Below are 109,459 nucleotides of genomic sequence, written 5' to 3' on the forward strand. Positions count from 1 at the left end.
AAGAACATTCCCGCCAGCCCTGGGGGAGCCCTCTCTCTTGGATGACACTGGAGACCCTTGGACAAACTCCTGCCTTCAACGATCCTTTACCTGAGCTTCTCGGAGGTTCTATCATCTCCTCGTGGTTGCTGTGCATAGTACAACTCTGCTGACGTTCGTTACAATTTAGGCACCGAGAGGGCGAGAGTTTGAAGGCACACCAGTCCCTCGTTGTAGACTTTGGAAATGCTACTGTCCCATCAGCAACACTCAGTCAACAAGCATTTATCGAGCACCTATTGGGTGCCAAGTATTGCATTATGCTGAGAGTGAATAAGAACCTGGATTCTGTCCATAGGGTGATCAGGGTATCTAAAGGTGATGGTGGGCAGGGCTAAAAAACGAGTAGGTGTTCACTGAGCAAGAGGAATGAAAAGGCATCCTGAGTGGAAGGTACAGCATGTGCAGAAAGGTTTATAGACATTGGAGAACACGACATGTTTGGGAGTAGGACATAGCTGGGTGGGATTTGAGGGGATTCGAAGGGTGCTACAGTGGACACTGTGGTGGCCCCCTCAACATCCATTTCCTCTTGGTACCTACCCCATTTGCCTTTGGGCATCCACCCTCCCTACACTTCCCACATACTTCTGAGGAAGTTGATTCCATCCTAGCCCTAGAAGTGAGGTGAATAGTCCCAGGATAGACTCATCCACAAAAATCCCTTCTTGCCTAAGGATGAGCCCAATTCTAACCCAAGAGAATGGAGAAGGCTTTGCTGGCAGCTTCAGGGAAAGAAGCTCTCTCTCTCTCTCCTTCTACATGACGTGGAGTGCAGGTGTGAGGCCAGGAATTGTTGCAGCCGTTTTGACACCGTGAGGAAAGCCTGCCGAAGGATGAAGACAACACCGTGGAGGGCAGAGGGAACATCCAGAAGGAAGCTGGGGCTGTGATGGCATGGTTGAGCCATTGAACCAAACTTACCAAACTCTACTCCTAGGGCTTGGGCTGGTTTAGGCACAGTGTGAGAGACCTTGGGGCTTAGGCTTTATTCTAGGGGCAGGGGGAAAGCATAGAAGGTTTTCTTTCCTTTTTTCTTTCTTTCTTTCTTTCTTTCTTTCTTTCTTTCTTTCTTTCTTTCTTTTGACATCACGTGCTTATTAAAGACTCACATGGGCAGATATTACTATTGTAAGTAATCTTAAATGGTTCCTGCAAACTTTACCTCATATAATTATTTATAAGGGGGAAGAAAATAGGTGTGGTTTTTTTTGGTGACTTTTTTTTTTGGCTTCTTTTACGCCTCTATTTGGTCATTCCTTTCAGGTGCTCATCTCCTGCTGCTTTGTAGCTTCTGTTTTCCTTTCTTCCACCTGTCAACCACAGAGACCTGCATCTTTCTGTGACCATAATTGCACTTCGGTTTCCGGCCCCCTTACAGCCTCATTTGTTGCCTCTCTTCCCGTAGAAGGTTTTCAAGCAGGGCGTGAGCTGATGAGCCCGCTGTTGTAGGACGTGGTCTTGGGATGCCGAGTGCAGACCCTAGACCAAGGCCAGAAGTGAGGACCTGAGCCAAGACAGGAGAAGAGGGGCAAGTGTGAGGGCCACTCAGGTGACAGAAGCTGGGCTGACTGGATAAGAGGCCGCGAGGGCAGGCAGACTCAGCCTCTTCACCTGACTGTGGGAACGGAGACAGTCCTTCCTCCTTCTGCCTCCATCGACGTATCCCCGTGAAATCGCTTCCACCGCCAGACCCTTCGGTCTCCTCCCTTGTAGGGTTCATGCCTCTGATTCCGGTTCCCTGTGGGCATGCCTGCCCTCTCCCCATCACGCCTCGCCGCTTCCCCATCTCCAGGATGTGGCACAGGCTTGGCACTTGGTCAGTGCCGAACTGGATCGAGTTGATAGCACACCAGTTCTTGCTGAGCTGGGTGTTTGCTGCGCCGTCCCCCTGCCCCCAGGGCTGAGTCATCTCTTTCATAAGTAGTCTCCAAAGGCTGCAGCCATGATACCCGGCTTCCTTGTTGTTGGCAGGTGCTGGCAGCCTGAGGGCCAGAACGCCGGGGAGGCAGCCACTAGGAACAAGAGTGAGCCAAGGAATCAGGCCTCATATACATTTACGAGAGGAGTGTGTGTGCTCCCCGGGAGATCAGAAACAACACCCCCTTTCCAGGAAGCAGAAGCCAGGCCTCCTTCCTTTCTCTTTTCTCACCTGTCGAGTCTTGCAGCCAGAAGTACATTCGTTGGCCTGCCGTGCTTCTAAAATAAATCAAGTTCAGGGCCACACTCTCCCAATCCAGCCCGGGTTTCCGTGCCCTGGGAGTGTTAACCCCTTACCGTCCTGCCAGGCCGGTATGCTGGGGTTCCGCTTCCCGGGATCGGAACACGTTAGCTCCTTTCTGAAGAGGGATTTCGGTTTTCCTGATGTCTGCGCCCCACCGTGCCTCCCTCGGCTAATAATTCATCCCATAGAGTGTTGGCTGTATTTGGGGGTGGTCCTAGGCTGTACGGCCTTTGAGGGAACAAGATTAATTTTTTTTTACCAACTTTGCAGGGCACCATCCCTCCCTTTTCCATCGACCTCCACTGGGCTCCTGGGATGTCCCTCATTCCTCCAACCCCCAAGTTTTCCTCATCGCCTCTCCAAGATTCCAAGCTCTTGCCCTGGTGTGTATCATTATGGAAATTCCTGGTCCCGGTAGCCCACACTTCCTAGCGGGGCTCTGAAATTCAGCTCTCATCTGCCCCACTGTTATGTTGTTTTCCCTGTCGCTATGGCAGGGATTAAGACTCGAGCCAGGGAAGGAGGGTGGAGGGAAGAAAGCGAGCAGGGAAAAGCAGGAGGATGATGGGAGAGAGCCTGATTGGAGGGTGTCAGAGCAGGAGGAAGCAGAGAGAAACAGTCTGAGCGTGTCAAGGGCGGAAGAGGGATTCCTGTTTTGTTCTAATTTGGTTGTGGTGTTTTAGTTTGGGTTTGTTTCCGGAGGTGAGGAGACATACATTTAGTGCTGAATCGTGTCCCCAGTGCAGAGTCACAGCTAAAGAAATCCTCTCCCGTAGTCTGTAATCCAGAGGCAATCTCCAGTCCCCAGATCAAACAGGGAAAACTCTCAAAATAACTTTTCGTTATTCTGAATTCACTTTATGGAGAGGCTTGCTGGGCCAGCGTGACTGCATGACTTAGTACAACCCCGAGAGGCAGGGAAGAGAGCCCTGACCTTTGGAGATCCCTGCCTGGCCCCTCTGCATCCCTGGAGTGAGACATCCTCAGGACCAGGGGAGAGGCCCAACCGGACCAAGGCCCAGGCTCACACCCACCCTGGTCTAAACCTCGCTCCTCTGGTCCTCGGGACCCTAGAATCTCTGCCCACAAGGCCCACGCCTGCTTCCAGGGCCCATGTGGGCCTGTCACCACGATCTGTCCTCCCGAGGGTGGCTTGTGCAGCCAGTAGCCCAGAGGTGGCCGCTTGGGGCACTTGGACAGAGGGTGGAGGTGCGGGCTGGTGTTAGGAACATGCAGGGGGACAGGCCCCTCACCGAGGGTAGGAACAAAAGGGAGACTGGCCCCGATCTGGGACTGCCTGTCCCCGTGCTGCCACATTCTGGCGTGAGCAGTCTGACAATTCTAAATTCGCTCTTGGCCTTCCAGAAGTTGACAAGGGTACATTTGTGAGGGTAGGGTAGGAGGATAAGACATCTTTTATTAAACAATTTGCTAGCCTGACTAATAGCTTGTAAATATTTAGATGTACAGTATGTGGGTCTTTATTTGAATTCTTGCCTTGGTCCCACAGACCCGTGAGAAAATAAAAGATTTGCCTGGCACGGATGCCTCTATTTCCAGCCGTGCCTCCAAATGTCTTTTCCTCCACGTCCTAGTCTTCCTCTGGCAAATGACTTCGTTCAAAGGCTGCAATGTGATGCGACTCATGTAGCTTCCCATAGTTACAGCAAGGGTAGCGGTAATGGACTGCCGGCCATTTTGTGTTCTCCGTTTATTCTTTTTGGTTGTCTAGCTTCCGAACCCCCTTTCTGTGCTTGGGAAATATCCCCTTACTGTGTGGGCATGTGCATGCATGTGCATGTGCCTGTGCATGTACACACACACACACACACACACACTTTTATGAGACTTGGTAGGGAACAGAGCTCACATCCCAGGACAGAGGATGAAAATGCTAAGAATTTGCTATGGCAGATGGCACCAGGCATCTCCTGTGATATCCGTTCTCTTCTTTAGTAAGAGAACCCCCAATTTTCACCTGGGGACATGGCTACCTGGATCAGAGACCACATTTCTCAGACTCTTTTCGGCTACATGTGGCCCAACGATCAAGTGTCAACCATTGAGATGTAAGCCATGTGTGCGATTTCCAGGAAGTGGTTGTAAAGGGGGGGGGGGTCATTCTTTCTCTTTCCTGGTAGCTGGAATGTGGACTTGATGGCCGGCGCTCAAGCAGCCACCTTTGTCCGCAAGGAAGCATACAAAGGCAGTCAAAGGAGCTTCAACAGTAACCTTGCACTTTTTGCCTTCAAACTATTTACACAGAATGAACTAAATTTCTATTTTGATCAAGCCACAACTATTTCGAGTTTTCTATTATGTAGTGTGGAACCCAAGGGTAAATAATGTATTTGTGTTCTCAGCCCATCTTGCAGCTAGGGCACAGCATATACCAAGATGTACCCAGGAAAGGCTCTCTGGTCAAGGCAGCCTCAGCAGGGAGCTAGAGTTCCTACAGTGAGGCCCTGTGCTTGGTGAGGGCAGGCAGGTCCTCACTAGGCCAGCCCTGCCTTATGACTGTGGGTACTGTTCTTGGCTGCACGGTTTCAGGCTGGCTCTTCCAAGAAATTATCCAATACTCTGTTAATAAATTCCCTCTCTGTTCACCTCTGTCAGCGTTGGTCAGTAACCCACAGTCTTAGCCCTGTCAAAATACTGTTTAGCAGTAAGAGTTCACCAAGAATGTTGGTTTTTGCCATCAAAGGAGTCCATCGATGCGTCTGTAATGTGTTAACTCAGACTCAACGAGAAGCATGAATTTCATTTAAAAGTCAGATTTTTCCAGCACACTTGCTTCTAAAGATGCCTCTGGTGGGGGCAGAATTAGGTTCTTTTGAATATTTGGTGCCTCTTGTCACAAGGATATGTGCCATCTGCTAGTTGAAGCCATGAGCATACCAGCAGCCAAAATTAAATATGAATTTAATTACATTTAATATAAAATTAAATTAGAAGCATATTCAAAGAGCAGTAGCGTTTCACTTTTCCAGAGGAGATTTATACGGCAACCTCAATTATTTGGGACACTTTCAGGAAACAGAAAAGGAGCAAAAATAAACAAAAACCAAGAGCTGATGAGGAAACAAACCTTCAAGACGAAACAAAAAAGAGCGTTCACAGCCAAAATAAATGTCATTGAATTCATCCCTCGCAGTTTATGTTATTTACGCAGAAGCAAGCCAGTCAGACCCGCCTTCGGAGTGAGTATTAGTCTTTGTGTAGACACAATTCCAGAGAAAATTTGGGTGAAGAACTTTCCATTCTGGAGCATATGTGAAAAAGCACCTTAGAAGGAGAGGGCGAGGCGGGGGTGCCTGAGCGGCTCTGTCGGTTAAGCATCTGACTCTTGATTTCAGCGCAGGTCATGATCTCATGGTTCGTGAGTTCGAGCCCTGCATGGGGCTCTGTGCTGACAGCACGGAGCCTGCTTGGGATTTCTCTTCCCTCTGTCTGCCCCTCCCTCGCTTGTGCTATCTCAAAATAAACAAATTTAAAAAAATAAAATAAAAGAAGGGGAGGGGGAGGCTGCCCTGAGGTTGACCTTCTGATGAGACATAAGTTTCTGTTTTTATAAACCACCCAGTCCTTGGTATTTTGTTATGGCAGCCCAAACGGACCAAGACAGTGCTATTCGTGAAAACCCTGAGCACCACGGAAAGTTAGGAAAAATGTAAAAAGTGGGCCAGTATCTGCTGGTGGGAGAATGACCACATAGGGAACTGGTGTGGCAGCACCAGGTGAAGCCCAGCACGAACAGAATCCTTGACCCCGCAGTTCCTCTCCTACTACATAGAGGCAGTCCTGACTTACGGTAGTTCAACTTACGGTAGTTCGATGTATGATGGTTTGAAAGCCACATACACTCTGAGGAAATCGTACTTTGAATTTTGAATTGTGATCTCTTCCTGGGCTAGCATCTGTGGCACGATACTCTCTCCTGATACTGGGCAGCGGCTCTCGGTGAGTTGTGCAATCCCAAGGAAAAACAATTGATAACACTTGCAGCCGTTCTGTGTTTCCACTTTGGGTACCGTATTCAATACATTACTTGAGATATTCAACACTTTGTTATAAAACAGGCTTTGTGTTAGATAATTCTGCCCAACTATAAGCTAATGGGAGTGTTCTGAGCACACTTGAGACCAGGCTAAGCTATGATGCTTGGTAGGTTAGGAGGGTTCAGTGCGTTTTCCATTTATCATATGTTCGTCTTTATGATGGGCTTATCTGCACATAACCCCTTTGGAAGTTGAGGAAGATCTGTATAGAAAGAACCTTTGTACATGGTCATGGAAGACACAGAGCCAGAAAACTCACGGCAGCACTGTTTGAAATAGTATTCAAAATCCCTCAGACATCCATCAGGCAGTAGAATGAATAAATGCACTGATATGGTCTGCAATGGAATATTGTACAGCAGAGAAAACGAACAAACTATAGCCACGCACGGCAACACGCACGAAACTAAAAAACACAATGTTAGATGTTCAACAGAAGGAACTACTCACAACAAAATACATAAGTAGGGTTCAAGTTATATGAAGCTGAAGAACAGACAAAGCCAATTATATTGTTTGGGGCTACATTCATATGTGGTAAGAAAATAAAGGAAAGCAAGGACAGGGTTAAGGTATAAATTGCTGTCTTGCTTACCTCCTGAGTTACTACAGTAATATTATTTTTCTTATCTGGGTGGTGGGTCTATTGGTATCTACCTGATTTATATCCTTTAAACTGTATACGCATGTTTTCTTGGTATGTATATGATATATTTCACCAGCAATTTTTTAAAAGAAGGAAGAAAAGATAGCAGGAGTTAGGTTTTGTCCACCTTACTCGGCTTGAGAAGGCAAGGTAGCATTTAATCACAGTAGAAACAGTTCCATCAATGACAGTTAAAAGAAAAAGAGCTTGGGCACCTGGAGGGCTAAGTTTCAATGATCTGGAAAGTTCATTTATACACGATAGCTGCTCAGCTTCTGCTCTACACAACGGGGATAACAGGTGGTGACCTGGAGTCCCCTTTCATTTCAAGTGAATTTCTGAGTTTTGCATTGGCTAAAAAGAAAAGAGAGAGGAAGCTTAGCAGGGGGCTCCTTGGGGTGGCACAGAGGACTTTCAAATTTTTTTTTAACGTTTTTTAATTTTATTTTTGAGACAGAGAGAGACAGAGCATGAACGGGGGAGTGTCAGAGAGAGGGAGACACAGAATCTGAAACAGGCTCCAGGCTCTGAGCTGTCAGCACAGAGCCCGACGCGGGGCTCGAACTCACGGACCGCGAGATCATGACCTGAGCCGAAGTCGGACGCCTAACCGACCGAGCCACCCAGGCGCCCCGAGGACTTTCAAACAATCAGTCCCAAGTCTGCGTTTTGGCCTCCTTCCTTCTGGCTGCCTCCCCATGGGCATCACGTGGGAGCCTGTTATAAATGCAAAATCTTGGGGCCCACCCCAAAGCTACTGAATCAGAATCTACTTCCAATGCACACCGAAGTGTGGAGACCACCACTTAAGCTTAGACCGTGACCAGGGACCAGATACTCAGCTCTTTATAACTTCAGGAAAACCCACCCTTGGAACAGGCCCAAGGGGGACCCTCTGAGCACTGAACTCCATGCTGCAGCAAACAGTGCATAGAAAAAATGAAATGTATTCATCCATTCAATTAATATTAGGGTGAATCCTGTGAAACTGCCATTCTACATTGATATGGTCCAGCTCTGAATGTTTATTAAGCTCCTATTATGCGCCAGGCACAACGCTAGCATTAGGGGAAGAGCAGTGGGCAAAACCAGCCTCGGCGGCTGCCTCCATAGACCTCACAGTCTACCAGGAGAGACAGCCATTCATTTTTCTCAAAAACCACACAAATGGTGCAAAGTCACAACTGTGGTGACGGCTACAAGGCGGAGGTCCCTGGCGCATGGATGGCTCATGAGTTGACGTGTTTCAGAGTGATGGTGGTGGTGGGGTCTGTGGCCAGAACTACAACCTCAAGGGCGAGGAGGGCGTGGGAGAGGGGAGTTCCAGGTGGAGGGCACAGCAGGTGCTAGGACCTCCGGTCAGTGATTCTAGGGAAGGCAGAGCCCCCGCCCTGAATGCAGGACCCGGCTGGCCTGGTGTAGATCAATCCTTTCCCAAAAAACTACACCAGATGAGTAGCCGAGTTTGTCCTCACAGCTCCCCAGGCTTTGTTTGAAGAGGCTGAGGGGCTTTCTCTCCCGGTCAGAAGGGACTGGCGGACCATAGCTTCATGGTCCTGTAGTCAACTTGACTCACTTCACATCTGTGAGCCTTACTTTTGATGTTTCTTGGTTGAATAAACTTTGGTGGCCTTGGGAAACTTCTTTCGGCTTGCTCCCTGAATGCCCTCCATGATCTCTCTTGCTGTTGGGACTTTGCACATGCGGGTCCTTCTGCCTGGATGGAACGCTGCATGGACAGCCTGCCCGCCTCTCTCCTCTCCAAATACCTGGCTTACTCCTAAGCATTGGGAGCACCTGTGCAGGGAGTCCTCTTTACCCCTCCCCACAGATCTGGTGCTCCCACCACCCCCTGCACGTAGTGTTGCCAAACGCTCATCACCCCTTAGCAGCAACTCTGATTTTCCTCATCTCCAGCACCCAGCTCGGGGCACGGTAGATATTCAATAGTCACTTGTTGAATAAGTACACGAAACATTGTATGTAACCAGATGGCCAGTTGTGGTCGACACTGTGGGTTGGCTTACTCAACCGCCATTTCTTCACTTCTTTCTTTCTTCCTTGTCTGCCTCCACCGTGAAGGCTGGCTTGCTTTCCCGGCCTCCCAAGTACATAGACGTGACCATACGGCATAGTCATACCCGTGAGACGTCTGCTGGGGTTTTCTGGGAAAATTTCCCCTTTCTCATAAAAAGAACTCAACAGCTGGTGTTGCCCCCTTCTCTGTTGTTCCTGCCTGGAATTGAGCTGTGATGCTTGGAGCTACAGTAGCCATGTTTTAACCATGAGAGAAAGGCCGACAGAATCAAAGAGACAACAGTCCGGACGTTGTCGAGCCACAGAACCCAAACCAGTGGCTACTTATCTCTGGACTTCTTCTTTAAGGAAAATGAGTGCCTATTTAGTCCTTTGTTAGATAGATTTTTTTGTTATTTGCCGTTGGTAGCAGGCCTGATATGTCTGTGTGGCTGTTGGCAAGGGGGTAGGGAGGAGAGAAAGGTAGAGCGAGTCTATTCTTTGGCTTGTCAAAGAAGGAAGTTAGCATTTCCGGATCATCTTTACGTCCCAGGTTATTATACTAGTTCATCCATGTGTATGACATTTAACCTCACAATCCATTCTGTCATTGCACAGAGGAGGCAACAAAGGCTCAAGGTCTGTGTGAATCGCCCGGTCACCCAACTGGCGTGGGAGAGCTGGTGGGGTGGGCACTGGTCCCTCTGCTCCAAACCACTGCTGTCCCGAAGAGAAGAGTCAGCCGGGTGCTGCTGAGGTGGGGGCACCGGGGATTTGTCTCCAATCCAGATGTCCCCCGGATTGACTAGGGTCCTTCTAGCTCAGCATCCTTTGGGTCCAGCAGCTACACTAGCTTCATAAAAAGTCAACCTGTCGTAGTTAGAGCAGCAGGTGACCGCTTTGTGGGATAGAGGGCCACCCATCGCTAACATTAAAACCGGCCGCCGCAGAGAAGAACAGGTGCTTTGTCCACAGCTCACGCATTTTGCTCAGCGGTGCTTGTATCTCAGGGGTTCCCCAGGCTAAGCAGTGACCGGGCAGGGGGCCCTCACCGGCTTCCCTCTCTCTGGCCCTTGGGGCACCTTCTCTCTCTCTTCACTGCCCTGAGTGCCTCGTGCCGTCGTGTTTTCTCAGTCTCCCCTACTGAGAGGAAAAACTAAATTTATCAACTCAAACTGCATCAGAGCGTTGGTTCATTTGTTCCCTCTTTCCAGTCCCTCTTCCACCGTGTTCTAACCCTGATAGCTGGATGTATTGGTAGTGGTAAACACCCAGCCCAAACCCACGCTGTCAGAAGCAACCCTATCTTTGGCTGGGGCGGGGGGTGGGGGGGACGACAGTCTTCTTGGTCCTGCTTTGAGGTCTTGAGACATTGTGCCAGGCTCTGCGCTAACAGTAATATGACTTAAGCATTATGAGTCCGGTTTACAGACGTGAAAACTGAGGCTCCTACCCAGGGTCCATACGGGGAGAACTTAGACCCAACCCTGTTGGGACTTGCAACCTGAACTTTAGTCTTTTTGGTAAGGGTGATTCACATCCAGTTCTGCAACCACCTCCCTCTTACTTTCTACTCCCCACCGCCTCTCCCAGGGAGCCCAAAGAGTCCCCATTAAAAGACTCGCCCCTTGAGGCTGAAAACATTTCCATTTTCAAGCGTCTCTGTTAAAAGGCAAAAGGCACCAGGGAAGTATAATCCCCTAAACCTTGATGATACTGGAGTAGGGAGAGTTCAATGGACCAGTCCTGCGAGAGGTCCCGAGGGAGACCTGGAGGCAGGGAGGAGAGGGGCAGAATAAAAAGCGTTTGATTGGCCCAGGACCCCTGTCCCCTGGGGCTCTGATGAGCCCAAGGTTAGCTCTCTACCTGATTCCCAGGGACCTTGGGGCTGGTCATTTCCAGCAAGCTACTTGGGGCAGGTCATTATTCTGAGAGCACTTTCATCCCTGCCAAGTATAGTCTAATAAGGCTTCCAGGAGTCCTGTGCTCCGAGCGATTCGTGGACAGGCAGCCACAGGCCCTTGTGCTTGCTCCTGACCATGGGACCCAACTTCTGCGGCTCAGAGAGCCAGGTCCTTCCGAGGTGGGTCTGAGAATGCGGTGTGTGCACATATGTGTGGGGCGGGGGAGGGGGTTCAAGTCTACCAGCCGACCTAGCCCTCCAGGTTGTCATGGCAACCTCTCCCTGAGCCAATCTCACAAGGATTTGGGTGTCTCTGAAGGCAAACTGATAACTTCCTGGCTGACGGCGTTGATTTAGCCTGGGCGGAGAGACCCTCTAGATGAAGGGACCAGAACATTTTTGGCTTTAACACCTTGGGCTTCCAGAACTCGACCTTAAGAATCAATATTTTTATTTCTGGCTTGGCACCGAAGTCTCTTTGCTGAATGGCAGGCATAAAAGCGCCCGCTCAACATTCTGAGTCAAGGCCTGAAGGCAGGCGACAAATGTCCCCTGATAGGAGGAGGAATGTTCCTTGGACTCCCCTTGGCTGGCTCCCTTCCCCGCTGCTTTGGTACTGGATGCGTGTTGACCACTCTCTTTCTCTGCGTATTTTCCAGGAAATAGGATGCAGGTTATCCTCCCAAGGACGATGCAATAGTTGATCCACACGCCAGGCATTGTGAGAAGCACTTGACATGCCTCATTTACCCTTACCACAGCCACGTGAGAACTCATGCTGCAGGGGGAGGGCAGCAATGTTCTGGGTTCGGGGAGGGTAAGTGGCTTGCCTGGGGTCACGGAGCCAGGCCGCGGGGGGACCTGGAATCGAGCCCAGGTTGTGTGACTGTGGATCCCATCCTGGAAGTGTTAGCACACCGCCTCTCAGTCTGAGTCCTGTGAGCAGACATGGCAGGGGAGGGAGCGGATACATACAGGGAGACAGATAAACGTAGCCAGAGGAAATATAAACACGACCCAGGAAGAGGGGCCCTCCGTTTTGTTGCCATCTTGCACGGCATGCCCCGCAGAGAAAATGTGTAAGAGGCACCCTTCCCAGGATTTAATTATCTGGAATAAATATCAACTTGCCTCCTAAAAAGTTCAAATTTGGTTTAAAATAGCAACGCAGCGATTTCCAGTCTTTTTAGATTTGTAATGCTCTGTTGCCTTCGCTTGTGTCTTTCTTTGTTTCTTTCTTCCTTTTGATTTTGTAAATGTCCCTTTTGTAAAAGGACATTGATCTGTGATATGAAACTCACTTAAAAATCTTCAGCGAAACCCCTCAAGGTAACTGGCGACACCTAAAGCTGCTGTAACCCAAAATAAGTGGAGACGATTCACAGGCACGTACATCTTGTAAACATGTGTTGAGTTGCACACTTAGGCTCCGTGCGTGTTTATGCCTCTCTGTTACACTTCGACGAAAAATTTATTTAACGTGTGGAATAATACAACAAAAGAGGACCGAAAAAATAAAATACAGAAAAATAAAAGGTTCTTCTCCGAACAGCGTGCAAACTAGCATGAGGGGATGGGCATCTATGGATCTCAGCTTTTTTGTTGGAGCTGATGCTGGAACTCTGGGCCTCTCCTAAGGCGCTCGGGGCTCCTACAAGGGTTTCCTTACAGGCACACTCTTGTGAAGAGTGTCTCATGGCTGCCTGCCGGGGTCCCGTGTCCCTGCCTTATAGCTCTCAGGGGCTCAAAACATACAGTTTGCCCAGGGTTGAGTGTAGAGACCTCAGTGCATGTGTGCACAGGCACACGCATGTGCAAGACAGAGCGGGTGGCTAGCAATTCTGACACAGCTAGATTGTTTTCATTTGCACGACAGCTCCGGCACATACTAGCTGTGTGACCCTCAGCGAGTCCCTTAACCTTTCTGATCCATAGTGTCGTCATTTGCAGAGTGAAGACGGTAATAGGGCCCACATCATAGGATTGCAGAAAGAAGGATTAAATAGGATGATTCACATAACGGGCCTAGCTCAGGATCCGGGAGACTGTCAACGCTGATAGAATAATGTATGGAAAACAACATATGTAAGAATAACGTACGGAATCAGAATACCCGGGGATGGGGCTCAGGCATCCAGTTGTTAACAAGCTCTGCAGGTGAGGCTGATACGCGGCCAAGGTTAGGATGACCCTCTGGCCCGGCCTCTGCCCCCACCACTGCCTGTGGATGATCTAGAATATTAATTCTCTTCTCTCCCTCTCTGGCCAATGCCAAAGGAAAGCCATTCCTTCCTTCCTCCCACAAACCTTCACTGAATGTGTGCCAGGCACCATGTGGAGAACAGACAGCCGGTCAGGTGTGACCGCTGCCCTTGGGGGGCTAAATGCTCACAAAGGAAACTTCCTAGTGGCACGTGCCTGGGCTCTGGCTCCAGTTTGGCCCCAACTGAGCTTCTCTGAGTCTTCACTTTTACACCGTAAAATGAGGGGAATGGACTGGATGATTTCAGGATGGATCCATAAATGCGTCCCTCACATCGTCGTAGTGTAAAACTCAACAAAAAAAGAACGATGTCTGGGGCGCCTGGGTGGCTTGGTTGGTTAAGCATCCGACTTCGGCTCAGGTCATGATCTCACGGTCCGTGAGTTCAAGCCCCACGTCGGGCTCTGTGCTGACATCTCAGAGCCTGGAGCCTGTTTCAGATTCTGTGTCTCCCTCTCTCTCTGCCCCTCCCCTGTTCATGCTCTGTCTCTCTCTGTCTCAAAAATAAATAAACGTTAAAAAAAAAATTAAAAAAAAAAAAAAGAACGATGTCAACTCAATTGAAAAATAAGTGGGGCGCCTGGGTGGCTCAGTCAGTTAAGCGTCCGACTCCGGCTCAGGTCATGATCTCGCAGTTCGTGGGTTCGAGCCCCGCGTCGGGCTCTGGGCTGACGGCTCAGCACCCAGAGCCTGCTTCGGATTCTGTGTCTCGCTCTCTCTGCCCCTCCCTTGCTCACACTCTGTCTCTCTCTGTCTCAAAACTAAATAAAACATTAAAAAAAAAATTGAAAAAAAATAAGCAAAAGACCTGAATAGACAACTCACCAAAGAAGACACACAGACGATAACTAAGCATATGGAAGGATGCCCCGCATCACATATGAGTGCAAATTGCAGACTGAAACAACAATGAGATACCACGTTACACCTGTCAGAATGGCCCAGATCCAAAACACCGATGACACCGAACGCTGGCCAGGAGGTGGAGCGGTGGGAACTCTCATTCACGGCCGATGGGAATGCAAAGATGGTAATGCCACTTTGGAAGACAGTTTGGCTGGTTCTTTCCCTTTTTTATTTTATTTATTTTTTTTTTATTTAAAAAAAAATTTTTTTTTTTAACGTTTATTTATTTTTGAGACAGAGAGAGACAGAGCATAAACAGGGGAGGGGCAGAGAGAGAGGGAGACACAGAATCGGAAACAGGCTCCAGGCTCTGAGCTGTCAGCCCAGAGCCCGACGTGGGGCTCGAACTTACGGACCGTGAGATCATGACCTGAGCTGAGGTCGGACTTAACCGACCGAGCCACCCAGGCGCCCCTCCCTTTTTTAAACTGACATCCAAGTTAGTTCGCACAGAGCGCAGTAATGATTTCAGAAATAGAATCCAGGGATTCATCCCCTACCTATAACCCCCAGTGCCGGTTCCAACAAGTGTCCTCCTTGATGCCCCGTGCCCATTTAGCCCATACCCCCACCCCTACCCCCTCCAGCAACCCACAGTTTGCTCTCTGTATTTAAGAGTCTCTTCTGTTTTGTCCCCCTCCCTGTTTTTATGTTACTTCTGCGAAAGTCCTCATATGAGTGAAGTCATATGATACTTGTCTTTCTCGGACTAATTTCACTTAGCATAATACCCTCTAGTTCCATCCACGTAGTTGTAAATGGCAAGATTTCATCCTTTTTGGTTGCCGAGTAATACTCCATTGTATATATATACGCCGCATTTTCTTTATCCGTTCATCCATCGGCGGACATTTGGGCCCTTTCCATACTTTGGCTGTCGTCGATAGTGCTGCTATAAACACTGGGGTGCATGTGTAGTTTGGCTGTTTCTTACAAAGGTAAACATAGTCTTACCATACAATCCAACAATTGCAGTCCTCCGCATTTGCCCAAATGAGTTGGAAACTTTTGTCTACACAAAAGCCTGCATGGGAATGTTTATGGGTCAGTGCCTCTGACCCCCGAATTGTTCAAGGGTCAACTGTAAGTGGGAAACCTCTGTACCTTCTGCTCAATTTTGCTGTGAACCTAAACCCATTCTAAAACATAAAGTCTATAAGAAGTCAGAAACAAAAACAAACCGAACGCCAAATAGTGTATGGTTAAGATCACAGGTTTCGGAGCTCAATTATTGGAGTTTGAGTCCTGGCTCTGCCTAACTAGCTGTGGCCAACAGCAAGTTAGCCAAACATTCTGTGCCTCAGTTTCCTCATCTGTAAAATGGGGGTAATAGCGGGGCCTGCTTCATGGGTTTTTACGAGGATTACATGAATTAATAAATCGAAAGCATTTAGCACGATGCTTGACATGGGCTAAGTGCTCAATCACTATTAGCTACTGTTTAAAAAGTGAACCAATCAATTGGTTAAAGAGCTGATTCCAGTCAATTGGTTGACGCTCACTACCTTTTGACTGTAGCAATCCCTTGCACTTAAGATAAACAATCAGATGCCTGGTGGGACGACTTCTCTCTGCTGTATGTTGGGGTGGAAGATCTATTTCAGAGCCAGAACTTCAAGCCCACACATGTTCTGAGGCCCAGAGAAAATGCCTCTTGATGGGACCATGCCACTGAATCCGGCAGAAAAAGCAGTGATACCTTAATGTCTCATTTGCCTAAGTGACCTGGCAGATCCCGCAGTCCCCATTCTCTCCTTCACCAGCCAGGCATTGTCGTTTCTGGTGTCACTCTGGGGAAGAAAGCTGCTGGATTAAACTAAGATTGATGCTCAAGCTTCAGGTGATCTTACCCTTTTGCCTATAGCACCCAGCCTTGAGCGCCATGGGCTGTGAGAGATGAGTTCCTCAACCAAAGATGAGCTTGGCTATTTTGTGGCATACTTAAAATGCATTCAATACTTATTGGACTTTCTCCCAAATAGTTCTAATGGCATTATTGCATTTTGAATTTATGCATATACACATCAATACGAGTAGTTTCCATTTCGATTTAAGATTGTTTTTAAAAAAGGACATATTCTTTTTAGGCCCTAACAATCTTAAATGATATGAATTGCTTACAGATCAAGAATGACCCAGGTATTAATATAATTAAGAACAGGCATTATAGTTGACCTTGGCCAAAAACGGTTACTTGGTCACGGCCTGTAGAGACCATGGAGTGGGGGTGCCTGGGTGGCTCAGTCGGTTGAGCGTCTGACTTCGGCTCAGGTCATGATCTCACAGTTCATGAGTTCGAGCCCCGCGTCGGGCTCTGTGCTGACAGCTCAGAGCCTGGAACCTACTTTGGTTCTGTGTCTCCCTCTCTGCCCCTCCCCCACTCACGCTCTGTCTCTTTCTTAAAAATAAACATTGAAAAAAAAAAGACCAAGGAGTGAGCTCCCCCAATAGGCAACTACACTCTCCCCTCCCTAGAAGATTTATTCGTGTCACCCCACTTTCACTAACAATGATACCCATGATACAGGACATTCTACAGTGTTGGATGTTAAAGTCTACCAAGGGCTTACATGAACATTAAACTACCTTATTTGAACTTCACAGCAGCCTTGTTAGGGGAATCTGAGGCTCTCAGAGGCTGAGTCTCACTTAAGGTTTTTCACTCGGTAAGAGGCTTAATTTGAGACCCAGCTCTTCGGCTTCAAAGCCACATCCAATCCTCTACGTTTTACCATTCTCTCCCTTTGATGGATGTGAACAGGTGGCTGGAGTAGGACTCACCAGTTCCACCTCTAACAACCCACTTCCTTCATCCCCGGTGTGGGGCTGAGCCCCAATTTATTTTGTTGAGGTAATGAAGCCTTCTCCAAAGGACTAAGCCAATTGTGATCATCCCAGCACCCTGGCCGGAGATTGGTCTAGAGGTAGGCATGTGACTCAGTTTGGCCAATGGGATGTGAGGGGAGGTCTAAGAAACTGATTTGAGTAAACCTTACAAACTGAGTAGGGAAGAAACTATCTTCTTTCTCTGATGGGCAGAGCTCTATATTTCCACTGGACTCATTTTCTTTTGAGTCCTACTTTACTTGCTCATGGTCTCTTTTTAAAGAGCACCTGGCTAACGTCTTTTGGGTCTGGGTCTGTGGGCCTTGGCTCCTCTCTGGATGGCACCAAGGCCGGGGTTGTCGTTTGATAGCCCTCAGCAGCAGTTGCACACTGGCCAGAGGCCGGGAGCTTCCCCACCCTGGGGGAGAGGATGCAGGTGTCCGGGCTGGCTGTGCCTGAGTGGCTGGCCCGAGGGGAGCATTGTGGTCACGGCTGCTCTCAGAGGCCGAGAGCCAAGCCCCCCGACCAAGCAGGCACATTACCCTGATGCTTCAGCAACAGCGGGGAAAAGGGGTGACAGGCAACGATGCCCTTTTTAAGCGAGCTTTCTCTGTGAGACCATGATTACTAAGCACCGTGGCTTGGAAAAACCCTTTCTTCTCTGAGAGGCCCCATCCCAAATAAGAAACTTCCAATAATCAGAAATTAAGTTTTTACCCGTGGACATTAACCTCTTAGTTCCTGGTACCCTGGCCAGCTTCCCAAATGGGGCCGGGAATCTTAATTGGAGGGTAACATTAACAGCACAGAACGATCACACAGAATTTCGATTTCCAGAGTGAGTCATTTTGCTGTGCTTTATTCTTTTGTCCACCCAGGAAAGAAGGTAAGGAAAGAATTACCAACAAGCCACGTGACCCTGGGAAATGCCCTTATGAGCACCTACCCAACCATAAGCAGACCACGGGTTAGGTGCCCCATTCGTGGCCTCCTTTAGCTCTTCCTCATGGTGACCCTACGCAGTAGAAATTCCTACCTCCACTTTACCTAAGAGTATAATGAATCTCAGAAAACAGAGTAAATCTCGGGGCCGGGATTCAAATCTAGCCCCTATTGCCCGTGTCACATGATGTTTCTGGGTCTCAATTTCTTTAGATGGAAAATAAGGGGCTTAATAATATGGACTCTCTAAGGTCAGCTTTTCTTTCTTTCTCTTTCTTTCTTTCTTTCTTTCTTTCTTTTCTTTCTTTCTTTCTTTCTTTCTTTCTTTCTTAATGTTTATTTATTTTTGAGGGGAGGAAGGGCCGAGAGAGAGGGAGACACAGAATCCAAAGCAGGCTCCAGGCTCTGAGCTGTCAGCACAGAGCCAACCGCAGGGCTCGAACCCACAAACTATGAGATCATGACCTGAGCCACCCAGGTGCCCCAGGTCAACTTTACTTCAAACTCCGCGATTCTACAAATATTGTCCTCTGCCATAAAAATGGAATGGAAGCATAGAAATTATCTTTGTCTAGGGCCACGTAAGAAGCTAGTAGGGTACGTGAGCCTTCCTCAAAACCAGATCTCTGGGTTTCCTTCTCCTGGTTCCAGCAATGAATGGTTGGAGTGGCTCCTGGTATTAGGGAATCGAGGTGAACGTATTGCACATCCAGTTGGCGTTAGCGCCCTTGTCTATTTAACTTCTGGGCAGTCTTCATTGCTGCCAATATCTTGTCTCTTTAAAAAAGTTCCAGCCTCTCCTCCCAGGCAAGCGGCAGCCTGAGACTCTGATCCAGGCTGGGTTCCAGGAGCCAAGACTGGATACCTTGTCAGGGGAGATCCAAACTCTAGCATTCAAGAGCTCTCTTCCTGAGTCCTTCCTTGTTTTAAGCACTGTTCCAAGAGCTTTCCCGGCAGTAACTCTTTGTATATTTATATATTTAAACCTTTATAATACCTTTATGAACTAGTCATTATTACATCCACCCTATTTTATTTATTTTGTTTTATTTTTTATGTTTTATTTATTCTTGAGAGAGAGACAGAGCATGAGCGAAGGAGGGGCAGAGAGACAGAGGGACACAGAATCCAAAGCAGGCTCCAGGCTCTGAGCTGTCAGCACAGAGCCCGACGAGGGACTCGAACCCACAAGCAGTGAGATCATGAACAGAGCCGAAGTCGGATGCTCAACTGACTGAGCCACCCAGGCGCCCACATCCACCCTATTTTAACGATGATGAAATTGAACACAGAGAGGTTAAGTAACTTGCCCAGGGCTCCACAGCTAGTATGCTTCAAAGACAGGATGCAAACAGGGAGAGTCCGGTTCGGGAGTCCACACTCTTTACCACTATGCTTTATTGCCTCGCATGATGCATTAAACTTTTTTTTTTTTAAGTTTATTTTACTTATTTTGAGACAGAGAGAGAGAGAGAGAGAGAGAGAGAATGAGAGTGCACAGGAGGGGCAGAGAGAGTGGGAGAGAGAAAGAATCCCAAGCAGGCTCCAAGTTGTCAGCACAGAGCCTGACGTGGGGCTTGAACTCAGGAACCATGAGACCATGACCTGAGCCAAAATCAAGAGTAGAACGCGTAACCAGCTAAGGCACCCAGGCACCCCGCATGATGCATTAACCTTCAAAGACAAGGTAAGTAGCTGAAAACCACACCTATGGCCATGGATGACAAACTGAGACAGTAAGACAGTGAACGCGTCTGAGAGAGTTGGGGCTGGGCAGTGGAGTCGGAGGACATCCCCTGGAGCACTGAATCTTTGGCCTACAGGAAGAAGGAACAAGTCTCCAGGAAGGCTTTTTAAAGGACACTTGCCCCTGTGCCAGTGAGTGGGGCAGGCTGGGGCCACCAACCTGCTGGGATGAATTGCTGACAAGTTGAGGAAGGTTGATTCTGATGTTTCTCTGTCTGTCTCCTAACGCCCCTTAATTCCCCCTTGCATACTTGCAATCATTTAGTTAATTATCTAATTATTCATTCACCAAAGAACTGGGCCAGTCTTGTGCATAATTGTGTTGCTACGGCCCTGTAGGTATCGATAACCCAGTATTTGTTGAACGAATGAATGAACGAATGAATGAATGGGTGAGTGAAAGTCGGGCCCTGTGGTCTGAAGTGTACTTTCAGCCAGAGCTCTTGGGGAAGGCTCTTGGAGGGGAGGGCACAAAAACAGCAAGCTGGCATTTTGAGGAAGTATTTGAAAGGAAAGGCAGGCTTTAAAAAAGAGGAAGGAGAAGATTAGGGAGGTGTATTTAAGAGATAGAGAAACACTGGTGGAGGCGAGGGGAGGGAAATGTGGGCATAAAACCTGAAAGGGAGCCTGTGAGCCTGGTCAGGGCTACCAAAGAAGCCCTTGTCCAGAGACTTCCCTCTGCGGGGACACAGCTTGGCCTCCCTCAGAGCCTTGTCCTGAGGCCAGCCCAGAGATTTCTCCTGGTGCAGAAGTAAGTTCTCATTGGAAATGTCTTATCCTGGATGGCCCAAGGCCGGCAGATTCCCCCCTAGGTTCTCGGTGTGGGAAACTTTTTTGGTCCCTGGTGAGTTTCTGTGATTCTGGCTTGGGGACTCCCCCAGCTCAGTACCTGGGCTGGGGGTGTGCTGCTCTCTGGAAAGCACTTTTGGGCTAACTCAGGGCCCTGTGCTTCGAAAGCAGGCATCAAAACGTGGCCTGGATTACCTGGAGCTGGAAGAGCTTTCCTAGAAGTGAAAATCCCACCCCTCCCCCACTCGCTGGGCCCACACAACAGCCCAGTCATTGGGCCCCCTTGGCTCCTTCCCACACCTCTCTCCACCACACCACCAAATTGTTGAGTGTAAGAGGAAACACCACCTCCCACAGAAAACCTCGGGGACTTTTTTTTTTTTTTTTTGCCTTTAATAAACATTTGCTAAAATAACTTTTTCTCGGTGGTTGTTTTAAAACACGTAGCATAAAAAGCGTCCTGAGAATTATTCCCACCGTAACTTTTGTTCAGCTAGATCTGTGTCTTCAATGTGGGCCTCAGTTTCCTCACCCATAAAATATGGTTCCTCTGTCACTTTACTATTCTACCAGTGTGGGATGCACCAGGAGGGGCTGGTCATTGCATTCTGCTCGGCAGGCACCTGTTCAATGACTTTTCTTTAAGGGCCAAGAGCCCTGACAACTTTTCACATTATTGGAGATACAAAAGAAATGATTTCCCAGCCCCTGCCCATCACTGAATGGAATGCCAACCCATAAGCTCAGTATATGGTAGGTGCTACTGAAGTTTTAAAAATGTAAGGGGCACCTGGGTGACTCAGTCAGTTGAGAGTCCGACTTTGGCTCAGGTCATGATCTCTCTGCGAGTTCGAGCCCCGCCTCAAGCCCCACATCGAGCTCCACATCGGGTTCCGTGCTGACGGTGCAGAGCCTGCTTGAAATTCTCTCTCTCCCTCTCTCTCTGCCCCTCCCCTGTTCATGTTCTCTCTCTCTCTCTCTCTCTCAAAAATAAATAAACATTTAAAAATGTTAGGTGTTGTCTTTTTTTAATGTTTGTTTACTTTTGAGACAGAGAGTGAGCAGGGGAGGGGCAGAGAGAGAGAGGGAGACCCAGAATCTGAAACAGGCTCCAGGATCTGAGCTGTCAGCACAGAGCCCGACGCCGCAGGGCTGGAACTCACAGACCGCGAGATCATGACCTGAGCCGAAGTCGGCCGCTTAACCGACTGAGCCACCCAGGCGCCCCTGTAAGTATCACATTTAATCTCACACCAACCCTCTGATGTAGGCACCATTATGATCCCCACTTAACAGAGGAGGGAACTGAGGTCCAAATATTTTACTGAGGGTCTGACCAATCCATAGTAACACCTTCTGGGAGCAAAGGGGGCGGGGATTAAGAAGGAAGGAAAGAATGGAGAAGGGTCTTCAATCCTTCTCAAAGCAGTATTATGTGGGTGCTAGGTGGAAACATCTTTGTAGCACGTTTACTTTCAGGTTAAACTCCCTCTTCTATTTTTTTAAATTTATTTATTTATTTTGAAAGAGATAGAGAGGCAGAGAGAGAATCCCAAGCAGTCTCCTCACTGTCTGCGCAGAGCCTGACGTGGGGCTTAAACCCACAAACCGTAAGATCATGATGTGAGCTGAAATCAAGAGTCAGATGCTTAGCCACCGAGTCACTGAGGTGCCCCGAAACTCCCCCTTTTATCTCATTTTTAAAAAAATTTTTAACATTTATTTATTATTGACAGACAGAGACACAGAGCATGAGCAGGGGAGGGGCCGAGAGACGGAGAGACACAGAATCTGAAACAGGCTCCAGGCTCCGAGCTGTCAGCACAGAGTCCAACGTGGGGCTCAAACTCACAAACTGCGAGATCATCATCTGAGCCAAAGTCAAATGCTTAACTGACTGAGCCACCCAGGCACCCTGAAACTCCCCCTTTTAAAAATCGCTTGAAGCTTCTTGAATATACATCTCTAAGGTTATAACGTACCTTTCAGATCCGAATAAATGCAACAGACTCATCTCAGATCTGATTTTTCTTTAAAAAAAAGAATTAAAAAAAAATTCTTTTAAAAATTTGACCATACTGACAACCCATTTTGGCTTCCCTGGCAGTGGGAAGCCCACCCCTGTTGTTAATGGAGAGGGAATTTGAGGAACCTTGAGGTTTTGTGACTCTATGTCTGTGCCTTCCTTTCTTCTATCTTCCGCAGCACTGTTTGCTAACTTTTTTGCTTCCTCTTATTTCTCTAGTGTGTTCATTATTGGCATCTCCTAAGATGGAGTCATCGGCCAGCTTGTGTTTACTCATTCATTGACTCAAAATCTGTTAATCACCCGCCATTTGAAATTTAGTATTTTTAACAGTCATCTTTGATCTAAAGAAGTTTGGTGATTCCACCTACAGTCGTGGTGTTAATTTCAGGGAGCACCTAGGTATGAATGACTTTCACGTGACATCCCCCAGTTTGATCTTCCCGGGCCTCTAGCCTGTCATCCCTCTAGGCAGGGATGATACCTTCTTTTTGCTTTGCCACCTCAAACAGAATGGCAAATGGTGTGTGGCTCATAGCAAACATTCAAACAAGGTTGTCTGACTAAATTATTTAAATGACTAATGGAACCCTGAGCTGTCAGAAGGCAGATCAGTGCAGTTCTGTATTTAGTCTCAGACAGTTGAGTGGCATTTGATGGATGAGGCAGGAATAGTAAGCAGATAAAATTCCACAGTGTCAGTTCAGCTGTCCTTTACAAGCTTGACTTTGGCCTATTTTATTCACGTATTTTTCAGGTTTTTTTTTTTTTTTAGTGGCAAGTGTCAGAAAATCCACCTTAAACTATCTTAGCAAGCAAGAGAAAGGGGATGTATTGATTCCATCACTGTGCGGTCCAAAGACTAATTCAGCATGTTCTCATGGCATGTTAGGTTCAGGGACTCAAATGATGATCTCATAGCTGTTTCTCTCTTTATATGTATTGGCTGTCTTTTCTTCTGTGTTGATTCTATTCTCAGTCAGGTTCTTCTCCCATGACAGGAAAAATGGCCACCAATAACCACAAACTACCTTCTCACGCTGGTGTTTTAAAGGAAGGGAGTGCCCCTTTTCCTTAACGTTTGATATCAAATCTCAGGGAAGACTCTGATTGGCCCTGTTTGGATCATGTGCCCATCTCTGAACCAATCACCATAGCTTTGAAAATGGACTACTCTAATTGGCCAACTCTGGTCACATACCCACACTTGGTGGGAGGGATGATAGGGCACCAGGATTGAGACCTTTCAAAGGGCCACAGGGAGAAGGACAGTAGTGGGTCTCATAAAAAAGGAATGCTGAAGAGAACAGCATACATCCACTACACTTTTCTCCCTAATTCTACCTGGCCCAGCATTTTAACCAGAGAACTTACTATCTCTTCATCTTCCAAAGACTTATTGTGTTAGATTCCAGAGAAAGTTTCCCCGGGGATGGCTGCATTTCTGTGGGTGCCAATTTATTATTAAACCTTTAGACATACCTTTTGTTTTGTAAAATTCTCATTGGTAGTTATTGGAAGGAAAGCCTTCTCATTCTCAACTCAAGTTTTCTTCTCAAGTATTTCAGCCTTAAAAAAAAAAAGGCAGGGGCACCTGGTTTAGTTGATTAAGCCTCCAGCTCTTGACTTTGGCTCAGGTCATGATCTCACGGGTTCATGATTTTGAGCCCCACATCAGGCTCTGCGCTGACAGCATGGAGCCTGCTTGGGATTCTCTCTCTCTCCCTCTCTCTCTGCCCCTTCCCTGCTCATGTGCTCTCTCTCTCTCTCTCTCTCTCTCTCTCTCAAAATAAGTAAATAAATTAAAAAAAAATTTAAATACCTGAAAAAATATATATCACATTAAAAATGTCATATATATGATAATATATATTTTAATAATATATAGAAAATGTATATTTTCTATTTTATCATATGCCATATATTTTAATATATCATATGTATCTTTTAAAACGTTATTTTTTATTTTCTTAAGTTTATTTATTTATTTTGAGAGAGACAGAGACAGTGCAAGTAGGGGAGGGGCAGAGAGACAGGAAAACAGAGAATCCTAAGCAGGCCCCATACTGTCAGCACAGAGCCTGATGCGGGGCTCGAACTCACAAAACCGTAGGATCACAACCTGAGCTGAAATCAAGTCGCTTGACCAGGCTGAGCCACCCAGGTGCCCTTCTTTTAAAACTTTAAACCAAATCACTCCCCCAAATCACTACCATGTAATTTCTTCTCCAACCCTAGGAAGGGGAGTAAGAGGCTCATTCTTCCTGGTCTCTCCTGGTAGGTGTTTGATTAAACGAGGCAAGAGCAGTAGGAAAGAACCATCATAAATAGGTCTCTGTAATTTTCAGAATATACAAATTGTTTGATTTTATAATATCCTCCTGCCCTTCACCTAAGAATTTTTGGTGGCATTTCTTTAAGATTAGCAAATTAAAAAAAAAAAACAAAAACAACTTTTTGAAAAAATTGTGATAATTCCATGGATCACCAGGGACCAGGAAAGATTAATATTGAAATTGGCTTTGTCTATACCAGGAACTGCAAAATCAAATGCCCCTAGGAGCCCAGCAGGTCTTGTAAATGATCTGGCAGGCTGATTGGAGACTATGTCAAAGGAGGGTGTTTAAGTCCCATCTCGAAGGGGCAGCTTCTAGTGGGCTGCAACCCACTGTTGCCATTAAGGAGTGCACGTTGTGGCAGATGACAGATATTCACCAATTCATGGTCCCCTTCTCCATGGTACCTGGGAGGACTGAGCTTCCTTACCTCTTCGAAATTAAAAGTGGTCATGTGACTTGCTTTGACCAATGTAAGCTAAAGTGACATATTTCACTCCAGGAGGAAAGGTTTAACTGCTGGTACATGGCCGGCCCTCTCTACCTCTCTCTCTCTTTCCCTGCCACTGTGGCCATGGATACACTTGTTGATATGGCGGTGTAATACTGAGCCATTACCTATGGGACTTCTGCCCTGGACAGTCACCTTGATGTGACTTGGGTGGGTAAAAAAAGAAGGCTTTCTTGTGTGAAGCCACTGAGTTTTGGGGGATGTTTGTTACTGCCACCTAACCTATTTCATCTTCACTATTAAATGATGCCTCACTGGGGCACCTGGGTGGCTCAGTCGGTTAAGCGTCCGACTTGGGCTCAGGTCACGATCTCGGGGTTTGTGAGTTCGAGCCCTGCGGCGTAGGGCTCTGTGCCGACAGCTCCGAGCCTGGATCCTGCTTCGGCTTCTGTGTCTCCTTCTCTCTCTGCCCCTCCCCCACTTGTGCTCTGTCTCTGTCTATCAACAATAAGAAAATGTAAAAGTAAATAAATAAATGATGCCTGACTAATTTTTTTTCAAGAGAAGTTAAAAATCTAGATTTTTGTGTGAAATCTTTGATAGGTTTATTTTATTTTATTTTTTTTATTAAAAAAAATTTTTTTTAGTTTATTTATTATTCTTGAGAGATAGAAACAGAGCATGAGCAGGGGAGGGGCAGAGAGAGGAGAAGACACAGAATCTGAAGCAAGCTCCAGGTTCCGAGCTGTCAGCACAGAGCTGGACGTGGGGTTTGAACTCACGAACCCGGAGATCATGACCTGAGCCGAAGCCGGACGCTCAACCGACTGAGCCACCCAGGCACCCCTCTTTGATAGGTTTAAAAAAAAAAAAAAAAAAAAGAATGTATGGTTGAGGCAGCAAAACCAAATTCAGCCTGCCAGGTACTAGTTTGCAATTTTTGGCATGCACAGTTTGAATGGAACAATTAGCGGATGATTTTTCTGCGGAGCAGCGATCCTGTCGGAACTCCTACAGCGCTTACCGCCCTTGTCACATACTGGGCCTTTGTTACTCTCAGTCTTGCTGTTTGTTAGTGTTGAAGACCGTTCTCCTAACTAGGTAGGAGGTGGGGACAAATGAGGAATCACGTCTTAAACTCACTAGTATAGTATAAGGAGGCTAGTTGATCGGTTGATTATTCAGAACTATCGCATCCTTCTTTAATATTGGAGAAACCGGTCTGGGGAAATTCATGATTTTACCTTGCCAATTCACTTTTTCACGTTGGCAAAGAGCTTGGGAGTCATCGATGTCCATTAAGCTTTCAAATGTGGTTAGCTAAATAAGTCAGAGATGCAAAACTCAGGGTGTTAACCAGGATTTTTCTAGTTGCAACTGCAGATCTTCCTTGACTTACAGTGGGCTTGCATCCCGAGAACGCCATCATAATTTGACAATATCAAAAGTTGAAAATGCATTTGACACCCCTAACTCACTGAACAGCATGGCTTAGCCTAGCCTAGCTTAAACGTGTTCAGATCACCTACAGTTGGGCAAAGTTATCTAACACAAAGCCTACTTAATAATGAAGTGTTGGATAGCTCAGGTAATCTGTTGAACCCTGTACTGAGAGTGAAAACCAGAACGGTCGTGTGGGTACAACAATGGTTGTCGGTGTATTGGCTGCTTACCCTCGTGATCGCGTGGCTGACTTGGAGCTGTTGTCACCTGTCACTGCCCAGCATCACGAAAGGGTATCGCGTGCATATCCCAGAAAAGATCAAAATTCAAACTGCGGATTCTACTGAATACATATATTTGTGCCATTGTAACGCTGAAAAATCCTAAGTTGAACCACTAAAAGTTAAGGACTGTCATAACAGGAAATGTAAATTTAAAACTGCTTTAGGTAGGATGTAATTCACTGATTGCTACAGCTAAAAACTCCAGAGGGAGGGATGGCATCAGGCATGGCTGGGAATGCCATCTGAACTTGATAGGTCTCTCCCTCTCTTGCTTGGCTATACTCTACTCTTCTTTGCATTAGCTTCACTCTCAGTAGACCCCCCCCCCCCCGGCAGTTTCAAGTCAAGCTTCTGGCAGCTTTTCTTCCCAGAAGGTCCTCAAAATTCCTAGCCTCATCAGACTCACTTAAGATATGTGGCAATCTCAGTCAGCCTGTGTGCCAGGGCTGAGGGGTGTATCAATCAGGACTTTCTTAGTTGCAAGGGATAGGAAAGCTAAATTCAAACTCAAAATTCTGAGGCTGGGTCTCTTGTCTGTCCCTAAGAGCCAATGGCAGGGCAGGGAGAAGCAGGCCAATGTCTCCATAAATGAGCCAGTCTGTGGCCTCTGCCTCTAGCTCCTTCCAGAGGCAATGACTATGTAGACAGACCAGGGAGGGGGCAATGTGCTGGAAGGGAGGGCTTGAAGCTGTGTTTACATGGCATTCTATATACAGTTGAAAAAATGCAGATGATAATGGAGAAAACCTAACGGATATTAACAGGAGTTGGAGGGGGCAAAAGACCCCCCTCAGTGCCACCCCTGTAGTATATTTAATTTGTGGGGGGAAGCAAAAGCCCAGCAGGACTGCCGGTGGCCTAGCCATGTCCAAAGCAGGCCCTGGAGAGGACTTGCTCTTACCACACACACTAATTATTAGTCCCCACTCATAGATCAGTTTAGTATTTTCCAAGTCCCAGGCGAAGACGCGTAAAGTAACATTGCCCCTGTTCAATGTTTTCTTCCATATAAACGTCCAGACCTCAGTCTCATGGGGGAAACATCATAAGGCAGTTTCATAGTACCCAGCTTTGATCTTTATGCCCTAGTAAAGGTGTAGTTGGCCTTACTGGGGCTCAGAGTCATGTTCTTCCACAAGACTATCAGATTACTACTCGTTTTCCGTTGTGTGTTCTTTTAGGACCTTACTTTGTTTTTACTTGTTAACTTCAACGTTTTGAGGGAGGGAGCCGATGGTGGAGGTGAAAACTGAAAACGGTCAGTCAATGTCCTGGGCGCTTGATCCGTCTTTCCCTCTCACCCAGAAAGATTTCGCTGCACTGGGAAGTAAGGAGAATAAAATCTGACTGTACTCCTACTGAAGAGACTCGCTCATTGGGTTTTGCTCCTCTGCTCCCATCTGTCTTGAGTCTTGTTGTTTCTTTCACTCTGAGCATCTCCGCTCCAAGAAGGCATGAACTTTTTCTTTCACTTCCTTTCTTCTCTGGGTGATGGCCTGACATCACTCTGGGAAGGAGGCTGAAGGTTACTGAATATAAACACTGTCACTCCCATCTGGCTTAGGCAGAAAGGTAGGCTGGGCACCCAGGGGGTCTGGAGGTAGGAGATGCCAACCATGGTACCAAGGCCTCAGGAGCCACACGTGCGCACGAGGGCTCTGTGTCTCTGTGCCTTTACATACTGGAGGGCACCGTGGAGGACGCATTTCCTCTGGAGTCGCCATTAACCATCTACCACTCTAGGAGGATGAAAGGTGGGAGTAAGTTGGTAGTGGAAGTCGTTATGGGGGAGAGGCCATCTGGGGTCGGCCGAGGGCTGGGTCTGCTCACGGGAGTGGCCCTGAGCCGAAAGAAGCCCGCTGGAGTGGGCCGGAAAGCCCAGGGGTCAGCCGGTGCAGCCCCAGAGAAAGCGGTGGGCTCGCAGCCCCAGAGGAGGGCAGCCTCCCGCAGCGAGCCACCCGGCGGGGGGGAGGGGGGGGGGCGAAGGGCGCCTGCGGCGGTGGCCCGGTGGGCTAGTAGGTGGGGACGATCCTCTGCCCATCCTTCACCGCAAAATAAAAGCGGCTCGCGAGATCCTTCCCTCACGCCCCCAGTCGTGCAGTGTCCAAGGATGAAAACGTGCTGAAACCCCCCGTGGGTCTGGGGAAAAGCGCTGAGGACCGAGGAAGATGGTTCCACGCAGGCTGCGGGTGCCTCCAGGAGCTAGGGGGCCGGTCCCGCCGCGGCGCCTTCTCGCTTCCCTCTCCCGAGCGGCGGCGTGGGTCGCGGGGTGGAAGCGGCTGTGCACGGGGATGCTCTTACATAACCGCCCGCCGCGTCCTGCTTCCCCGCGGGGTGGGCGCCGGGGGACGCGCGGGAGCCCGGGCCGCCGCTGCCCCCGCGGGGAGAGGAGCGCGAGGAGCGGCGGGAGGAGGGCGCCCGGGGCGGCGGGGGAGGTGAAGGTCAGTGGGTGTGAGGCGCCGGATCCACACCCCCTCCTCCCTGTCCCCTCCTTCCCTTCCTCTCCGTCCCCCTCTGACGTCTGGAGCTGGCAGCTCGGCGGGTTCCGCATTCCCGACCCCTCCCCGCCGCCCAGGGGCCGCTATATAGCCGGGGCTGATGCAACCCGTCCCGCCGCCCGCCACAGCCTGCGGGAGGGACGCTCGGCGGCCGCGACGGGGGGCGCTGGCGGCAGCGGACGCTGCAGCGGCGGCGGGGCTGGCGCCGCGGCGGCTCCCGGGCCGGGACGGGCCTGGGCACCGGGCGGAGCTCGGCGGCCGGGCGGCAGCGGCGCTGCGTGGGCACGGCGCCTGCAGCCGGGCCCCGGCCCCGGGGGCGCCGCCTCCGCCCGCGGCTAGTGCACGGTGGGTGCGAGGGCGCGCGCCGGGGGCGCCGGGCCGGGCGGGGCGGGGCGGGGCGGGAGGGGCGCGCCGGCCGCGGACACCTGGGACGGCCGCCCCCACGCGCGGGCCGGGGCGGGGAGGCTCCCGCGGCCCCCCGCCCGCCAGCGGTCCCGGCGGGGGGCGCTGCAGCACGGGCCCCTCCCGCCCGGTGCCGGGGAGCCGGCGGCCGCCTTTGGTTCCCGCCCTGGGACGGGAGGCTCCGTCCGCTCCCGGGGCAGCCTGGGCGCCGCCTCCGCCTCCCTCCCGCGCGCTCCTTCCCGGTGCGTTTGCCGGGAGGTGCTCCCCTCGGGCGGCGGGGAACGCGGGTGAGTGGGGAGAGAAGTGCCCGGGGGAGACGGGAGGTGGGGGTGCAGATGGAGGCCGAAAGGCCAGGGAGGTGCAGGGTGCTGGTGGTGGAGGGATGACAGGGACCTGCTGGCAAGTCGTGCCGGCCCCCACCCCCCTCCCTGGGGGGAAGCGCGGCTCTCTGAGTGCCTGGACAGGGGCTGGGGCTCTCGATCCAAGGAAGAGGGTTCTCTCGGGGCCACTGCTCCCGGGTTCTGGGTGGGGAGCGAGCCTGGGGGCGGCCCGGGGCCCCTTTGGGCTGCCCCTGGCTCCCAAGCCAGGTTACATAAGGAGGCAAGTCTGCTAGGTAACCTGCCCCTCCTCTCCTGCCCAGCCCAGAAGACTCTCTTCCGCCCCGCCCCTCAAAGGAGGTTGAGGGATTGGGCCACAGGGCCTGGATCCCCGGACCCCGGGGTGGCAGACCCGGGCTTAGTGGGAGGGGCTGGGAAGGTGGGAGTCCTTGGCTTTTCTGCAGGGATGGATGGGCCATCCTAGCGACTGGAGATAGAGGTTGGTGGAAGAGGAACTCAACTGACCCCTTGGGTCAGCTCCCGTTACAAAGTTGCCTGACCCTTGCTCAGTGTAAGTCTCTCCCGACTGGCGTCCGGGGCCTGGTTCTATGACCTGAGCACATGTGCTCAGGGCAGATGTGCTCAGGTCTCTCCCAAAAGGGCTTGCAGACCGTGTGGATGTGTGTACTCAGGTCTAAATCTTGGTGGTCTGTCCTCAGGGTCTGAGGTTGAGGAGCATCCGACCTGAAGCGTTAAAGCATGATTGGATGCCTGCTTGTCCTTTAAGCCCTTGCTCTGAACTGTGTTCCCAAATCATCTCCCTCCCTGCCCCCCCCCCCCCACCTCCCTCCCCTGAGGGTTTTTTAAAACACCTCCCATTGCTTTCATCTTTCCAGCAAATCTGGCTGCAGCTTGGATGGATGCCTTATCTTCCTTTGCAGGTTTCTAGGGGAGAGTTTAACCAGGTATCAGGTGTGAGTGAGCATGGCTCACTGGGCTCTGCCTTTATATAAACCTGAGGACCGGGGAAGAGAAGCAAGATCTATTCTCGTGCCTCTGGCTGGTGAAGGTTTTGCCTTGTTTAAAACAGGGAGGACAGATTTCTGAAAGACTCTTCTGTTCCTCTTCTTCTTTGGCCTTGGTTCAGAGCTACCAGCAGCTCCAGAATCTTCCTGAAGAGCTGGGTGCTGTGAGATTTGAAGGGCTGTTGGAAGGCATGGACGTTGGGGCCTCTGACTTTCCTCCTAGGTTGGTGGCAGCCACCTCCAAGGAGATGTGTTGATAAGTGCTAACAGGGTCCCCTAAGGCAGGATTTGGACAAGGATCTCTCTACTCACTCAATGCCCCGCAGCCCAGGGTCTGTTGTCTGCCCCACCTGTTTGCAAGACCTGTGGGCATCTTTTCCAACCTGCAGAATCCTTGCGAGGGTTCGAAGGGCTGGGCTCTCTGGGGCTCGTTTGTTTGTCGTGGGGCTGCTGGCGTTGCAGTGGGCTGCCTCTCTCCCCCGTGTCTCTGTTTCCAGCTCGGCCCTGGAAGAGAGGGGCGGGTGCCATTCCAGGTTGGCCTGCTCAGTATTCATTCTGCCCCAGCTCAACTTGAGCAGCCAGAGCCAGGGCTGAGGGCAAGCTACATTCTTTTCTGCTTTTCTGCTGCAGGATGCAGTTTGCTTTTTTCCATGTGAATGAATTATGTTTGAAACCGAAATGAGAGGAAGAGAAAAATAGAGTGAGTGTGTACGGGTATGTGTGTGTGCATACCTATATAGGCAGGGGGAGAGCAGCAGGCACATTATTTTTCCATTTTCCTTTAATTAAGGCTCTGTGGAGGTGTGTTTGAAAACAGAGGGTCTCCTATGCCTTTGAGGAGGGTGAGAACACTGTTTTGGCTGCGTCCCGGGCCATATGCAGCGTATGGTGGCCAATGAAACTGGGCCTGGCTCGTTCTGTTGCTTGTCTTGGCAGTCGGTTCCGTGGCTTGTGTTACCAGCTCTGGAACTTACGGGCTGCCAAGCTCTGTGTGCCTGTGTGTGTGCGTGTGTGTGTGTGTGCGTGTGTGCACTCTTGTGTGTGTGTGTGTGTGTGTGTGTGTGTGTGTGTGTGTGTGTGTATGTGTGTGGTTTGGCCTCTCGAAGCTCCGCAGAGACAAATGCCTTAGCGACCCAAGGTTGGAATTTTCAGTCTGTGTTTCTTTACACTCATTTGCCGGCTGTGGGAGGCCCAGCGAGAGCCCCCCATTCTGGGTTTTTGTTGTTGTTGGTTTTTTTTGTTTTTGTCTGTTTTCTTGCTGCAGCCCGTAGGATTCCATTTGTGGAGCTCCATTTCCAAAACTTTAGTTGGCCAGTGGCATTTTTTTTAAGGGCCAAGAATTTGTCACCCGCCATGTGCGCGTCTGTGTTATGTATCATACTATGAACTACCGACGCCAATGAACGCACATGGGGTGAGGCGGGAAGAGAGGATAGAAGGCTTGTCCAGTGGTAGTACCTTCCCAGCTCTTTGCTGTTTGGGATAAGGATCTTGGCAGAAATGCCTTACCATGTATTTATTGAGCACCTACATTAGGCAGGGGAGAAAGCTGTGTTTACAGGCGCGGCCTCGTCGGAAGCATTTCTCTGGTCTCCAGGGAAGAATCTTTCCTGCGGGGAGAGGTTCTGGTTTCCTCTATGGGCCCGGATGGCCTTGCGAGGATCGCTCATGCTAGTGTGTGCCATGCGGCTGGCTTCCTCTGATCGCTGCCTCCCCTCATTCTCTTCTTGTGAGGATCTAAGGTCTGTCCCCTTCTAAGCAGCATAGGGATACCATAGATTGAAGGACACAGAAGATGCTGGCCCTCTGCTTCTGGGGGGAACACACTGGTGGTGCCTTGCCAGCGATGTAGGCAGCTGTGTTCTGGCCTCTGGAGGAAACTTTAGGAGAAGCCAAGGCAGAGAGACATGTATTCTGCCTCATCTCTGCCCCTCTGTACCCAGCATTGATCTGCCCTCCTCTGTTTCTCTGTTGCGGTAACGGCCTGGATGCAGGATGGTCTTGCCCCTTGGAGTTTACAGCTGGAAAGTGGGACAGCAGAGAATCCTCTGGGGAAGAATCTTTTTCACAGCCCTAGGAAAGGGAGATCAGTGCTAGGTGGGAAATGTGCGGAAGGGATGTCGATGGGTCACCCAACACTAGGGTTCCTCCAGGAAGGAAGGCCTTCATGGCTACGCTGACTTCACGCTCACTAGGTGCAGGCGTTGTTCCAGGTACTTTCCAAGTATTAACTAATTTAATCCTCTCCTCCGCCTTACAGGCCAAATAGTGTTATTTGTTATTCCCACTTTACAGCTGAGGAAAGCGAGATGTGGGTTAGGGAACTCTCCCAGGGTCACACAGCTAGTAAGGGGCAGACCTGGGATTCACTCTCACATGTGCTCCCAAGTTCCTCTTCCGAACGTGCCTCGCTCTCCTGCCTGCAGAGCTGAGACAGCGGTCGGAGACACTTGTGCGGCCGCCCCATTCTTAGTCTTAGAGATTTCTCCATCCTTTTGTTCCTTGCCTTCTGGATCGGCTTATCTTTTGGAAACTGATTTACCCACCTCATTTCAGATTCCAGGAGACAGATCATTCCAGATGATTCCTTAGCTCCCAGCACAGGTCTGGTATTTAACTCTCCGAGATTCACGATAGTTAGTACTACGTTTTGTGACCACTGGCCTGGAACCTTTCCGTCTGCAACCCCCCTCCCCTTCCTGGCCGTGGACTTCTGTCCTCCACATTTTCCTCCTGGGAATCTTCCCAGACTCTGGCTCCCAAGACCTCTCACCCCCTCTTGCTGATTCTCAGGTGCTGGCTACCTGCTCTTGACTTCTAACCCCACTGGGGTTCCTGGGGCCTGACCCCTGAGCTCCCTTGCTCCTTGGCCTGCCCCCACTCATCTCCACTTTCTCTCGGTGCTGAGCCTTGCAGCCTCGGGTCCTCTGCACTCATTGTGCGCCCATCCCGGGCTCCCGATGCCAGCCCAGGCCAGCAGTTTGCCTGGAGGGGGGCTGCCCTTCTCAAAGAGGCCCAGGGACTTTAGAGCCTCCCTTAAACTTTTATTTCTGTGGGCAGAGAGTCCATGGTGCAGATCCTAACTTTCTCTTAACTTACCCCCTACCGCCTTTCATCTGTCTTTGCCATTCTGGATGAAGATGATGATGATTGGACACTTTTTAACAAGAATAGCCCATTATGAGCATGACCCTTCAAAGCAAGACTATTATTTACTTGTAGATGTTTCCATTAAATCAATGATATCTTACACATTTACATATAGGAAACAAGAGAAGAAGACAAGAGAGGAAAACTTAGGCTACCTCTGCTTTTCCTTCTTTTGGCTGAAATGACCCACCATGTTAGCATCTTCCAACAGGGCCCATTTTCTGGGACTGAAGTGTGTTGTGGCTTTTCTTGGGCTTGTACAAGGCAGCGCCCCACCCTGTGTTCCTACAAGACCCTGAGTAAGTCAGAACAGGGGGATACAGCTGTCAGATCTTTGCTTTAGGTTCTTGCCTCTTGGACCCATCGGGTCCCTATTTCTTCCATGCCCGCTTTTAAGGGAGCTGCCTCACACCTCCCCAGATCTTAGGCTCCGGAGCAGCTTAGGGTCTACTGTGACTTCCTGGACACGTTCTGTCTTATTCATGCCTCCCTTGCCAGTCTCATCCCCGATCTGTGCATTACCCAGCTTTCCTTTATTGGCTAGTTTCCAAGTTGTTCCTGGTCAATGTCCCAAATTGCCAAAATCATTTGGGATTCTAGGCCCTGTCTTTTGAGGTCAAGCCCCATTTTCCCGTTTTGGTCTTCTGCAGACATGTAGAGCCTGCTCTTTATTTATGCATCCCAGTTACTAACAGAGACTTGGAGGGTGTTTATCTTCCTTTCCGACCTCCAGGGCCCTGAAGGGAAAAAAACTCTGGGTTCTTCCCCCAAAGCTTTGAGTGCATAGTTCTCCTTTTCCTCCTAAATTGTTTCCGTATGGAACAAGCAGTTTGGGAGATGATTTCACCTCTTGTCATCTTTCCTATGTCTTCCTTGAAGTGGGTAAATTCCTCCTGGCTGTTGCTGGTTCCTTGCCACTGCCCCCCCCCCCCATTTTTATAGATCCCTAAATCACATTGAATTGTTTTATTTTTCAAATCGCCAAAGCTGCCTTTCAACCTTGGATCGTCAGCCGGCTCTTTCCAGTTAGTGAAGACTCGATTCTGAAAGGGAGCCCCTCCTGCTCCTGGGCCCCCCACCCCCACCCCCAGAGCCCTGTAGGATGATTTCGTGCTGGTGAATGTCAGCTGTTGTGATTGTCTCCTAGGAATGGCATGTGTTAAGGACTTTGTGGTTTGTATCTGAGCATTTAGGGGCACCCTTGTGGGGGGGGGAAGGAGAGAGAGGGGGGATGTTTGCTTCTGCAGAGGAAAGCCTGGTGTCTGAGCCTCAGAGTGAGGCTTGTCACTGGGATGGGTTCACAGGGGAGCAGGAATGGCAAGAATTTATGGGGCTGCAGCTCCCAGGGGGTGGTTGCCCCTCCGAGGGGGTTCCACAGTAGCAAAGAATCCATTATATTTTGGGATCATTTGTTAGTGTCTCATTTATACCATCTGTATGAAAATAAACAGAAGCTGCAAGCAGAGACTATCATTCCCGGAATAGAGTGGGGTCTGGCTTGCGTCTCTTCCCAAGATGGCTTAGGCGGGGAAACATACAGAAGCCTCTGGAGTATTTTTCTTGGGGTCTACTGTGGGAACAAATAATCTGGAGGTGGATAACGAACATCTAAACTCCCAGAGACAGATCCTTACCCCACTCACAGAAGTTTGCCCCGCTGTGAATTTTTTTTTAATCATTTGTTCATTCATTCATTTTCATTTATTTATTAATTCAGTAAGTATTTGTTGATTAGCCTTTCTGTAATCGAGCATCCTTTTAGGAGCCACTGACTCCTTGTGGCATCAGTTCAGGTCTGGCAGAGGGGATTTTGTAAGGTCTGCTCCTCTCCTGAAAAGGAGATGTGAGTTTCTTTTGTCAGGCCGGCTCCGGTGGCCTGAAATCACTCCCCTCTGCCTGTGAGGTGTCCACATGGCTGGGCCCAGGCATCATTTTTGCCGCATAGGAATGAGTCCTTACATTGGCCCCTTTCGTATTTTCCCTGGAGGGGGCCCCGGGAGACATGCAAGCTGATCCACTCCACCCCAGAGCTGCCTCCTGGGGTAGGAAGCTGCCACCTTCTCTGCATTGCAGACCTGCCTCTGGGGGCGGGGGCGAGGGTGACTTCAGTCCGGCTCAGGTTTAGGGAAGGTCACAGTACACTGACACACCACAAGCAAGATGTCTGAGGGGCCATGTCCATGTCTGGGCTCCCACCCAGGAGGGTGTTCAGGGAGCTTCCTAAACCTGGATCTGCACTGAAGAAGGCAGGATAGAGGGTCTTCTGTGCAAGAGAGCAATCCTCCACTAGGGGCTAGTGTCTCAAAACCCACCATTAAAATGTCATTCCTTCTGCATTAATCTCTCTTGAATGCCAGGAGGGGAAACAGAAAGGACAGGGTGAGAAAGCTTTGGTTCTAAAACCCAGGGACCAGGAGTCCAGCCCTGGCTTTTCCCCTGTGTGACCTTGGGCAAGTTGTTTAACTTCTCTGAGCCTTAATTTCCTCATGTGCAAAATGAGGATGTGGTTTAGATAAGCACAGGGCCTCTTCCAGCTCTAAGACTATAACTTGATGCGAATGAGTCTCAGATCCTTTTCTGAGACGGCCTGGGGGACCCTAGGTGCTAAGGAGGGCAGAAAGGTGTGGGATGGGAAGGCAGGGCTGAGGGTGCCCCCCCCCCCCGCCCGGTATGGGAGGGTGTGGGAGGCAGAGCGGGTGGAACACAGATGTAGGGCCTGGGGCACCAAATGTGAACTTGGGTGCTAGGCAGGGAACTCTGTACAATCGGCCTTATAGGCAGATGTGGCTGGTGTGCCGAGGGCAAAATGGTAGGTCCCCTGTCCACTTTAAAGAAAGTGATGTCCAGTGAAAGCCTTTGTGGTTAGAGGGTACAAATCCCTCACATGCTTTTCCCCTTCAGAGTGCAGAACCTATTGAGAAAGAGACACGGGGTTGGATAGGGAACCAAACTTCACCTTGAAAGCAAAACAGAGATGGAGAATGTGGGGTGCACTTGTGGCCAGAAGGGGCTCCCTGGTGAGCCCCTCTCCCACAGTTTAGACCCAGCAACCTGAACGGGAACAAGGGATCGTGGGTTGTCCCCGAGGGCCACTCTTGCGGGAGGCAGAGAGCCCAAGGCAGCGTGGCCACGTGAGAATTGTGGCCAACAGAGAAGTGCGTGCAGTGGATGTCACATCTCCCCTGTCTCGAGAAATACCTCCTTCTTCATGGGAAGAGACTGATGGAGATGGAAAGATAGGTCAAATCTCCCCCAGGATTTCCAGGACAGTCGGGGTTTTGATTTTACAGCCCTATGCAGAGGTTGGGAAGGGGGAGAGGTTCTTCCTGGAATCTAGGAGCAGATTTGTGATTTATAAGGCTGTGCACATTTGATCTGCATATTCTCAGTGCCTCCTGGCTCCTAGGTGGTCAACAATTGGATGGGTGGATGGATGGATGGATACGAGCCCTAAGGGGGACCAGATGAGTCTGACTTTCTTGGCAGACATGCTTTCTTCACTGCCATCCACACCCTGAAGTGACCGTTTCTTACTCGCAACCTTCTCCCAGCAGAGAGAAGGAAGAAATAAGAATTCCCTTGGTATTGACCTAAGTTATGCCTTTCTTTCATGCCTGAATCTTTCTTCCCTTGCACACCTTCTGGGCCTGGCAGAGCCACAATATGTGTTTGCTTTGAGAACGAAGAGACCGGGGAGGACTTTTCTGGTCCCGGGTGCCACTGGGAAAGCACACGCTAATGAATTTCATCTCTTTGCCTCAGTATCTTCCTCATAGATGCCACATGCACACACACACACACACTTACCTTTAGCTCTGATTTGCTTCATTTCATATTCAGGGTGTCTTAACAAGTATGCAGAATGGGATGTGTGATTTGAGGGGAGGCACCGTGCCAGACCAAAAATAGCTCCCTCTCAAACAGGTGCGAAGGTGCTTGAAATCTCACCGTTATAATCCATTTTCCTTGGAGGCAGCATGCCGCGGTTTAAATCCCACCTACCCCAGTTTTAACTGTGTACGGTCTTGAGCAAGTTATCTTTCTCAGCCTTGGCTTCTGCCTCTGCGTAATGGGTCTGACTGTGTCTCATGGGATTACTGCATTGCCGAGCACATAGCACATACTGAATCAGTGTGACCTATGCCTGGGTTAAGCATTGCCTTCAGTGCCAAAAATAATGTTGCTGGGAGTTAACTGATCAGCGTTTCCCTCTGTGACAGAATGAACTTAAGGGCAGGAGGAATGACTGGGTGGGGAAGGGGTTTAGAGGAACATTAGTGAAAGAAAGGAAGAGGGCTTGGCAAGGCATGGGGGCTTAAGCCCCTCATGGGACCTCTCACCTGGCTGACAGCACGTGTCCTGATCTTCTCGAACCCACTCCAGGCTGGGCTGCCGCTCCTCCTGCTATGATGCCTGGGCAGATTCCAGACCCTTCCGTGACTGCGGGCTCTCTGCCAGGGCTCGGCCCCCTGACCGGACTCCCCAGCTCGGCCCTGACAGCGGAGGAGCTGAAGTACGCCGACATCCGCAACATTGGGGCCATGATCACCCCTTTGCACTTTCTGGAGGTGAAACTGGGCAAGAGGCCCCAACCCGTGAAAAGTGAGGTGAGCGAGCCTTGTAATCCCCCAGGCAGAATCCAAGGGTAGGGTGCCTGGGCCAGAGCCCCAGGTCTAGCCCCAACATTCGCTGAGTGACCGAAGCATTGCTGTTCGGTGTGGGCTCTGAGGACCAGTATGTCCTATGTCCCCTGAAGCTTGTTAGAGATGCAGCATCTCAGGCCCCACTCCAGAACTGCTACATCAGAATCTGTGTTTTAACAAGCTTCCTGCCCCCGCCCCGGAGGATTCACGGACATGTTAAAATTTGGGAAGCTCTGGGCCAGGGCAGGATGCCGAACCTGCGTCTGTTTGTTGCAGGGGCAAAGGAAGGGCGATTGATAATAATAAATAATAATATATTGGCAATCTCTCTGGGATGTTGGGAGGGTCAGGGGAGATCGTGGAAACATGCACATGCTTTGAAAAGGATACACGAGAATGCCAATCGTGGATTAGCTTTAAAAATTATTGTTGTCGGTCACATCGTTGTCTCTACTCCTCTTGGCCCTAGGCTGGAGTTGAACATAGGCACTTGGGGCAGGGTGGTGTGGCGGCCCTTCCCAAAGCAGCTGCCAGAGATGGGCATGGCCTCGGTCACTCAGCATCATGAGCCTTAAATGGTGTTTGCAGAGGACCCGCGTGTGAAGCACTCCCTCCCCAGGTCCCTTGAGGCTGCAGCTCCCATGAGCCTTTCCTTGCAGAAGAGCAGCATTTCCCTGGGGACTGGTGAGAAGCAGAAGTCCCTAGCGTGGGTGAGCATCAGTGCTGTGCACGCCCCCAGCCACTTCCCCAGGGCTGGCAGTTTGTCCAAAGACCTGCCCCAGTAAGGTCCCCAGCCTGTGCCATTTCTGCAGAGAAATTGGACAGAATGGCTGCCAACCTGGAAGCGAGAAAGAGCGGGTGGCGGGAGGTGGAGAGGGGGTAGGGGCAGGGTGGGGTGGGCACGGAAGCTGCTAAGCATAGGTGCTCATTCGTAAGCAGAGGGGCGCCTGGATGTGGTTCCATCCTGTAGCCTGGAGCTGAGGGCTGGCCTTTCCGGAGAGGGGGATTCTTGAGTGGGGAAAGGTGTCCGGGTACTGCCTTGGGTTTCTTATACAGCTACTGCTCTGCTCCCCCCGCCATCCCCACGAGTACCATAAAAATTGCAAAGAGGGGCTGCTGGGGGCTTGGTCAGCGGGGGCAAACTGGCCATTTGCGGGCTGTATCTGGCTCTTGGAGGTGTTTTATTTGGCCCGTGCAGTGTTTTAAAAGAAACTTGAACCAACATTTCACTTGAAAATTTGGATTTTAATCTTTGATTAAAAAATTGGGAGATCTGGTCACACTGTACCCCGTTCTGGCATGGCAACAGCTACATGGAATGGAAAGCCCTGCCTCACCCCTCCCCTCCCTCCCCTCCCCTCCCTCCCCTCCCCTCCCCTCTCCTCCCCTCTCCTCCCCTCTCCTCCCCTCCGTTTGCCACAGACCCCCACACCTCCCTATTGTTCTTGATTTTGTTTACACTGTTGGTTTTGCTTTTGTTACCACCAGCTGCCTTCATTTACCTTAACTGCTTGGCCCCCCTGCTGTAGACATTTGCACCGGAGACACCTGCATTTGGTGCATTGTAGGTGCCCATTAAAGACTGTTAAGTACCAGATGAAAGTTGACGGTAATTATATTCTTCTGAGTCGATTTTGTAAATCAGCAGTGCTGTTAATAGCACTTCCTGGCTTATTTAGGTTCTGTTTTCTTTATGGGGGGGCCCTTGTCTTTGGTCTTTTGCTATTCACTTTCCCAGGCTCATAACTTGAAAGCATCCGTTTCTGGGTCGTTCCACAGTATAAGTGCCATTTAAAACCAGCAGCTGAGCCGTTTCACTGGGGTGCTGAGGCTGGGGGACCAATGAAGAGCCAGGTGGCTTGGTTCAGGGGCTGGCCCAGCGGGGATTTGCCCCAAGGCCAGTTACCGCCCCTTCCCTTTCTGCAAAGGGCGCTGGAGGAACTTTTCCTTTTCCTTTGGAAAAGGGCTTTATTTGGGTTGGGTATTTTTACATTTCACAGCCTCCCCCAGATTGGTGGCATATGCCCCGTACCTGACAGTGACGTGCGGTCTTCACAGGCATCACAGGCATCCACAAACGCGCACCACCCAGGCCGTGAAAATAACAAGCCGTTTTTAGGGCGTATTTGCATGTCCCCTCCCCCGCTGTCAGACTGCAGCATCGTGGGGGCGAAGAGGCAGATGGAACAGAGCAGACTGAGCTGGCGCGGAGCGAGGTCAGCCCTGCACTGGGAACTGACCTCCAAACGCTTCCTAGGTCAGACCGAAGGTTGGGGGAGGGCCATTCTTAGAGCAACTAGAGAACAAAGCAGGTGGGGAGAGAAAGTCACAGCTGGAGAACCTTTGGTCCCGCAGATTTATTTGCATATGGCAAACTGTCTTTGGTGGATTCTCACACTGGCATTTTAGACTGGTAGAAGTTTCTTGGCTAATAATAAGATACTAGCTCACCATTAAAGCATTTAAGATGCACCAGGCCCTGTGCTAAGTGCTGAACATACACGATCTTGTTTATTCCTCCTTACCCGATCCCGACCACGGGGTTAAAGAAGAGGAATTTGAGGTGCGGGAGATGGGGGTGGGGGGAGGTCAAGTCATTCAGGGTCACATGGTTACGTGGTAGTGACACTGCTGCTGACAGGACCCTGTCCCGGTTGCACTGAGACGCGCACCAGGTACAGTTCTGGGCGCTTTTTGCGAAGTAGCTCATCGAACCTGCACAAGAACCCTTTGAAGTAATTACTGTTACTTTTGCGGTTTATGCCTGAAATATGGATGAGGTTGGCGAGACTCAGTGAGGTCCAAGGTCATGCATGCAGCTGGGAAATCAGCCCCAGCAGTCTGACTTTAGAGCCAGAGCTGTGTTGCCCCCCCACCAGCTCTCTTCCTTACACACTTCTAATCAGCACTCTGTCGGGCTGGGGAGGCCGGATGAACCTGGCCCCGGAACACTCGATCATTTGATGACATGGCCCAATTATTGCTGAGCCCCGCACTTCTGCAGCCGCATCGTCTCCCAGGCCCTGGGGGGGAGAGGGCTGACCTAGCCGCTCTGTGCAGGTGGTTCTGTCCGAGCTGGCTCTCAGGCAATCCACCTTGCAGAGGCCGCGTTCTCTTGGCCACGGCCAAACACACGAAGCAGTTTGGTAAAAGGAAATTGGAGGAATTAAGTTAAAGGACAGGTTTTGTAAATGATAAAGTGCTTTGTGCCGAGGTTGTTATTATTATGTGGTTGACACTTAAACTGTTTCGGTGCCAAGGGCTTGGCTGCAGTCCATTTGTTGAGCAGATATTTGCTAAGCAACTACTATGTGCCGGGCACTAGGAACTGAACCATAAACAAAGCCCCCTTCTCTTGGAGCTGTATAGCATAGTGGGGGGCATCCGGAAATGCACATAAGCAAAGTCATATATAATACAAAAGGTCAGGTAGTGGTGAGTATTGTGAAGAGAAACTCAGCGGAGCAAGCAGATGGAGAGTGGCCAGAGGGCTCATTCTGCTGTCTGGCTGGGGGATCTGGGGATGTCGCCTTCCGGGTTATGGGATGTTTAGAACCGATGCTTCTTCTCGCCTTTCCTTTCCTATGTTCCTTTTCAAGACAGTGTGCTCTCTAGCTTTCTCCAGAGTTTTCCTTCTTTTACTTTCCGTTCTGTAGCCCCTCCCAGCCAAACTCTTCAACCCACCAGACCCTACTGGCCTGAAGATCTTGGCCCGTCCCAGGGCATCTCTGAGTGCGCTTCTGTGGCCACACCCCGCCTCTGCACCTGGAATGCATTTTTAGTAGGGAAGGCAGGGAGGCCAGAAACCCCACCCTTGTGCACGCACTCGTGCACACACACACACACACACACACACACACCAAGCACTCACTTAACCACCTGCTAGATGGGATCCCTTACCCTCTTTGCCACTCTGCAGGGCTCTAGAGAGGACTCAAGTTCAAGGGAGGTTGGATTGGATAACCTTTTAGGAAAGAGTCTGCAAAGTGTCATTCCATGGGCAGGAGTCAGCCTACAGATGAATCTCGTTTGGCCCCTAACAGTGCGGTTTTCTTTCTGGCTTTTTTTTTTTTTTTTTTGAATTGAATGAGTTGCTATATTTAAAAGCCAGGAAATGTGGACTTTCTGGCTCCTTTAAAAAAACCAGAATATCTGGCCACTCTAGGCCCACACCCTTATGTGCACCGAGAAGCTGGAGCTGAGTAGCAAGTGCTCACTGTATTTGCACATAGCCTTTAGCTTGCTGCAGTCCCCACCACTCCCTGTTGCCTCACACACAGCCTGCTTTTGCGTGCGTGTCTTGTGTTTAGGTCCCAAAGACAGAGATGACATCTTATGTTTCCTTTTATTTCCACCAGACTGTGCAGTATGCCTTGCACAGATTGTATGTTTTTTTAAATTTTTTTAATGTTTATTCACTATTTTTGAGAGAGAGAGAGAGAGAGAGAGAGAGAGAGCAAGTGGGGGAGGGGCACAGAGAGAGGGAGACACAGAATCCAAAGCAGGCTCCAGGCTCTGAGCTGTCAGCACAGAGCCCGATGTGGGGCTCAAACTCACAAACCGTGAGATCATGACCTGAGCCGAAGTCAGACGCTTAACCGACGGAGCCACCCAGGTGCCCCAGACTGTATGTTTGATACATGCTTGTTGGTTTAAACACTAATCAGCTATGCCAACTTTGCAAGTCACTTAAACTTTCTGTCCCTTGATTTCTGCATCTCCTAATTCTTATCTCTGAGTGTCGTCCATTTGTTTTTCTATTTCTGAACTCAAGCAACTTCAGGCAGAAAAGAAAAAAAACACAATGAACATCAAACCAACTATTCCCCAAACTTGGTTAATCATCAAAACCGCTTGGAAAACTTTTTATAAATACAGATTTCTAGACCCCACCCCCGGGGCCCATGCACTCAGAAACTATGAGGGCGGAGTCCAGGGAATCTGTATATTTCATAGGCTCAGAGATTCCTGGGCTGCATTTGGGAACCTGATTTTCACTGTTTAATACCTCTCCTCAAGCTCTGCCAATCCTCTTCAGGGAGAATTCCGAGGGCTTCACCTGGAGGAATCAGTGTGCACATCCCGTCACAGACTGCCTTTCCAGCACAGATTCCATGCTGACTGGGTCTGTGTCCTTGTCATCTTCAGAGCAGGAGAGGGTTAGGCATTTGTGACTTTCACACTGGTCATTTTCCAGCTTCTCCGGGGCCCTAAAGAACATTTAGGGTTTTTCACCTTTGATGAACTGTGTTAAAAATTTTTTTTTTTTTACATTTATTTATTGTTGAGAGACAGAGTGAGACAAAGTGAGAGCAGGGGAGGGGCAGAGAGAGAGAGAGAGACACAGGATCGAAGCAGTCTCCAGGCTCTGAGCTGTCAGCACAGAGCCCGACGCGGGGCTCAAACCCACACACCATGAGATCATGACCTGAGCTGAAGTCGGACGCTCAACCGACTGAGCCACCCAGGAGCCCCTTCCTTTGATGAACTGTGAATTGGAGTCCGTGGACTGTAGGGTGGTCCTGGAAGATGTGCTCATTCTCAGCCACGGGTGGTCGCCCCAGAGTTTGTTCACCAAAACGTTCACCCGTGTTTAGCCTGAGCATACAAAGTTGCCCCAAATCATCTGATGTGCTGGGTAAATGTTGGCGTAAGCATGCTTGTGTTTTTAGTGATTTAAAACATAAAGGCAGCCCACTGACATTTTTTAGCAAGCTTTGCATAATTGGTTTTTAATTTGTGACTCTTTGAAATAGCATTGGCCTTCTTCCCCCTGACTCAGACGCTTTTTCTGTCTCATACTTGTTTGGCAGAGAGATCCAATCTGTCCCTTCTTGGAACAGAATCTCCCAGCTCATCTTTGAAAGACTGAGTTTCCACTTTAGTTCCGTCACTTTCTTAGTGCATTTTCAAAAGCTGTTAGCTTTTTTAAATTTCCTTTAATAGTTTAATTTGAGGGAGAGTGAGTGATCCCTAAAGGCAGCTCTAGGTGTATTTAACCTTGGCCCCCGTGTTACTGAGTCTTACTTGATGTGGTACCCCCAAGCCTTCACAAGCCTTGTGACACTCTTATTTAACATCATAGGCTGGTCACATCCACTGTCGTTCGAGGACAGGGCCCCTTAGAGACATGGTGGTGGGGACATGGCTGGATCTGTGTGTTCTTGGAAATCAGACACCTCTACAAAGTTCAGGGAGTCCTGTGCTGCCTTCTTAGATTCTCTGTCTTAAGACGGGGATAATATTCGTACCTCTTAGTGCTGATGGGATGGTTAAATGAACTAATGCAGGTAAAAGGTCTTGCATAATGCCTGGCACTCAGTGAGATACACAACAAATGTGAGACATGAATGTGGTTCACTTTTCCAACGTGACAGTTATTGAAGTTAGTTTTTACAGTTGATTCCAACACCGTTCCTTGGGCTTTCATTCCCTTGAGGGTATTTTGCCCGTGGAGGTGGTGGGTGGCCTGAATGTCTAGAGACCCCAGGTGTCAGGGGTGCAGGACATCAACCTAGCATCCTAACCAGAGGGGGTATGTCTGGGGCCTGGGAAGAGCTCTGGACTGGGGTTCAAGCTCCTGGGTTCAAAATCTGGGTTCTTCTTCGCTCACTCCCACCATGGCCTTGGACAAGTAAGTCAGCTATCTTTCTGAGCGTCAGTTTCCTCATCTATCAAAGGAGGAAACTGACACTCATCGAGTTGCATCATGAAGATTAAGTGAGGCACTGTGTAAAAAGATGACCTTGACTCCAGCATGATATGATGGTAAATTGCCTTTTCTAGGGGCTGAGTTTGTGTGTTGTGAATCACACTGCAAATTCTGACAGCATTGGCCTTTCCAGTGTGTTGTGCCTTTGATCTGGGTTTCAGGGAAGCCAGCAGACCTGTTTCTGGTTGTTCGTGCAGCCAAATTTTAGTTACCATTGCCCTTCAACCCTCTGTTTTCCCCTAAGCTGCTTTGTGTGACCCCTTATCTTGTTTCCTGTGGTGTTAAGGTCATTGCTAGATTCCTGTGAACCATCAGTTTTTTAGCAGCCATACAAAGTGGCCTCTTCTGTCAATGCTGGCCGTCTCCCTTTGGTGTCCCCAGGTCCCTGGCATGGACTCAGAGTTGGGAAACTGGGTCATCTCACTGGTGAGCTCTGCAGGCTGAGCCACTCTGGCACCAGCCAAGCCTCTCTCCTTTCTGTGCCCCAAGGCAGAAGACAACTTGACCTGATGTTGGAGCTCTGAGACCTGGGGCTTACAGGCAGATTCTGGCTGGCTGTAGAGGTGCTGGGAGTCAAGTTGCAGGCCTCGTCTGGGTTTAGCGACCCCTTGAGGCTGGGGCCCGTTGTGCTTTGCTCCATGGCTGTGGCTGCAGGGTTCCCCTTTGCTAAGCACAGTGCCTGTGCATGTTCTGGGTGGGAAGCTCCTGCAGAGTTTACTTCCATGGCCTCCTTCCTGTCCCTCCCCCAGCCAATAAAAAACTCGGGCTCTTTGGAAGCATGTGGCAAAGCAGGAGTGCTGTATTGGAACACTTTGGCTCTGAAGAGTTTACTAGACATTTAAGCTTCTGTTTCCTCCCTTGTGAAAATGAGGGAGACAGACCCCCTATCTCACACCATATACAAAAATTAACTCAAAATGGATCCAAAACTTAATAAAAGAGCTAATATTATAAAACTCTTAGAAGAAAGCAGCTGATAATCTTCATGAGCAATGATTTCTTAGATAGGACACTAAAACCACAAGCCACAAAATAAAAAGTAGATAAATTTGACATCATCAAAATTAAAAACTTCTGTGCTTCAAAGGACACAAAGTCAAAATACAGCCCATAGAATGACAGCAAATTTTTGCACATTATAGATCTGATAAGGGACTCATAGAATATGTAAAGAGCTATTACAAGTCAATAATAAAAATGGGCAATGCACATTTCTCCAGAGAAGATCTATGAATGGCTAAAAAGCATATGGAAAGATGCTCAGCATCAGTAGCCATCAAAGAAACGCAAATCAAAACCACTGAGATACCCACTAGGATGACTGTTATAGAAAAGAAAAATAATAAATATTGGTGACAATGTGGGGAAGTTGTAATCCTCATACACTCCTGGTGGAAATCTAAAATGGTGCAACCAGTTTAGAAACAGTCCTCCAAAGGCTAATTCCACTCCCAGATATATACCCAATAGAAAGAAGCACATGTCCATGCAAAAACTTGTACACGAATGCTCACAGCAGTATTATTCATAACATCTCAAAAGTGGAAACAACCCAAATGTCTATCGATTGATGAATGGGTAAATGAAATATGATATATGTATACAGTGGAATATTATTTGGCCATAAAAAGGAACGAAATGCTGATACTTGGCTACAACATGGATGAACCTTGAAAACATGTTTCATGGAAGAAGCCATTTACAAAGGAGGACATACTGCAGGATTCCATTGATATGAAATGTCTAGAAAAGGCAAATTCATAGACAGGAAGGAGAACCACTTCCCTGGTGACTGGGGCTAGGGCAGATGGGAGAGGTGGAGGGGTCCACTAAGGGGCGTGGGCTTTCTTTTGGAGGTAGTGAAAATGCTCTAAAATTTATTGTGGTGATAGTCGCACAACTTTGTGAATATACTAAAAGCCACTGAGTTGTGTACTTTAAGAGGGCGAATTGTCTGGTATGTGTGAATTTTATCTCAATAAAGCTGTTTTTAAAACGGGGAAGAATAATATCTACATCACATAAGTGTGGAGAGGATTCAAAGGCATAATCATGTAAGTCACCCAGCATGTATCAGGGCTCCAGAATTAGTAGCTATAGTGATTAAAACCCCCTTTTAAGCCAGAGGTAATGAAAAAGTCAGGATCTGGTTAGGGACATTTTCTCCTCTTTCCTTTTTATTGCTAGTGGCCATCCAGAAGCAATGAGAGCAATCTGGCAGGATTTTGTATGGAACTCAGGAGGAAATATGGAGTAATCCTGGCTACTCATTAGAGTCCTCTGGAGAGTGTTTAAAAAAATATTGATGTGCAGCCCAGAGATTCTGATTCAGCTGGTCTGGGTGGGGCCAGCAGGTGTTTCTAGCTTTTAGCCATTGGTTGAAACCTTTGGTACCGTCTAAACTGGCCCAGGTCTTTGAAGGACTGAGGACATCTGGGTTCAGGATAGAAGACTCATGCGAGCAATGCACTTTATAGTTTGCAAACTGTGTTTGTAGACATTATCTCTTGATCTGTTTAATAACCATACAGGTAGGTGTTATGACTACTGCTAGTTGTGAGACAACTGAGGCTCAGAGAGGCTAAGTCATGTTTCAAGTATAATTTTATTCTGTTTTTTTTTTTTTTAAAGCAAGATCCACACACATGCTCCTACCTATTAGTTATCAAATCTAACACCTTGGGGAGCACTTCCAGGGTGATGCCTATGGCCAGGTCAATCTATTTTGGGTAGACTTCAGAACAAAGCCTTTTCTGCTACTTTTCTTTAACTGATAGACATCCTGAGAGTGCAGGACAAGCTGATAAAATGTTATAGACATATGTACATATTCACACACACACACACACACACACACACACACACACACACACACCATTTGTAACTACTGTGTATGAGGAAAACACGAGATGGGAATAATTTGGATCCTGAGGCTGTCAGAAACTGTTCTCTATAACCTCTGAGTTAAAGGTTTAAACCAATCACAGCACACCTATGGCTCTAATAAGGCTGTGATACCATGGAAGCCCCTTAATAACGTACCACCTTTATCTGTTTAGTATATTGTGGTATCATTTGAACAATAGGCTCCTGCTGCTGAAACCGATCTGAAATCCACTGGTTTACTTTGGTGTATACCAAAGTGGGGTCTGCAGAGCAGTGGCAGCAGCATCTGGGAGCACCTTAGAAGTGCAAGGTCTTGGGTGTCACCCTGAGACTACTGAAGCGGATGCTCTAGAGGGCAGAGTCCAGAAATCTGGGATGTAACAAGCCCTCCAGGGTATTCCGATGCTCTGTGCAAGTCTGGATGATCTGCAAAGTCCCTTCCAGCCCTGACTGGCAATGATTCTCTCTGAGAATACCTATGAGGGGTCTAAAACCACGTTTTTTCCCAAACCTATCTCAAACTTTCTGGAGGGAGCTGCATGCCATCAGCTATTAAGTAATGTGTGTGGTACTTGACTCTGTGTAAGGCAAGGTTGCAATCTGAGTCAGCAAACATTTCCAAACCAGTTATTTCCAGGTATTGAGATCCTCCCGGCTGCCAGCATTCACACCCTAAGGGACTTCCCAATTAATTAAGCTGCGGAGCTTGTCAATAGGCCGGTTCCTTTATAGTTTTTGAAGGGAGAATCAGATAAGCTATTCATCACCGTAGCTGGCTGGAGTTCTCAGCCGCCCTGGTCTGAGAACTTGGGTGGGGGGGAGCTCTCCACCTCCACCCCACCCCCACCCACACCTCCACCTGCCTGGGAGTTGCGAAGCCTTCCCTTCCCCATCTCTCAAATTTTATTGCTTCCATTTCGTTACATAAATCACTCATGGTGAAACCCTTCCGTCCTCCAGGCCAGGTATCCCTGGCTGTGAATTCATCTGGCCGTGTCACCCGGGTGGGATTTTTATTAGTGGGAGTTCAGTACCCACGAAATAGAGGTCGCCGTTCTGCTCAGCGATTTGTCTGTTATCTGTGCCTTATGCCTGAAAGAAATTGGCTGAAATCTGTGTTTTAGCTGCACACCCGGCATACAGATTAAACTGAACTGCACTGGTGGAGAATAATTAAGCCAAAGACCTTGTTTTTCACCTTCATGATGAAAGACAAATGACTTTCAAGGCTTTAATAGGATGATGGCACTTGAAATGTTCTGCTTTGGCCAACTCGGGACTTTTAGAACAGCCCTGTTCATGAATATTCTTTGCAACAACTGCATTTTCATTTAATTGTAGATAGTCATTTTGCAGGATCTCTTGTCTCTGTCTTTTGGTGTTTTGTTTTGTTTTGATTTTTTTTTCTTTTGCCCCAGTGTAATCAAGGCATATTACACTGCTATTGTTAAAGAATTATTAACTCTTTTTGAGAAAATTGATTTTCCTTCCCAGATATCTTCTGCTTCTTCCCAGTCTTTCAGAGGTGGGGAGAGCCTTGTGGGGGCCACTATTCCTCTCCCTTTCTCATCTTTTGAATCAAATGTCAATTGGGCAAGAAAATTGACTGATTGCCTAGTGGGAAACTAAACCTCACCAAACCATAAATATGAAACAGGCCTGAAATAGACATATTTCAACAAAAGCCATCATTCTTCAAATAGCTCTTCTCCAGCAAAAGGATTTCCCGGCAATCATCAGCCCTTTTCTCTTCAATGTTAGACTTTCCGTCCTGGCCAAGGTGATTTTTCCTACGTCTCCTGGCCTCGCTTTCGCAGTAACAGTGTTCACTCCTTCCTTAGCAGGACCATACAGAAATGGGTGTCACCCTGCCCAGCCGGCTTTTTCAGGCTTTGTTCCAAACACAATGCTGTCTTTTCTTAGCAGTGGAAACGGCTGTTCTCCACTGCTTTCTGAGAGAATGGCCCTTCCCTATTCTGCTCATATAAACCAGCCCTATGCCTCAGCAGCCTATTGTTTTATGGGTTCTCTTAACGCAGGAAAAGGTTCTTACTGAGGACAGGGGGGCTGGGAGGGCCAAGGTCAGAGGAATGCTTTGTCTTGCTGAGATGTGTGGAGACAGAGAAGTTGGTTCAGATAGATTCCCGCCCTCCCCACCCCCCCTCCACCCGCCCTCCCCACCGCCCCCCCCCACCCACCCCGGGAGGTTCTGATGCCCGACAATGGCAACTGCATCAAGCTTTCAGTTCATAAAGAACATGTCCCCTGCTTCTAGAAGGTGTTCCAGGAAGCAGTGGTATTCGGATTGGTCCTGCCACCATCTGACCAGGGACCAAGGCTGACTTACTCCTCTTCTCTGAACTTGAGCTTCCTGGCCTGTGGATGCCGCAAGGTGCTGGGATCTCTACGTCTTCTCAGTTCCAGAACCTCAGGATGGGGCTTGGCTTACAGCCCTACCACTCCCCACCATTTCCAGTAGATGCTGAGTGCACTGAGCAATTGCCCACCCACCTGTGCCCCCAGTCACCAGAGCTGAGTGAATCATCTTGGCAGGTGAAGACATTGCCTCTGGCAGCTGTTGTTCAGAGCCTTCACCCGTTGGTTGGCTGGGCTGGTGTGATGCTTTGAGTGAGCACGGCTTCCACTATGTGGGTTTGTTCATAGGGGAATGTGTTTGATCATACCCTGGCCTTGGGGGGCATCTGGAGTGAAATCCTGGTCCTCCACACCAGGCTGGGAGTCAGGAGTCTTGCCCAGGTCACCAGCTCTGTGGATCAGGCCTCCCTTTAGCACACATTTATTGAGCACTCCGGGTGGCTGCAAACTCGGCAAGGTACAGAACACACACAAAATCGCCAAGACACAGGGGTGCCCGGGTGGCTCAGTTGGTTAAGTGTCCGACTTCAGCTCAGGTCATGATCTCACGGTTCGTGAGTTTGAGCCCGCATCAGGCTCTGGGCTGACAGCATGGAACCTGAAGCCTGCTTTGGATTCTGTGTCTCCCTCTCTCTCTGCCCTTGTGGTCTCTCCCTCTCTCTCAAAAATAAATAAACGTTAAAAACAATTAAAAAAATCAACAAGACACAGATTTCTGCTCTCATGGAACTCCCAGTTTAGTGGAGGGGGCAGAAACTGAGGACAGAATACAGCAATACAGCACAGTGGGGGCCACGATAAGCTCAGAGTTCTATGGGAGCCCAGAGCAAAGGGACACCTCTCCAGCCTGGAAGCGATGAGAACCACGGAGGCCTTCCTGTAGGTGGTGATGCTTGAGCTGAATGCAGAGGGTGAGAGCAAGCCAAGGAAACAGCAGGGGCAAAGGCATGTGGCCAAGTAAGTGTGGGATATGAGAGGCTCAGGGTTGCAGGAACATGGAGTGTAGGGTTGGATGGACGGGAGCAAAGACCACAACACATGGGGCCAAGTCACAGGCACCCTCGCGTGACACATGAAGGAGCTTGAGCTCTCTCCTGAAGGTAATGAGGAGTAAGTAACTGGATCAGATTTGTGTTTTAAAAAGATCCCTTCGATGGCTGAGATAGAGAATGGTCATGTAGGGTCAGGAGGTAGAAAGAAGCCTGGAATGGGGATGGCGAGTGGGGAGCAGATATCAGGAGGATTTAGGATGTAGAACTGGATGGCCTGAAGAGTCAAAATAAGAGATAAAGAGAAGGACAGGTTGGGGGAGGGCTGCGTGTCTAAGTCCAGTGAACGGGTGGTGCCAGCCTGGGGTGGAGAAGAGACAGGAAGTAGCCAGTTGAGGATAAAGACTTTGAAGGGCTGAGGGACATCCAGACTGAACATCCAGCTGGCAGCTAGATGTTTTGTCCTGATCATAAAGAACTGTTTGGCTTTCATATATAAATGGTAGTTGAAACCACATAGGTAGAGGAAAATGATAAACCATAGGCAGTACACATGGAGCGAGAAAAGCAGCAGGTCAAGGATAGGACCCCAGGAGACATTGGCCTGAAAGGGACAGGAAGAGGGTCCTGGGCAAGAGACAGAAAAGGAGAGGTCAGAGAAGTAGGAGGGGGACAGACGAGGTTAGTGCTGTTCATCCAGAGCATAGAAAACTCCAGAAAGAGGAAGTCAGGTGGAGCCCAAAGGCCCAGGGAGGCTGACTCAGCAGTGACCCAGGCCCTGCCCTCAAGTGTGAGCCTGGGAGCAATCCACTTCCTTCCCAGGACTCAGTTTCCTCATGTGTAAAATCCAAGAGTTGGCCTAGGGGCTTCTCCTTTCTGGCTCTAAGAGTCTGTGAAGCGACTATTTCTGAAACTCCTTAAAAGGGAAAAGATGTCCTCCCCACAACCCCCTCCCTCTCCCCTCAATCAAGCCAACATTGCTCTTAGAAGGTTGGGTGAAAAGAAACCCAGGGATGTCAGAGCTAGACAGAACTTGGGGGAGAGTTTAGTCCAGCCCACTGTTGGAAGGCAGCATGATGTAATGGAGTTGAACCCCTGTCTGTTCTTGGCCTGGCGACTTCTGGCAGACACATCACCTTGTTTCCTCAACTGTAAAATGAAGCCCACCTTGCAAGGGCGTTTGAAGGTTAGTGAGAAGTAGGAGCTATTGTGTTTATCAAAGATGAGCCACAAGACGGGAGAGATGAATTGATTGGCCCACGGTCACAGAATAGGGCATCTAGGTGACTAGAACTAGGTGTCTGATGACCAACCCTGCCAGGGTCTGTCACTTGCTGGGGTCATAAATCAGCCGCCCATGGGCTCGTGCAGCCCACAGATGTGTGGCCCACGAAGTGTCCTTTCCAAGGTGGAATTTGTTGCCAACGTTAAAAATTGGGAGATTTTACTTAAAACCCCGTATGTTCAGTTAGGCTTGAAAACTTGGAAGATTTGGCAATGCTGAGTCTGTGCTGCTCAAGTGAGGCTGGCTGGGGGGGTCCCTTCTGCAGGCCACAGCCCCATCCAGCCCCCTTCCCTTGCTAACGTTACTTGCTTGGCCCCAGGAAGTGACTTGAGTTTGCAACTCGAGCCTTAGACTGACCATTTGGCTTGAATTTTGTCTTACAGCTCTGCCCACTGCTCACTGAAACTGCCCAAGTATTTCACAGCTGAGGTCCAGGCCATGGTTGTTTAGAGAGGGGGGGCTTGCCGGAGAAGACAGGGTTAGAGGGGGAACGGCTGCCAACAGCTCAGCCCTAGGGAGATGCTGATGGGGAAGGCCTGGCCCCTGCAGGGTGCATGGGGGCAGGAGGGGTGTTGGACAGAGGCCCCTGGGGTTTCCTCCTTCTTCCCCTTGGGGTTGTAGGCCTGGCCCGGCTGGCTTGTGGACGTCTCGCCCCTGGACTGCCCTACTTTGCTGATGCGTGGCTGGACAGGGGAGTGGTGTGGAACCGCAGCCCCGGGGCTCAGCGCAGCCGTGTTTATGTGGGGGAATGTCTGGTATGTTTGGTATTTGGGTGTTTACTTCCCAGGGTGCTCATGGGTCCCTGGTGTTGAAATGTGGCTCCTCCGTGCAGTGTGGCTCCTGGGGAGGGGGGGGCGGGGTGGGGACCCTGGTGGGCCTGGCCAGGGCTAGATTTTGAGGCTGCCAGGCCGCAGTTGCTCCGGGCCTGCTCATTGACAACTCGTGTGCCTTGAGGCACCCCCAGCCTGCCCTCCGGCCCAGGTCTCCTGTGCCAGATTCTGCCCTTGGGGGAGGCTGGGCGTGCCCCAAGCTTGCTTTCTGCCTCACCTGGGAAGGCAGGCCCAGGATCTGGCACTTACAGCACGCTTCCTATGTCTCAGGCTCGAGATTGGCACTTAGTCCTGTTATAGCCTTGTGCGGCAGGGCTCGGTGCCTTCCCCACACAGGTGGGGAGCAGAGGCTCAGAGAGGCCAAGTGACTTGCCCAGGAGCACACAGTCGGTGCTCCTCTCAGACCACATAGGCCTCTTAGACCCCAAAGTGCGTGCTGACGACCCTGATGCCACGTGTCTCAGCTGAGCCTGGTTCTCTGCGTCCCTGCTTGCGTCCTTAGTGCAAGATAAAGCCTTTCAGACCTTCTCTGCTCTGGTGAGTGCTGGGGGTTTGTCCTGGGTCCCCTCCCCCAACTTCTGCCTGTCACCAGCTTTATTGCTCTTGCCTTTATATTGCTTTGTCCATGTAAGAGTGTCCGTAGTTTCAGTGCCTCAGGTTAACAAGTATCATTAGTCTTTCTCATCTTATCTCTTTGTGGGTCCCACAAGATATCTTGTTGGAAATGCTTGTGAAATATCAGAATTCAAAATCAAATCTGGGAGGAGGTTGCCACCATGTGAAAGCCACGCTGCCTGCAGGAGAGGTGTGGAGGAAGCCCCTCCCATAAACCAGTCAGCTTTTTTTTTTAAGCGTTTATTTATTTTTGAGAGAGAGAGAGACAGAGAGAGAGAGAGAGAGTACATACACGTGATCAGGGGAGGGGCAGAGAGAGAGGGAGAGAGAGAATCCCAAGCAGGCTCTGCACTGTCAGTGCAGAGCCCGATGCGGGGCTCGATCCCACAAACCGTGAGATCATGACCTGAGCCAAAACCAAGAGTCAGATGCTTAACCGACTGAGCCACCCAGGCGCAACCCCCCCCCCCCCCCGCCGGCCCCCGTAAACCAGTCAGCTTTAATGTTACACATTCAGTGTTACTTGGGCAATAAATTGTTTTTATTTTAAAAGACCTGAATAGGGAAAAACAACACGGTCATTGTCGTCAGAGTCAGAAGCTTCTGTTGCTACTTACAATCCCATCACCAGGCCGAGCTGAAAGGACAGGGGGCGTATTACCATATGTGTGTGGGGCACACATAGACCAGCAGCCCTTCAAAGAGCAGGAGGCTCTTGGGCCCTGGGGCCAAAAGGCCCGGATTTCAAGCTGCCACTGACCTTCTGCGCAGCCTTGATATCTTTAGTTTTGTCATGTGTAAAGTGGGGAGGGTAATAGGACTGTCCTCGGCTCACTGAAGCCATTTAACCTGCTGAGACCCCTAGTCCAGAGGACTGGATACGTACCAAGATGAGCCACCTCTGTTTGCTCAAGCTCTTTGTGAGACACGGGCATCTTTCAGTTGCAAGAGGCAGAAACCTTCTCAAACTCCCTCCAGGCCAGAGGAAGAATTTTTCAGGATAGACTCAGGGGTATGCATCACGGACTCAAGGCGCAGGAATCCTAGGCCCCTCCAGCGGTGGAATCAGGAGGATTGAGATAGTTTCTTCCTCGGTGTGTGCTTTCAGTCTGTTCACTTGGCCTGTCTTAACCACTGACCTCTGTTCATGCCTCTGGGTGTTTCTCTTTCTAATGGCGCCGCCTCTCTGTCTCTCTCCACCCATCTTTGTCTCTCTCTGCTCTCTCTTTCCTCTCTGTCTCCGCCTTCACCTTCTCAGCCTGGAGCTCCCTCTGTTTTTCAGGGCCTGGACCAGGGTGAGGTGAGCCAGACGCCCAGCGCACAGCATTTAAGGAGGCAGTCGGTCTTGGGTGCCGACCCTGCCCCTGCGTGAGCTCTGGAGTGAGTGTCTCCTTAGGTGCGTGTCCTGGGCACCTCACTGGCGGCACCCTGGCCCAGGCCCTGCTTTTCTCTCTGTCTGCCATTCCTTCTTTTTGTCTCTCTGACTCCCCTCCGTAGCTGAGGGTTTGTTTCCTTCCCGCCGCACCGTCTTTGGTTTCTTCTGCCCATCTGCAAGCATCGCAGCCTGATTGCACCTCTTCTCTGGACACGTGGCTGAGGCCGCTGGTCCCTCAGTCCAGCGGTCCAAGCTCAGTGAATACAGCCCCTCCTGGTCAGCCGTTCGCACCTGCTCCAGTCAGCTGTGGCCGGGGGCTCACGAGCAGGGCCTTGGGAACGGGCCATCTGAGGAGGGACTGCTCGACCGGAGGCCCCCCTTGGCCGTGAGCCCCCTAGCCTGTCCCTCCAATGTGAAGTGTGGCACAGGGCTCCCCCTCCCTCCCCACCCCAGTGCACGGCCAGCTTTGCCCCAGGGCTTCCTGGGAACTGGGGGAAAACAGAGCCAGAGCTATGTTTGAGAGCAGGCCTTCATCTCATGGGTCTTTAAATGTATTGGGCGTCAAGCAGCCTCCTCCTCAAACATTCTTGTTCTTCCAACTGTGTCTGCAGCAACAAATCATCATGCCCCATTTTGGGGTTCCGGTTTTAGACGTCCCCGCTGTGTGTGGCGACAACACTCTGCCGTCTCACCCCCTCATGGCCAAATGTTTTAGAGACTCGGGAACGTCAAGGAGCGGGGGCAGCAGCCTTGGGACTGTGGTGAGAGAAGGAACTGGAGGAGGCTAGCGGCGGGGGGTGGGGGTGGGGGCCGGGAGGTGTCCCAGGCAGGGGACACAGAGCGCCCAGGCCTGGGCCACAGTTGGCCCGTGGGGATGAGAGGGCTGAGGGGCACTGCCCAGCCCCCCTCTTCTTTCTGGCGGGACTCCAGCAGCTGGTTTCCAGAACTCCTCAGGCGGCTCTTACGCGGCGGCAGGAGGATTTGGGGAACATGTAGCACAGTGTCACTGGGGAAGGTGTGGTAATGGGGCTTTGGGGCCATTTCTTGCCTTATTGGGAGATGTCAGCTGAGGTGGAGCGTGGGGGCAGGAGAGGCCTGGGGACGGGCGTGGAGGCCGCTGATGGCTGTGGAACTTTAGCGGGTGTTTAGGCTTCAGTGCACAGCCTGGAGTGTGTCCGTGCCTGTTCGGGATTCCTGCGGACCTGCCACAGCCACCGGGGGACCTGCCCCCGGCCGCGACTCTGTCTTTGGTCATTGTGCTTCTGGGGAAGACAGGATACAACCCCCACGCTTTGCTGGGCTCCTGCAGACAGACAGAAGAGACCATCCCTGGCAGCAAAGGCCCCTTATTGGCACTGGGGAAAAGCTTATGCAGAGGCAAACATAGGCAATAGCTTGCTTTTATAATCACAGAATCCAAGCCTGTGCCACCTTTCCCTGGAATCGTTTATTTCACTCATTCATGTGGCTGACATTTGCTGAGCCCCCTATTAAGTGCTATCCAGGTGTTGGGGATGCTCGGGTCCCCCGTCCTTCAGCAGGGAACACAGATACCTGCATACACAGAGAACTATGATGGGATACGATAGAGACCCTGAAAGCAGGGGACTCAAAGTCCTGTAGCAGCACAGGAAAAGCAGCCGATTCTGTCTGGGGAGTCAAAAGTGCCTTCCTGGAGGAGGTGACATTTGCTCTCGAAGGTTGAATAAGAGTCTCCCAAGGAGACGAGGAAGGTTATGTCAGGAGGGCCCAGCTGGCTTGGAGAAGGGGGAGATATGTGGGGAGAAGGCGATGGCTGGAGGGGACGGGTAAGGCTGGACAGGGGGGCTGGAAAGCGCCCAGCGCGGCCATCGGCCTGGCCCAGTTGAGCCTCTTTGCATCCGCAGACGGATGGCACAGCTTCCGTTTGCCCGCGGCTTTGTGCAGGGCTGGGGCGGGGAGCTGGGTCTCGGAGGACAGAGGTGGTGTCTCCCAGGAAACGGCTGCTCTGCCAGAAGCCGGGGTTGCTCCGGGCCCCGCGAGCCCGGCAGTGCCCAGGTTGCACACATCACCTTGGCAGTTTGTGGGCAAACCCTCCTGGCCGAGGGGAGATTGCACTGCCGGCCACTTCCTCCAGTTCCTTCCCTCTGCCTGTCGTCACGGTTACCTCGGCCCTGGTGGGGGTGAGGTTGAGGTTGGGTGGAATCAATTTTGTCCAGGTTTCTATTTTCCCAGATACGGGTCAGCCAGAGGTGCTGTCACTTCTGGTTCTATTTCAAGGGAGGCCAAGGGGCCGGGAGGTGCTTGGGTGTGGCCGTGTTGACAAGCTGCCTCTCCAGCCAGCCTCCCAGGAGGGGTGGGGCAGGTCAGGGAGAAACTCAGAGGTGGTGGAGAAGGAGAAGGTTGTATTACCAGGACCTGTGCCGATGGCCGTGGGTGCTGGTCTCCGGCCAGGCCCTCGGTCCTAAGCTCCTAGAGCATGCTGGGAGTGCACAGAGAGGGTGTTTATTTTCCTGGCCTGGAGCCCTCTCAGCTGAGACCTTGTTCCAGGCCTCAGGCTGCCAGATTCACCCCCACTGGCTCAAGAAGTGAGAGAGTTGGCAAGGCCAGGGCAATCCAATGACTTCTCTAGTGGCCTCTGACTCCAGGCTGTCCCCCGGCCCAGCTGGTCCTGTGTGTCCTCCGGATTCTCCTGGTAGCTAACAGACAGCAAGAGGCACCACCGCGAAGTGATCCTGCTGGGGTCAGGGCTGGTGGGCAGTGAGTTTCTCCCTTCCCACTTAATGGGCCCTATTTTATGCGTGGTGAATTTTCTAATGTATCCTGGGGGAGAAGCAAGCAAACCCGGAGACTCAGGAGGCCCCTCTGCTTGTGTCTGTGCAGGGCACTTGGGGGAGCCCTGGCATCCTGGGATACGGGGGGGTATCGTGGGGGACAACCTGCAGAAGCAGCGAAAAGGACCAAACCCGGGTGAGGAGAGATAGGGGGGCGGGGGGGGGGGCTGTTTACTAGCACCAGGAGGTAGATCAGAGCGTCTGGAAGGACCAAGAGGCAGGGCGAAGGTACCTCGGGGAGGCGGAAGTATGTGGGGGTAGAATGTGAAATCTATGTCCATGCCCAAGGCATTCCCAAACCTGGGAACCACTGGCCTGGAAAATAGTGCCCAGAAGGCTTGGGCTGGGCAAGAGAACGGGGCCGTCACCACCCGCTGGGTGTCACCTCCGTGTGAATAGACTTGCCGGGCTTGGTGCCTCCTGAACTCTGGCAGAACCCAGGCGGCCCGGCCCTCCTGGGACACCGACCCCTCCCAGGTTTGCCCACCTGCTCTAAGAGGATCCGTGGGCTGGCTGGGAAGCGTTTCCGACCCACCAGCAGGGAAGCCAGTGGGCTGGCAGACAGGGATAGCTCCCTCACTGCGGGGGACATTGTCCATCTGCCGTCTGTGTCAGGAGGGAAGCGGTGCTCCAGGCCCGCCTGGATGTCTAATCCGCGGCTCTGTGCCCTCACAGCTAGATGAAGAAGAGGAGCGAAGGAAAAGGCGCCGGGAGAAGAACAAAGTGGCGGCAGCCCGATGCCGGAACAAGAAGAAGGAGCGGACGGAGTTCCTGCAGCGGGTGAGCAGGGCAGCTGGCCAGGGCGGGGCACCTGTCTCGTCCTTCGGAGCGGGCTTGTGCACTCGTGGGCCAGGAGACGTGTGTCGTCACCAAAGCCCACGGAATCAGTGTGTGCCTGCTGGCCGTCTGCCCAAGCAGCCGCGACCCCCTGTTCTGGCCTGCCTTCCATCCAGTGCCCTTTCCCTGAACCAAGATAACCAAGGGCAGCGGGGAGCGGGTCCGGCCCACCCAGATCCCTGACTGCCAGAGAAGGTGGGAGGAGCCAGCTCCCCTCTACCAGGTCAGACGCTGGTGCTTATTGGCCCAGATGGCCCAGGACTGCGAAGTGGTCCCTGCTTCAAAGGCCTGGTGGCTGCCAAAGTTGTCTAGGGTGGATGCTAACGACGTAGGTGATGGCGCCATGCCCCGCGTGTGAGCGGTGGACAGAGGCTCTTCCAGCCCTGCGTCCCATCTGGCTGGCCTCAGCCCCACTGAACACGACCCCCGAGCTGCTGCCTCCAGGGACCAGAGGTCAGCTCTGCACCCAAAGGCCAGCAGAGCCTACCCCCCACCCCCACCCCCGCCCTCAGAGCCCGTCCCCGACCTTCCATTTGGAAGGTGCCAAGCAGGGTGTTTGTTCTTTCTCCCCTGAGTCCCATCTATTAGGCCTTTGCTGCTTCTCAAAAATGGTAGATGGCAGTGAAGGGACATGACCAGAAAGCTAATCAGTCCAGGCTGGTAGTCTCCAGCCTCCGCATTCCAGATCACTTGTTCATTACTAAATGATAACTGTAACCATATATAACGATAATAATACCGTGGGCCCCATTCTGTTCTATAGCATGCAACAGTTAACGGCGTTGCTAACATTTGTAAAGTTGGGCAGTGTGTGGACTGCTGTATGTTATCTCTGTGTTGGCACGATAACTGTATGAGGTAGGTACCCTCATTATTTTCTTTCTACAGATGGGGAGACTAAGGCATGGTGAGGTTAAGTTACTTGCCCAGGGCCCTCAGCAACTAAGTGGTAGAGCTGAGATTCCAGCCCAAGGCTAACTTCAAAGCATTTGTTCTTTTTTTTTTTTTTTTTAACGTTTTTATTTATTTTTGAGACAGAGAGAGACAGAGCATGAACAGGGGAGGGTCAGCGAGAGGGAGACACAGAATCCGAAACAGGCTCTAGGCTCCGAGCTGTCAGCACAGAGCCCGACGCGGGGCTCGAACTCACGGACCGCGAGATCATGACCTGAGCCGAAGTCGGCCGCTTAACCGACCGAGCCACCCAGGCGCCCCTCAAAGCATTTGTTCTTAACACTGCTCTATGCTAGCTCCAGTTCATTTGTTCGTTCAGTCATTCATTTGTTCATTCATTTGTTCATTCTTTCACTCGTCGATTTGTTGACAAGCATTTTCATGCAGGTACTAAATGCCCAGCACTGTGCTAGGAGCACTGGGGGACACACAGGAAGGAGCAGACACAGTCTCTCTGGTGGGAGCTGAAGACTAGCCAACTCGGCCCTGGTTTTCTCTGATGCCGGGGTATATACGGGTCTCTTCTCATGCTTGCAGCAGGCAGAGAGAAAATCTGGGGTCACAGGTGTAGACAGCGTGGGGCTGTGTGTCCACCTGGGGGCTCTGATCGTCTAAGGCAGGGGGATGGCCATTCCAGGTGGGAGTCAGACTCCTAGAGCTGAGAGCCTCCTCGGAAGAGACGGTAGACTGACACTGGGCTGTAAGTTTTCAAGGAGTTTCTAAGACACGGGTCTCACACGGGCATTTAAGATGGATGGCGTGTCCCACACCTCATTTCCAGCCCAGAGTGCCTGCAGAGCTGGGTGAGGCATGGCAGGGAAGAGACAAGTTCCCTGCCTTCAAGGGATTGTCAGCCAGTTAGCAGGCAAGATATATGCCCAGCGAACACACACCGTGGCAGTGAAAGTGCCAAATGAATGGTGCTAGTTGCTCGTCACATTCCAGAAACATTTGCTGAGCACCAACTGTATGCAGGATTGCCACATGCCTCATTTAATCTTATAACATTTCAGGGAGATAAACATCGGCTAGCCCCATTTTATTTATTTTTTATTTTTTTTTTTAACATTTCTTTATTATTGAGAGACAGAAAGAGACAGAGGATGAGCATGGGAAGGGCAGAGAGAGAGGGAGACCCAGAATCCAAAGCAGGCTCCAGGCCCCGAGCTGTCAGCACAGAGCCCGACGCGGGGCTCGAACTCACGAACCGTGAGATCATGACCTGAGCTGAAGTCGGATGCTTAACCGACTGAGCCACCCGGGTGCCCCGTCTACCCCCACTTTAGAGACTGACCTATATCTCAGAAGAGGTCAAGTTATTTGTCCAAGTTCACACTGCCAACAAGTAGTAGAGCGGGGATTTATTCATTCCTTTGACCATCCATCCTTCCGTCCATCCATCTGTCCATCCATCCATCCATCCATCCCATAAGTGTTTAGTGAGTACCCGCTGCACAGCAGGCAGGAGGACAGCAGATAGAAAATGGGGAATGGTAATGCACCCTGTGCCTTATGTTGGGCAAGCCTGGTGTGAGAGCACACTGAGAGGCCCTATCCTAGTCTAGGCTGAGGGAAGACTGCTCATTGAGACAGAGGAGTAGGAGCTAACCAGATGGACAGGGTGGAGGGGTTAGCAGGAACAGGGCAAACAAAGGCCAGAGGCAAGAGGTGTTTAAGGATGTGATTAAGGAATTGAAAAGAATGTCAGTGTGGCTGGAGTTTAGAGTACACGGGGGAGAATGGACAGGCAGGCAGACCCCAGGTCCTAGCCATGTAAGCTGATCCTGATTGGGGCAGCGGGAAGACCGGTTACATGGCTGTCATGCTGTCCCTGGTGGCCTCGGGGTCTAGGAGGGGGGTTTAGGCAGCTCAGTCTGGACTCAAGCCCAGTCTCCCTCTCCACCCGTGCTCCTCTCTTCCCCTCTGGCCTTGGTAACAGAGGTTTAGGACATGGATGCAGATAGCTGTGTTGATAGCCAGTGCCCACAGACGTGAAGGGCTCCCTTATAATTTATTTTTGAACAGGTAAAATATTTATAAGGCTCAGAGGTACAAAAGGATATGTGTGTGTACACACACACACACATGTATATATGATGTAAAAAGTCACTCTCCCATCCTTGACCCCTGGACATCTAGATGCACCCTGGGAGACTCTTAGAGCATCTCCGAGTTCACCTGCCTGGACCAGCCGAGTTCCTGAGGCAGCCAGGGCTACCTCAGCAGCTCCTCTCTCTGCAGTCAGGAGCAGCGTCCCTATGCTTCTCCCTTCTGTAACGCCGGCCTCTGTACCTGCCGCACCTGCCGTGCCTAACGCCGGTTCATTCTCTGGGCTTTGGTAGCAGGAAGCCCATCTCACACTCCCATGGCACTCTGCACTCTTCATGGCCATTCCCTCCTTGATGGTCACAAGGAGATGGTGACCCTGGAGGGGAGGCGAAGCAGCCCCCACTCCCCTGACGAGGATTCTGAGACTCAGAGGGATGAACGTTTGCTCAAGATTCTGCAGCAGCTGAGGCAGGACTAGAACCCAGGGCTTCCTCTACCGCCCAGCACGCTGTTCAGGTTGCCCAGGCTCAGGGACATGGGGAACATGGTTCACAGTGACATAGCTAAAGTGGCAGAGGTAGGATTTTAGTTCAGACAGGCCTTTTGGGCTCTGAAGAGGCCATCAGCCTTCTTCCCAATACTTACAAAAAACATTGGGAAATAGAACTCTATTTTAAGTGTATTAGGGTAACTTTTTTTTTTAATTGTTGAGAGAGAGAGAGAGAGAGAGAGAGCGCAAGTGAGCACAGCGGGGGGAGGGGCAGAGAGAGAAGGAGACACAGAATCTGAAGCAGGCTCCAGGCTCCCAGCTGTCAGCACAGAGCCTGACGCGGGGCTCGAACTCACAAACCACACGATCATGACTTGAGCCGAAGTCGGACACTTAACTGACTGAGCCACCCAGGCGCCCCTAGGGTAACTTTTTTAAAGATAAAATCAGAGAATCTTTTTTTTTTATGTTTTTATTTTATTTTTGAAAGAGAGAGACAGAGTGTGAGTGGGGGACCCGTAGAGAGAGAGGGAGACAGAACCTGAAGTAGGCTCCAAGCTTTGAGCTGTCAGCGCAGAGCCTGACGTGGGGCTTGAACTCACAGACTGCGAGATCATGACCTGAGCCAAAGGGATGCCTGACCGACTGAGCCCCCCAGGCACCCCTAAAATCAGAGAATCTTAATGCTTAAAGTCCTCTAGGCCAATCATATTCTCTGGGAAGAGACTGAGGCCTTGAGAAAGGAATTGAGTTGGCCAAGGTCACACAGCCAGGATGAAATACCAGGACACCCAGCCCCTCGCCCTGTATTTTTTCTCCCGCCTTTGGTCAGCCTAGTGGAAGAGACAGAATGTTCACTCGCTTGCAATCTATTGGGAAACAACGAATGGTTTCATTTTCTCTAGGGCAATAAATATCTACCAGAAGGCAAAACTATAAACAAAAATGCAAGCAGAGTTATTCACTTCATAATTAACATGTGAAGATCCTAGCCCACATTTCTCAATTAATTAGCAAAACAGATCAGGTTAACTGCTGTTATAAAACCACAGACAACTTCTATGATCATGGTTCTTCTGAAGTCAACTTCTACTTACACGATAAATAAACATGTAGCACCACCCAAGAAAACAGAAGGAAATAAAACTAAAAAGCAGTCACTTACCTTCTGACAGCCAGCCGGTCCGAGTGCAGGATATTCCATGATATACTTTAACATTTTAATAACTTTTAAAAATGTCTATCATTTTGGGGGGGGGGGGCGGCGGTACGAGCAGGGGAGGGGCAGAGAGAGAGGGAGAGAAAGAATCCCAGGCAGGCTCCTCCCTGTCAGAGCAGAGCCCAACGCGGGGCTTGAACTCCTGACCTGTGAGACCGTGACCTGAGCTGAAGTCAAGTCAGGTGCTTAACTGACTGAGCCACCCATTCCTATGATCAATGAGTGTGAATCCACATACCTCCTTGGGTCCAAACCACCATAGCTGCTTTTTAATGTTTTCCCCCAGAGCGCTTTTTTCCTTTTTGGGGGGCCGTTCTCCTTCAGTGAGGAGTCTGCTCCCGAGGACCAGTGTCTGGTCCCGAGGACTGCCCATCTTAGCAGTTCTGAGCTCCCCAGGCACTCGTGCTGTTACCGCCGAGACAGACCAAGTGGCAGTTCAGTCGGGCCAGCCGGTATGAGGAGGACGGCGGCCTGGGGTGCCTCCCTGCAGGAGGCTGCCCAGCCTGGCCCCGCCGGCGGAGGGGCAAGCCCACAGACCCAAGCCAGTGTCACCCAGCTCCTTTGTCACATGCGCGATTGCAACCGAAGCTTGTTCTTGGCCTGGTACGGGTTGCCCAACCGCGGCCCTGTTGACATTTTGTCTAGAGAGTTCTTGTTGCGGGGCCGCCCTGGGCATTGCAAGAGGTTTAGGAGCATACCTAGCCTCTACCCACTAGACGCCGTAGCACCCACCCTCCCCGGGGGGGGGGGGGGGACAACCAAAACTGTCTCCGAACGCTGTCAAATGTCTCCTGGCAGGCGAAATCGCTCTGAGTCGAGAGCCACTGGGTCCGAAACTTTGCTGGCCCTTGAGTAAATCCCAACTCTCGACCGGGTTGTAAGTTCTCAGACACAGTCTGGCGAAGCCTTCCTGTCTTACCGCTTTGACCCCTAAGCCCTGAATTGGTCTGCTCATCGCCTATCCATCCACACTCTGAACCCACAACCCCGCCCCCCCCCCCACACCGCCCTCCCCAAGAGAGAATCACCAGCATTCCTTCCTTCTTTTCCCTGGAGTCTCTCCAACTGAGCTGGAAGTTCATTGGGAATCTCACTTGAGGTCTATTGGAAACTTTATTTTGGATCCAGAAGGGTGACAGTTGATCGCCTCCCAGTGGCCAAAGCTTCTAGATAACAGGGGATAACGAAGAGGCTGTTTCAATGATTATGGACTGATAGGAAGTACTCGTTTGGGGAGGAATGACATGAGCACGCTGGGCTTAGTGATCCCGCAGGCCAGCATGCCCCAATGTACATTTACACATCACACATCAAAGCGCTTTGCCGCTGCACTGCCAGCCGCGGGCCCCCTCCCACCCCCTGTGGATCCTGCGTGCACCTGCTCTAGTTCCACTGGGTCCCTATTCCTCTCCCACCCTTTGTTTCCTGGGCAAGAGCCCGGAGGCAGGAGAGTGTTGGCATATTTGAGCGACTACAAGGAAGTCACTGTGGCTGGAGTGGATTGAGTGAGAGGAGGGAGGTGGGACATGAGCCAGGCTGGCCCCAGAATATAACCTGGGTCCTTCCCGCTTTGACACAGGCCAGTGTCACAGGGGTGACGGCCACTGCTGCAGAAAGTCAGGGACCCTGGGGGCTCAATAGCAGGTCCTGTGCCTCTTCCAGTGGGAGGCTGGCAGGCAGAAAACAGGCAAATGCTAGCTGGGAGTACCTTGTACCTCCCCAGAGGCAGTGCCGGTCCCCAGTGAGAGCTTACAGCCCTGTCCCTGTTTTTGTGCACAGGAATCTGAGCGGCTGGAACTCATGAATGCAGAGCTGAAGACCCAGATCGAGGAGCTGAAGCAGGAGCGACAGCAGCTCATTCTGATGCTGAACCGGCATCGCCCCACCTGCATCGTCCGGACGGACAGCGTCAAGACCCCCGAATCAGAAGGGAACCCGCTGTTGGAGCAGCTAGAGAAGAAGTGACCATGGGCTGGGAGAAGGAAGAGGCAGAAGAGGAGGAGGAGGAGGAGGAGGAGGAGGAGGAGGAGGAGGAGGATTTGGGAAGAGGGGGGAGGACGAGGGGTCCCAGAGGGCCCTTCCTTGCTGCATGACAAACTTTACAATGAGGCTCAGCACAGCCAGCGCTGGCCGGGCTTTTTTGTGAAACTCACATCAGCCACACAAGGGGAAGAACGGGCTGACGAAACCTAGAAGGACCAAGCGCTGAGACCAAAGTAGACCCACGGTGGGGCTGTCCTGCCTGGGGCCCAGCTGGAAGGAGGCAGGACAGAGGCCCCCGGCCAGAAAGACACCCAACCAAATGGCCTCTCCGCCAGGGCACCCACCGAGGGACCTCGGAGCAGCCAGGAAAAGCCATGAGTTGCAAACAAACATGCGGCTGGGGATGGAACTGAGTGGGACCACAGCCTGCCTGCCCCCAGCCCTGCCCCCCCTGACCCTGATGCGAGGCTGGAGCGGGCGCCACGTGGGGCCCAGCCGTACCTGCCCCCGTGGGTCCAGCGCGGCCTTGCCCGGGAGCGGCAGCCGGGGCGCGCCCTCAACGGCCCCGCTGGAGTCTGCTGTGGGCACGAGGCGCGGGCGCCCTTCCAAAGCACATACTCACTGAATGTTTACAGACTGGCTGTCCTGGCAGGGCTTTTCAACTGCACATGTTTTTTTATACTTTCTTTTTTTTTTTTTTTTTTTTTTAATATTTTTTACAAAAAAAAAAAGATTTTATACAAGCAATATATATATGGATTTCTATAATCACTCGATGTGATATAGTATAAATATGCTATGGTTTGTTTGTTACGAACAGATATCCAGCAGTTATGGCCGTCGTGTGTAACTCCTAAGTACTGTAGTAGTCTCTGGGTGTCGGGGTGGCAGGGGCGGGCATGGGGTGCGTTTCCATCCTGGGAAATCCTTCACAGTACTCAGTCCTGTATCGCTCAGTAAACGTTACTCTTACTTACTCAGCCGCCTCTTGTGGTGTCTGCCCAGGGAATGGGGTGCGAGGCCCGCTCGGCGGGCCTCCCGCTGTGCGGTGTCCGAGGATGTTTCGCGCATCGGCTGGCGGCTCTTGGTTTTCACGACAGCCCTCCCAGGTGAGTGTTTATATGCCCATTTTACAGATGAGGAAGTTCAGGCTCGAGGGGTTCAAGAAGTCCGCGGTACTCCCTTCGTTCATTCACTCACTCCCCAAGTGGATTGAGTGCCCGTCCTGCGTGGGCCAGGCGCTCCACAAGGCGCGAAGTGGTCACCAGGCATAAAACAAATCTAGGTAGGCCCTGTGCTCGTGGAGCTAACAGTCATGTGCTAAATCCTTGCAGCCCCCATTCGTTGACCTCCTATGTGACAAGCACACATAGTTTCATTCACTCTTGACAGCGTGAAGTAGGCATCTTTGCCCCCATTGTATAAACGACTTAACTGAGGCTCAGAGAGGGTAAGTGGCTTGTCCAACATTACCCAGCTAGGGAGGGGCAGAGCTGGCGTTTAAACTTGGCCTCCAAGAGCCATGACTCTCCACCCGTCGCCAGCTTGCTGTGTGATTGTTGGTTATCGGCTGGGGTTGGATGTCTCACTTGATTAGAAGAGGGAGCCTGTGGGGCCATGGGTAACATTTAGTTCTAGGGGGGCCTGGCTAGAGTTCCAGGCTGTGCTGTGATCCCCGAGCAGACCAGTGATCCCGGCAGATGCGGGCTTGACCCAGCAGAGAGGGTGTGGCTAACTCGACTTGCCCTCACCTGCACGGCTGAGCACCGAACCCACGCAGCAGGAACAGCTCAGTGTGATACACCGTAACTGCCATTTATGTGGCACACAGCATGTCCCAGGTCCTTTGGTGCATGCCCTCTCACTTGGTATTACAGCTCTGTGAGGTGGGTGGGGCAGGTGTCCTTAGCTCCACCGCAGAGCCGTGCAAGCCGAGGCTTCTAAAGATTCAAGTTCACCTAGCAAAACAGAGGCGCAACTAGGAACTGGACGCTGCTCTTCTGCCTTCTAATCGTGTGTCCTCTGTCCCATCACTGGGGCTAAATCATTAGTTGTCGATGATGAGCCTTTGGGTCAAGGACAGCAGTGACCTTGGGTTGCTTTCCAAACCGTGGATGAGGACTGCTGAAACGGACAGAAATGAGAACAGGTCACGGACGCGACTTTGGCCCCTTACCTACCCATCTCAGGTCCCCTCCACCCGACACGCTTGGTGTGGAAACCCCGAGCTCTGCCTCAGAAGCAGGGATGGTCGGCTCATAGGCAGCCATGGCAGCACACGGTAAACCCTCGGGCCATAATCCTTTGATATTTTTCAAGCCGAGAGAAAACAGAGACGTGGGCTTCCAAGGGCCCCTCAAATGACCCCACAGCCTCCCTGCAGGACAACCGCATGCCACTGGCCACGGTGCCTTTGGTCCCGTGCTTGGGTGCCGTGAGCCTGTACCTCCAGAAGAGTCCTCCTTAGCCTCTGCGGATGGGCTGTCTCCCAGAATCAGTGACTTGTGCTGTGCTGAGCCTGCCCTTGGAGTTTCTTCTTCGGGACCACTGCTACCTCCTGTGGGCAGCAAGAAGTCACCATCACAGCCTTCCTCGTGATAGCTAACGTTTGCATGTTATCTTTGTGCCTGGCACTTCAGACGTGTGGCCGCGGCCAGTCCATATGACCTTGCCAGGAGGTAGGTGCCACCATCCCCATGATATAGACAAGAAAACTGAGGCACCAAGAAGATGTAACTTGCCCAAGGTCACAGTCCAGTAGGGTGTCAGGGCCAAGATGTTGGCTGGGCCTCCCCCTGAGGGGAAATGCTCCGTGTTTGTGGTGTGGCCTTAGTCGCCAGAACTCGTGCAGGGGCTGGATGAGACGGCACACAATGAGTATCCCTAACCCCCAGACACCCGGCTCCAAGTGTACGTACAGAAGACATACTTAAAAGGCAAATAGGTTCAGGATTCAATCTTCTACCGCCTAGCCAGGAGCCGGTTTGCCTTCTGGCCTTGTATTCAGTTCCCATAGGGACGAATGCTGGAATCTGAGATTCCTAGGTTTGTTAGGCTCCTACGTGGCCACAGTCATCTGTGTTGGGTTCAGCATCCCCTCCCTGGGGCTCCCTATGCCTTTCTGCCAGGGGGTCACAAGGAAGGCCTGCGCCACCTCTGCCCCAGGGTGGCTATGAGCATCCGCTGTGCAACCTACAAGAAGAACAAGACCCATTTGCAATCAGATGGGCAGAAACTAGTACGCGTTGGTCAGGACACGAATTAAAGGGAACTTGCATTTGCCACTAGTGGGAAATCAGTGTGACTCCTGTGTAAAGCAATTTGGCAATTACCGGTGATTCTAAGGCTGAACACATGCTTGGACCCAGCAGTTTCCCTCCTAAGTAGACACCTTGGAGGGACTCTAGCACAGGGGCCCAAAGAAATGGACCAGAATGTTCACTGCATCTCTGTTGGTAATAAAGAGAAACTAGAAACAACCTAAATACTTATGACCAGAAAAGCAGATGAACAGAAATGTATGTTTAGGAAATCAAATATTATTCAGCAGCTTCAAAGAATGAACGAGGGCTACAGGTACTGCTGTGGATAAATCTCAGGAACACGGTGCTGAGCTGGAGGAGAGGAGGGCAAGTTGCAGAAGGATATATGCAGTGTACCATTTATAGAATCTTTCTTGATATGTGAGCTGATATTTTAGTGTTTACGGGTATGCACAGAATTGCATAATAGAGGTATCAAAGCCTGCACAGGACTGCTATCAAAATCAAATATCAAAATCAGTAATGGGGAAAGCTCCTGGGGATGGGGGTGGGGTGGGGTGGGGAAGGGGGTCGAAGGCAGCATCTGCAAGGCTAAGAAGGACATTGGGTTTCAACTGTATGTGTAACATTTCGTTTCCTTTTAAAAATCCGAATCCAGTGTGGAAAAACGATGTTGCAATTTGCCAGAGGTGGGTGATACTCCTCACGCTCTTCTGTATGTTTGTTATATTTCATAATAAAAAAAGAACAAGCCACAGCACAAATAAGTTTTCTTTTTTCATTCTTCCCTTAGCAAACTCAGGAAATAGGAACAAAATCTGAAATTGCAATGGAGTTACAGCATATGCTCTTTGAATTGGTGCAAATTAATTAAATGCCTGGAGGGAGAGAAAGAGACAATTCAAAGGGTGTGATTTGTTTAGCTGGCCCTTGTGATCAGTAGGCCCAAGCCCTGGGGTGAGGGCGCCTAAGGGTGAGGGCACCTTGGAGAATGTTGATCGGCTCTTTTCAGTGGCCCCTTCTCTCCACAAAATGAGCAATTACAGGCATTTTCAAGGTTAATATGGACTCCATATTTTCTCCTTAAATGTTGACTTCACAAGCCAACCCCTACGTCAAATGCAATCCCCTGCACCTTTAAGCTAAGACTAGAAGCAAAGCAAAGGTGGAGCATTTGAAAGACGTGAATGCAATTTTCCCAGGCATATTCATTTCCTGTTGTTACCGTAACAAATTACCATAGTTTTAGTGGCTTAAAGCAACACAAATTTTGATATCTTGAAGTTCTAGAGATCAGAAGTCCGAAATGGGTCTCGCTGGGTTAAATAGAGGTGTCGGCAGGCTCTGATAGGGGAAAATCTATTTTCTAGCCCTAAGTTATGAAGGCTGCCCACATTCCTTGGTTCGTGGCTCCTTCCATCTTTAAAGCCAGCAGTGGCTGCTTGAGTCTTTCTCACATCACATCACTCTGACACCAACTCTTCTGCCTCCTTCCGTTCATTTTTTAAGGACCCTTGTGATTATATTGGGCCCACCTGGCTAAGAAGGATAATCTTATTTTAAGGTCAGCTGATTAGCAACTTAAGTTCCATATGCAAGCTTCATTCCCCCTTGCCGTGTGACATAATATATTCACAGGTTCCATCTTTGGGAGGCCATTACTCCACCTACTTCAAGAGGAGTTTAAGAGTTGGAGGTTCTTGCGGCTTCCTCACTCCCTAGCCAGGTAGGCTGTTTTCCCCGGAAGCGTCGCGAGGACAGAGTCCCCGCTCGGGGCCTTCTCTGTGGTCGACACGGAGCAGATGGTCAACACGCACAACACACACACACGCATACACACACACACAAAGTCACAGATATACTCACAGATATGTGATACAACATAGACACAGACAAACACAGCACACAGATACACACGAAGGTACACAGACACACACACGTATGCGTCTAAGGTGGGACTAAGCCTGAAGTAATGAGATCGATGCCGGTCCTACTCCTTTATGCTACATTTCTGTAATTTTGGCAAGAGCTTCTTCTCCGTACCGGCAAATCATCTTTCTTGGGAGCAGCTAAATTATGGTTAATGACAATGTTAATTAAGCTGGGCATACTGTTTTGGCTTAAAAGTTTAAATATGTAAGACACTGAGTTTCTTTCTTTCTTTCTTTCTTTCTTTCTTTCTTTCTTTCTTCTTTTAAGTAGGCTCTATGCCAATGTGGGCTTGAACTCATGACCCTGAGAGGAAGAGTCACGTGCTCTACCAACTATGCCAGCCAGGTGTCCCTCTTGATTGGTTTCTGTACTGTTTTGAGGGTAATTCCTGAAGAAATGAGTAGTAATGCTTTGGACCACTTGCAGTGAAGCTAACATTTAAGTATCAGCCTCTGCTGCTCTGAAGGACGGTATTCACCCAGGTGGATGGTACTGGGCACCTGTTTTGGGCCCCATTTAAAATCCTCAAACTCCAAGGTGCCCGACTGGCTCAGTTGGTTACATGTCCAACTTCAGCTCCAGTCATGATCTCGCGGTTTGTGAGTTCGAGCCCCGCATCAGGCTTGCTGCTATCAGCACAGAGCCGGCTTCGGATCCTCTGTCTCCTTCCCTCTCTGCCCCTTCCCTGCTCTCTCTCTCTCAAGAGTAAAGAAACATTTTAAAAATTAAAAAAAAAAAAAAGTCAATGTTTAAAAATAAATAAAGAAAATCCTCAGACTCCAGTTCTATCGCATGACCAGGACTGAACAGGTGTGAACAACCTCACACAGGTACAAACGGACGGTTCCCCCTCTCCCCGACGGTCACATCCTATATCTTCCCACTTCCTGTCCTGGGAGACATCCCTGGTGATCCCCTCGGCACTCACATATGCAACGTGGAAACTTAGGGGAGTCGATGCCTGTAGGGTCTCCATTGACTAGTTGGGGGGAGGGGACAATGGATAGATGCTTTCTCCTCTCATCCTTCAGGCGGAGAGTTCTAGGATGTGTTTCCTGAGGCTCCTCAAAAGGTCTTGCAAGATGAAGCAAGACCTGTAGAAGTGACCTGCAGACGGGTGCCTGGGTGGCTCAGTTGGCTAAGTGTCCTGCTGTTGATTTCGGCTCAGGTCATGATCTTATGGTTCCTGAGGTCAAGCCCCGCCCCAGTCGGGCTCTGCGTTCACAGTGCAGAGCCTTCTTGGGATTCTCTCTCTGCCCTTCCCACGCTCTCTCTCTGTCTCAAAGTAAATAAATAAACTTAAGAAAATAAAATAAAGTCAGGGGCGCCCGGGTGGCTCAGTCGGTTAAGCGTCCGACTTTGGCTTAGGTCATGATCTCGTGGTTCACAAGTGTGAGCCCCGCGTCGGGCTCTGTGCTGACAGCTCGGAGCCTGAAGCCTGCTTCGGATCCTATGTCTCCCTCTCTCTCTCTGCCTTTCCCCCACTCTCACACCCTGTCTCTCTGTCTGTCTCTCTCTCTCTCTCAAAAATAAATAAGCATTAAATTTTTAAAAATAAATAAATAAATAAATAATGAAAAACAAAGTCAGTGTCCTAAAGGGAAGAAGGATCTGGAATGGGTGCATCTGAGTACACGAGACCCTTGAAGCCCCTCCTAGAGTGGAGCAGCCTCCCTGTGCTCGGAGACCCTGTGAGGTTGCACCCGAAGCAGGGACCCTGTAGCACGATGTTTAGCGTCAGGATCCCCCTCTGCCACAGTCGATACCACCAGGCTGAGAGACAGGATCCCGTATCAGGACAGTCTGAGTAGGAGAACTAGTCACCGCTCCACAAAGAGATTACTTACTTATTTGCGGAAGAAACTACAGGACCTGGCTGATAATGGATTCACAGGCACCAGCGGAGGCGTATGGGAATGATTGCGCCCTGAGGGTGGTGGACCAACCCTGGGTGTAGGTCTGGAAAGGGGAGCGTTGTCCGGGGGAGCACTTGCTTGTGACTCCGGGCTCAAAGCCATGACACCGACACCCGGAGTTTTCCTTAGGACACTGCCGGTCATGCTCCTTGAAGCTTCCTCACGGCCTGAACCCACAGTAAGCGAGGTAGAGATGCTGAAATGGCCTTGGCAGAGAATTAAGGAAGGGCTCGGAAGGTCCAGGGAGGAGGCCATGTTCAAATGGGTTTGTTATGTGAGGCTGGAGGCCCCATCACCTGACCATGCTCCTCAGGAGGGCCAGAGGAATGTTCACCTGAGCAACGAGGCCACTAGCATCCTGGAGAAGCTCTGAATGGGTCAGGGTTGACAGGACGAGATCCTGCCGTAGAACTGGGGCTCCCTAGCATCCGTGGGGATTATGGAGTTCCAGAATGGTAGAAGCCAGAAGGCTAGTAGCTGGCATCATGGACGGCAAGGCCCCTCATCCACTTTCTAGATCTCAGTCAGTTCACAGAGCTGGAATCCACTGACTGAAGGGCAGGTGTGTTTCCTTGTGGAGAAACCTGCATCACCATAACCCATACTCAGTAAAACATTCGGGAACCCTCCTAAAGGGTAACGAGTCAGTAGGGAAAGGGGAATTCTCACGTCTTTCGAGGCCCGTTGCATCCAATTTCCCCATTAGCACTCCGGATATGCGGTGACAGTGATGCCAGAGCATCTGCAATGCTAGATGCTCCTCTGGCTAGAGATGGGTTCAGTCAGGCCAGGAGATGGAAGGTATTCTGGCCAGGGTCTGCCTGTCAGTGGGTTCAGTGGGCCCACAGACCTTCCCTGTAGCTCTTTACCCAGCGTCTGCTGGATAAGAGCATTTTGATAGGAAAAGCTGAGTGAAAGTGACTGAAACTGTCCCACCCCCACCCCCCCCCCCAAATTAGTGAATCAGAAATGACACTATGTCCTAGGAGCCACTGGAGGGAATCGCGCCATCTTTGAAGACGTAAAGGGCGAAAGGTGGTGGCCGAGGCCCCTAGCCTATTCCTGTGGGATTTACTCATTTCTCTGGTCCCTGTGAAGACCAGACAGATTGTGGGGGACAGTGGGGGGCTACTGCAAACTTAACTGATACTCCGTGCCACGTTTGATGTGTTAGCATTGTTAGAGTAGATGACACAGCCCCCTGGCGTTTGGTAAGCAGCTAGTAACTGGTAGATGCATTCTTCTGAATTCCCATCGCTAAAGAGAATCAAAAGCAGCTCACTTTTACCACGAGGGAGGCAGAGAGAGCATTCGCTGTCTGGCCAGGGGGCGTATCAACTCTCCAGCTCCCCTTCAGAAGATGATCTTCAAGAGCTTTGATCTTTCTGCCTCCCCATAGAACCCAACTGCTCACATGATACTGATGGCGTGAGGCTCATAAGACCTGCAGGGCAGGAAGTGGCCCGAGCTCTGGATGCCCTAGGGAGGCGCATGAGCACCAGAAAAACACCATGAGGGTTCAGGTGCCTGCCGCATGGGTGGAGTTTGTTGGGGTCCTGTGCTCTGGGGCATTCCAAAGCAGCCCCTTCCAGACAAAGGACAGGTAACTGCACCTTGCACCCCACCACTGAGAAAGAGGCCCCGGACCTAGGGAACCTCTTTGGATCTTGGAGGAAACCTCTATATCTCACTTAGGAATATTTGCTCCAACGCATTTCTCAGTGACTCGGAAAGCTGCCAGTCTTGAGTGGGTACGGACGCGGCACAAACTGGTCTGCCTCTAGAACCGGGTCAACATATGCTCTGCCACCATATCACCCGGTGGAGCTAGAGGTTTCCACGGTGCGTAAGGTGTTGGCTGTTTTGTGGTTGTTGTTTTTCATGTTTATTTGTTTTTGAGAGAGAGACAGAGCGCCAGCTGGGGAGGGGCAGAGAGAGAGGGAGACACAGAGTCTGAAGCAGGCTCCAGGCTCCGAGCCGTCAGCCCGACGTGGGGCTCGAACCCATGAACCGCGAGATCATGACCTGAGCCGAAGTCGGACGCTCAGCCACCCAGGAGCCCGGGTGCTGGTTATCTTGAATGCACAGCCCATGTGCATTTAATAAATTAAAATATAATTTTAGGTGTTATCTCCCACAGTCCCTGTGAAATGTAACCCAGTGAGGATCACCTTGCCTTGCCTTCTAGCAGACCTGGGACCCTTCTGTTCCCTCTCTGGTAAGAGATGGCCCTGTGTCCTTCTAAGTCTCCATCTGTTAATTAGGAGGTCCAGTCTAAGATAAAACCAAAACCCCGAAGTTTTGATGTTCACATCTCCTCCCGTCGCCAGCACAGGCCCGCTACAGGCTGACAGCCTGCAGCCAGAGGGAGAACTGGGTGTCTCTTCTCTCTTCCTCTACCCTGAGCTGACTGGCCAGTCTCTGGCCCCTCCTGGGGATGGAACAGGAGGTTAGGAGCAGTGCTGAAGGGGGTGGGAATGGCCTAATGCCCTTGGGCCGTTAGAGTTCTAAGCTGGCTTTGGGCATGCCAGTCCTAGCAAATTTTAAAGCTGATTCTTACGTTAGTTCTTTTCTGGGTCCTTCTGAGGTGTCTGTCTCCAGGGACCTCTCCCCCGCATGACCATCCACCTGGACAGATGTTTCTGTAGGAAGCACTCTCCTCAGGCCCAGAAGACTCTCTTACCTCTAGCTTCTTTCTGGTACATCCCAGCGTTTTCTAGATGGCCTTACCTGGCAGACCCAGGCAAGCTACAGCAGCCCACACCGGTCTTGGGAAGCTCCCGGTCATGCCCTGCCCCAGAGACGCTCAGGGCATATAGACCTGGCCTAGCACGGCCCCTTCTTCATGGGGTCCCATGGCGGCTTCCCCTCACTTGGTCCTAGGGAACGGGGCAGCGTCCCCTCCTTCCTGCCTGGCAGAGGGCGAGGAACTTCACACCCCAACACCTCTAGCCAAAGAAATGGTGCCGTAAATGCTCTCCCCAGCTCTCCACATCTGGAACCCTTTTCATGCCCTCCAGCTGGAGAAGGGTTCAGTCATCACGGAACCCACTCTTGAAAACTTCTAAAGCCTGAACATGCTGATGTGGCGATGTGGCTTCACGTCTCTTGTGCTTTGGTGTTTCAGTCAAAACTTTAATTTTCATATCCCGGTACAGTTTTTGTTTTTGTTTTTGTTTTTGTTTTTTTGTTTTTTTGAGTTAAAGCTCAGGTAATGATTATAAAGGCTCACAGACTCGTGTGACTTGGCTGTAGAAAAGACATTGCTGGGATGCCTGGGCAGCTCAGTTGGTTGAGTGTCCGACTCTTGATTTCAGCTCAGGTCATGATCCCAGGGTCGTGGGATCGAGTCCTGCGTCAGGCTCCGCGCTGAGTGTGGAGCCTGCTTAAGATTCTCTCTCCTTCTCCCTCTGCCCCCTCGCCCTCCATGCTCTCTCTCTCAAAAAAAAAAAGATAAAAATAAATAAATACATAGACATCTCTCCACCCTTGTAGCAGATGGCATGTTCACCAGTGGACGAAAGGAGAGATACGTGCTCTCGTGGGTGTTACAGCTTTAAGTCCCGTTTTATTGATGAGGAAACTGAGGCAGTTAGCACCACGGGGTTCAATCCAAGTAACGTTTACCGAGCCAGGCTGGAAGACAAATATAGACCTCACCCAAAAGCCCGGCCTGTAAAGAGGCCCCTGTTCCTTGGGGAGACAGAATAACAGGTAGAGAGAGTCCATCTCAGTCTGGATGACCCTCGAGCTGCGCCCTTTCCTCCTGAGGGAAAATAAAACCCCATTTTGGCTGGGCATACACCAAGGTTCAATGGCCATCTTATCATTTTCCTCCCCCAAAGTAGCTCTCAGGTCAGTATTTTGATCTCTGACAGCTACCCTGACCCTCAAGCTGAGGGTCCATGAGCACTTTCTTCTCAGCCATCTTTTTTTTTTTTTAATTTTTAAAAATGTTTTATTCTTTTTTAAATTTTTTAATGCTTATTTATTTTTGAGAGAGAGAGAGAGAGAGACAGAGCACGAGCAGCACAGGGGCAGAGAGAGAGGGAGACACAGAATCCGAAACAGGCTCCAGGCTCCGAGCTGTCAGCACAGAGCCTGACTCAGAGATCAAACTCATGAACCCTGAGATCTTGACCTGAGCCGAAGTCTGACGCTTAACTGACTGAGCCACCCAGGCAGCCTTCTTCTCAGCCATCTTGTCATTGCCTCTCTTAGGTGGCCAATGGGCTGCCCTGCGGTGGTGGCTGTGTCCTTGGAGGCTTTTCTTTTTTCTTTTTTTTTTTTAATTTTTTTTAACATTTATTTATTTTTGAGACAGAGAGAGACAGAGCATGAACGGGGGAGGGGCAGAGAGAGAAGGAGACACAGAACCGGAAGCAGGCTCCAGGCTCCGAGCCATCAGCCCAGAGCCCGACGCGGGGCTCGAATTCACCGGCCGCGAGATCGTGACCTGAGCTGAAGTCGGACGCTTAACCGACTGAGCCACCCAGGCGCCTCTTGGAGGCTTTTCTAATTGGTGCCCATTAACTGCACTCAATTCCAGCTTCCATGGTTCTTCCCCGTGAGAAGAAACCCCGACGAACCCTGACAAATACAGCAGATTCAAGCTCCCTGCAGGCCCTACATCCTTCCCTTCCAGCCTTAGTACTGTGGTATTTATAGCCCAAATATGAAGGGTATTATTATTCTCCTTCCTCTGCTTTCTTTGCTTGAAATAAAGACTCAGTCCACCCTTCCATTAAGCCGGATTTGCATAACACCGCCTGGGAAGAAGCCTCCTCAGGGCCCAGGGACCAGAGCTTCTGAACTCCGCCTTTATACAGGGTTTCTGAAAAAGCTCTGCTCCTCTTTGAAGGCACAGGAGAGACTTCCCTCAAACGCATTCCCTTCAAGTAGCTGAACCTTTGCATTTCTGAAGCAGCTCCTGGCCCGTGCTCTAGAGACTTCCCTTCCCTCATTAGAAAGGGAAGGGGGGAGGGGGTGAGTCCAAGGTCACCGCTGTGGGTCTCATGAAATAAGGTCTCGTAAAACGTTCACTTTCTGGGGGCACAGATCTGCGGCGCCGGTCAGGTACCCCACTCTGCATCAGGTAGATGGGGGTCCCGCAGCCCCCTGCGGTTGGCCTCCATCACTGACTGGGCTCCCCACCGAGGAGCAGATGGCCCACGCGGGTCCCCTGGAGTCCACAGTTTCTACCCCTGCTCCATACTGGACTGCTGTCCTTTCACTAGGCCTTACAAAAATGGGGTTTTCTTTCATCATAAACAATTCATGGGATTTAATAATTGAGTTACATTGGTACGAAAACTGTTTACAAGTATGGCAAGACCTTGGATTATGAGTCACTTGTTCTGTGAGTGCTCCGCAAGACGAGGAAACATTTCTAACAAATTTCAACTTGAGAAACGAGTGATGCCTTGCGATGCGAGCAGTACAAGATGCCGAATGTCACATGATCACAACTGAGCCAATGGTTCTTCTCTCTCCCTCTCTCTCTCTCTGAGAGATTGTGGGTGATGGCCTCCCATGCTCGGATGCTCGGTCTCAGGCCACGGTGTTTGGCAGAAATCAGTGACTTTTCAGAACGTTGGAAGGTGCCCACAACTGGCACTAGTGTATTTTTAGTCACTTCAAAGCACCCAGGGACAGTCCTTTGCTTTTCCATACAAGAGTGAGCTTAGGAAAGCCCTGCTTCATTCTAGGTCAAGTTGCTTGCAGATCTAGACCCTTTGCTGCCTTACTGCCAGTTACATCGGATACAGTATACAAGAGTTTATTTATACTGTACTGTAATCACTATCCATGTGAGCGTAAAAACGGTCCCATGCAGGCGCACCTGGGTGGCTCAGTGGGCTAAGCGTCCGACTTCGGCTCAGGTCATGATCTCGCGGTCCGAGAGTTCAAGCCCCGCATCGGGTTCTGTGCGGACAGCTCAGAGCCTGGAGCCTGTTTCAGATTCTGTGTCTCCCTCTCTCTCTGCCTCTCCCCTGCTCACGCTCTGTCTCTCTGTCTCTGAGAAATGGATAAACCTTAAAAAAAAATTTTTTTTAAATGGTCCCATGCGGAAGATTCTGTTGAGCCAATAGATAGCTGTGATTCTGTTAGGGATAGTGAAAGTCGTCCTACACAAAAACCCTCCTCTCTCGTCTCCCTCGCACCAGCCACGAAGGTTTTCAAAGGTAAGTGCAGGTTAATGTATATTTTGTATTTTCTTGATTATTTTGTATTATATCACAGTATTATAATCATTTTTATGTGAACGTTTTGGGGTTTTGGAATGAATCATCTGAGTTTCCATTATTTCCTATGGGGAAATATGCTTTGATATACAAGTGCTTTGGATTACAAGCATGCTTCCGGAACGAATTATGCTCGCACACCAAGCTTTCCTGTATAATACATAGGTGTGGATTTCACTTTGTGGCCAATTCCTCCTCTCTAGGAATTAGTACTAGAACTCCTAGAACTCCAGGGGGCTAAAGTCATTCCCGTTCACCTTCATCTTCTTTATTTAAACATTTACTTGGAAAACACACAAAAAAGTGTTTAAAGAATCTATAATTGAAGAGAACAAAAAGACAAGCCACAAACTGGGAGAAAATATTTGCAAAACACATACCTGAAAAAGGACTTGTATCCAAAATGTACAAAGAACTCTCAAAACTCAACTATAACACACACACAAAAACTATTTTAAAAATGGACAAGGGGAATCTGGGTGGCTCAGTCGGTTGAGCGTCCGACTTCAGCTCAGGTCATGATCTCCCTGCTTGTGAGTTCAAGCCCCACTTCGGGCTCTGTGCTGACATCTCGGAGCCTGGAGCCTATTTTGGATCCTGCGTCCCTCTCTTGCTCTGCCTCTCCCCTGCTCATGCCCCCTCTCTCTCTCTCTCTCTCTCTCTCAAGGATAAATAAAACATTAAAAACATTTTTTTTAAAGGGACAAAAGATTTGAACTGACACCTCATCCAAGAAGATATACAGATAGCAAACAACCATAGAAGATGCCAACATCGTATGTCACTGGGGAATCCCAGTTTAAAACACTGAGATACCACTACACGTCTATTAGATGCCGAAATCCAAAATACTGATCCCACCAAATCCTGACGGCGATATGGAGCAAGAACTGTCATTCACTGCTGGTGGGAGTGCAGACCGGTGAGTCTCTGGAAGAGAGTTTGACGGTTTCTTACAAAGCTGAACATACCCCACAACCCAGCAACTGCACTCCTTAATATCTACCCAAACGAGTTGAAAACTTATGTCCACCCCAAAGTTTATAGCGGCTTTCTTCACGACTGCCGAAAATGGAAAGTAACCAAGATGTCCTCCAACGGGTAAATGGATAAGCAAATTGTGGTCCATCCGGATGATGGGATATTTTCTCACAACACAAAGCAATGAGCTGTGAAGCCATGAAAAGACCTGGAGGAACTTTGAATGCATGTCACTGAGTGAAAGAAGCCAGTGTGCAAGGGCTGGGTCGCATGTTGTTTCCGTTATATGACATTCTGGAAAAGGCAAAAGTATAGGAAAAGTAAAGAATTAGTGGTTGCCTGGGTGGGGGGAGGGGAGGGGGGAGGGAGGGATGAAGAGGTGGGGGCACAGGGGGTTATTAGGGTGGGGAACTATCCTCATGATGCTGAAATGGTGGAAAACGGTGCATAGATAACATTGCACATTTGTCAAAACCCATAGCTCTGTATAACACAGGGCGAACTCTCATGTAAGTGACAGACTTTAATTAATAATAAGGTTGGGGGGCGCCTGGGTGGTTCAGTCGGTTAAGTGTCTGACTTCAGCTCAGGTCACGATCTCACAGTCCGTGAGTTCGAGCCCTGCATCGGGCTCTGGGCTGATGGCCCGGAGCCTGGAGCCTGCTTCCGATTCTGTGTCTCCCTCTCTCTCTGCTCCTCCCCCGTTCATGCTCTGTCTCTCTCTGTCTCAAAAATAAATAAACGTTAAAAATAATAATAATAATAAGGTTGGTTTATCAATTGTAATAGATGCACTAAACTAATGCGAGAGATTAATAATGGTGGAAACTGTTGGGGAGGAGGTATGGCGTGGGGGGAAGAGGGAATATAGTCTGTACCTTCTGCTCGACTTTTCTGCATACTTGAAAGTTTTTTTTAAAGGTCTATTAATTTTAAAAAATGTATAATTCTACCTTTAAAGAAAATCACATAAAGTAAGAAGTAGACATTACGGCTCATTTCATTCCCCCACTCTACACATCCCCAATAAGGAACCATTGTTTAATAAATTAATGTATTATTTTAGAGAGAGAGAGAGAGAGAGAGAGAGAGAGAGAGTGAGCAGGGGAGAGGAGCAGAGGGAGAGAGAGAGAGAATTTCAAGCAGGCTCCATATTCAGCATGGAGCCCGACGCAGGGCTCAATCCCATGACCCTGGGATCATGACCTGAGCTGAAACCAAGAGTCAGACACTCAACCAACAGAGCCACCCAGGTGCCCAGCCATTGTTTATTATCTGGTGCGCATGCTTCCTGATTTTTCCCCCTCAATTTCTACGTGTTTCGGTATGTAGCTAGCTACAACATCACACATTAAAAAAATAAAAATGAAGTCACGTTTTACATCCTATATTAGTTTGCAACTTGCTTATTTCACTTTATGTTACGGGCCTCTCTCCAGGCCGTAGATCTAACCCTTTCTTGGAAACCGTGGCTGTTTACCGTCACGTCCTATGGGCACTACCAGTGACCCTCGGGTGGAGTTTGATTGCAAAGAAGATTCACAAGAACCCAACTGACGATGCTTGCAAATCAGCAGTTTATTGCAGGAAAATCCTTGCAAGCAGTAAAGCAAAACCTCAGGAGTCCCCAGACAGGCCAGGTATGCGCATCAATTGCCCTCCCCTGTAAGAGCCACACGGATGCTCCTTCTCTTTTGGGTCACAGATGTGTCACAGAACACCTTAGAACTAGGAAGCCCCACCTGGCGTTTCCACATGGGCTTCTCATTCTCTGCCAGCCATACGGACATATTTCTTTCTGTGTTACCAGCCCCAGCTGCAGAGACCTCCAGGGGTCTCTCCAACACCAGGTACTGATCATTGATTTCACTGTTATCAGTAAATAATGCCGAAAAAAGTAAAAATAAAAACAAGCACAGCTGACAAGCTGATAAAAACCATCCCGAAACTCCTCGGGCCCATGGTAATAAAATTACACTATTGATCAGCGCCCGTGATGCCTTGACCAGGGGTCTGCACTACGTATGAACATCTTTTCTTTCGGTAAATCAGCTCGTGCCAAATCCAGGCCTGCTAGAATGAACCCGCACAACGCACCACGGTACGTCCTCTCTTCAGCCATTCCCCTACTGATGGGTATTTAAGTCCCCAGCCCCCCTACCGCCGTCCCTCACCTGCTATTATAAACCTGGCCACAGTGAACAACCTCATATAAACGTGCCTTTGTGTATTCGTGTATTTATTTCCATAGCATACGTTCTCTCAAATGAGGATGTGGACAAATCACTTCCCTTTGCTCTTGATCTGTCTCTCCTGCCTTCTTTTTTATGTATTTTAGGAGGATGGGGACGTGCTCCGTGGTAACGCTGTGCTCAGACACTCACATTCCTATTAGGGTTTCGCTGTACTCACTGCAGACCTCCTAAAGTGTCTTTCTCTTCGTTTCTCTGCACCTGCTCTGGTACCCGACTGTCCTCTGGGTTTCTGTGCCTTGGGTCTCTTACTGTCTCTCTCCAAGCCACAAAGGATGCAATTACTACTCTCTGGGATCAGGGCTCTCTGCACAGTGAAAGGGATCATTTCTCCAAGGTGATTCTATTTTTTTGAAAGAAGACCGTTATCTCGTTGAACATACACCTACAGGCAAAGCCTAAGGAAACAAAACAAATCTCCTACATTAGGTGCTACTTAGGTGCTCAAACAGGTTATGTCCACATCTCAATGGCTAAATTTAGGAAGAGTTCAATTTTCCTCTTTCATATTTTTTTTTAATGTTTATTTATTTGTTTTGGGAGAGAGAGAAGGCTAGTGGGACAGGGGCAGAGAGAGAGAGAGAGGGAGAGAGAGAGAGAGAGAGAGAATCCCAAGCAGGCTCCACACCGTCAGTGCAGAGCCTGATGCAGGGCTCAAACCCACAAGCCGTGAGATCATGACCTGAGCTGAAGTCGGACGCTTAACCGACTGAGCCACCCGGGCGTCCCCAGTTCTCCTCTTTTAAAACCCTTGTGGCCGCAGAGTCTGGAGCTCTCCTCTGTGTCCTCACTTAGGGATCCAGGTCCCTTCTTTTTTTGTGGCCCTCTCCTCCTCTAGGATTTTAGAGGCCTTCCCATTCAGCCAGCAGATGGGGAAAGAGAGAGAGAGGGGAGCACCGCACAGGGGTTTTGATGACACAAGTGATGTGTAGCAGATTATGGTGGTTTTGAGAGATATCCACAGATTCTTTGGTATCAATATGTAGAGCCTTGGGGCGCCAGGGTGGCTCAGTCCGTTGAGCGTCCCCCTTCGGCTCAGGATCATGATCTCACAGTTCTTGGGTTCAAGCCCCACATCAGGCTCTGTCCTGACAGCTCAGAGCCTGGAGCCTGCTTCAGATGCTGTGTCTTCCTCTCTCTGCCCACTCCCCCCCCCCCCCCCCCCCCCCCGCCAAAGAAAGAAGTAGAGCCTAATTCTCTTCCTTTTGAACGTGGGCTGGACTTGGTTACTCACTTCTGACAAATAGAATGTAGAAGTAATGGGCAGATTCACCATTCGGTTGTAAAAAGTCTACACAGCTTCCGTCTAGGTGCTGTCTCTCTCTCTCTGTGTCTGTCTCTCTGATCCTTCAGTCTGAGGGAAGCCATGTCTTCAGCAGGCCTGTGAAGGAGCCCAAGTGGTGACGAACCAGAGCACCCTGCCAGCAGTCACTGGAGAATCTCCAGGTCAGTCAGATATTCAGAGACTATAGCCCCAGCAATAGACTGACTGCAACCTTGTAAGAGAGAGACCCTGAGCCGGAACCGTCTAGGGAAGCCCCTCCTGGGTTCCCGACTCTCAGAAGCTGTGTGAGATAATAATTGTTCGTGGTTTTAAACTGTTAACCTTTGGGATCATTTGTTACACGGCAATAGATACTTAATACACCTTTCCACCTGCATTTCATTGGCCAGAATTCGGTCCCGTGGTCACACTAATCATGGAGAGGCTGGGAAATAGAGTCGAGTTATGGCAGCAGAAGGAAAGGGAAAAGGGTGTGCTGAGCCGCTAACTTGTGTCTGCTACACCATGGAACTTCTGGGATTCTTCTCCCACGTGGCAGCAACCAAGATCAAGTCTGTAAATTCCTGAGACAGAATAAGAGCCAAAGGTCTCACTTTGGACAACCTGTTGCCTGTTTCGTGTGCATGACGACAGCTGTGGATATCTAGAAGGAAGTAAGGAATGCTAACCCCAAATTTACATTTTATTTCACATGTTTTAATTATAGTAACAATACTTGTCATTATTTTATTGATTATTTTTCTTAAAGCTTTTACCAAAATGTTTACAAAACATGCATTATATATGATATCAATATTGAAGGGGGAAATATGCATTCATACACAATGAAAAAAAGACCAGGAAGAAATATATCGAAATATTTTTTTAGTGTTTATTTATTTTGAGAGAAAGAGAGAGAGAGTGTGAGCGCAAGAGGGTCAGAGAGAGAGAGAGAGGGGAGAGAGAGAATCCCAAGCAGGCTCCACGTTGTCTGCACAGAGCCCAACATGGGGCTCGATCTCACGAACTGTGAGATCGTGACCTGAGCCAAAACCAAGAGTCAGACTCTTAGCCGACTGAGCCACCCAGGTGCCCCAAATAGGTCAAAATATGAAATAAGATTATTCCTGTGTTGTGAGGTGATCAGTGCCTTTCACTTATTTTGTGTGCCTATGAATTAGAATTTTCCAATTTTTCTGAGATGAAGATGTTTTTTATTTTGTCATCAGAAAAGATAAATATAATAAAAATAAAAGTAATCATTATGAGGATAATATAAACATTGTTATAAAAACCTGATTCCTCTGTATGCGTGAGAGCTGCACAGAGCAAGCAGGCAGGGAGTTGAGAGGCATCTGTTCCATTCGGCAAGAGGCTGGACAAAGCTTGAACTCTGGGGAGCCCTCTCTGGGCTTGTTATTTTCCCTACTTTAGAGAGAACGGAGCTGACTTGACCGGACTTCCCAGGGTGACTGAGCCTTTCATCAGTTGTAGGGGAGAATCACTGTTGTGCTTGATGTGGTCAGATAATCCACCTTAACTTTCCCCCCTTCACGAATGGGAAATGTTTGTCTGCTGGGAAGGCTTCTCCCTAGTGACCCTCGCCTCCTCAATTTCACAGCCACCTACTCAGACATAAATCTTCATTTCGGTTTATCAGAACCACAGTGAAGGGCGTCTTCCTCGGGGCCTGGTGTACAAATCCTGACACCTCCCCCCACAACATACGCACACACTTCCTACTGTGTGATTTGGGGCCACTCACGTAACCACTTTGCCTTAGTTTCTTCATCTGTGAAATGGGGCTAACACCCTTCACACCCTTCATAACTGATGTCGCACACTGAAAGCATTTAGAACAACGGAGCGCACACAGTTAAAACATCGTTGAGGTTATGTGTAGGAACCTCGAAGTTAGATACAATTCCTGCCCTTGTGGAACGGACAGCTTAGTGGGAAAAGACAGGCATTGAATACCTAATTAGAGATGTAGTGAGTGATTAAAAACAGGGAGGGGAGGGTGGAATTCAATGACCTAGGAGGTAGGATTTATCAGATAGCCCTTTCTTCAGATGGAGAAGTCAGGCTCAGGGAAATGAAGTACCGTTCTCTAGGCCAAGATCTTAGCCGAGTGGTGCGGCTGAAACTCACACCGGATCTGCCTCACTTCCAGCCCCTGTGCTCAGGGCCGCGTGGAGACTCAGCAGGGCCCGAAGCATTTTGCCTTTGTGGTTCCTTCTCCCATTACAAATATAGATTCAAAATTTAGGGGCGCCTGGGTGGCTCAGTCAGTTAAGCATCCAACTTCAGCTCAGGTCATGATCTCACGGTTCATGAGTTCGAACCCCGCATCGGGCTCTGTGCTGACAGCTTGGAGCCTGGAGCCTGTTTCGGATTCTGTGTGTCCCTCTCTCTCTGTTCCTCTCCTACGTGCGCTCGGTCTCTCTCTCTCTCTCTCTCAAAAATAAATAAAGATTAAAAAAAATTTTTTAATTATATTTTTACAAGTGTATTGATATAAAGACAACTATAACCCAGGCTGGGTTATGTTCAGTTTTCCTTCGGATCTTCAAAGAAATTAAAATATTTTCATGGCCTCCAAAAAGTATCATGAACCCCAGGCACTGTCCATGTGCTTATCATAGGATGTGGAATATGATAGAATTCTGGTCCCCTAAGGAATCCAGTGGAAGAGATATAAAGGGAAACAATTATTATTAGTAACAGTAATTCGAGCTTAGCTGTAGGAAGTGCTTGTTTATCTCATTTAAGTCTCTTAATGAACTAAGGATTAGTAAATAAGATTATTTTCACTTCCAGGCAAGGCCACTGAGACGCAGAATGTTGACATCGCTTGCCCACCGTGATGAACTGGCTGGGGACGGGGGCAGGATTCAGTGTGCAACCCACATGTCGTGCATGCTGTCTCCCAACACTAGCACGGAAGCCAGATGGACCATCCACTGTGGCAGAGGCATGAGCAAAACGCTCTGGCTCAGTGGTCAACACGGACCGAGCAGGTGAGTGTCTGGGTGCACTGAGGTCGGGGGAGATTTGGCCTCTGACCACTGTCTCCCTACTCAGCACCGGGATGTCCCCACCTTCCGGGACGAAGGCCATCTTACCTTTCCTCCTACTGGTCTATCTTCTGCACCCCACCCCAGCGTGGCTGTTCTTAGGCGTGCCGGAAAGAGGTTAAGAAACACCTTTGAGGGGTACTTGGGTGGCTCAGTGGTTAAGCGTCCGACTTGGGCTCAGGTCATGATCTCCCGATTTGTGGGTTCAAGCCTCGCGTCGGGCTCTGTTCGGACAGCTCGGAGCCTGGAGCCGGCTTCTCATTCTGTGTCTCCCTCTCTCTCTCTGCCCCTCCCCTGCTCACGCTCTGTCTCTGTCTCTCAAAAATAAATGCTAAAAAGAAAAAATAAAAAAAAAAAAAGAAACACCCTTTGAGCTGCGAGTGTGACCACAGTGGAGCTGAGAGTGCTGCTCACTGGGAGTGTTGCTTGGGCATGACCAGGATGAAGAGGCATGTGGGAAACCCTCCAGGCTGCACCTGAGAGCCCTTCACGGTCAGCGAGATACACGAGAACGATGCCAGTGACGTACATTTCCAGTTGACAAAGACTTCACTCAAATTCATTTTGTTGCTTTTTACCATCACCCTTGTGAGATCGGTTACAACGGATCGTATGTCATAGCATTGCATGATTTAACCCTTACTTAATCCTGGTGCGGCATTCGAGGCTCCCTCCTTGAAGCCAGGCCTCCGGGTCCCCTCCGGCTCTGCCGGCTCGTCCTACACGCCGGCCAGGCTGAACGGTGGCGCTTCCTCCGCAACGGGCCCAACGCTACCACCTTGACTGTACCCTAGAATAACCAGGGTCTGTGACTTGCTCAAGGACACCCAAGTAGGAAGTGATGAAGCCGATTCAAAACTAGATTTGTCTCACTCCAAAGCACATGCCAAGAGAATTCCCTCAGGGGATCAGTGGTGTCCCATCTAGCGCTGTGAATTATGAAAGTGTGGCTTATAAATCCAGCTGGTGCAGTTTCCGGCCCCCGCCCGCTTCACCTGGGGAACACCTGTGTCTTCCTTAAGACTCAATTCAAGCACCACTGCACTTTCAGTGGGTTTCTCAGGTGTGAAGCCGGTTTAACAATGATCAAGGGGGTTGCAGAGCAAGGAGGCGATGATTTTCTTCGGAGAGAGTGACCACACCCGAAGACAAAGAAATGGTGTAAAGGCTTTGCATGCGGAGGGAACAGACATGTCCCTGGCTCCTGCCCGGACTCCCACCACCACGGTGTCTCCGTCTGGGGCAAGTGATGAAGCGCGGTGTGGAAGCAGGAAGCGATAGCTCCTTAAACCTCACTCCTTCACACCTTCAGTGTGACTCATTTTGATGAAATTCAACGAACTCTGAGCACCTGCTCCCTGAACGGAGGCTTTTTTAGCTAGAAAACTCCACAACTCCCTTCCCCCAAGATTTCAGGGCTGTGAAAGACCTAGCAGACGGGCCGGTGGACCTCAGAGCACACTGCTCCTGCCCAGCCAGCCCTCACTGGGCCCATCCCCTGACCCCTGTGTAGGTGCAGGGGAACTGGCCTTGGAGCGAGTGAGAGACGCTGGGCGAAAGAATGCCATACATATATGGCCACGCATATTTTTGTTGCTGTTGTTGTTGAATTTTTTTAAAAGGGCCGCCAATATGTATATACTGACTGCTATCAATTTCATGAAGTCAAAAAATATGTAAATCTGGGCGCCTGGGTGACTCAGTCAGTTAAGCATCTGACTTTGGCTCAGGTCATGATCTCATGGTCCCTGAGTTCGAGCCCCACGTCGGGCTCTGTGCCTGGAGCCTGCTTCGGATTCTGTCTCCCTGTCTGCCTCTCCCCCACTCATGCCTCTGTGTGTGTGTGTGTGTGTGTGTGTGTGTGTGTGCATGCATTCTCAAAAATAAAATTAAAAAAATTTTTTTTTAATTTTTAAAATGTCAATCTATAGGTTGTTCTGCATCTAAACCTACATCGATTTCTACATCTATCCAGAAGGATAGTCATTAAAATGTTAAGCCACAGCAGTTTTCTCTGGGTCGTGGCATTATAGTGGTTTGCTTGACTATGTTTCTGTATTTTCTGATTTTTCTACAATTACCTTGCGTTAGTTAGCTGATCTGAAGAGCAAGTTCAAAGCCGGTTCTACTTTAAATGGCGAGGATCCCAAGTCTAGGAAATGCTCCTTGAGTGATGAGGGCGCCCCTTCTCATTTCGCCTGTTCACCTCTCATCTTTCTATCGCTGGAAGAGCCTCACGCGGGCCTCTGCCTTCTCTGACCAATGTCTTTGCTGCCCTCTGGTGGTCATGTGGGACTTCAGCAAGTCCAACAACCCACCCCACTTCTTGGGGGGCAGTTAACTTCTTTAGGTTTGCCCGCTCTGAAGTTCCATCTCTTAGAACTGTTCCTTCCCGGGGCGCCTGGGTGGCTCAGTCGGTTAGGTATCCAACTTCGCCTCGGGTCACGATCTCACGGCTGGTGAGTTCGAGCCCCGCGTCGGGCTCTGTGCTGACAGCCTGGAGCCCGCTTCAGATTCGGTGTCTCCTTCTCTCTCTGCCCCTCCCCAACTTGTGCTCTGTCTCTGTCTATCAAAAATAGATAAATGTAAAAAAAAAAAAAATTAAAAGAAAAAAAGAACTGTTCCTTCTCTCCCCGCCCCCCCCCCCAAGATGGAATATCCTTTTAAAGTCAATAAAGTTTGCTCCAGTTTACATTAAGGCTCTCGTGGAAATGTCATTTTGGTAAAAACCAAAGCCCCTCAGCCTTAATTTCACGGCCGGAGGGCCTGCGTTTCATCATCACTGGACAGACTCTGGAGTGTGCTCACCTGCTACTTTCCCACAGTTGACCGAAGCAGTCTGGTTTTGGTCAACATCGTTACTACCAAAGCCACCAGCCTGCCTGCAAAAGGAAGGTGCTTCTCACGGTCCGAGAATGCTGCTCTGCTCTCTACCAGAATCACAAGTACCGTGTCTAGGGCCCCCAGCCCGGGACGCTTTGAGACTGTGTGGCTTTAAGCAAATCGTGTTACCTCTCTGTTCTCAACCGTAGCATGGGAATTGTACCCATGTCTGCCTGGATTTACCAGGCTCTGTCACTTATCAGCTGTTAACCTTGAACACATCCCTTAACATCTCTGTGCTTCAGTTTCCTCCTTTGTAAGATTGGGGGCAAAGTACTGCCTCGTTCGTAGGGCTGTAAGGATGGAATTAATTAATACATACGAATGATTAGGTCATTTCCTGGAACATAATTAGTTCTCAATAAGTGTTTATTATTATTGTTACTGTTACCAGCTACCAAAGCATATTATTAATTAAATGTCATTCTAAGAATGCATATAGTTAGGAGTAAGGGATTTATTATCTGTGAAGCCTTCCACGTATTAGGAACCATTCTAGGTACTGTTTAGTAGTCACTGCAACCCTTCGAGAAAGATGTTATTATCTTCATTTCACAATTGAGGACATTGATATTCAGAGAGGTTAAGTGATTCACCCAAGACCACACAGCTAGGAAATACAGAACATGAGTTCAATCCCATCAGTTTGGCTCTAGCCTCTGTTCTTTCCTGTCTGTTTGGTTGACTGCTATCTCCAAACAGTAGGTTGGTTTTGTGAATATTTTTCTCTAGACTACTCTCTCACTCCTACTTGATTATACATTAGGGGACCACCAGTTGCTGTAACACAAACCCCAAACTCCATGGCTTTCCACAATAGAACTTTCTTTTTCTCATGTGTGTGGTCACTCATGAGGGCTTTCCCATTGGGTGGGAGGGCCTTCCACATGGTGATTTAGAGACCCAGGTTCCTTCCATCTAGTGGTTCTGTTCTCACCTGGGGCTTTGGAGTCCTCTGCATTAAGCCGGTGAGGGAGCAAAGAACATGAACCAGGCTTGAAAGTGGTGCTTATCAACTCTGTCCATAGTTCATTACCATAAGCTCAGTCACAAGGGAGGCTGGGAAATGTAGTCTTGCTCTATGTCTGAAGGCAGGGGAAATACGCCTTGCCAGCCGGTCTCTGCCACACCTGACTTAAGTCTTAAACATTCTTGTGGCCTTGGTTTAAATTTTGATTCCCCTGGTAGGAAATCTTGACCCCTCAGGTCTCGATTGGGTGCCCCTCCTCCATACGTCCTCTCGTGTGGCATTCATTTCACAGAATTATTAACTCCTCTGTTCTTCCGTTATTCTGTGGGCTGCATTCGGCCAGTGTCCATCACGGCTGAATTCCCAATTTTTACACGGAGCCTAGCACACGGCAGGTGCTCAATGATTGTTGAATGGAAGATGCATGGGGGCAAGTGGCGGAGGGGGCAGAGGATGTGGGTGGGAGTGGTCACCACCGAGTTTCAGAACCATGGACGGGAACAGGGCTGGAAAGCCCTCTGAGGTTGAGGTTGGGGTGTCTGTTCTTCAAGAGTGGAACCGAGACACTGAGTGTGGTCACAGGTTGTCTGTATCTCTGCACCTGCCCCGGAGGAGAACCCCACACAGACGTCTCCTCCCTGTCGGTTCCAGTATGTGTACCCTACAGGGGCTGGTTTTGAACCTAGGAAACAAACCACCACTATCACGATAAAATGCATCGCATTCATTTGTTTACTGTTTCTATCCTATCCACTTCTCCAGAAACTTTGCAGTAGCTTACAAAATGAATACAGTAAGAGAAAGAAACTTAAGTAACAGAGAGAAACCAAGTCAAGGGGATATCAGATCATTGACAATAACTCTGGAAATAACAAGATGAGTGTTTCTTCCTTACAAGCCAAGTCTTTATTTTAGGACGCTATTTGGCATTTTTTATATTGATCTTTTTTGTCTTTTCCCCGTCACTGTCCCTCAGTGGCTGGCCTACAGTGGAGATTGGGAATTGAGGAGGGGGCTGTGATTAACTCATGGCCCCTCTTCTTGGGGTTCCCAGACCCTTTTTCAGCTCCAGCCCCTCGGACTCATTCCTTATCCTCTTCTGTGCTATAAATCCCCTCCCACAGCCTGGCGTTAAGAAGAAGGTAGCATCCATGAACAAAAGCCACAGTCCCAATACAACTGCCCTTATATGAAAAGCCCAATTTAACAAGACAGAGGGGGATGGCCCAGCATGGTGATGGGGCAAGAATCCCCGCCTGGCGCCTCTGGCTGGTGGTCTTGACCCATTACTTTATGGTTCTGAGCCTCCATGAGCTCATCTATGAAATGGGTTCATTGAACCCAGATACCCTGGGTGGCTCTGAGAGTTCGATGACACAAAATACCCTCAGAGGGGCAATGTGTTACATCAGCTACCTGAACAAGGGCAAGTGCATTGGGCTTCTGGGGGTGGGGGGCCTTGAGCCTGGGGGAGGATGGAAAGGGAGGATGTACTTTGGGATCACTTGGCTCAGGAATCTTCTTGAAGAGAAGGCCCTCGTATGTCTCACGACGCCCCAGGGGAAGCTGAGTTTGTGGGGAGGAGGATCACAGTTTCCCTGCTGCCAGAATGCAAGTGGATAATAGAAACCTTGCAGGTTGCTTCTGGAATCAGGGGCCTGGGAGGCTTGTCTCTGGGCCCAGGCTTCTGGAGACCAGAGGCAGCTGGGAGCCTGGCTGAAGCAACCCCTGGCCAGTGAATCCGAGGCAGGAGGGAGAGTCTGTAGGCCGAAGAGCACAAGGACCTCCGCAAGATTTGTATTCCAGAAGCTTCTCTGGCCCACACAGGCCAATTCTGTGCTGATTCATAAAAGGGAAGGGAAAAACCCCCTAGGTTCCAGGCTCCAAGGGAACAAATTTGCAGTAAGTTTGAAAAAGAACCAAAGCCAATCTGAGCTGGAGAAGGGGTTTCCCCCAAACTGTCCCTGTACAGACTCAGCAATCGACAAAGCTGCTGAGAAAGTGCGGGTAGGTGGCCTGGAGGGAAGGGGTGATGGGCAGCCGGGGCCTTCATCACCAGGCTGATGGTGCACAGCCCCTTCCCACAGGCTTCCCCGCGGCCGCGTCTGAGATGGTCGCATCAACTTCTCCACCCCGTAGGACAGCACGCCCCTGCACGAAGACAACAGACATGTTTGCCAAGGAGGAAAAAAAATCCCCGTGACCTTACCATCCCATCAAACCAACTGCTTTCATTTTTCTGGGCTTCCTCCATCCCGTCTTCATCGTTGAATACAGTTCTGCTGCATTCACGGTATTAACTTTCTTTTTCTTCCTTGACAATTGTGTGATGTCAAGCAAGTTCCGGTCTCCTCATCTGGGAGAGGATTGTGTCAGCGCCCGCCTGGCGGGGTGGCTGGAGCCTGCGATGAGGTCATGACTGTAAAGAGCCTGGCACACAGTAGGCGCTCAGCAAATGGTAGCTGCGATTATTATTTCCGGAAGCATCTCTTTGGTTTGCATTATATGTACTTCTGCCCTATTAGCAGTTTTCAACTCTTTGTATGTGTGAACGTGAGAAGGAAAACTGGAACTGCTTACTCGAAGTCCGGCCACAGGGAACTATCTTATGTGATCAGCTCTTAAAGACTGGCATTAGCATGTGCACGCGTGCCCCACCCTTCTGCGCCTAGCGGGCACAGGGCACCCACATGTTCATTTCCACCTGGGAAGATTTTGCTGGGCATGAGGGGGGCCTCGTTGCAGCGGAGGCCTCTGCTGGCCAGAATGGACAGTGGCAGGACACGCTGAGGTGGCCTTTCTTCAAATGCGGGTTCCGCCACCTTCTCTCCCCATTGCCGAGATCATCTAAGAAGGAAAACTTAAAGCTCCTGGGACCCTCAGGGCAGCTGCCCACTTGCTCTGTGCTCTTGGAGAAGCGAACCAGGGTTTCACGCTGCAGAGAAGGGGCGGCGTTGGGAAAGTGCTGCTGGGTGCATCTCTGCAGGGGCGAGAGGCTGAGCTGGAACAGGGGCTGCTGGGGGCTCTTTCGGATTTAAAGTGGGCCTGCCGCGGAGCCAGAGTCTCCCAGGATTGATGTGTGTTGCAGGTGTTTGAATTGCGTTTCCTGTCTACCTAAGGTCCGCGGGAGAGCAGGCATGTCCAGGAGGCTAATGGGAAAAAGAAAACAATATATCGATATAGACTTTAAGACTCAAGACAGGGCGCCTGGGTGGCTCAGTCGGTTAAGTGTCTGACTTCAGCTCGGGTCACGATCTCGCGGTCCGTGAGTTCGAGCCCCGCGTCGGGCTCTGAGCTGACGGCTCAGAGCCTGGAGCCTGCTTCCGATTCTGTGTCTCCCTCTCTCTCTGCCCCTCCCCCGTTCATGCTCTGTCTCTCTCTGTCTCAAAAAGAAATAAACGTTAAAAAAAAATTAAAAAAAAAAAAAGACTCAAGACAGTCCACACCGACAAGGCCCGGCTCCTCTCTTGGGCTCAGTTCCCCCATTAGTGCAACGCAGCCTGCAAAACTGACCAGTCGTGGAGTTCTGTCATTCTTGGCTCTGGGGAGGGAACCGGGAGGTCCCTGGACGTTTGCTCTTGGGACGCGTCACATGACATAACTGCTCTTCACCCCCTCAAAGTCTACATCGGAGGCCCTTAAGGGGGGGTGGGCAGTTTGGTCCAGGGCTCCATCCGTTCGGGCCAGCGGGTGGATGCTGTGTGCCAGGACTGTGCCGGGCACTCTCGTGGGTGCCGTGATGACCGTGACAGGGCCCTGCCCTTGGGGCCACCCAGTCAATTCCAGACAAAAGAGACAGGATGTTGCCGGTGGTTCCGTTACCGGTGGCAGTAGCTGCCCTGCCCCCGAGTGCACCGAGTGCAAAATCTCACGGAACCCTCCAATCGGCTGCAAGGTGTCTACACTGGTAATATCCTTACTTTCCAGGTGGGCAGGACAAAGGTGCTGAAGCGTGAACTAATTTGCCCAAAGTCACAGAGTTCACGGGTGGCACAGCTGTGATTCCATTCTGTCTGTCTGAATCTACATCCTCCCCCACACCTTGTTTTTTTGGGGGGGGTTATAGTAAAACGTTCTTGATTTCATTGAACACGATTTCAAATTAAGTCTGTGCAGAGATGGACAGAAGAGATAGCTCAAGGGTATCAGGTAGCACCCCTTTGAGTAGACTTTCAAGGCTCCTCCGGTTTGCTGACGTGTGACATTTCACACCTTGAGATTTTATCTAGGGGCCCAGAAAGCAGCGGCATCATCAGTATTCAAGGGCCCAGGTGCGTGAGGTTGCCTTGGTACCGTATTAGAGGCACTGCTCCGTCCAGACGGGTTAGCGATTGCTTTCTTTGTCTCCGACTTCGGTGTCGTTTTCTCTTCGTTCCCACCTCCCTTCTCCCCTATCTCCTATTTCTTCTCCTCCTGTCCCTTCCCCTTCTTCTTCACTTCCCACTTCCCCTCTTCCTCCTTTATTTTTTAGAGTTTATTTCTTTTGAGAGAGGAAGAGAAAGAGAGAGAGAAAGAGAGAGAGGGAGGGGCAGAGAGAGGGAGGGAGAGGGAGAGAATCCCAAGCAGGCCCCGTGCCGCCAGCTCAGAGCCCGATGAGGGGGGCTCGGGCTCACGAACCGCGAGATCACGACCTGAGCTGAAATCAAGAGTCGAACGCTTAACCGACCGAGCCACCCCGGCGCCCCTCTTTCTCTTCAAGATATTTGAAAATACTTAGGACCTCTGTTCTCCTCTTTCTTTGCACATGAAAGTAATGGAAGTTGGAAGATTTCCAGTCCCACGATGGTCCAAACAGACCCGTGGTATCATTATTGGGATTTATTTAACATTAGAATTCCAAGTTTGGCAACCGTCCTGGTACCAGCAATAGAGGCTGCCGCCTCAAATTTTCCAGAACTGTAGAGCCTTGTGCCATAATGCCAGTCAGGGTCCAGATGTAGCTGGGAAAACACGGATGTTACTTGCTTCCTCCAGAGCTGATACGCTCCCAGGTGTGGGAAGGACCAAAGGCCTTCTCCTTTTGCAAAGCCTGTGATGCCATAGGAAACAGCCGGTCAGTCCATTCTAGATCATTCTGCAATGAGAAGAGACCTCCGAGCATGGACAAGTTGCAGCCTCAAAGCTCACGCTCTCAACCAATGTACATATTGCATTTTTCAGCTTGAAACAATTCACAACAAGGCGGTGGGGAAAAGAACTGTGTGGCACAAACTTTATATTCTACAGAAATTCCAAGGAGTTGGAGACGAAAACTTTCACAGACTCCAAGTTTTAAGGCTCCACCAACGTTTCCCTGCAGATCGAGCTTCCGCAGCCCATAGATGTAGCTGACGGATGGCACCCTCAAGGTCACACAGCTAGCTGGTGGCAGAGGCAGAACCGGGTCCCCGGTGACTGATTCTAAGTTCTTGGCTCCCTCTGCTACACCACATTGCCAAAGCAGGTGTGGTGAGGGAAGGCCTCCCTGAGGAAGAGGAAGGTGACCGGGGCCTGAAGGGACGGAAGGGGTGTGAGTGGTCTTGAAAGAGGGGCCAGCCTTCCTGATGCCAGTTTAGGCTCCTTTGTGGCTTTCCTAACTGAATCGTTGACTCCCCCATGGTAGGCATGCATTTGTCCCTTCCACTTTCTGCCCCATTTCAGAGCTCCTGGTGTGGGTCCTGCACAAAGGACTGTTGGAGAAGTGGATGAGATTCGGTTCTTCACATCCTCTCTGAGATCTGACTCCTTTGCTTTAAGATATTTGTTGATGAACTTGGTAGCCAACAAACTCAGCCAGTATTTCCTTTCTGCTTCCTTCCTTCCTTCCTACGGTTGATACTCTGGAGGCTGTGTGCCACACTCCCTGAGAACTCTCTCTCAGAACACACAGTCTCTGTGTGAGAACTGTCCGGCTCCCGGCAGCCATGTTTGTAAGACCAATCCCTGACCTGCCATGAGTGGCTGAGGGGTACAGGGGTGGGTTCCTGACTCAAACTGGACCCATGAAAGCCTCTCTCTCAATTTGGAACTGTGACTTGAGGGGCTCCTCAGTCTCCTCTGATGCTTTACGCCGAGGTGGTGTTAGTTCAGGAACACGGAGCCGTCCATCTGCAGGCACGAAGGAGGCCAGTGCAGGGAAGGAGGGAGACGAAACGTGCTGAGGGAGGGTGGCAAAGAGAAGCCCTGAGACCCCAAGAGAAACCCTGAGAAGCCAACTGCTTTGTGCCTGGGGGCGGGGGCGGGGGGCGCCCTGCCCAGAGGAGGCCTTCACCTCTCTCTTGGAGGCCCCTCCTCCAGTCACACGAGGAGAGTCTGTTGCCTGGAACCCTTACCATAGTCTGATGTTATCAAGTTTCTGCAGAAGGAGCCCACTCAGCCAGGTCTCTGACAGAGCCATTAGGGGAAGTCCTTGGTTATGCTTTATGCCGGAGGAACCACAGTCCGGAAACGGGGCATGTTGTCGAAGGGGAACTTTCTGCTCTTTCTTGAAGGAGACCCTAGGCCTGCTGGTCACAATTCGACCCAGACTCCAGAAGCAATGGGACTTCAGAGAAGATGTTAATCTCTTTGTTGTCTTGGTGGTGAAGATTTTTAGTCAGCCGTCTTCCCGATAGCAGCATGAACGGGAGAGGAGAAGCCCCAGTGGTCACTCTGCTACATACTGCAGAACAGAGGTGAGATAAGACCTTCCTGCCTCGCAGGGAGGGAGGGAGACAGACACGGGGACACAATTGCACAGCCCCGAGATGTAGACGTCACGAGAAAGCAGCGCACCAACAAGGGAGGTCCCCAAAGAATATCCCCCCCCCCCCCCGGTGGGTCAGAGAAGGTTTCCTAGCCCGGGTGACAACGGAGCGGAGGCCCGCGGGGTGAGCGGGGGTCGGCCAGGCCGGAGAGGGAAAGGGACAATCCGGAGGAAACGGCAAGAATAGAAGAGCAGTGTCGAGAAACACGATGGTGGCTTCTGAGAAGTACAAGCGGCTGAAGCAGCTCGAGCGTGAAGTCTCCAGGTTTGGGCCCGAGAGCTTGCCAGAAAGAAGGCTGAGGTGCAGAGCGGCACCCTCCAAACCGTTCTGTGCGTGCCGTCTGTCACATTTTTTTGGAGCGCGCAAGAAACGCGTGCGTGCGTTCATAACACAGGCGCACAACGTACGCGTCGACAAAGCAGTATGTGTATAGTTATTTACAAAACAGACACTGGCTCTTACACTAATGTGTTAAATAGGATGGTAAGCTTCATTTTCTTATTGTTTTTTGTTTTGGATAAAAATGCACAGGAAACTTCTCCAGTGTTCTCCCCACCCCACAGCGCAGGTGGAGAACTGCCCTGCAGACGTGACCAGGATCGCCTGCAGAGTCTGGGGCACCATTTCCTCCTCAGCATCGGCTAAACGTGTAGCTGCGGCTTGAGCTGTCATAGCCACAGCTGACAGTCCCTGTGCTGGGTGATTCAGACCGGGAAACCTCAGGAGCAACAGGCTCTGTTGTCTCAGCTCAGACTTCTAGAGAGCCCCGGGCCTGGTGATTCCCAGTCTGAATTTCTGGATGTGCATATACCTCTGTGATGGCTCTTTCTTCTTTTTCCTTTTCTAGAAAGTTAACTGAAACTTGGACCTCATGGCTTGAGGGTGGTCAACAGAAAAGTGTAGAATTCACCAAGTCTGTGGTCTTTCTTTGCCTCTGGCCCAAGACAAAGGACCCGAGCTTCCTTCTGTCCTTGGGGCTGAGCTCCTCCCTGATGAAATGTGTAGCAAGGGCTTGCAGAGGGCATCTTCCTGAGTTTTGAATTGCAGTCCAATGACACCAATACAACTGACATGGGTGGAGTGACCACCGTGTACCTCATGCTAAGTTCTTTATAGCCATCGAAATCCACCAGCAAACCCATTGGGGGGGCGGTGCTGCTCCTAGGATCCCCACTCCATGGACAGGAAATGAGCCTGTCACTTAGGAGTCCCGTCAGTGCAGACCCCAGATACTCAGGATTCCCAACCCCAGACCCCGGCTGCCCACCCCACAGGAGGAAGCTCCAAGGGCCAGGTTTTGGATCCCCAGCCTCTGTCGCCATGCCTTTGTAAGCTGCTGTTCTCTTGGGTTCTGCTCACCAAGCCAGGACTGGAACAAGCCAAATGAAAAGAGAGTGGCCTGATGGCATTTACTCAGGACTGTAGGGCATAAAATGGTTACATAAATGAATATTTTAAATGGTAAAAAAAAAAATTAAAAATTACAGCCTTGTTGAGGTATCGTTGATATACAAAAAAATGCATGCAATTAACGTATACATTTTGATGAGTTTGGATATATGCATACACCCATGATATCATCGTCACAATCAAGATAATAAACATATCTAGCACCTCCAAAGAACTCCTTGTGTCCTTTTGCTCTATGTGTGTGTGTGTGTGTGCGCGCTAAGAACAGTCAACATGAAAAATACCCTCTCAGCAAGTGTTTTTTTTCATAAAGGTTTTATTTTTAAGTAATCTCTACACCCATTGTGAGGCTTGAACCCACAACCCTGGATCAAGAGTCACATGCTCCACTGACTGAGCCAGTCAAGCGCCCCCTCAATAGGTTTTTAAGTGCACAGCACCGTATTGTTAATTATAGGCACTGTGTGGTACAGCATATCTCTAGAACTTATTCATCCTGTACAACGGTTAACTTTATACCCGCTAAACAGCTAACTCCCCTTTCCCCTCTTCCCACACCCTGACAATCACCATCTCATTTTCTGCTCAAATACAAAGTTAAGTGTAATAGATCCATTTTTAAATGATGCTGTAGGGCACCATAGAAGCCTGGTCACTGTCTGCTTCCCTGGCAGGGCCTTCCAATGAGGTGGGAGAAGCCATGGGATCGGTTCACCTGTTGGATGGAGGTAAAAGGAGAAAGTTCTTCCACGAGATTACTAGAGTTTTATTGTTGTTGCTATTGTTGTTACCTACTATGAAAATGGCTCATGTACGTGGTGCTAAAATTTCAAGGCAGTTATAAAAAAGATAAAGAAAATGTGAAAGTTTTCTGCATCTCCAGGCCTGTACCTCTAGACCTACTCTCTAGAAGTAAATGTTTAAAATCCCTTCTGGTGTTTGTGCTTGTGGTGGTTATACCCAGAATTCTACAATGCATTTGTACCTCTCTTTTTCAACTTATCTCCTTTAGATGTTATTTAAAGACCCCCTCCCACTCTGAAAATAGAGGAATTAAACTCAGTTATATTTCACCTCATTTTCTCCCCTCCCAATTGTTACTTATATTTTTATTTTTAGCCTATTGATAATCGTGATCGCTTTAGGTAACAATTTAATTAAATCTGCATTTCTTGGTCTGTCCTTTTTCACAGTATCTCTTGCTCATGGTATGTAAGTCATTTGCAAGTCATTTCAGTGGGATTTTCCTGTCAGGCACAGGTTCTCAGTCCATCTTAAGTCAGGGGTCTGATGTAGTTTTAAAGGTAATCTTTAGATAATAATAAAATTGGAAAACCCACTCACACATCTGTTTTCTCAGCCCCTAACCCTAACCCTACCATGTATCTCCATGGATCCAAGGAAGCTACACTGACCAGTAGAAAGAGAGAGGAATAAGAATCTTATATCCTCTTAGATATACTTTGAGAATCTTATATCCTCTTATATATACTTTGAGGGTGATAGTGGGCACACAGGGGCTGTTATGTACTGTATTCCACCTACTTCCAGAGAAGTAACACAAATCAAACGTCTCCTGAATTAATTCCACCGTTAACTCAGATTCGGTTTATAATATACTCATGAGAGATTTCTCATTATGTGAATTCCTCTCTGTTTAGAGGAAGGACTTACAGGGAAGACGAGTCCTTCCTACCCTGAGTGGCACTTAGTAAGAAGCTACATGGGCCTGGCCATTAATCTTGTCACCTAGGTTCCTGAGGATGATTACCTCCACCGTGGGGGAGACTAGATTACAGGAAAGTTGGAAGATCACAGGGAACATGTATGTCTGAACATGGAGACTCTGTGAGTGAAGACAAATCACACTCTGTTCGCTGAGGAACCAGAGTGATGAGAGAGTTTTATGTGACATGAATTGGGAAACTTGGCAGATGGATACCTGAGGCTCACGAAGAGGAGGGTGGCCAATCTTGGGTGACTTCATCTATTTTGTCGAGCTACACAAACCACCCATCTGCCCAGATATTACCATTGTCCCCACAAATAGTAACAGTCTTAGAAATGCGTGGAGATGTTCTAAAATCTCAGGCTCTTGTAGGTATGTAATAGTTGAAAGTCACTTTTATTATCATTATAGGATACATGTTTGCTTGAGAAAATTGTCAGGTGGTCATTGTTAGCGTTGTTAACAGATAGTGTATGGTCTCCTGATTCAATACGTATATATATTTTCTTACGAACAATAGGAACATGCTAAACATAATGTTTTTAAGCCAGCTTTTGATTTTAAATGTTGCAAACATCTTTGTGTGTCACTAATTTTTTCATTCAACACTCTTTTGTAACATTATTTGTCATGGGGGCATAGCGTTCTGTTAGACCATTGTCTCTCTGGACCGTACCCTTTCATGTACTAAATTGGATTTGTGCTCAGCAGCTACAACATGCCCATTTCCAACTTCTTTTTTTTTTTTTCAGTCTTCCACAAACACATCAGAGCCTCTGGTCTCCAATGTCCTCTCCTTCCATGATCAGTTTTGCTATGAATCAACTCCTTACTGCACTTTGCTGTCATTTCAATGGGGATCGAGGAAGAAGGGGATATTTGGTGGTTCTCCCAGCCAGAAAGCAGTTCAATCTTAGCGGCCTTGCCTCTTTGTATAGCCTTTTTGTTCAATTATTTAATATTCTATTGAATGTTGCTATAAGGGTTAATTTTCTGTATCAACTTGATTAGGCCATGAGGGGTCCAAATATTTGGTTGAACATTATTCTTACTGTTTTTGTGAGGGTGTTTCTGGATGAGTTTATCATTTACATTGATGGACTTAATAAAGCGGATTGCCCTCCTGTCGAGAGTTTAGCTAAATTACTTCATGGTATTGCTGCTTTGGCATTCATTTTGTTTGGCCAAGCAAGCTGTAGGGGCTTAAAGCCAACACTAGCCTCTCACGCGAGCACATGCCCTAGATAACAGTCCACAGGGTCACAAGCAAACATAAGTTCCTGATGTGATTCCCCCAACAGTGTTTGTCATCAACAGCCCTCCCGCCACCTCCCAGGGTCTTCCCTTTGTGTAATCCTTAGATAAGACCCCCGTGGGTCTTGCCCAAACCCTGCTCTTCTTGGTTTAAATGGACCAATCTGGCTTCCTTCAGGGAACCCTAAAACACTTTACCTACAGACTCTAATAAAGGCATATGCCACAGGGCCTATCACTCTGTCTGCTTACACCCTGTCTTGGCCCCCCAATGTGATCCCTTGAGGTGTACTGTGTATTTCCTCCAGGACTTGTGAGTAATAAACTTTTCTATTTCAATTTCTCTTGTGGCCATTTGTTGGACCAGGGCTCACCATTCCACACCCCGAGCTTCAGTTAACAAATGTTAATTTTACAAAGTCCTGACACAGCAGTAATGTGGTGGGCTTCATCCAATCAGTTGAAGGCCAGAATAAAACAAAAGGGCCAGAATAAAACAAAAAGGACACTCTCTCAGATATGAGGAGATTCCTTTTATCCACAAGCTAGGACATTGTTTTTTCCTGCCTTCAGACTCAAATTGAACTATCAATCCTTCCTGGGTCTCACGCTTACTGCCTTTGGACTGGAGTTACACTGTTGGCTCTCCCATTTCTCTGGCCTTCCAACTTGGATTGGATCTATACATGAGCTCTCCTGGGTCTCTAACTTGCTGACTGTCGATCTTGGAACTTGTTGAGTCAATTCCTTATAAAAAATTTATCCCTCTTTCTCCCACTCTCTTTCTCTAAACACACACACACACACACACACACACACACACACACATCCTATTGGTTCTATTTCTCTGGAGAACCCCTACTTTTACATACTACATACCTACAAGAGACATTGGCTTTTTTCTTAAAAAACAAAAGTTTTTCTTAAAACACTATTAAAAAATAAAGGAGAATTTAATACATTTCCAGATAAACAAAAATTGAGAAAATTTATTACTAGCAGACTTACCCCACAAGAAATATTTAAAGGGAGTCAATCATTCAGGTTGAAATGAAAGAATGCTAAAAAAAAAAAAAAGAAATAATGCCAGACAACAACTTGAATCCATATGAAGAAATAAAGAGAACTGGCAATGATAACTCTAGAGGTAAAAAGACAATATAAATGTGTATTTTGTTTATAACACTTTCGTCTCCAATCTTATTTAAAAAAATAGCTGCATAAAGCAATAATTGTAAATCTGTGTTGATAGGCATATAATGTATAAAGTAGTAATTTGTATGACAATATTACCACAAAGTAGGGAGGAATGGAGTTTATAGGAAAATTTTTATTTGTATATTATTGCAGTTAAGTTTGTAGTAACCCAGGGGCACCTGAGTGGCTCAGTTGGTTGAACATCTGACTCTGGGTTTTGGCTCAGGTCACGATCTCATGGTTTTTTGGGTTTGAGCCCCACATCGGGCTCTGTGTTGGCTATGCAGAGCCTGCTTGGGATTCTCTCTCTCTCTCCCTCTCTCTCTCTCTGCCCCTCCCCTGCTCACACTGTCTCTGTCTCTCTCAAAAATAAATAAATAAAACTTAAAAAAAAAAAGTTTGTATTAACCCAAACTAGGTTGCTATAAAATGTTAACTGTAATCTTTAGGGCAGCCACTAAGAAAATAACTCAAAAGGCATTATACAAAGAAAATAAGGAAATTAAAATTGTATACTAGGAAATATCTATTTAACACAAAAGCAGGAAGCAATGAAGAAATAGAGACACACAAAAAAAGATATCAGGCATGTAGAAAACAAGTAGCAAAATGGCAGACATAAATCCTACCTTATTGGAAATTACATTAAATTTGAATGTGTTAAACATTCCAGTCAAAAGGTAATGATTGGCAACATGGATTTAAAAAATATAGAATCAACCACATGCTTCTCTAAGAAACACACTAGATTCAAAGACAAAAATAAAGTGAATACAATAGGATCAGAAAACATATACTATGAAAACAGTAGCTAAAAGAAAGATGGATGGCTACAGTAATATCAGACAAAATAGACTTGAGGAAAACTATCACTACTGTGGCTAAGGACATTTTATGATAACAAAAGAGTCAATCCATTAAGAAGACATAATTATAAACATTTATGCATTAACAACAAAGCCTTAAAATACAGGAAGCAAAAACTGACAAAATTGAAGGGAGAAATAGTTCAAAAAAATAGCTGAAGACTCCAGTACTATACTTTCATTAATAGATAGAACAATGAGACATAAGATTAAGGAAAAAAATAGAAAACTTGAACACCCTAAACTAACAAACCAGACATCACTAGAACATTCCACCCAACAAAATTTTGCAGAATACACATTCTTCTTAGGTGCATGATGGAACATTTTCCAGAATAGACCACTTTTTGAGCCACAAAGAAAGTCTCAGTAAAGTTGTAAAGATAGAAATCATACAAAGTGCGTTCTCCAACCACAATGAAATGAAATTAGAAATCAGTAACAGAAAAAATAATTTTGGAAATTCACAAATATGTGGATACTAAATAACATACTCCTTAATTATCAATGTATCAAAGAAGAAATCACAAGGGAAATTAGAAAATACTTTCAGGTGAATGAAAACAAAAACATAACAACCCAAAACTTATAAGATGCAGCTAAAGCCATACCTAAAGGGAAATTTATAGCTGTACATGCCTATATTAGAAAAGAAGAAAGATCTCAAATCAATAGCCTAAACCTCCATCTTAAGAAACTAGAAAAAGAAGAGCAAAGTTACCTGAAGGAGGCAGAAGGAAAGGAATAAAAATGATTAGAGCAGACCTAAATGAAATAGAGAATAGAAAAAAAAAAAAAAAAAAGAAAAAGTCAATGAAACTGAAAGTTGGTCCTTTGAAAAGATCAACATAGTTGAAAACCCTTTAGCTGGTCTGACTGAGAAAAAGAGAAAGAGAGAGAGAAAGAAGACTCAAATTACTAAAATCAGAAATGAGAGAGGGACATACTTTTGCTCTTATAGAAATAAAAAGGATTAGGATTATAAAAGAATACTATGAACAATTGTATGCAAACAAATTGGATAACCTAGATAAAATGGAAAAATTCCTAGAAATACAAACTTCTGAGACTTAGTCAAGAAGAAAGTGAAAATCTAAATAGACTGAAAAAAAATAAAGAGACTGAATTACTAGTCAAGAACTTGTCACAAAGGAAAGCCTAGGACCAAATGGTTTCACTGGTGAATTCTACCAAATGTTTAAAGAATAATTAACACCACCAATCTTTCTCAAATTCTTGCAGAAAATTAGAAGAGAGGATATTTCTCAACTCATTCTATGAGGTTAATATTACCCTGATACCTAAGCTAGAGAAATAAATCATAGGAAAAGAAAACTAAAGACCACTATCCATATGAAGATAGATGCAAACATCCTCAACAAAATGTTAGCAAATTGGGTCCAACAACATATAAAAAGGATTGTACACCATGAGTAGTGGGAATTTATCTCAGGAATGCAAAATTGGTTCAACGTATAAAAATAAATCAATGTAATACACCACATTAATAGCATAAAGAATGAGGGTGCCTGGGTGTCTCAGTTGGTTAAGCATCTCACCAGCTCAGGTCATGGTCTCGCAGTTTGTGGGTGTGAGCCCAACATCGGGCTCTGTGCTGACAGCTCAGAGCCTGGAGCCTGCTTCGGATTCTGTGTTTCCCTCTCTATCTGCCCTTCCCCCACTTGCCCTCTGTCTCTTTCTCAAAAATAATAAGTAAACATTAAATTTTTTTAAATATTAGGATAAAGAACAAAACCCACATGATCATCTCAATAGGTGGAGAAAAACATTTGATAAACCTAGCAGCTTTTCATGATAACCTCAACAAACCTGAAGTAAAAGAACTTCCCCAACATAATAAAGAATGTCGATGAAAAACCCACAGCTAACATTATGCTTAATAGTGAAAGCCTGACCAGAAGTTTTCCCACTAAGATCAAGAACCAAAAAAAAAAAAAAAGGTATCCACTCTCAGAACTTCTATTCAACATTGTCCTGGAATTTTTAACCAGAGAAGATAGGCAAGAATAGGAAATAAAAACATCCAGATTAGAAAGAAATAAAGTAAAAGCATCTCTACAGATGACATGATCTTATATAGAGAAAATCCTAAGGAATAAGGAAAACACACACAACTGTTAGAGCTAATACAGAAGTTCAACAAGATTGCAGAACATAAGACCAATATACGAAAATAAATTCTATTGCTATATACTAGCAACGAGTGGTCCAAAAATAAAATGGAGAAAACAATTCTATTTATAGAAGCATCAAAAAAATAAAATACTTTTTTTTAATGCTTATTTATTTTTGAGAGGGAGAGAGGAGACAGAGGATGGGTGGGAGAGGGGCAGAGAGAGAGGAAAACACAGATTCGGAGGCGGACTCCGGGCTCTGAGCTGTTAGCACAGAGCCCGACACGGGGCTCAAACCCACAAACTGTGAGATCATGACCTGAGCCAAAGTTGGGTGCTCAGCTGACTGAGCCACCCAGGCACCCCAAGAATAAAATACTTTCATTTAATTAAATTTAATCAAAAAAGTATAAACCTTATACATTAAAAACTATAAAATATCACCGAAAGAAATCAAAGAAGTCCCAGAAAAGTGAAAAGACATCCCATGTTCATGGATTGGAAGATTTAATATTGTTAAGAGGCCAATGCCTTCCAAATTGATCTGCAGATTTGATGCAATCCATATCATTTTCCAGCTGCATTTTTTACAGAAATTGACAAGCTTGTACTATAATGTATATGGTATTACCAGAGTTCTAGAAAAGCCTAAAAAATCTTGAAAAAAAGGGTGCCTTGGTGGCTCAGTCATTAAACATCTGACTTCAGCTCAGGTCATGATCTCATGGTTCGTGACTGTGAGTCCCACTTTGGGTGAGCTTGAGCCCCACTTCGGGTGAGCATGAGCCCCACATCTCTTGAGCATGACCCTCGCTTTGGGTAAAAACACAAGCCCCACTTTGGGTGAGCTCTCCTCTCTCTCTCTCTCTCTCTCTCCCTTTGCCCCTCCTAGGATTCTCTCTCTGTCCCTCTCTCACTTATGCCTCCTTTCTCTCTCAAAAAAAAAAAAAATCTTGAAAAAAATAATAAAACTGGAGACTCATACTTCTCAGTTTCAAAACTTAATACAAGACAGGGTGGTACTGGCATAAAGATAGACACATAAATCAACAGAAGAGATTTTAGAGTCCAGAAACAAACCCACGTTTACAGTTAATTGATTTTTGGCAAATGTGCCAAAACCATTCAATGAAGTAAGAAAAGTCTTTTCAAAAAATAGCCTTAGAGTAATTGGATATTCATATGCAAAAGAACGTTTGGATCTCTATCACATAACATACAAAAATTAACTCAAGATGGATCAAAAACCTAAATATAAGATTTAAAACTACAAAACTCTTAGAAGAAAATGTAGAAGCAAATCTTTGTGACTTTGGTTTTGGCAATTATTTCTTAGATACAACACCAAAGGCGAAAGCAACCAAGGGAAAAAATACATAACTTAGACTTCATTATAATTAAAAGTGTTTGTGTTTAAAAGAACAATATAAAGAAAGTGAAAGAGATTTCAAGAAAAATGTAAGTCATCAAGCTCAGGTTTAACTAATTTCAGCAAGAGCACAGCAGTAGTTATAATTAAACTTGGAAGAAGAGTCCAATTCATCTCCCTACAGATGTGTGATTAAAACCACTCATTCCAAATTATTCCAAAATCTTGCCCCAGCTATGATAAAATGATTATACCATGCTCAACAATCCCAAAAACCTCACTAAAAAACCAGTCTAGATTACAGTACATCAATCAGGTAAAATACCCTATACCCCAAATTTGTAACAGAATATAGCATAAATTAAAAAAAAAAAGTGAAAGGCAACCCATAGAAAATATTTATAAATAATATATATAATAAAGATCTAGTATCTGGGGCACCTGGGTGGCTCAGTTGGTTAAGCGTCCAACTTTGGTACAGATCATGATCTCGAGGTTCATGAGTTCGAGCCCCGCATCAGGCTCTGTGCTGACAGCTCAGAGCCTGGCAAATTCTGTGACTCCCTCTCTCTGTGCCCCTCCCCCACTCAAGCTCTGTCTCTGTCAAAAATAAATAAACATTTAAAAAATTTAAAAAAAAAGATCTAGTATTTGGACTACACACACTCACAACTCAACAATAAAAAAATCAATTTTTACAAGAGCAAAGGACTAGGATAGACATTTCTCCCAAGAAGATGTATAAATAGCCGAACATATGAAGAGATGCTCCACATCATTAGTCATAAAAAAATGCAAGTCAAAACCACAGTGAGATGCCACTTCACACCCAGTAGGACAACTGTAATCAAAAAGATGGATAACAAATGTTAATGAAGATGTGGAGAAGTAGATATCTTCATAGAAGGCTGGGGAATGTAAAATGAGGCAGCTGCTAAGGAAACCCATCTGGTAGTTTCTCAAAAGTTAACCATAGAGTGACATGGGACCCAGCAATGCCATTCCTAGTTGTACGCCCAAGAGAATTGAAAATATTTGTCCAGGCCAAAACGTGTGCACAAATGTTTGGAGCGGCATTATGCATAATAGCCAAAATGTAGAAACAGCCCGTATGCCCATCAACTGGTAAATGGACAAACAAAATGTAGTATGTCTATACAATCAAATATTGCTGTGTTATCAAAAGGAAAGAAGTTCTGACATGTGCTACGACATAGGAAACGTTATGTCAAGTGAAAGGAGCCAGTCACAAAAGGCCACATATTGTGCAATTCCATTGATTTGAAATGTTCAGGGGCTGGGAGGAGAAGAGAATAGAGAGTACAGAGTTTCTTTTGGGGGCAATAAAAATGTTCTGAAATTAGACAGTGGTGGTAGTTGCACAGCTCTGTGAATGACTAAAACCCACTCTATTGTGCATTTTAAGAACGTAAATTTCTTGGTGCGTGAATTATATCTCAATTAAAAAATATGCTAAGAAGTATGAGCAAGTAGAGGGTTGCATCCTGGGAATGCAAACTTGGTTTAACATTCAAGAATCAATCGATGTCATTCATCCGTCATGGAATAAAGGGGGACTGGAATAAAGGGGGCAACCATGAAATTGTATCCATAAATTTAGAAAAGGTATTTGACAAAATTGAAA

The 109,459-nt window shown here is 49.0% G+C and overlaps 1 protein-coding gene and 1 long non-coding RNA gene across 3 annotated transcripts; both read left to right on the plus strand.

Moving 5' to 3' along the window:
• Positions 1-28,594: 28,594 nt before the first annotated feature.
• On the plus strand, positions 28,595-70,373 carry JDP2 (Jun dimerization protein 2). 2 transcript variants are annotated; one of them, XM_042990153.1, is made up of 4 exons: positions 28,595-28,652; positions 38,674-38,897; positions 59,490-59,594; positions 66,143-70,373. In XM_042990153.1, the coding sequence occupies exons 1-4, from the start codon at positions 28,646-28,648 to the stop codon at positions 66,326-66,328; spliced, it is 522 nt and encodes a 173-aa protein (XP_042846087.1). In that variant the 5' UTR covers positions 28,595-28,645; the 3' UTR covers positions 66,329-70,373. The 2 variants fall into 2 exon arrangements, with proteins under 2 accessions (XP_042846087.1, XP_042846088.1); XM_042990154.1 differs by lacking the exon at positions 28,595-28,652 and adding an exon at positions 29,664-29,741.
• A 14,427-nt stretch (positions 70,374-84,800) lies between these two features.
• On the plus strand, positions 84,801-87,219 carry LOC122239284. Its single transcript, XR_006218233.1, has 2 exons — positions 84,801-84,873; positions 87,020-87,219. It is a non-coding gene; the product is annotated as an uncharacterized LOC122239284 (long non-coding RNA).
• The last annotated feature ends 22,240 nt before the right edge of the window (positions 87,220-109,459 follow it).

Source organism: Panthera tigris, chromosome B3, assembly GCF_018350195.1.
Source record: "Panthera tigris isolate Pti1 chromosome B3, P.tigris_Pti1_mat1.1, whole genome shotgun sequence".
NCBI classification, from domain to species: domain Eukaryota; kingdom Metazoa; phylum Chordata; class Mammalia; order Carnivora; family Felidae; genus Panthera; species Panthera tigris.

What these genes read in the sequence shown, in the direction of transcription:
- JDP2 (XM_042990153.1), top strand. An exon ending in CCCAACCCGTGAAAAGTGAG is followed by an intron (nt 38,898 to 59,489) that starts GTGAGCGAGCCT and finishes GTGCCCTCACAG; the next exon opens with CTAGATGAAGAAGAGGAGCG. An exon ending in GGACGGAGTTCCTGCAGCGG is followed by an intron (nt 59,595 to 66,142) that starts GTGAGCAGGGCA and finishes TTTTGTGCACAG; the next exon opens with GAATCTGAGCGGCTGGAACT.